The sequence below is a fragment of the Juglans regia genome, chromosome 10, assembly GCF_001411555.2.
Source record: "Juglans regia cultivar Chandler chromosome 10, Walnut 2.0, whole genome shotgun sequence".
In the NCBI taxonomy this organism is placed as follows: domain Eukaryota; kingdom Viridiplantae; phylum Streptophyta; class Magnoliopsida; order Fagales; family Juglandaceae; genus Juglans; species Juglans regia.
In genome coordinates this window covers 10,906,127-11,012,011 of record NC_049910.1, presented here as the reverse complement: position 1 = coordinate 11,012,011, position 105,885 = coordinate 10,906,127, and the positions used below count along the sequence as shown (strand labels likewise).

The following is a 105,885-nucleotide window of genomic DNA, read 5'->3' as shown; positions in this document are numbered from 1 at the left end:
AATTCTCTCTTTCAATTTTTTTACAAGTTTCCCTCAATTGTGGTTTTTTCTTTGGAAAGATGACAACTTTTTGTGCTTTGTAAGTGGATATGCACGCAACAAAGGTTTTTTTTTTGTTTTTGAAATATGCAAGCTACATAGTTGATGCATAGATAGACACACAAGAATGCTAGACAATCTGTTATTTGTTATTTTATGTTACAAGTAAAATGACTAAGATATCTTATAAGAAAATAGTATCTATTTTACTTTGAAATAAAGATGATATTTGTCCCAATTTTGTAAGTGTATGAAATATGAATTTACATGTATATATGATGTTTTTCTCTAAGTTGGATAATTTCATTCAACTGAAAATTTGAAAAGAATCCCTAATGGTAGAATGAAATAGGATTACTACCTGTCCTATATGAGCGGGTAGCTGGCCCTCCCGACACCTGCACTCACCTAGGTGAGGGCTATATTTTTGTCCCGATCAGGCGGGCGAGTAGATTAGGCCATGGTTGTTTGGCCACCAGTGGGGATTATTTCCTAGTCCTGGATCTGCGCAGAAAATCATGACTACACCATGGCTTGCAAGTTTGAGCATAGACCTGCGGTCGTGCCATGACTTGTGAGTCTGAGTAGAGATGCATGGCTATGACTAGCCATTAGACCTGAAACGACGATGACTCGTGACCCATGACCACGACTTGGGTTAAGTTGTGGGTGCGGAGATTCCAAAGATGAAAAGGATTGAGAGGAAGAGAAAAATGCCTGGTTTAGATACACAGATGAAATACAAATGAGGTGAAATGGTATGTACAGTGAAACCATCTCGGCAATCCAAACACACTAGGAGAGGTTTGGATTCAAAACTCACCTCAACCCTCCTTAACTCATCTCAACTCATCTCATCTCATCATTATAACATTTTTAAATTTCCACATAAAATATAATAAACAATTCAACTTTTTCAAATTCCAAAATAACTTTCTCAAATTCACATATAAAATAGAAAAATGCTAGGTCCACAAAAAGTCTTTACCGAAACCATCCCACCGAATGACCTGGCTGCTGCCAGGTGGAAAATTTTCCAAAAAATAAAAATAAACCCCCCGAACTCGTCTGGTTCCAGGCCTCATCTCCCTCCTCATTAATCTCATCGACCTCATTAATCTCCCTCGTCCAACTCGTCTGGTTCCAGGCCTCATCTCCCTCCTCTCCTACGAGCCCTCATCTCCCTCATCGGCAGCTACGGCTTACGAGCCCTCATCTCTCTCGTCTCCCCCCATCCATCATAGAACCAGACGATCCCTCATCTCCCGAAAATACGAACCCTCGCCCGTGGCCTCCATCTCCCCGAGCCATCTCATCTCCCTCTCGACATCCTCACGCGAAACCCTTGCCAGAACCCTCCGCTTCCGTCGCCCGTCGCCCCTCACCCTGAACGACCCCCCACCCTGAACCCACACACGCTTGCCTCAATCCCTCTCACCCCTTTATTTTTAAACCCCTTGAACCCTCCATCTCCCTCAGCCCGTTGCATGCCTCCATCCCGATTGGCAGAGCTCGAACCCTCCATCTCCCTGAGCCCGTCGCTTGCCTCCATCCCGATTAGCAGAGCTCCATTTACAACAACAAAGCCTCTAAGTTTATGGTTAGAATTACAACAGAGCCTCCGATTGGCACAGTTTGCTGCTTGTCCCTTATTTTCACTTCTCTATTTTATGTTTTCTAGCATGATTTATGTTCAGCCCCTCTAAGTTTTTGCCATTGTTGATGGGTTATATATTGTAATTATTAATTGTTTGAATTACAATTGTTATAAATGTTTTACCGATAAAAAAAAAACAATTGTTGTAAATGTTTTCTGTACTGATTTATGGTTATTGATTTAGCATTATTGTAACGATTAATATGCTTAATTGGAAAAAAAAATTAAAGGAAGGAAAGTTGCAGTTTGGATGTTGTGGCTTAACAGACTTCGAAAATTATATAGGTTATAGATGGTTTTCAGTTAAAGGTTACCCTGAAATTCATCTACTTTATTTTTCATGTATATCTTATATTTTGTTCCCAATTACAACTAGAAGTTACCTAAGTCTTAGTATTTTCATTTGTAATTCCAAGGCAACTTCTATGCCTTCAAGTTTGGTATTGTGCTTGAAAATATCAAATGATATTTACCATTGATAATGTGCTCTCTCAACCTAGCAAGTGGAAGGAAAAAGGTGGAGATTTTTCTTCCTTAAATTTCAGGGAAATGCCCATGACACTTTAAGGATAGTACAAAGTTCTCTTTGGTTTGGTAGGATTGTTAACTTATTGAATGATGCTTACTTTTGATATAGAATTAATATAATTGTAATGGATGTTTTGGATTTATGAATCAAAATTTGTTAATCTTGTTACAGGAGTTTGGACTGAGTGTGGCAATGCTAATTGTGTTCTTATTTTTCATTTATTTTTATTAGAAGTACCCATATAAGTACCCATATAATGTTGATGTAAAATGCCTCTGTTATGGATTAATTTAATTGTAATGGAAGTTATGGATTTGCAGTTGCAGTTGCTGGATTAATGTAATTGTAATGGAAGTTATGGATTAATGGATTAATGTGTAGATGATACCAAAAAGTTGCAGTTGCTGGATGGGCATGAATTTGGTGCTGGGGTAGGAGTTGCTGTTGTTGTTGCTGGGTTCTACCCAACTTTGTTTTGGTATTTTTGGGGTTTGGACAGTTTTGAGATGTCCTCTAATATTGACATGTAATGGATGGGCATTTTCAGATCTGTGTATTTGGGTTCTTGTTGTAAATTTGTAAATATTTGGCTTTTGAGAATGAATGGACAGTTTCAGATCTGTGTATATCTCCACATGACAATTTCAACTTCAGTTTTTACAAGATATAGCATTCCATGTAATCGCATTCCATCACAAAATCGTGCATTACAGGATATTGCACTAATTCCATTAATACAAATTGTTTTACAGGAAATTGCACTAAGCCTATTATAGGAAGTATGTTTGAATATTACATTACAATTACTTAATGGACCAAAACACCACCACGTACTCCAATAATTTCCACCAAAATCGCACGCCAATAATTTCCACCAAAATATACTCCAATAATTTCTATCAAAATATACTCCAATAATTGTGTCCGTACATAGTCATTTCCACCAAAACATTCTTGGATATCACCACCATTTATATTTGTCCTGATAATCATCCTGATTCGATAGATGTAATTGAGATGGTTGGACCTAAAGAAACAAAACTTAGTAAGAACAACAATAAAAAAATTAAAAAACAACATTACTATCTTACGTTGACATTACCTGCACTGGAGGAGCAGTCGCTCCAATACCCAAATAATCTGTTGTATATATCTGCCCGTGTGTATACTATAGTCATAAAAAAAAATGTTGTGTCAAATGTATCAAAATGTAATATCATAATGTGTCCAAGCAAACTTTATTTTTTATATTTTTGCGAAGGTTTACCTGAGAATGAGCAGCAGTCGCTCCAATTCCTAAATAATCCGTTGTGTATACTTGTCCGTGTGTATACTATAGCATAAAAAAATGTTGTGTTAAAACTAACAAAATGTAATAGTGGTACAAACTTTATTTTTTATATCATGTGAATGTTTACTTGCGAAGGAGGAGCAGTCAAAGGAGTAGAAAAAAATTCCGGTGCATGTGTCCAAACTTGATTTGTTATATCCTATAACAATATATAATAGCATTATTCACATACACAACAAAAAATATGGCGAAAATATACATATTGATCTCACAACAAAAAACCACGAAAGGAATGAAATACCTGAGTTTGAGGAGATACATATTGTGTGCCGCTCACATTGCATTGATCTGCTATTTGACTACTCTGCTCTCCAAGAACCTCAACAGGGTCGCATCACAATCTCCTTTTTGTACTCGCTTTCTTAAGAACCTTCTCAACAGGGTGGGCTTTTCTCCTTGACGGTGGTCTTCCCTTACTTCGAACTACCAATGGACTAAGAACTACACTTTTCCTGCCCTCCATGGAAGTATGTGGATCAACTGGTTCGCTACCACACTGAGAATTGGTGCCAAGGTACTCTAACTTCAACTGCTCTATTTGGCTGATTAATTTCACACAACTGCTCTCGGCCTTTGAAGCATTCGAACACAGTTCATAGAAGGAATTTTGGATCCTGTCGTACATTTCTCCATCGTGGTTACTACTCGACTCATAATTATTTTTTACAAAGGTGTATTTTCGCTTTATATCTTTCCTCCACCGATCCAAGATGTATTTTGATGGTACTGTACTTTTGCCTAGCAGAGCCAAGATACGAAGAGCGTGTCTGCATAATATGCCCCTAAACTCAAACAACTTGCAACTGCATTTAACATCCAGATGATCTTGATCGACCAAAACACTGTACTTTGCATGTTTTATTAAGTTATGACTCACTCGAACCTCATCGGCTACTACATACGTGTATCTTCCATCCATGCATCCCAAATACGAGGTAGTCAAATATAGAAATCCTCGAAATTCATCTTGTACTTATTTGAACTTGGCAATTGTGTTTACTTTTTGAAACTGCTCCTCAAGAGGATAGTGACTGATGCAAGGAATCATAGTATTAAATGAATTGAAATCGGCAATGGCTTTATTCTCCACCTTCCTCCTAAGAGCTGAATCGTACTGATCAACAAATTGCTTTAGAGTGGTCTTTGAGTTAACGTAGTCATCGAAAAATGCATTCATGCCTTCACTCCGTTGTGTAGTTAACATTCTAGCCCAAAATGTGTCTCTAACTTAGGCCAGCACCCAAAAATGTCGGTCACTATATAGTGATCCCAACCATGCATTCTCATGCAAATCATACATGTCGAGGAAATCAGACCAACGTTCTTCAAATTCATGCTCACTTAAAGAGTCATACACGTATTTCTGTAATGCACTCTTAATCTCATCATATCGAGCATGTGACCCAAACTTCTCAGGAAGTTTTTTCATTATGTGCCACAAGCAGACAACTAGAGACTTGAAATTCTTTGACATTCGTATTCCTGCCTCGTCATTTATTTCAAGTCTTTTAGCTACACGAGCATCAACCTTCTTAAAACATTTGAAATGTCTTGCCTTTCCTGGACTACAAATGTGTGTGTGCTCCAAGTTTACTTTAGTCAGGGTATATACACCTTCATCATTCATCGTCACATTAATCCTGGCCATACACCCTATTTTCTCCGTTTGTCTTGGCTTCAGAACATTAGCAGCCTTACTCTTTGATGTGCCTTCTCTCACACATACTAAGGTAAACCTTCTGACATTACCATCATCATCTTGTTTAGAATTTCGTTTACACACTCCAAATCCCTCCTACTTACCATATTTCATATAGTAAGACAAAACTTCTTCTGCAGATGAAAATGTCATTCCGACCTTAGGTTCATCGACTATTTCAGCACATTTTTGCTCATCATCAACTTCTACCTCGTCATACTCATTATCTACATGTTCCATATCAAAATCCATTGCAACTCTAGTGTTTGAATTACCTAAGAATATCCAACCACATTCAAATCAAGATATTAACTTGAATATTGAAAGAAATCATATACAATCAAAGGGATTTGACATAAACGTGTATGATTTGTTTTTATTGTAATTATTGACAATGGATTTTATATTAAAAACAGTACACTCAAGGGGACATTTTACCAATCAATTAGAGTACTTTAAGTTGGACCACTTTGTATGTACAAAAAGTGGAGAAACAAACAAAAAGTTGGACCACTTGGTATGCACAAAAAGTGGGGAAACAAACATTTTCATACAAGGTCCAAAATAATACAATAATAAACTGTATACGTCCAAAATTTTAAGGTTCAAAATCTAAGGTCCATTATTCACTACGTTCTGATTAAAAAAAAAAAAAAAAAACTTAATACGTCAAAAACTGTATACATGAAGTTTGAACACACAAAAATCTAAGGTCTAAAACTCTCCAAGACAAAAGGCTTAGTAGGACACGCCATTAAAAACAGCTTCTTTTTATTATTTAAGTCATAGTGGGTTTGTATTTTCAAACATATTTTATGATTTTGAGCACTGATTTTTTTTAATATTTGTAGATAAAAATCCTAATAATTGAATAAAAATAAAGAAAAAAATGAAAGAAAGATTACCGCTTGGAAGAAGGGAAAAACGATGCCGGCTGGACTGTAAGTAGAGATCTATGCTGAAACTAAAGGGAGAAGGCGCCAAGACGGTGTACGCTGTAACGATACAGAGAGGCAGGGATGAATGGTAGGGATGGGCTGGTACTGGGTTCTTTTTGCTTTTTGACTTTTTTTTAATTAAAATCACGTGGGCTAAATGGCAGGTTTGATTTTTTTTTGATTTTGACCTTTTTTTTTGTTGTTAAAATCACGTGGGACGCAGCTTTTTATTTCTGTTTTATTTTTTACTTTTCTTTTATGAAACGTGGCCCGCCAAGTCAACTAAACATGTCATTCGGTAAAAATTTTCTGTGGCTATTTTCTGTGGCCATAGCAGCTCCCTATAAAATATAATAAATAATTCAACTTTTATTTTACTATTTACAAACTATCTCAATTCATCTCTAAATCTAAACATCTCCATCTCACCCCACTTCTCTTTTAACTTTTTCTCAATACTATTTACTGACAGTACCTTCACTAACTATATACAGTGAAGTCTATCCCAAACATCCACCCCACCCGAAATGGTGAAATGCATCCTGCAGTCCCTCTTGGTTTTTAATAACCACAAGTTTTATTAGATTCTTCGAAACTAAAAAATTGGAAAAAAAAAATCACGTTGTGAATTTCCTAATATAAAATTTTATATATTTCTTAGCTAAATTTTATTCTAATATATACTTACAATAAAATAATTCAAATTTTCTAATATATAGAATAATATATTTTAACAAACAAATTGATATTTTTGGGAATATTGAATAATATTAATTTCGGCAAAGTAGAAAAAGAAATTTTGGGATTTAAATATGTGTATGAGTATTTAAATTAATAATAGATATTACTTACTTTTTAATATATTCATACCTATTACCCAATAATTAGAAACACTTTTCAATCACTGTTGGGACCCACCACTTTATTAAATTCTCAAAAAATTAAAACCATCTCATTCTCATTTAACTTAGGGGTGGGTAGCAGGGCCCTGCACCCCACTACCCCGCCCTTGCATGGAATGGGCAGGCCCTCGTGCCGCAGATGTGGGGGGCGGGTGGCCTAGCCCGCATCTAAGCCTCCAGCAGAGGCGGAGGCCGGAGGGGGGCCAGCTCCGTTCCGGGTTTCCCCCACCCCACACCCCACATATATAATATATATATATATATATATATCTATATTACCCCCCCTCCCAAATTTTCTTCTGGGTAAATTACCCCCCTCCTGCGACTCCCCTCCCCCCAGCCCTTCCCTTTCTCAGTTCTTTGTCTTTCTCAGACTCTCACATCGCACTCTTAGTCTCTCTTCACAAAATCTCTATTGCTCTCTATGGCCATGTCCATCGTCATCGCTGTCGCATCATCTTTGCCGAAGGTAAGCCACAAATCTGGACCTTTTAACTTACGCATTTTGTTTTGTTTTTGTTTTTTTTTTGTTGAGTTATGGAGATTGGAGGAAGGTTATGATTAAATGGAGATGGAGGATGAGATTTGTGAATTGTGTGCTGTGAAGAATCTTGATTTTGCATGTGATTTGTGAATCTTTGAAATGATTTATGAAATTGTGAATGTGCATGGGTTTCGGATTGATTTAGGGTTCCAATCCGAAACCATAAATTAATTTAAGGGTTTCAAACCTTTAGGGTTTCAGATTATATATTTTATATAATTTTTTGTATCTAATTATTTTGCTTGTATTTTTTTTAACTTTTATAATCTCAATGTCATATGCTGAATCCTAATCCTAACTTCCCAAGGACCCAATGATTACTCTCATCTTGATCCCAATCTTATATTGGTTAGTACTTTTAATGTTTATAATTTTTACATTTCTAATATATGTTTTTATTTTTAATTTTTGTTTCTTGTTTATGAATCTAATTTGTTTTTTTGTTTTTTTAAATTATTAATGTTTCAGGTTTTATGATCTGGATTCTCACAGTCTTACAGCAGTCAGCACACGTTACAACTCACTTTTATTAATACTTATATATTTGCTATTACATAATTTTATTATTCCGAACAGTGGTCTAAGAGCAGCGTTCCTGTGTGGCGGAAGGCACTCTTCATGCTCAATTATCGGAAGTTATGTCAACTTTGAAGGGAGAGACTGTGCATTTGCGAGAAGAACAAGAAATGCATAAAAATATGTTAGAGGCAGTGTTACAACAGATCAACAATTTGGCAACCAATTATGAGCAATTGGCTATTATAGCTGGGAACCAACAGTCGGGATAGGGTCCTCAGATCTTCGCACTAAGGTCAGTAACAATCCTTTGTTTGACGGAAATGGGGGTATACAAGTTAGAACACTTAGGCTGGACTTTCCTAACTTTGATGGGTTAGAACCTATGGAGTGGATTCTTAAGGCCCAACAATTTTTTTCCTACTATCATACACCAAATGAATAAAGGTTACAGATAACCTTTTTTTCATATGGAGGGCAAGGCTCTCTCTTGGTACTACTGGCTTATGGACTCAAATCCAGTCCACACTTCAGATGAGTTTGTAATAGCCTTAAAAGTTCGGTTTGGACCCTTAGCTTATGAGGATCCAGTGGGAGCCTTTACAAAATTGAGGCAAACTACCACTATGGAGGAGTACCAATCATAATTTGAAGCTCTATCAAATAGAACATGTGGGTTAACAAAGGAGTTTTGTATTGGTACATTTCTAAGTGGACTTCGAGATGATTTCAGGATTATTGTTACTATGTTTAAATCTACTACACTTTCTGCAGCATTTGGTTTAGCAAGGTTACATGAGGAGGAGGTGATTGTCGAACTCAAGGGAATTGGCTTAAAAACCAACCTCAAACCACCACTGACTAGAACCCCACTCTCAAGCTACCTGTTCCAGCTACTTGTACCCCACCAGACACTAGAACCCTAAATCCAAATCTGTCCAAAAAACCTACCCTACCTATTAGGAGAATTTCTCCTACTCAAATGCAAGAAATGAGAGAGAGAGAGAGAGAGAGAGAGGGCTATGCTATTTCTGTGATAAAAAATTTCACCCTAGCCATAGGTGCAATTGTCTCAAGATTTTTCTGTTAGAAGGGATGGGGATTGAAGAGGAGGAGCCTGAAGAGTTCAAAGGAATGTTGGCAATAATACAAACAGAGTTTCAACAAAAGAAGAAATGGAAGAACTACTGGACATATCATTACATGCCATAGCAGGGTCTTTAGCTCTCAAAATCATGAGGCTACAAGAAGACATAAATCTTCAAAAGGTGCTGATTTTGATTGATACAAGCAATACTCATAGTTTTGTTGATCCATATGTGGCAAAGAAGGCTAAACTGTCAAGGAGAGAAAGCCATCTAACCGTTAAAGTAGTAAATGGGGCTACCCTCCCTTGCCTTAGTTTCTGGAAGGCAGTCCTTATTACTTTACAAGAATTCTATTTTTTAGCTAACCTTTATGTGTTGACACTTGGTGGTTGTGAGGTGGTATTGAGGGTTGATTGGCTAAGTATTTTGAGATCTAGTTTGTGGGACTTTTCTGACTTAACCATGCAGTTCTCTTTTGGTGATGTTACGATTAAGTTACATGGGATACAGTTACCCGCTAGGAGTATAGAGGAAGAGGATCACATTAACCAGCTTAAAAGAGGCTCGACCAAGGGCTTATGGCTTCAAATTCTAGATGGGATTAACCTAGACTCTCAAGTTACTATATCACCAACTGTGAGGCAAGTGTTGGATAAATTCTAGGGTGTTTTTGCTGAACCTACAGACCTACCTCCACCTAGAAGTTATGATCACAAGATACAGCTACAACAGTGGTCTAAACCTACCTGTGTGAGGCCCTACAGGCATCCCTATTACCAAAAAGAGAAGATAGAAAGGTTGGTGGTTGAAATGTTACGCAGTGGCATCATACGAAGCAATCAAAGTCTGTAATCATCACCGGTGCTACTAGTAAGGAAGGCAAATAGTAACTGACGTATGTGTGTGGATTATCGCACCTTAACAGGGACACCATAAAAGATAAGTACCATATCCCCAGGGGCGGAACTAGGATTTGATATTTGGGGGGGCGATTGACAAAGTGTGTGGTATGTGTGAGTATGAATAATATGTATTTTTTACACGTGACTAAATAAAAAATAATAATCATACGTCATAAAATTACATACAAAAAATACATGTCTATAAATCATCTTATAAAATAATTTTCCTTAAGATTTCCATAGTTTGCTAGAGACCATTACAAAAAGAAAGGAAAATGAAATATCAACTTAGGATTTTCGCTTCAAATTAAGTTCGACGACGATCTTTCATGGAATAAAATTCATTCATTATCATCTCCAAAGTGAAATTCTTAGCAATTTCTTTCTCAATATAAACTAGCAAATGATCTGCAAGAAACTCATCTTCCATTCGAGTACGCAATCTAGTTTTTATAAGTTTCATGGCAGAAAATGCTCGCTCAGTAGTAGCAGTAGAAACAGGAAGAGTTAATACTAGACGAATTAACCTGTCAATCAAATAATAAATCTTTGACTTTTCTGAAATTGCTAGTCCTCTGCATAGCTCAGATAATGTAGACATATCTTGAAAATCTAGATGCGTCAGCACATCAAGCTCATAATGCTGCAATTGAATTCTCAAAAGGAATTTTTCTTGTTCAGTAAAATCCTGTGGATAAAACTTCTCAACCAATTTGCATATATCATCAATTTTAAATGATTTGTATGCACCTTTAGGGCTTAAAGCAGCACTAAGAATGAGAAGTTCCATTGTATTCTCGTTAAATCTATTATTCAATTCTTGTAACTGAAAGTCTATTGTAGCAGTAAATATATCAATCCTAAAATGATGCTCCATTGACTTGTCAACTTGATGACGAGATTTGCCTCTAGCTCTTGTATATTGGCCATTCATATCAGGAATAACAATTTAGTGTTTTTCACAAAATGATATAACATCAGTAAGCAAAGACTTCCACCCATCATCTCTCAGATTTTGAATGAGCATTTTTGTGGTTGAAACTAGGCTCATGGCATTCACAATATCTTGAGAATTTTGTTGCAAAGATTGGCAAAGTGCATTAGTGATTCCCATGATTTTTTTCATCATATGTAATATCAGAATAAATTCAAAAGATGTTAATACCATGTAAGCTGCTTCAGCATCACCACGTTGAGAATAATTTGATCCCTCATTTGAGATAGTATTGATAACTGAGCAAGTAGCACTGAACATCCTCATCAAGCTACAAATAGATTGAAAATGAGATCCCCATCTAGTATCTCCAGCTCGTTGTAGCGTACCAATTTGATTTGCCCCTTTTCCAGTCTCAATCTCATTGGAAGCAATCAAATTTTCAATTTCAGCAGCTTGAGCAGATTGTAATTCATCATGACGTTTAGAAGAACCAACAACAATATTGATAATGGATGTCAAATGGACAAAGAACTGATGAACATGTTTGGCTTCTCTAGAGGCTGCAACTAAAGCTAATTGTAGTTTATGAGCCCAACAATGCACATAATATGCATAGGGACAATCTTTAAGAAATAAAGCTTGTAATCCATTCCATTCACCGCGCATATTACTTCCTCCATCATATCCCTGACCTCGAATATTCTCAATTTGAAGGTCGTAACGAGAAAGAAGAGCACATATCTCATTTTTTAGAGTTAGTGCCATAATATCTTTGACATGAACAATATGAAAAAATCGCTCTCTAATAAAACCATCTTTATCAACAAACCTCAAAATGATAGCCATTTGTTCCCTTTTAGACTCATCCCGAGCTTCGTCAACAAGAATACAAAATTTGGCATTCTCGATTTCTTCGCGAATCACATTCCGTACTTTATTTGCAAATATATGCAAAATTTCCTTTTGAATTTTGGGTGATGTATATTTGGCATTCTATGGAGCATTTTCCAGGACAACTTCATTAACTTGATCATTATAACTTGCCAAAAGTTTTATCAGTTCAATAAAGTTACCTTGATTTTTTGAGTCAGAGCTTTCATCATGACCTCTAAAGGCACAAGCTTGGAACGTAAGCCATCGAACACTTTCTATCGAAGTTTTGAGCCGTAACCGATTATTCTCCATATCTTGTGATATTTGTTTTTCAACTAACTTATCAATATGTCTTGACTGATTCATTAGATCCTCACAACATTTTACAGCATTTTTATGTGGTGAATTTGGATCTTTTCCCACATGTCCTATTAAAGGACAATTCATTCCATCATTCACTTTTTTCCAATTGTCAAAACCTTTAATGGTAAATGCATCTGATCCTGGACGGCCTGTTGATTTCTTAGCAAAAATGTAACATGGAAGACAAAATATAGCATTCTTCGATGGTGAGTACTCCAACCAATTTGAATATCTTTGAAACCAAGAAAATTGAAATTGACGACGTTGATTGCCTATTCCTGAAAATGGATATTCTGAAAGCTTAGGTTGATATGGACCAGCTTTAAGATAGGCATGTCGGATCTCATCTTGTAGGTTAGTAGGAAATTCTCATATTTGTGGACGTAATCCTGGATCACGTTCCAAAGAGGTAGCATCCATCTCTTCAGGTTGGATTCTTGAAATTTTAGAGGGACGCTCGTCAGTGATAGAAGCATCACGTTCTGAAGTTACCGAGCTCTCTAAATATATATTACTCTCCGAATTATCCACATTTTTCTTTTTAAAAAAAGAATCAATTGTTCTTGGCTTGCTCATATTTTTCTATACTTTAAGAAAAATTTATAGATTAAGAATAAACTTGAGAAGTACCTAATAAGTATGATATAAAGTTGTTAGATTTTTTGTATAGTTTGTATTTATTAAAGTGAACAAAAAAAACTAGATGCAAATGTTCTATCAGGCTATCAGCAACAAAATAATCATCAAGTTGGTAGAATTGAAAAATTCATAAAGTACCTTTTAGAAATCTGTGGCGGCGTGACCCTCTCTCAAAGATCTTAAGGTATCTTTTATGAGCATTTGATCCCTGAAATAAACTCATAGAAAAAATACAGACAAATTAGATAACACTACTTAAAAGTTTATGAGTAACCTACACAAAATAACAAACTTATTTTTTTTTTTAATTTTCAGCATTTCATACGAATCAAAATAAAAATCCCAACTAATTTTTTTTCTTATTTAAAAAAAAAGGTAATAGAACACTCATGAGTTACTATATATTATTCACAAGAAAAATTATTGTTTTTATCAATTAAAAAAAAAAAGCACATCTTTAACTCTTTTTTTTTTCTCCAACTTACAAGAAAAGTCGACAACCTTCCAGAATCCAAACTTTTTTCTTTTACTTTATTAGTTCATCAAGATTCAAGGCATTAGGCAAGGTGTCTGGTTACTTTATTAGTTCATCGTACACCATTCAATGCCCTGTCTTGCTCTTATCCTCTTAATATATAATAATAAATTATAAAGGGCAAAGGCACTGAGTTGCAGAACCCATTTTTCTAAAATAAAAAAAAAAATAGAAAATCCAAACAAAACTGGACAGTCGAGACTCGAGTTCAACTTACTTCGGTGAATCGGTTTCCGGTGAGGTCAAGAAGTAGAAGAAGAAGAGTAGAAGCACTGCAGCTGATGAAAGGTGAAGCACTGAAGAGGCGAAGCTCACAGTCACTACAGATGCGGAAATGTGAAAATAACTAATATTCGATGTTCAATTAAAAAAAAATGAAACTTGCAGCCTGCAGGTCCGTAGGAAATGAGCCTCGATGAGAAAGTAAAAAGTTTCATATTTCCAAGATATGATCATGCATGCACGGCCCAAACTTGACTCTTGAGTTGCCATTTGTCCGTTGGTATTTTCATCTCTGATATGTTATCTGCCTGTAAGTGTTCACTTCTCAAGATTTATGCTTTATCGGTAAACAGCAAATATTTGTGTGTCAGGTAAAATGAAGTGAAAAGTTAAGAGTGAAGTGATGTGCGTATTGGGATTTGGGGGATAATTTTAATAAAAATTTTGAAAGTTTGAATATTGGGCGATTTAATTATATAAAGAAAGTTGAGTACTTGGGGGGGCGAATTTAATTTATTTACATACTATATGAATATTTTAAAAAACTTTGGGGGGGCGGTAGCCCCCCCAACCTTATAGCTAGTTCTGCCTCTGCATATCCCTAATATTGACGAGTTTCTAGATGAATTATATGGAGCGGTACTTTTTTCTAAACTTGATTTACACTCGGAGTACCACCAAATTAGGATGAACCCGGATGATATTCCTAAAACTGCCTTTAGACCCCATGAGGGTCATTACGATTTTTTAGTAATGTCTTTCGGGCTTATCAATGCTCTATCAACCTTCCAAGGATTGATGGATGAATTTTTTAGGCTGTATCTGAGGAAGTTTTTGTTGGTTTTCTTTGATGACATCCTAATCTATAGCAAGATTGTATAGGAGCATTTACAACTTCTTACTATTGTTATGGAACTTTACAATCTCTTTTTTTTTTTTTGGCAAAAGAATCAAAGTGTATTTTTGGCAGTAAAGAAGTGGAATATTTAGGGCATTTAATTTCTCAAGAAGGAATAAGGGCCAATCCTCAGAAGATTACCGCAATGCAATACTGGTCTATCCCAAAGAATCTCAAGGCCTTAAGAGGTTTTTTAGGTTTCACTGGGTACTACAGAAAACGTTTTTAGGGATACAGAGCACTTGCAACCCCTCTTACATCACTTCTGAAGAAAGATTCTTTCATTTGGACAGAAACGACTCAAAGTTGGATTCGGAGTTTTTTTTCAACAAAAAGTCAGAGTCGGAGTCGGAGTCGGAGTCGGAGGTGGTGGTGTACCGACTCTGACTCCAACTCTGCATTGCACATATTTTTATAAAAATATATATATATATATTTTATATATTAATCATATATATTTTATATAACTATAGCTTATATAGTTAGTTAAATACTAGTATGAACAAATGTACCTAAAATAATACACTTATACTATAATATAAATAGACTAATTTGACTAATAATAATTTAGTATATGTAAACACCATACTATTACTACCATGTAACACTAATGTATAATAATATGTAATACTAATATATAATAGCTAATGTAGAATAACATTTAATACTAATGTATTATGTATAAACACAAATGTATAAATTTATAATAACATGTAATACAAAGGTATAAAAAAAAGAGTATAATAACATGTACTAGTAATGTATAATAATCAATATATAATAACATCCAACATTAATGTATAATAATTAATGTATCATAACATCTAACAACAATGTATCTCTCTATATATATAAAGAGCTTATGAAACATAATTTTCTTGTTTTAACGGAATATGCTGGTTTTCATTAACTTTCCATCCGTTTGTAATAGTTACAGAATACAATGATACAATTGTATTTTCCTTTACATTCTATTTGTGGCTACTTTTATGGTTTCTATTTCTATATATATAAAGAGCCTATGAAATGGAATTTTCTTGTTTTAACAGAAATTTCTTGTTTTAATGGAATATGCTGGTTTTTATTAACTTTTCATCCGTTTGTAATAGTTACAGAATACAAGGATACAATTGTATTTTCCTTTATATTCTATTTGTGGCTACTTTTATGGTTTCTATTCCATTATTAATATATTTAAATATGTTAATAAAGTAGATTTATTATAATAATAAATCATGGATTCAATTTTCAATTTGAAAATACGTTATAATAGGAAAATAGATTTATGTAGATTTGTCTTTTCGTATTTATTATAATAGGAAAGCATTATAATAATTTACAAATAGCCTATCTTTCAACAACTTTTAAGATATATATTGGGAATATATATAGAATGGTAAAAGGTAGGAATAGAGGCAGAACGATTAAATTATTAATTATTGTGAGGATCGAAAATCGAAAAGCAAAAACAGTACATGTGTTTTTTAACAATAAAAATATGGTTCATATTATATAAATATATAGTGCATGTATCTTTTTATTACAATATTATTAACTCTATTATTAAATCTAAAAATTTTGTGGAGCCATGTGTTGGTCAATTAAGAAACAAATTTTTTATAAAAAATCTGTTAATTTACTATTAATTATTTCTTATGAAACTATTCTATTCCCTATTCATAAATAGTCAATTTTGGGGACTTTTTATTTTGTCATAAATGTTGTGATTAACTTTAGACTTCAGTGATGACGCATGCATGTCCCCAAAAACAACCAAAAAGAAAAAAAAAATAGAAGAAGATAAACTTGACGTACGACATCTGATTATCCCCAAGATCACGATGATCATGAATCGAGCCCCCAGCCGCCATGGATTATGCAACCATGAAAAAATATGTGTGTGTGTTTCGAATCAGCTATAGGTGAAAGTGTACGTTCAAGATATAATGCATGTGACACCAAACGATTGACAATTAAGTATAAAAAAATAAATACTTTTCTAATTATTTGAGACTATATTAAAGAGTAATAAAATGATAATATTTTAAAAAAATGATAATTAAACAGATCTAGCACTTCTTTAAGATGAGCAGCCCATGATCTATCTCTAAATAATTTATCACAATATAGCTAGGCCAACTCAATAACTTAAATAGTTAGATACAGAACAATATATTAATATAAGGAGTCTACAACTTTCGAAGAACAGATCGATGCAAGCTTAAAAATTTATTGCAAATTTACTATAGAAAGACAATAGATGATCATGATTAGGAGTAATTAGAGTAATTGGGTAATTTACTAAAAGATCATCATGTGGACGCATTCTCATGATTGCTAATTAATGATTATTTTTATAAGCCTATTATATCATATCATGTCAGCCACTTTCATTACATTTATATGTAAAAATACTGTTTAATTTATGTATATACAATTAGTCCAGTTTATATTAAAAAATAATCGAATTGAGATGGTTTTAGATGAGTTGAATAAAATATTATTAGGATATTATTTTTAATATTACTATTGTTTTAGGATTTGAAAAAATTGAATTGTTTGTTATATTTTGTATATGAATTTGAAAAAATTGTAAAAATAAGATGAGATGAATTGAGGTTAGTTCGGAATACAAACAAGGCCTTAGAAGTGCTCAATCATGCCCTCACCATCATTTTATATATAAATAATAAATAAAAAAGCGTTGTGGATAAATAATTAAAAAGCTATTCAATTTTTTTTTTTTTGTAGGAACATCTACCAATTATAGGACCATATTATAGCTTCTATTAATGCTCTTCTTTTATAATATATCAAAGCGTGTAATTATTTATAAATTACATGAACATTACATCATTATTATATTAACCAAAAACATTACATCTTTATTAATAAAAAATTAGTTCTTAACAAAAAAAATTTATTTTCTTCTAGTAAATATTTGAGCATAATGTTTTAACAAAGTTGTCTGCGATAAGATTAATACAAATCCAATAAAAACATTAGTTCAAAATATGAATCCTTTGATGTTTCCACAAATAATTTATGTTCTAATTATTTGTTACTTGGAAACAATATTTCAATTTTGTTTAGAGAAAGTACAAAAACGTTTTCCCTCTCAAGTTTAATTTCAAAATAATCTACATTTGGTCTTACTGGCTGCACCACCTTTTTTTTTGTTTTTTCCTCATATTCCAGAAATGTTGTAGAGACTAGAGATAGATATTTGGGTATGCAATGATCTATTTTGCTTGTGATGATTATTTATAGGATCATGTTAAAACTTCTATTAATGTATAAGTACTAATGTATACATCGTTATTTAATTAATATGTAAACATTAATGTATAATAATATGTAATACTAAAGTATAATAACAGGTAATAGTAATGTATAGTAATCAATCTATAATAACATATATGTAATACTAATGTATAAGCACTAAGCCACTAATATATAATAACATGTAATTAAAACTATAGTATAAGTTTATAATAAAAATAAGTTAAACATTAGTATAAAATATTATTATACTAAGTTAATATTTAATAACATGTGATACTATAGTATAATAACATGTAATTTTTTTTACATCATAATAACATGTAATTAGACATTAGTTAAATAGTAATTGTTAATAATCAGTACTAAGAATTAAATTTAGTGATAAAAAGATTATAAAAACCATAAATAAAGAAATTTATGACTAAAACAAAGATTAAAATTTATTTAGGATTTAGGAAAAAAAGAATGGGCTCAAAATAGGGTTTATAGGAAGGGAAGCCCAATACATTGTAGCTGTGCAGCCCAAACCGCCCAAAATGGCCGAAACAGAGTCAAAACATCGTCATTTGACTATGTTTTGATCACAAATCGTAAAACGGCGCCCTTTTTAGAGGTTAAAACGGCTCCCTTTTACGTCGTTTTTGCTTACTCTCCCTTTCCCCCCAACCCCCCCGACTCATTGTTAATCATGATTCACTTTAGTACTTAACCTCTTCACGAAAACTAACTCTAGCTGCACGAACCCTAACCCCACAATCTCTTAGCCCCAGTCCATGGTTGCTTTTGGGACTTTTTGCTTTGGGAAACAAATTATAATATCAATGTTAGAATGCACAACGGAAAAATACCTCAAGTTCAGCTAATAAAATTGCTACATAAGTTTTTCCAGATTGATAAATCCCAAGCGTTTCCACTTAGTGGCGAAAGTGTACTACATAGTATAAAATTAGAGTAACACTTAACAAATCCTACATACGGCTGGCCTTAAAGGCCAACCTTTACACTGCAGCCGTTGCAAGCTGCAACAGCTTGTAACGTATGTCTTTAAGCCATACGTTGCTTTGAGGCTTAAAGGGAGGGGGTCAGCCCACGTGGGCGCCCCTCTCCTTGCTTCTTGCTAACATCTCTCACTCGCACACAGAGGGCATGACCCCAGGTCTGCATCTCTCTAATGTTCTCAATCTTGTTCATACAAGTAAATAGGCCGTGCGACCACCTAGCACATCTGTAGAAAGGTGGGAGTACATATACCAAATCTCTCACAGAGAAGACTAACATAGTAACATCCATAAAGTGTCTGGTCATGTCCTAGACTCATTCGATCGTACCAAGATCAAGCATTTTTGAACCCTCTTGAGTTTAAAAAACTTAGAACAATGCTTAACTACCTCTAAATCATTTCAATGTGTTCACAACTTTTAGCTGCTACCAAGATGTAGCGTCATTGTTTGACGTCAGCAAACACTATCAAAGATACAATATCAAAGAGTTTTCCCTTTGCACTCATATCACTCAATTTTGGTTGAACCGTTTTTCCAACAATGTCTCTTTAGACCGTATCAATCATGACCATAGACAGCATGCCAAAGTAGCAGACATCACAACCTCCATCTCGTGACATAGTCAAAAGTAAAGGACATTTAAAAAAAAAATGAGACTCACACAGTGAAAAAGAGGGAAACATTTAAAAAATGTCTCTTTAAGCCATACGTTACAAGTCAAGTAACGTATGGCTTAATGCCATACGTTGCTTTGAGGCTTAAAGGGAGGGGGTCAGCCCACGTGGGCGCCCCTCCTTGCCTCTTGCTAACAATCAATATTGCTGAATTATTATATTTATTAAATATAAAAAGTATTCATATTATACATATATCAATACTACTATGTATATAAAAAGTAGACAGTGTCGACTTTGTATATTATAAAACTATTGATATTATAATTATAAATATAAAAAGTAATGATATTATACATTCGCTTGCTTATTGCTTAATTATAGGTTTTCTTAATAATTTTTATATAGGTTTGTACTTAGTACTTGCTTAATTAGCATTATAAATTATAAATTTCCAGTAGCTTATATATGATGTCAAATTGTCAATTGAATTGCTTTAGGACTTACTACTGTAATAACTTATTGATGGCATTATAAACTATGTTGCTTTGGGACTTATTGCTTGAGAATGTTAATTCAGATGCGAGGCCATAAAGAATTTGATGGCATTATATATAGATGGAGGTTTTAATTTCTTGACCACCCAAAATGGTACTCATGTTTATGATTTTCTTACTCAGGGGCGGAACTAGAAAATCTAGTTTGGGACACCCAAGTTACAAAAAAATAATTTGGGAGAGGGGGCGGCAATTACTAATCTTCATATAATTTACTTAAAAACAACTTTAAAAAAATGTATCAAATTTTGATTTTTTTTGGGGGGGTGAAGAGGTCCCTTAGTTCCGCCCCTGCCTGTACTAATATATTATGTAGGTCTAAAAATATTTTCCTTACTAAACTCTTTTCATATTTTTTAGGCACAACTTGGAAGTTGGAATGACACTTGGAACATTTAATTTATTTTAGTTCATTTGTTGGGCATTTACATTTGTTGTTGTTGGGAACATTTAATTTTGTTGGCACTTATAGAAAATGTTGGGTTTTTTTCCCGTTGTCCGAATGGGAACCTAGAAAATGTTTGTTGTAGTAGTTGAAATGAAATATTATTATGATTGATGTAGATGATGGGTGTGGATGTTTATTGTAGTAATTAGATGGATGTGGATGATGAATGATAGGAGTACCTATAAGAATATGACTTTCTTTTTAATTTTTTTTTAATATTTTGAAGCATGTTAGTATGATACTTGTTTTATTTAGTTGTATTTCTTGTTATGTTTTTTGTAAAATTGAAGTAAAAGTGAATTATTTAATTTAGATTATGATTTTTGAAAAAATTGAAATTTGAAAGCTCACACAAAAATTCTTTTTTTAAAAAGTGGGTCAAGTATGAAATTTAAAAAAAAAATACAAAATCCAACTTTGCTCTGACAAGTCAGAGTCGGAGTCGAATCAGAGGATGTACATCTTAGAGTCGGATTCAGAGGTTGGATTTGACCTCTGACAAAATCGGAGTCGGAGTCGAAGGCTGGGCATACCGACTCCGACTTGGTCGGTGCTTAGCCCTACCCAAGACCCCCAGTTGCAACAGCTAATTAGCCACTACCATCAGGGGATCTTGAACCCAACTTTTTACCAAGTCCGGAATGAGCTACTCTTCTATTAAGGTAGGCTTCATCTCGGATCTTTGGTATCTTTTCAGCAGCAGATCCTACAATAGTTCCCAACATTAGGAAGCCACATAGGGATACATAAAACACATGCAAGAGTAAAGATGGAGTTTTTCTAATATGGATTGTGGAGTGACGTCCGAGCTTATGTATGTGAATGTGACACATGCCGAAGGAACAAGATTAAAACTCTCCATCCTGTGGGGTTGCTTCAACCTTCACCAATTCTTTCAAAAAATTGAGCATATATAAGTATGGATTTCATCGAAGGGTAACCACCTTCAGGTGGAAAAACTATAATAATAGTGGTGGTGGACAGGTTGAGTAAGTATGCTCATTTTTATGACCCCCACTCATCCATATACAACTTTAATTGTCGCACGGGTCTTCATGGAGAATGTATTTAAACTACATGGGTTCGCACATAACATTGTCAGTGATTGAGATCCAGTTTTTACAAGTCATTTTTGGAGGGAGTTGTTTATAATTAGTGGAATTGAAGTCTTGCTCAGTTCAGCATACCATCCGGAGACAAATGGTCAAATAGAAGCCATGAATAAAGTACTCGAGTGTTCCTGAGGTGTTTCTCTAGTGATAGACCAAAAGATTGGGTGCAGTGGTTACCCTTAGCAGAATACTCATACGATACCTCTATGTACTCCTCTACAAAAATCTCACTATTTGAGGCAGTGTATGGCCAATGTCCATCACACATGCTGCCATATGAACCAGGCTCAACCAGGGTTCAAGCAGTTGACGAGGAGCATCGGAGTCATGACTTCGTAGCCACCTTGGTCCGAGAAAACCTACAAGAAGCCCAAGCAAAAATGGAATTTTTTGCATATCTAAAATGAACAGACAGAGAATACATGGAGGGAGAATGGGTTTACCTCAGACTGCGTCCCTATCGATAGATGTCAGTATCCATGCGACAGAACCTTAAGATCGCACCCAGGTACTATGGACCTTTCAAGATCCTTCGCCAAATAGGGAAGGTGGCGTATGAGCTCAAGTTGCCCACAGATTCTCTCATCTATCCTATTTTCCATTCTTCGTGCCTCAAACGAAAGTTAGGGAATGGAGTACAGTCCATACCAAGACTCTCGATTGTAACCCAAGAAGGAACCCTAGCCCCTGAGCTCGAGAAAGTTTTACAACGGAGGCTTTTGAAGAAGGGGAACAAAGCAGGAGTTGAAGTGTTGATTCACTGGAAAAGGGGCGGCTGAGGAAGACGCCACATGGGAGGATTTGTCAACACTAAGGAGGCGCTACCTAGACCTTGTGGGCAAATGTCCTCTAAGTAAGGGGATTTGTTATGTGCGGTGGTGTATGCCCTAATATGTAGGGTGTCATTGTTAATCGGGGAAGTGTCCAAAGCTACGTCCAGTTTGTCTATTTTGTTTATGTCAGGGTTATTTCTATATTTGATTTTATTTGTTATTTGTTTAAGGTTTTGACTGAGTCTTGGATAGTGGGTCAGTTATTATTAGGTGCGTTATATTACGGTAGAACGTGGGCAAATCCTTTGGGCTATTGTAATCGTGCAACAATAGATCTATTATGTATTTGTCTATTTAAATTCAATGAAATCATCAGTTTGCATCATTACATTGTTTACGCGCTGGAGGCCTGTGGCACCTCGAATCGCCATACTTATATATTTGCTATTACATAATTTTATTATTCCTAGCAACAAATTTTGAAAGAGAGAATTAATGTATAGGATGTTCGTTATTTATACAAGGGAAACTCATTTTAATTGATTTTATTTTGGTCTGGTTATCTTTATTATGCAGGATGATTCCGCACAAGACGAAGCTTGGGGTGACGGTGCTTGCTCAATTGAAGGTAGACGAGGGGATTCCTCGACCATATGATAAGACCAAGAGGATGGTTATTCTCGATGCATTAAAGTTAGTTTTCCTTTTGAAATCTTAATACTGACTTTGGTTGGCTTGTGGGTTTTTGATTCCAATAGATACTGACTTGAGGCTTCAGAAGGGGCACAAGTACTGTTTGATAGGCCGCCTCTCATCGGAGGCTGGATGGAACCACTGTGACATGATCAGGGTTAGACGCCAACTTGTTTAATTTCCAATTAAGATGTTTTACCGTACTTTATTTTATTATCAGTAATAATTCTGTTACATAAAGTCACTTTTACGTACTTCTTACTTATTCTACTAATTTGGCAGAACTCAATATTTATTTTATAGTAAAAAAAAAAGAAGTAACGTAGCCAATCACATCAACAGAATATACAAAGAATAAGCAAAAGTGATTATCGCATCAGCAGAATAAGTAAAGAATACGTAAAAGTGACTGCACATAGAGCATAAAGATATGAATGGCTATGATTCTAACTTTTGTACATTGTTCACGCTGAGTTGGTGTCTAAGACACCGTGTCTTTATTGGTTATTTAGACCATGAAACTGGAGCCTGTTGCAACAGGATATATTGTTTTTTTATGTTGTTCTTACCATATGAACATAAACAATTTGTGCTGGGATGATGATTGTCCTTATGGTTCACTTGTCCCAGTGCAAGTCCCGTTCACTGATCATCTTCTTGTTTAGTATCGCATAATTTACTCATAATAATCCCAGATGTCTTCCTTCTTTTCTTGCCCACAGTTTTTGCCGTCTGAACCTGAGGCGCAGTTAATTTATTATGGAAGTGTTCTTTGATGTGATTCTATGGCCTTTAATTTCGAAGTAGTCATAATTCTTGTTTGAATAAATGTTTGCGACTTGTAAGAAATGATTTTGAATCATCCACCCCCTGATTTATGAAATGATAAAGTCAGAATAGCTAATTAATTGTTTTTTGCAAGTTTTCTAACTATTTTTTTCACCCAAGAGCTGAGAAGAAGAGAAAAGAGAGCGCTCAGGTTGCTAGCAGCAGTTGAACAGTTTGTTGAATAGTGAGTTGAGATGAGATGATTTGAGATAAAAGTTGAATAAAATATTATTAAAATATTATATTTTAATATTATTATTATTTTAAGATTTCAAAAAGTTAAATTATTTATTATATTTTATATGAAAATTTAAAAAAATTATAATGATTAGATTAGATGAGATTATTTTTTTTTTTTAATCCAAACCTAACTTTATAGTGAAGGCTCAGAAGGCTGCAGAGGAAAAGCTTGGCTCCCAGCTAGACATCCTTGCTCCTGTTAAGTACTAAAATTTTACAGATAAGGTAGTTGCATACAGTTTTGTCCAAGGATTATGTCGTAATGAATTCCATCAGTTTTGTTGTCCGTAGAATGTCTCCTAAGCTATTCCATTTTTCTTTGTTTCTGAAGAATGTCTCATAATTTCTATGTACACTAATTTTTGGTTAATTTATTCCTGATGCTCTTTTTCTCAATGGTGGTGGGACCAATTGTGGGACCTATGGTTGCTTTAGTAGTAGAACTGTAGATGGCCATTGGTCCAGATTGGAAAAACCGACTGGACAAGACCAAAAACTTGTTTGGTTGGTTTCGATCCTCTATTTTTGGGACCGAATGAGTTTCAATCTTGTCCCGAGGTAGGATTTTTGATGCCGAACCGACCGAATTATAAATATATATTTTTAAAGATATTTTTTTTATAAATTATATATATTATTTTATATAGTTGTTATATAAGTGAATTATATAATTTTTATCTAACCTATGACTAAAATGTTAAATATATAATTATTAATTAACTAACATATAATTATCAATTTTGATAATTTGAACAACTTTTTTTAGGCTATTTTTAAGAAAAAAATGTGCAAATAAAATTAAATAGTTGTATTATTCAAAATTATAAATATTGTAGGTTTTTTTCATACTAAAGGGCCGAAAATACAAATTGCGAGCTTTTTTATATACTTAAAAAATGATGGGTTTTTTTTGTATGATTAGGCTCCCATTTAAAACTGGCCAGATTAATATGGATTGATAGCTAATGGTCCATTACTCCGGTCCACTAGGGGTGATCGGTTTGGTGTTCGAGAAAATGATGATCTCCTGGACCGATTTACACCCCTAAACACCACTTAAACATGTACTTTTTAATTTTTAACTTTTTCATGTAATCATTATAATTTTTCCAAACTTCTAAACAATACACAAAAAGAAAATTCAACATTTTTAAATTCTAAAACAAAAATAATATTAAAAAATTATACTCTAACAATATTTTAATCTTATAATATTTTTATTTAACTTATTTTTCTCTCTCTCTCTCTCTCTCCTTTCCCAAAATCTACTAAAATATCATAATTTAAATAATTTCACTATTATTTACAAATTATTTTATTATTATTCACGTATTTCTTATCTTATCTCATTCTCCAAACATTCCTATATTTCTCCAACTTAATCACGTTATGGTGAAGTTGGTTCTTTGGCCAGAATGAAGGTTTGCCTTCTGTGTAATTGTTTTTAAAGAATAATAGTTTGTATTATGACAAGTTTTAAATTAGTCTTTTCCATTTCAAACTTCGTGTCTCTCTTAATAAACAAAAAATACATGGTGGCATTTTTAAGACTACAATGTGTATTTTTCTTTAGTTTAAACAACTTAAGTTCAAATAAAAAATTAGATTATAATAATTTATTTTTAAATAAGAAAAATAGAAAAAATAGTGTTGTTGTGATGGGAGGCTGGTGGCTGGCTAGATGCCGTTTGGATAGCTAATAGTAAGTTGAAATGAAAGTTAAATAAAATATTATTAAAATATTATTTTTAATATTATTATTATTTTAAAATTTGAAAAAGTTGAATTTTTTATTTTATTTTGTGTGGAAATTTAGGTCTCGTTCACTTTCACAAAATTTTTCATCTCATCTAGTCGTTAAAACTTTTTCAAATTTTCACATAAAATAAAATAAACAATTCAATTTTTTCAAATCTCAAAATAAAAATAATATTAAAATAATATATTCTAACAATATTTTATTCAATTTTTAACTTTTATCTCAACTCATATCATCTCATTTCATTTATGAAAATAAACGAGATTTTAAGAAAATTATAATGATGAGATAAAATGAGATGAAATATTTTTTATATTCAAACGAGACCGTCGGTCGTCCTATGGTGGTCAAGCCACTATTCGCTATCAGATCTTGACCACCATTATAAGGTGGACCGAGGACGGATTGTAATCGAATCCTCCCATTGATTTTGATTTTGAAAAGTAAAGAAAATGAATTTTATGTATGATAGTCTTACGGACGGAGTGTAACGTGTTTTTCTAATTATTAAAATTGAACAAAATTTATAAAGAGGGAGTTGATTCAAAAATTGAACAGAATAATAATATTATTCCTTAAAAAACACTGCACAAAGAGCGAATTTTAACCTATCGAAACCACAGAGGGCTATTGATCGAATTTATTAATCAGAAAGAGAGAGAAAAAAAAAAAAGTTGAATTTGTGATCGCTAGTAAATGCTTTCATCTTTTTGAGTTAGGTAAAACATCAACCATTATTAATGCATGAGCAAGAACGACAACTAGAGAGCTAATCGTTCGAGTGCATACTGGGCGGTGAAATTATTGATCATGTTGAGAATGAAATTCTAAGCAAAGCTAAAAAGAACACTAATTAAAAAAAAAAAAATCATTGAGTCGGTGCTGGTCAACCAAGCATCCTATGCATTTTTTATATTAAGGTATTTTGAGGTATTTTGTAAATAGTAATAATAATAATAAAATAATAAATAATAGTGAGATATTCTAAAAATATCTGAAACTATATAGATATTAAAAAAGTTTGAAAAAATATTTTTTTTATTTTCGATACTAAAGTAATATCTTTACTAAAAAAATACTTTTAGGAAAAGTTCTTCCCAGCCCCTTGAAAATTTCACTTCTTTGAATGTATAAAATGATCGTTTTCTGGGAAATTTTGCTACATCAAATTATCGTATAGTGTCCTTCACGCCTAAGTTGTTGTTTGTTTATTTGTTTGTTTTTTTTTTTTTTGCAAGTTTTTAACTTATAATGCTGAAGTGTTCATACCCGTATTAGCATTTAACTAAATTCAGATTGAATCATATTCAAAAAATTTCCTTCCAAATATATATATATATATATATATATATATATATATATATGTATATATGGATGTTATATTATTAGACTCACCAAAACTAGTATACACAAGATAGAACGTATGCATGTCTGTCATGTCCTTCTTAATCAGCAGCTTGCACGATTTTTTCTCCTCTGCAAGTACTGCTTTTCAATTGCTGTTTCAGCTACTGCAGCAGCAGCAATAGTAATGTTCTCATCACTAACGAAAAACCATAATCATTACCACCCACACTCAGCATGCTTAATAATCACTCCCTTCGTACCATCATCCATTACCGTTAGAGCTCTTTTCCTTTACAGCTTCAAACTCAAGAAAGAAAGAACCCACTTTTACTCATTACCCAGCCTCTCAACAAATCTGTCACTGCCCACCAAAGAAACAATGATTTGCCACTACCCCCATATTTTCCCTTTCTTTTTCTTTAGCTGCAGCAGAAGATAATGGATCAAGAACTTCGAGTCATGGCGTTTTAGGATGTCTCTGTGGGGTTTCTCTTCGGTTCTGAGATATAACAAAAGTACTTAAAAGTTGTCGATGGGGTCTGAGTTGATGAATATGCGGTGTTTTTGGGTCGGCTTCTTTCTGTTCTGCGGCTTTTGGGTTAGTGGTTTCTGTGACAAAGATGGTACGTTTTGTTTTATGAGTCTAACGTTTGGAACCTGGAAATCTTTACTCTTGTCAATCTTGTTTGGTGTTGGAGTTCTGAACTTTTTTTTCTTGAATTATGTATTACAAAAACGTCATGCATTCATTTCTCTCATTCGGTTTCTCTGAAAAGCGACTGTTAGTGCCAATTCTGTATATTACGTAAAGTGGAAACTACAACTCATTTATCCCTTGCATTATGCTGAGTCCTTGGAAAGTAGATCATTTTGTTCGATATAGATTTCGTACAAGTGAAATTATATGCGGACCGCCTTATATATTGCCAAATTCAAATACTAGGGCTTTGATTTTATAGCTCATGATTGACATTAACTATGAATAATGTTCCCAAACAGAATCTAACATTGTTTTGAGCTCAAACGTTGCTTAATTATTACTGTGCATATATGGGACAGGTTTCTTGAGTATATCTTGTGGTGGAACAACTGGTTATACTGATTCATCGAACATATCATGGGTCCCCGATGATGAATATGTAAGCACAGGGAACATCACCACCTCGTTTAATGACCCAATTCGGTTTTTCCCGGATACTCAAGGTCGAAATTGTTACAAAGTCCCTGTAAATAATGCTTCCTCTTTGGTACTTGTAAGAGCAAAGTTTCTTTACCGGAACTATGATGGACGTGGGAAACCCCCTGCATTTTCTGTTTCTCTTGGGACAGCTATTACCAGCACCATAAACCTCACTACTAACGATCCATGGACAGAAGAGTTTATTTGGCCAGTTAGTAAGGACACTCTCTCCTTCTGTTTGCATGCTATTCCAGATGGTGGATCACCTGTCATTTCTTCACTTGAAATAAGACCACTACCTCAAGGAGCTTATGCAAGTGGAGTGGGAGATTCCCCCAATAAGTCACTCAGGAAGAGTTATCGAATCAATTGTGGCTATGCCAATGGCTCGTTGCGGTATAAACATTCAATTTATTTTGACATATAAAGCTTGGATGATTCATGTGATTTTCAGAGATGGGTTAGTAACTTTGTGGTATCTGTAGGTATCCTTTGGATCCATATGATCGTATATGGGATGCTGATCAAAACTTTATGCCCTTTCACGTGTCCGCGGGGTTTGCAATTCAACAGAACTTCAATCTGTCCAGTCTTGGGGAGGATCCCCCTGTTGCTGTTCTTCAAACTGCTCGAGTTTTGGCAAGAAGGAATGTGTTGACATATAACCTTCCTCTGGATACCCTTGGGGACTACTTCATTGCCCTTTATTTTGCTGGGATTGTTCCTGTGTCCCCTTCATTTGATGTAATCATTAATGGAGATGTTATACAATCAAACTATACTATAAAAATATCAGATGTCAGTGCCCTATACTTTACTCAGAAGGAGATTGAGAGTTTGAACCTCACACTGAAAAGTATCAGTTACTATCCTCAAGTCAATGCAATTGAAGTGTACGAGATAGTTGGTATTCCACAGGAAGCTTCCTCAACCACAGGTGCCATTGACCTTTTGGTTGTGCATACTTGATTTTAATTGATTCCAGTTGCTAGTACATGAATCTAGTGGTCTGTCAAACTTTCTTGCAGTTTCGGCGCTTCAGGTTATTCAGCAGTCCACGGGTTTAGATCTGGGATGGCAAGATGATCCATGCTCTCCTTCACCATGGGATCATATCGGCTGTGAAGGAAGCCTTGTTACATCTTTGTATGTACATAAAAAAGTATGTTTGTTTTAAATCTTTGGTCCATTTATCCTCAACTGATCTCATGATATGGGCTTTCTTTTTAGGGAACTTTCAGACATCAATCTGAGGTCAATTAGCCCCACATTTGGTGACTTGTTGGATCTTAAAACACTGTAAGTGTTTTAACCCCAGGAAACTGCCTTAAAAGTAATTTACGTTTTCACACTCAGTTTCATATTATCTTTATGCTGTTATGCCCCAGGGATTTGCATAACACATCCCTTACTGGAGAGATACAGAACTTTGGTAGCTTGCAACGGCTTGAGAATTTGTAAGACCTCTTTGTAGTATTCCTCACCTTTTTTATCCCTTTCAAAAGAAAAAATGGCAATTCTCACTTGAAATGGAACTTTCAGGAACCTGAGTTTCAACGAGCTAACATCCTTTGGTTCAGAGTTGGAGAACTTGGCCAGCCTTCAAATTTTGTAAGTTGCATTCTGTTTCTAGACCAACATATGGACCTGAAAGGTGGTACTGATGTTGCATCCTCTCACCATCTCCTCTATATTTGCTGTTCTTCTTTTTCTACAGGGACTTGCAAAATAATAGTTTACAGGGAATAGTTCCTGACAGCTTGGGAGAGTTGGTGGACCTTCACTTATTGTAAGTGAACATCAAAATGGATTAGACTCAATTAGTGATATACAAAATATTATGTTTCTGATTTAGATAACATCTCTCTTGTCCTATCCCGCATTCTACAGGAATCTGGAGAACAACAAACTACAAGGTACCCTACCAGAGTCTTTGAACAAAGAAGCTTTGGAAATTAGGTACAGAATTGGTATTGTTTCGTTTATGCTTGTATTTTTATCATTCTGATGCATTGATTTTGTTCAGAACGTCAGGGAATTTGTGCCTTTCCTTCTCCACAATGTCATGTAATGACGTTTCATCCAACCCTTCCATTGAGACACCACAAGTTACAGCATTCCCCCCAAAAAAGCGCACCAAACAAGATCATGTAGCAGTTATAGCTGGTGCAGTTGGTGGAGCCATTCTTGCACTTCTCTTTATTTCTCTTACAGTATTCTTATTCATGAAGAAAAAGAGAACTGAAGTCACATATGCATCAAGTATGTAAAAGTTTACCTCGTTAGTGCACATTGATTTCCTTTACTTAATTCTTATACAGGCATTATTTTCATTAGAGGGTGCAATAGAGATTAGAAACTGGAATGCAGCAAAAGTCTTTTCCTACAAAGAAATCAAAGCAGCTACTAACAACTTCAAGGAGGTCATAGGCCGTGGTAGTTTCGGATCTGTTTACCTTGGGAAGCTTCCAGATGGCAAAATAGTAGCTGTGAAAGTGCGGTCTGATAAAAGCCAACTTGGGGCTGATTCTTTTATGAATGAGGTTCACTCACTGAACTATTCAAGTACAATTTTCCAGATCATGGAGTAGTGAGGAACATAAATTTCTTCCTGTTGAATAGACACTATTCTCTTGCATTGTTGTTGCCTAACCGTTTTTCCATATTGTGAAATATTTTTAGGTGTCTCTACTGTCACAAATTCGCCATCAAAATCTTGTATGTTTGGAAGGATTCTGTCACGAATCAAAGCAGCAAATACTAGTCTATGAGTATCTTCCTGGAGGATCATTGGCTGATCGCCTTTATGGTATGTTATGCTGATACCAATTCGAGAACAATTTTACTTTTGTGAGAAACTTCCTGTTGATATTGATGATGTTACTTTCAGGTCCAAACTGTAAGAAAGCTTCATTAAGCTGGGTTCGCAGACTGAAAATTGCTGTCGATGCTGCAAAAGGTATCTCTTCTCTATCATCAGCCTTCAAGATTACATAGGAAAACAATCACGATTTCATCTGAAAGAAACATGAAAATCTGAGTTACCATCAAGAAACATGAAAGCTTCAAGACTATGTAGTTATTCCATAATCAAAATGTAACGCTTAACAGAGCTTATCATACTAGATAATATAGATTTAGTGCTAACATGGAAACTGTTGAATGTAATGATAGAGAAATAGGAAAACACAGTGCAAAATGTTTCTACCATTTAGACAAACTGTATCTCACTAAAGTAGTGTACTGCATTTTGGGCAGCTATTTGAGTAGACATGTAACGGTTTTGAGGATAATGTTCTATCATTCATCATCTACATAAGTAGCCACCTGTGCGTTTTGTAACAAGTACATGACTACGAGTAGCCATAAGCAATACCATGGAAAACTAGACGACTACAATATCATACATTAAAGAGAAATTAGCTATTAACATGCCATAGTTACTATTGAAGAAGACAAATGACTATTTCTGAGTCTCGTTTCTTTTGAAGGATTGGACTATCTACACAATGGAAATGAACCACGAATCATACACCGTGATGTGAAGTGCAGTAATATCCTTTTGGACGAGGAAGCGAATGCCAAGGTTTGTGACTTTGGCCTCTCTAAGCAAATCACCCAGGCAGACGCAACTCATGTCACAACTATTGTCAAAGGAACTGCTGGGTATCTGGATCCAGAGTAAGTTTTCCAAAAGAAGAAAATAAAACAAGACAGAAGATAATTATTTTTTCTTGATAACTATGAAGTCAAGTTCATATTGTGTGCAGATACTATTCCACCCGACAGTTGACTGAGAAAAGTGACGTCTACAGCTTTGGGGTTGTTCTCTTGGAGCTCATCTGTGGAAGAGAACCTTTGAGTCACTCGGGAACTCCCGATTCATTCAATCTGGTGTTATGGGTAAGCTGAAATTCCTTTTCAAACGACAATATTCTACCTTACAAGTAAACAGAACATAGATGTTCCCTGTAATTCTTTAACAATTCATCAGTCTAATTTACCTTTAGTATGTAAGCGCAACATTGCAAGAACAAGTGGCTATAATTCCACAATTATTCTTTTTCTGGTCGTGTTTATTGCTATTCTGCTTGTTAGGAAGTGGGAGCAACTCTTGATAAATTCTAAATATGGTCTATGTTATGGCATAAAAGGCTGCTGTTTATATATTCTCTCATTGAGTTGTTTGGGGATTCCCAAGTGCAGGCCAAACCCTACTTACAGGCAGGGGCATTTGAGATTGTTGATGACAGCCTAATGGGAACTTTCGACGTGAAGAGTATGAGAAAGGCAGTCTTGATTGCTGTGAGATCAGTAGAAAGAGATGCATCACAGAGACCAGCAATTGCAGAGGTTTTGGCAGAGCTGAAAGAAGCCTACAGTATTCAGCTCTCTTATCTCCAATCTCGTGAACATTCCAGCTGATTTCTTAAGCTACGATACAGTTAGTAACTTTTGGCGATTATTTATAGAGATATGTTGATCTGTTCTGATAATAGCAGCAATAAAGACACTTTGTTTTCTTCAACTTCTGCTCTATAAAGTATTATACAGTATGGGGGATATTGTAACCATGTGGACTCTATAAATGGTGGCTTTAAGCTTTCTGTAAACAATCTCTCTCACGAATCTCTCTGTGCCAAACTTTCTCACCCAAAAAGAAAACCCTCATCCCCAACCATCAAAACCTTCCGCGGCATAAGGATCCTCTCCATGTTCTGAAAAATACTTACATCCGAAAAATAGAAATAATGAGTCTTTTGTCTAAAGCAATGTCTACAGAAAATGGGAGATGTACACAACATTTTAATGAAATGAAGCTTTTTCAACTCTTTCTCAAGATGGAATCTAATATCTATTCCTAACATATGTCACGAAATTTGCTCAAAAAAAAAAAAAAAAAAAAAACATATGTCACGAAAAATTCTACTCATCATATTCACACCACATACTACACATAATTTTTTAATTTTTTTCTCTTATCAAATGTGTGATATATAGATGATGAATAGAAAAATTCAATTAGTTTATAAAGAATAAAACTAAAAAAAAAAAATTAAAAAAAATTAAAAAATTAAAAAAAAAAAGTGTGATATGTAGTGTGTAGTGTATAAAAATGATGAGTAGCAAAACTCATATATCAGTGTTCCAAACTCCGACAGGATACAAATATCTAAATTTGATATTTTTAGATTTTCTTTTTGGCTGAGTTGATGTATTTACACACTTTTCCAAACCAAAATTTTGTATTGATTTTGTCAGCCTTCAACATTTTTTTAACATTTTATTTCCGTTTTTCTTATTCAAAATCCTCCATTTTCCTCCAATTATGTTAGAGAAAAATGTCGGGTTTACCGCCATCTGTCCACTTACAAATATAGCCACATGCCGCATCATTGTATTGCCGTCCGCCGATGCATCACTGTAGCTAGCCATCAAACCAACATTTTGACTGGCCCATGCACCATCTCAGGTGATTCACATGTATAACCCAGCCACCATTTTTCCCTTTGAATTACCACTTTTGGTATCAAAGGCACCCATTGGAGAGAGAGGGCAAGGGCAATTGCAAGTTTAGCTGAAGGAAAGACATGAAAGACTTAAGAATGTAAATCATTTATATATATATATATATATATAGCTAGCCTTTCATTAGCAGAGCTAAAGATGTTGGAGTAACAACTATTACATTCACTTTTTTAACTTTCTTGTAACAATTTATGATGTTGAAGGCCCTTCATTTTCAGGGGATTTTGAAGAAAAGAAACTACCCCCAAGTGTGTCCTCTGAAGCCCATGAATGCTCTTAAGCCATGTACAACAAATTATACCATTTGTGTAAACTATAAAGAATTTGTGTTCTACTCTTAGGTCAGTTTGCATCCTCAGAAAATTCCTAAACGAATATGCTGATTGCTGGAATGAGCATAGAAACTTCACCAATATCTCTTTGTATGTTGAAGCTTTGAAGTTGTAATTTCCAACTGATCATCCACCCCACCATTCTTGCCTTGGCAGATGAGGGAAATGTTAGACCAACTCGGCAAACAGATTCCGTAAGTCAAGCACAAAGTAATGAGACAAATATGATCCCTGAAATCAAGCATACAGTGATGAGCTCTTCAAAGCAGCCGTTACAATTGGAGATTCCAGAAATCAAGGATACGTTTTTAATCTCCTAGTTTTACTCTGTTTTCGTAAATTTCCCTGTATACAGTTTTACATTCATTGCTGTAAATTTATTTCCATTCTTTTGAAAAATTGTAACCGACAGATGTTTTGGGCATTATATATAGAAAGACTACAATCAGAAAAGTTAAGTTAGCCTTACACATTTTGCCCTTATTTGTTTGCATTGTCTTACATGATATTGAGCCTCTCAGGCTAACGCCAAACACGAACATCCTGCAAAACAGCTTCCGCACATCAATCTCAATGGCCTCTTCCCAAACCACTCCTCAATTCCCAAAATTGGATGGCCCCAATTATCTAATATGAAGGATCCAATTTCTTGTTTTCCTGAAGAGTCAATGACATGGTTGGTCTAGTTGATTGATCAAGCCCTGCTCCAAGTAAGACTCTCCCAGATAACTCCCCAAATCAGGAGTACACGCGCTGGTCTAAGTAAGATAACATCGTCCTCAGTTGGCTATAGGGTTGTGCAAAAAAGTACGTAACCCAGTCCGTCTGTAAGACCTGATCCGAACCGACCCGAATAAGCGGTTTGAAATAGCTTGCGAGTCGAACCCGCTGAAACCGACTACACGTTTTCACAATTGATCTCAAACCCTAGCTGCCATCCCTCCCCATTTCTCTTTGTCCTCATAACCATTTGCAGTCGATTTAAAGCACAAGTTGGAGCATGTTAAACAGATTGTTGATCCATTGTTCAACCACAAGGAAAATCCTTAGTTTTATGCCGATTTGGAAAAACAAAAACAACAAAACAAAGCATTTCATCACGGTAAAAAAAAAAAAAAAAAAAAAAAAAAAAAAAAAAATCAAACCTTATAAACTACACGAACGAACGAACGATTAAATTAAAGAAAAAAAGTAGAGCTTGCTTGCATTAACCGTGAGGAGCTCGGTCCAAGCACCATTGAGGAATCCCCATAAAACCCATATCGAAGGCTCTACAAAAAATGCCTATTTCATCGTGGGTAGGGGTGATTAACGGTCCGGTCGGACCGAACGGACCGACCGGACCGACCGTTTCGGTCCGGACCGGACCGAGACTTAGACCGGTCCGGTCCGGTCCATATTTTAGAGGACCGAAATCATTCGGTCCGGTCCACGGTCCACAGTTTTTTCGGACCGAACCGGACCGGACCGGACCGGACCGAATGAAAAATTAAAAAATATATATTTTTTATATATATTTTATATATAATAATTGTACAATTAACAATATAAATTTTTAAATATATTATTAATACTTGTTAATATTCTATAAATTAACAATATTTTATATATATCTTCATTTAACCTATCACTATTAACAATATAAAATTTTAAATATACTATTAACACTTGTTAATATTCTATAAATTAATAAATATATAATATCAATTAGTTAATTATATAGTAATTATATAAATTAATAATATAATTTTCATCTAATTTATTATTATTGACCATATAAAATATTTTTTTATTGAGTTTGTTACATAATCCACATTAATAAGTCACTTAATTTAATTTAGTATTTTAAATAAAATTTTTTATTAATTTTTAAAAAAAAAAAAGGGCGGACCGACTGGACCGGACCGGACCGATAGCTATCGGTCCGGTCCGGTCCCTTTGGGTGTTCGGTCCGGTCCGGTCTGGAAAAATAATGGACCGAAAATTTTCGGTCCATCGCCGAACCGGACCGGACCGGCCCGTTTGCAGCCCTAATCGCGGGTCCAATGAAAACCAACATGAAAGCAACAAACGCAGCACCTGAGAGGAGAACCCATTTCATCACGGGGCCACCATTGTCACCATCACTCGCGAGTGCCACGGCTAGAGCCAGCGGGATCCACGCAGCAATGACTCCAGGAACGCATCTGCAACCATGGCGAGCTCTCCCACTCCAGGAACGCAGCTGCAACGATGACTCGACGGTTAGGTTTCGTTTCGACTTCCTCCTCTCACTCTCGCTTTCTCTCTGCTTTTGTCTTTGTACATAATTCCTCTATAAAATGGGCAAATAATTTCACTAGTTAAAATTATAATCGACGCCCACAGAATGAAGGTGTTCTCATGAAACTCGGGCCGGGTCGGGCCGTCTTGTTTGTTCTGCATGCCGGGTCGGTCCTAAACACTAATCGGATCAGTCGGTGCTCACCCCTAGTTGGCTATATGCCTCTATTGTGGAAAAACTAGTTTCCACCGTTCTTAATTTGGAGACCTCGAAACAAGTCTGGGACTCCAAGTTCGGTTCTCCTCAACTTCGGGTTCAAGGATTGCTTTTCTCGAACTGAAACTTCAAACAATTTCTCAAGGAAATCGACTTTGTCTTGCGTATATTGAAGAAGCCAAACTCATCTCCGATCAACTTGCTGTTGCCGGTAAACTAGTAGACGAACAGGATTTGATTACATACCTCTTGAGTGGACTCCCACATTTTATGCCCTTTGTCACTGCCTATACATTCGCATCAAGGGACAAGGTCCTTCCCATTGATGATTTCCAGACCGAAATGCTCAATTATGAAACATTGATGGAGTCGCCCAATTCCTCCACACCTGTTGAGACCAACTTTGCATTTGCAGCATCACTTCCAAAAGTGGGAAACATAAAAACATCAAAAGGGCCGCGCTTCTCTCCTCAGACTCGCTCACCAAGTCATTCACAACAAAACGTAGTCTCCTCCACAAACCAGACCAATATCACACACGGCAATGATAATAGGCCTATTTGTCAAATCTGTGAAAAAAAGGGCCACAAAGCACTTGATTGTTATCACAAATTTGATTTCAGTTGCCAAGGACGACTCCCACCATCAGACCTCGCTGCTATGGCTTCTAAAGGAAACAATTCATATACTCAACAGGTGTGGTATGCCGACAGTGGAGCCAATGCTCACATCACCAGTAACACAGCAAATCTCACAACATCACAGCCTTATGACGAAGGAGAAACTATAACGGTTGAAAATGGCTCAGGTTTGGTGATTAAAAACATGGGTACATCGTCTCTCAAAACAAAACATTCAAATTTCAACCTAACGAATGTTCTTCATTGCCCAAATGCGTCATCTAATTTAATTTCTATCAATCGTTTTTGCTTAGATAATGATTGTTATTTCATACTCACTGGAAGTGATTTTTCTGTGAAGGAGAACAACACGGGGCGACTTCCAAGGGCAAGTTGAGAATGGACTCTATCTCATCCCAGACACCACATACTCTAAGAATAAAATTTCATGTTTTGTGGCCAATCTCGGCGTGTCCACCACTCTTGACATGTGGCATGATCGATTACGTCATTCGTCTCAAGCTAGTTTAAATCATTTGTCTCGTTCAAAATATTTAGACGATTCAATTTCGAATAAATCTGGATTTTGCTCATCGTGTCCTTTAGAGAAATCAAAACAATTACCCTTTAGTGACTTGACTCGCCAATCCTCTCAACCTTTGGCTCTTATTCATTTAGATGTATGGACATCTCCTATATATTCGGTTAGTGGAGTAAAATATTATGTTCTTTTTATTGATGATTTTTCCAAATTTACTTGGTTATATCTCATTAAATCAAAACATGAGGTGTTTGATATTTTTACAAAATTTAAATCACTTGTGGAAAATGTATTCTCTTGTAAAATTCAACAACTTCAAACGGACAATGGTGGCGAATTTCTTTCCACCTCTTTTAAAATTTTTTTACAAGAAAATATGATTTTTCATCGCTTAACATGTCCTCACACGTCTCAACAAAATGAGATCGCTGAGCGAAAGCATCGACATATTGTCGAGACTGGGCTAACTCTTCTAGCCCGTTCTCACATACCCAACACATATTGGGCATATGTTTTTCTTACGTCTGTTTATCTCATTAATCGACTCCCCACAAAGGTGCTAAACAATTTAACCCCTTTTTACATGCTTCATAAACAAATTCCAAAATATTCACATTTGAAAATTTTTGGATCTACATGTTTTCCCTTATTGAGACCATATGAAAAACACAAACTCTCTTTTCGTAATAAAGAGTTCATTTTTATTGGCTATGCTAGTCAACAAAAAGGGTATAAGTGTTTTGACTATAAGTCGGGACGCTTGTACATTTCACGAAATGTGATCTTCAATGAAACACATTTTCCAAGAAAAAGTAGAGTCCTTTCACAACGTGCCTCCACGAGGGAAGAAACCCCAGGTATGCCTCTTCCAGAATTTTCAATTACAGCTCCATTTCTTTTTGGCACTCAAAATCCCGAAAATAACGAAAACCCATCTCTCATCAATTCAAATCAATCCCAACCTTCACTTTCGGAACTCATGAAATCCAAAATCCCGAAACCCACCCAAACCAGTTTGTGACAACTAATCACTCAGAATCTCATATTTCTCTCTCTTACAACCCAGAAAATCAAAATACCGAAACTCACTCAAATTTCCAAATTTCTCTCTTGCACAACCCAGAAAATCAAAACACCGAAACCCACTTAAATCCAATTAATGCAGCATCACAAAATCTTCCAACAGATTCCCAGATTTCTCTTTTGCAAAACCCAAAAGATCAAAATCCTGAAACCCACTCACATTCAATTCACGTAGCATCACAAAATCTCCTTGAATCCACTCACACTGAAAATGCAATCACTGAACCTAGTAGAGTAACCACTCGATCAATGACCGGAAACTCCAAACCCAAAAAATTTCCCAACTTCATTGTCTATTCCACACGATATCCTCTACAGGTACTCTCAATAACGATCACCAAACTTCAACGAACAACTTACGCACAAGCAGTGACGTCTCCAGAATGGCGTGCTACTATAGGTCGTGAGTTTGATGCTTTAATGGTGAATGAGACTTGGTCACTCTGTTCTCGTCCATTTAGTAAGAATATTGTTCAAAATAAATGGGTCTTTAAAATTAAACGCCTCTCTGATGGCAGTATTGAGCGCTATAAAGCGCGTCTGGTTGCAAAAGGATTTAATCAACAACATGTGATTGATTATGGAGAAACCTTTTCTCCAGTGGTGAAACACATCACAGTGCGTATGATTGTTGCTTTAGCCATGTCCTTTGATTGGAATATTCGTCAAATAGATATTTCAAATGCTTTTCTGCATGGGCTACTGGATGAAGAAGTTTTTATGGAGCAACCTAAGGGATTTGTTGATGAAAATTACCCAGACCATGTTTGCCGATTACACAAGTCCCTTTACAGACTTAAACAAGCACCACGTGCTTGGTTTCGTCGTCTCTCTCAATGCCTTTTGGAATATGGTTTCGTTGAGTCTACTACTGATTATTCTCTTTTTATCTATGCAAATGATTCTGTGAAATTATATGTACTGATATATGTGCACGACATAGTTGTAACCGGCTCAAGCAACACTATCATTGACTCATTCATTTTGTCACTCAAAGAATCATTTATTGTTAAAGATTTGGGTGAACTGAGTTTCTTCCTAGGTGTCCAAGCAACACGTGACAAACACAGCCTACATCTACGTCAAACAAGATACATTACTGACCTGCTGGACAACACTAAAATGGGCGGTGCTAAACCTCTAAATTGTCCAACAACATCAGGACCAAAATTGTCATCTGAAGAAGGTGTTCTCTTGATGGACCCAATTGAGTATCGTCGTGTAGTTGGAGCCCTTTAGTATTGCACAATATCACGACCTAATATTGCCTATGCAGTAAATCAACTGTGTCAGTGCATGCACAGTCCTCGTGAACCACATTGGGTTGCTGCAAAACGTGTGTTTCGATATCTTAAAGGTATAATTGATTATGGTCTTTATTTTTCACCCGGTGATATTAACCTACATGCTTATTGTGATTCCAACTGAGCGGGAAATTCGGATAATCGACGAAGCACAATTGGTTATGGCATATTTCTTAGCCCTAATCTCATCACTTGGATAGCAAAGAAATAACCTATAGTGTCCAAAAGTAGCACCGAAGCAGAGTACCGCAGCATAGCAATTGCAATGGCTGACTTTTATTGGATAAGAATGCTAATGAAGGAACTTGGAGTTCATCTTACATCTACGCCAACAATTTGGTGTGATAACATTGGAGCCATTGCTTTGGCCTCCAATTCGGTGTTTCATGCGAGAACCAAACATGTTGAAGTTGATTACCATTTCATACGTGAAAAAGTCATTAACAAAGACATCCAAGTCAAGCATATCTCAACATTTTATCAGATTGGGGACATGTTTACAAAAGGACACACAGCTCCAAGATTTGCATTCCTTCGGGACAAATTAATAGTAATATTGATCCCATTAATTTGAGGGGGGTGTTAGACCAAGTCAACAAACAGATTCCGTAAGTCAAGCACAAAGTAACGAGACAAATATGATCCCTGAAATCAAGTATACAGTGATGAGCTATTCAAAGCAGCCGTTACAATTGGAGATTCCAGAAATCAAGGATACGTTTTTAATCTCCTAATTTTACTCTGTTTTCGTAAATTCCCCTATATACAATTTTACATTCATTACTGTAAATTTATTTCCATTCTTTTGAAAAGTTGTAACCGACAGATGTTTTGGGTATTATATATAGAAAGACTAAAATCAGAAAAGGTAAGTTAGCCTTACACATTTTGTCCTTATTTGTTTGTATTGTCTTACAAGAAAAGGCAAAAGATTAACAGTGTCGTATCATCAATCATGCATAGCCATCGTGTTTGCTTTGGATTTGAGTAATTATCTCTTAAAAGCCCATGATTTTAATTATTATGTTGAACACGTTACATGTTGAACAAAAGAGGGTGAGATCTGTGTAGGAAAAGAAAAATGACTCAATAAAATCTATATTTTGGGGGTGAAAACTTGGAGCCTGAAGGGGTTCGGGCATCATCTTAGGTATTTTTAGAATACCTTAATATTATTAATTATTTTATTATTACTTTTTACTTATTTTTTATTAATCTTCACTGCTATTCAATATTTTATTATTATTTTTTATTATTTTTTATTATTATTCACACAATATCTGAGAATATCTCACTATCTAAATACAACCTAAAATGCATATTTGGGTTACAACACCCACTACTATTTGTGCATACAAACTAATGCAGTAATGCCATTGTCATATGTCTATCTATTTTTTTTTTCAAAACAATGAAAATTGTGCATTCTATCTATTTTTTTTTTCAAAACAATGAAAATTGTGCATTGATTAACATGATATTAACGTGCGCGAGCATCACGTCAATTTAATAAGTAATAATACCTATTATAATAGATATGGAAAATGCTAGATCTCTCACTTGGGGCTCCCGCTCATTGGGATCTAGCATTTTATTTTTATGTATCTTTTTAAGTCTTTTTTTATATAAATTTTTTTAATAATTTTAAATATTTAAAAAAAATCATAATATTATTGAAAAATACTTTCTTAATCACGAAGTAAAATAAAAAATTATAAAAAATATTTTTTTTATAATTTTTTATTTTACTTCGTGATTAAAAAAGTATTTTTTAATTTTTTTTTTTTTACTTTCTGATTAAGAAAGTGTTTTCTTAATTATGTTTTAAATTTATTTTATTTTTTAAAAATATTTAAATATATTAAAAGATCTATATAAAAAATAACTTAAACAAAATACATGTAAAATAATACTACACCCTAACAGGAACTCCCAGCGAGGGATGTAGCATGACCCAGAAAGGATGGTGCTAGGACTTTCGAGAGCTCTACCGAATTTTTTTTTATCAAGGAGTGCAAATTTTTTTTTTTAAATATTTCTTAAACCCCTTTAAACGTTTAAAAAAATTTATTTAAAAATATTTCTTTAACAATAAAGTATAAAAAAAAAAATCGGTATATCTTTTGGATAGCGACTAAAGTGGCATTTCCCATAGATACAATAAAACCAAATTTAATTAATAATAAATGATTAATTAATTGAAGTTGACTATAGCCTTGTCTATTGAAGTGTCGCTTAAGGATCTATGCTTTGATTTTTTCAAAAAGCTACCTCACAATAGATTGTTTTTCAAAGATTTATTTAATTTTTTTTTAAATAACCACACCATCCATTGGTCCATTAGGGTGGTCTGACCACCCTTGAGGTATGGCCGCCTCTATAGCATTGATCTAGCCTGGGCGGTTGTTTATCAGAAGAGTTCTTCTATCCAGCTTGCCTACATTGCATACCAGATTTTATTTTTTTTATTTTTGTTAAATTAAATGAGTTCTTTTACTCATCATCTCTACACCACATGTTTACTAAGAAAAAAAATAAAAGATAAAAAATAAATTATATGATATAAGAATGATGAGTAGAATTTTTCTTAAAAAAAACGATCGAAAGTCTACCCCACATGGTATATCTAATATATCGCTACAACAATCGTGATATATTTGCAACTTGTGGCCCCTAATATCTCCACTACAATCAAAATAATGTGTAGGGTAAAAATACTAGGTCCAAGATCATCATACCCATGCCACCAAAACGTAATCTCAGGGTGAAAGTGAAAAATATGAGAAAAGAGACAAGACAAGAAACTAAGGTTGATGAAGGATGGTAGATATGCAATGAAAGTCAAACGTGAAAAAGTGGATGAAGTGACATAAAGTCAAATTCTTTATCAACCACTAACAGAGGCTTAATAAAATGGGAATTTGGCGGGGAAAGAAAATGGTGACTTCTGGGGGCCTTCAAGGAGGCATCATCTTCAACCTAGCAATGATGGATGCTATTCTTTTTACATTATTTAGGCTAAAGAGGTCTCTAATTTTTATTGTACAAAGACATATGAGAGACTATAAAATACTCTTATCATAGTAGATTTATCTTCTAAATAATCCGTGGATATAGACATTGTATCGAACCACGTAAATCTGCATTTCATTCTCTATTTACATTTCTTGCATTCTTTTTCTATTTACTATTATGAATGTACATATGAGAACCGTACCATCACCCAAACCGCCACTATAGACTTTGAACCGTACCATTGAACCCCAAGTTACCACCGTGTGGATGAATCTTACTCTCGTTCCAACCTATTGGACGATATTATGCCGGATTTTATGCTTCAACATAATATGTTCCATATCATTCTATCATTGTATTAATCGCCTTCGCGACAACTTTCATCTTAGTGTTCAAATAACTAAAAAAGAAAGACCGAATCTAGCTTTACGTAAACGATAAACACACAAAGATTGCACCCAATAAAAAAGAAGGTAACTTTTTGTTATAATTAATGTATTGTTTACATAAACAGTAAAAAAATTGCCCACTAATATAGTCTTTGTGCAAAGTCATGTTTTATGTGCCGCACGATGCATAGCTTTGCTTCTCAATTTTGCCTTTTTACTTTTTTATTATACCTCGATGAGATTTTTGTTAGGACGTACAAAATGTGTGAAACTTGCCCATAAAACATAAAGTTAGAACGTACACATTTATTTGAACCAAAAAAAAAGAAAAGAAAAAGATGACCACACCAAATAAGAAAGTTGTAGAAAAAAGTGAGAGTGGCGCCGTAAAATCGAAAAAGTCTATATATTATACTATTATTTTATTTTTATTTTATATATAAGATGTGACGTATTATCATAATTAAATAATAAAAAATTATTTATGATAAATATATCACATATTAATAATAAGATAAAAATTAAATAAAAATTATTATTACTCACGACAAAATAACCACGTGCATGAAAAACGCCCAACCCAACCGCGTATTATAATCTACCACAGTCCCGACCTCTTAAAAATTTATGGGCTGCTTATTTAATTTTTAGGGACCAGCACTTTGACCTTTTTGTGTTTTAACATGTCAACGGTTTCTAGATCTCCGAATGCGACCGCCCTCTCTCGCTTTCACCTATACATACACACATAAATACATATATTATATATACATGTCATGTCAAATGTGTCACTTAATTACCCATTTCGGACTTTCCACGGCAACCTCTTTACTTATTATTCTTCATCTAACATACACATGAGACTTCGTCCAAAGTTCTCGAAATTCCAGTTTCATTGAAATGTTTTTATAATTTTAGTATTAATATAATTTTTTTTAATTTTTAAATGATATATGATAGTCTTTCATTGGTGATAACATAACAATTTAACAGATTTGTAACCATTTTTTAACGAATGGATTGATTTGATCAAAGTTTTATTTGAAGAAAAAGAAGAAGACAGTATCTCAAGTTTATTGATTACTCTCATATATGGCGGATGAATATCTTATACAAAGAAAGAAAACTAATTAGGAATTACAAGGATAGAAATAAAAATATCAAAAACCACTTTCCTATAAAATAAATAAAGACTATATATATATAACAAATTATAATCAAATAAGAATTAACGGAGATAAATTAGTGCCGAATAAAAGGAAAACTTGCACGATTAAAAGAGAAAAGAGCAATCATATAACCCTTATAAGTATTTAACCCTTATAAAAAATATAATCAAATATATCATAACGAGTCACCTCAGTTAATGCGTTTTAGTTTGTGAAATCTTTTTGTAAACCAAACATTTCTCCTAAATATTTTTAGTTCCTTTCTAATATGATTTTTTGACCAAAGTTCTGACCTTAGATTGCTTTATTGTTGTTATTTTGAAATGAACTGCGAAGCTTTGAAGCATATTACTTTCTGTTCGTTCCTTATCCTTCTTCGACAGGAAGACAATTTCAATCATTCATTCGAGGGAAAGATACAGTTTCACCAACTTAGCACTATTATGACTGAGAAAACATTGATGATCATCTATGAACATTATTAACTTGTCATAGATCGATTGAACTTCTTAGGATACATAAGAATGGACGGTTGAAGTAGGATAAGGGTGTTGGATCATCGGTGTTACTATTACGAGTCACATTTTACAATTATATGAGTAATACTACTCATCATTTTAAAATTTATAATCTTTAGTCAAACTCGTTGATATTGTGATAACTTTCAAGTAGTTTTATATGTCTATCACTTAAATAAATAGTCACTTAAAATGTATTACATTAGTAGGTATATATGTATAATTGAGAATAGCAAAATCTGGAGTAATCCTAACTTTTGGATCTTAAAAATTGCTAGAAGAGCAGTTCATCCTCTCCTTCTAAATGAAGTTAGGCTTGAAAATGAAGCAAGCGCGCATGATTTGATAATCAGTATAAATTCCATAGCAAATAGTCTTGAAAATCAAATCAAATTAATTAGCTCTTGAAAATTAATTGGCTTGGATGACACAGGAAATAGACTTCATTCATTCATGAAAACGAAATTACAGCTGTGACTGATACATACAAGAAAAAATCCAGATTACATGCTAACTATTCACGGTTGAGGCTCTACTAGTACATAAATTCGTTTGTGACTAGTATGGTCTTAACTTCTAGAAACTCTCTATAGACAAAACTGTCTGAGAGACTACACTCTACCTAAAGCAGAGATTTCAAACCCCACCCTCCAGAGGAGGAGAAGACTTTCACTCCATGGACAAAATGTCCAAGAGACTATTTCTCTTTTATTATTAACCTAAAACAAAGAAAATAACCAAAATCGTAAATGATACATGAGAAAATAGTAAAATACAGCTTGAAAAGATGTAGATCTGCATTTTCAACCTTAGAGGAAATCAAAAGAGTAAACACATGGACTATGGTGGCTAGTGAGGGACACGCGCCACCCTGGAAGTATAGCGGACAATTGAGCCTGAAGAAATCGATGGCCCTGGTCCCAGAAATGCCACGCGTGCAACTCACACTCCGCTTCATTTGACGGGATTATTCGCCCGTCTGAAGGATTAGCGCCTTGAGAATCTTGCACGCGCCACCCTGGAAGTACAGCGGACAATTGAGCCTGAAGAAATCGATGGCCCTGGTCTCAGAAATTCCGCGTGTGCAACTCACACTCCGCTTCATTTGATGAGATTATTCGCCCGTATAAAGGATTAGCACCTTGAGAATCTTGCGATAGGGCACGTGGTGGTCGCTCTAGAGAACAACAGATCGACATTTCGCCCTAATTTAAAAGAAAAACACACAAAACTAGAAAAAATAAAAGAAAAAACTAAAGTGAAGATGAATGAGGGATGAAGGAGGGAGGAGCCCAAGCTCCAAACCCCCTCCTGATCTAGTCTAGGTTTTTTGAGGGAAGTTGCTCTAGAAAGAAAATGAAAAGAGCGAATGGTGTGCTAGGGCTCTCTTACTAATAGGATTTAATGTTAAGAACAATACTACTATTGTGAGAAACATTACATATTTTGAAATTTAGATATCTGTCTATTTTTTACCTAATTATTAAAAATATTTATTATAGAAAATCTTAATCCTAATAACAGGTGGCCTTAATTCAATGAATACATTTATTTTGCCAACAAAATTCATCAAATTCCCCTTATTACTACTAGACCAAGTTTTCTAAATATTATTATAAAAATTACAAAATTTAAAGTAAGAAAGACAAGCATATAAAATAAATGCCACAATATCTATTAATTATTTAATATTACTCAAAATATTACTACTATTTTTATAAATACTGCAACATCTACTTTATAATTCTCTCATTCGCCAAAAAGTTAAATTATCTATAAAATTAAATATACACATGTCCCATCATATATATATATATATATGAGTAACGATACACGTACGATTAAAGCTAACCTTAATACAATACCTTTTATAATTCTTTATATAATTATGTTTAAAATTAAGGATATTTCTATAAATAAAAATAATATTCTGCCGTCTAGTTTGTCTCATCAATTTGACATCTCATATATTTTATTTTATTTTTTTAATTTTTTTAATAATTAAAAAAATGACTATTAATTAATATTTTTTTAAATATTTAAAAATATTTAAAATAAATAAATATAATTTACATTAGAGATACGCCAGCGGACGGTATAGTACAGCACCCTTGTTTAAAATGAATCAACTATACAAATTTATAAATTATTTTATAAAAATATCCATAAATTATATAAAGGATTATGAAAGCGATTGTGCATATGATTTGTGAGGGTTAGCTTTTCACCGTACCAGCACCGTCACGGTATCACCTACCTCCACCTGGCCTGGAACAAGTGTGCCGTGACATGGACGTACTCCCTCTCTCCTGGAGGGAACAAACGAAAAATTGCAGGAGTCAACCCAAATAGCCGGCGTTAATAATATATACAAAAAGGCTGAAGCGGCCGTTGCACGCTAACGTCTTTGACAACGACCTGTCCTACGCCTCCTCAGCTCCCTCTCTCTCTCTCTCAGCTCGATCGTGGGGAATTCTCTGATTCTCCTTTTTGTTCTGTCAGGAAGTTTGTCTTTTGCCATGGGGCATCCGCTGAGAATCTTGACGATTTCGAAATCTTGAGCTAAAAGCCGACGCAGCTCTTATCCCAATTCTTATCCTTTTTTCTTGTTTACAGCAGATTTTGATCTGAAATTTGGATTCTGAGAGTATTTTTGACACAATGCCTGGTACATTTATTTATTATTTTGCACGAAATCATATTTAGATCAAATGAGTTTGGAATATTGAAAAGCTCAACTCGGTTGCTATTTTGTTTGGTTTTGAATTAAGGAGAAGTGGCTTCCGTTCGAGAAGACGGGAAGGGCAAAAGTGGTTGTGATTCCGAGACTGCGTCGGAGGACGAGAGGCGAAGTGTTCGGGGTAGATCTCTGAAGAAAAAGGCAATGAGTGCTTCCACGAAGTTCTCACAATCCCTCAAGAAACGCGGGAAACGGGTGGTAGCCGATTGCCGATTCGCATCGATCTCGATCCACGATGTCCGGGACCCCAAGGAAGAAGTTGCTGTTAACGCATTCCGAGATGCATTGCTTGCGAAAGATCTGCTCCCGCCTCGCCACGATGATTACCACACTTTGCTGCGGTAAACGAATCATCGCGTAACGAAAGCTAAAATTTTCTATTCATTAGTTCGTATATCTGAGCATTATTCGAGACATTCTAACGATATTATTATTTGTACAGTGGCGCGTTAAATCTTTAGATGTTAAATCGACTTGAATTTTAAACGCAGTTATCGCTTTATGCATAAGCCTGGGCCGCTTTATATTGTGAGAAACTTGGAACTCGAGAACCGAGTATCGTCAGTAAAAATATAGATTTTGTTCAATTTGCTGGATTATACAGATGCAGAAGTGAACAGCGCAGAGGAAACGATAATATTGAGTCTGAATATTGGGAAAAAACATCTTAACATATTCTTAACCATCTATATTTTTTTAATTAGCATTCTTAACCATATTGTGTTGCAGTTTTGCTAATAACTCTGTCATTAGAATCAAAATATATTAATTGCGTAATTAGTTTTTCATACAATAGTTTCTTTGGGCATGCTATGTTCTATCTTCCTGTTTATTCCATTTCATTATAGAACGGGATTTCCTTGCTACAGGTTTCTAAAGGCAAGAAAGTTTGATATGGATAAAACTTTCCATATGTGGGCTGAAATGATTAACTGGAGGAAAGAGAATGGAGTAGATTCTTTGTTACAGGTAAGATATCATCATGGTATCCCTTTCCTCTGTAGTATTTGATCTGCTGTAATGATAATTTGATAAGATGGATGTTTTTTTATTAAGTAATAAGAAGATTTTATTGACTAGTAAATGGACAGTCTAGAGAGAAAACATCTAAACACAAGCTAGGAGCTAGAATAGACTCAAAACAAATCATGGAGATTATATCCATTCAATATAAGGAGCTTTAGTCCAAATACACAAAGTACTAAAGAAAAACTTCCTAAGTGCTCCCACGAACGTTACTTATTTTCAAAGCACCAGCCATTCCTTTCCAACCATAAGCACCACATTAAACATGAAGGAATCATCTTCTTCCATGTGGCAACAATGCGGCCACTAGAAACCAAAAAAGTCTTCACCAATATCAGGACCCCGAATGGGCTTTGAGGCTTGCAAATTTGGTCTGGCTTTATCCTTCTTTGTTTGTACGGTTGAAAGTTTTTCCTGGACTACCAGTTGTGTTAATCGTTTTTTTTAATGTTTCCAGTTCTAAAAGGTTCTGCATTGGAATGATTTATGTCAGGATTTTGTATATCATGAATATGAAGAAGTTCAGTGTTGGTATCCACATGGTTACCATGGTGTAGACAGAGGGGGACGACCTGTTTATATTGAAAGGCTTGGCAAAATTGAACCTAGCAAGCTGATGAATATCACCACGGTGGACCGGTTTTTGAAATATCATGTTCAGGGGTTTGAGAAGGTCTTCAGTCAGAAGTTCCCTGCATGTTCTATTGCTGCCAGGAGACACATAGATTCCACAACAACAATACTTGATGTGCACGGTCTGGTAATTTCTTAGCTCATTATAATTATATCATCACGCTTCTGTATAATGTATGCGTTTAAACAATGTCATTGCTTCTCATTGCCCTATTTCTTTTCCAGAACTGGGTAAACTTTGGCAAGGTTGCCCATGATCTTGTTACGCGCATGCAGAAAATTGATGGGGATAACTATCCTGAGGTGGTTTAATAGTATATGAAATTAAAACAATATGGTATCTGAATTCTTGAAGTTTGCATCCGTAAATCGTTTCTGATATTTCGATTTCTACAGACATTACATCAGATGTTCATTGTTAATGCTGGTAGTGGGTTCAAATTACTATGGAATACAGCAAAAGGTTTTCTAGACCCCAGGACTACAGCAAAGATACATGTATGAGTGCTTATGTTACTTTTTAAGTTCCTTGACTTTTGGAGGCTGTATTAATCATAGGCGGATGTCATTGATTCCACAGGTTTTAGGCAACAAATACCAAAATAAGTTGTTAGAGGCAATAGACGCAAGGTCGGGATTCCCTCTTGACTTTTACCACCTATCATGAAGTTTGTCTTTTATGTTAAATTACAAGAATCATGCTACAGACACGGACCCATTTCACGGGGAAAACACGGACTAGTCACAAAAACTTTTACTGTTCGTTGCAATGGGTCCGTGTACTAATCATTTCTCAAATTACAAATATAGTGTTTTGGTAACAACAACATTTGAGCATTTATGAACAGCCAGCTACCAGATTTTCTCGGTGGAAGTTGCTCATGCCAGAATGAAGGCGGGTGTCTTAGATCTGACAAGGGGCCTTGGAGTGATTCAAAAATAATGAAAGTATGTTCCTAATCAGAGGACTACAGCACACATAATCATTGATATTTGAGGAAAACTGAATTTCAAAACTAATCCCCTGGCACTTCACGGAGTGTCATGTCTGAAAACTTGATTCATCCCTTGTCTACTTTTATTTGCAGCTGGTTCATGCTGGCGAAGCAATGTTTTCGAGAGGGATTAAAAGGTCCTGTGACTTTAACGATTCAGAGGTCAGCTTATCAGCCTCCAAGGTGACCGATAGATATGTTAACATCTCAAACCGTCTCCTATCATCTTATTGTCGTATACCGTGTTGTTACATTATGTTTCTTCTTTTTTCAGGTTGCATGTAGTGAAATATCTTTTGCTACCTCAGGATTGGACATGCCGCCAAGTGCTTCTGGCTTCAGGCAGTTGGCGCCACGTTGTCACGAAATGAATGTTCTGAAAGTCAGTTTTCTCTTTCCTTACTGGTTTCTTCATTAACTTTCATTGTTTGATCTTTTCATTGTCCTGACTGCTTTCTGCAACAACCCTCATTATATGGAATTGATCATACGAGTTCTTATTTCAATAGCATCTATTTTTGAACTCCCAAACAAGAGATTATTACGTGAGGCTATTTGTTTTGATTCTTTTGAACACAAAGAACTCGCTTGCTCTTTGGTTCGCTCATGGATTTTCTTTAGTAGCAAATCATTCAACTAGCTCGTTGGGTTGGGCCATAGCAATCAATGTTGGTTGTTAATGGAAGAGATAAAATGGATTGAGGTTCTTAGAATTCCTGTCCGAGTTCTAGTGCTCAAATTTGGAGAGGCAGACACAATATGTGAGATTTATTACCGTTTGAGTAAGTCTCCTGAGCCTCATTAAATGGTAAATAACATTACAAGGCCCGCATGTTGTGTCTATCTTTCTCTAAATCTAAGCTCTAGAACCAGGCCTGATCCAGATAAAATGCTGTTATTGAAAGACATACACCTTTATCGGTACATTTTGTCAGTAGAGTACAAATTCAAGGAAGTGACGTGTAATTCCTCTCCCATCTAACTACCATATATCTACTCGGAGTATAGCCCCTATGTAAATAAATTTCTTTAACTTGTAAACAATTTGATGAACATTTCTTTAACTTGGATTTTTGACAATGGAAAAAAATAACTGGTGAGGCAAAAATGGAATGACAACTGTTTTTATGGAAGGAGTACATTATATAGAAAACACATGAGCTAACCTATATAAGAGGCATTTAATCCATTTGATCATTTATATCTTCCCAGATGGTTTCGGGGATGAAGTAATCCATGCAAATTATTTGTACGAGTTCCACGAGTATACACTTTCTTATGTGTGCCATTTGATCATTATCACTTGATGTGAATATTGAACTGTGTACACTATTACATATGCAAATACATCAAGTCATTTGTAGTAACTCTTCTTTACTTCTCAATAAATAACTCTTTGCTTTGTGCCTATATGTTTCAGCGAAGGTTGGGCGACCCGGCATCTAGCTGCAACTTAGTTGAACCAGTAAGGGTCGAAAATACCAGTTCAACAAGTAGGTTATCATTCAGCATGTCTTCCACTAGTAAAGCCTTCCATTGGTTTTCTTTGGTATTGGTGTACAGCAAATGATATTCATGATTGACTTTTATGGCAATGATTTTCCATACCCACTAAAATTTACTAGAGGCAGGGTTTCAGCTGTTTCCTACTTTCTGCATCCAGCTGTAAATGTCATATTAAAGCAACTATAGTAAGTAGTGACGTGTCGGGTAACCTCTGCCCTGTTGTCTAGGCTCACTTACGACTTGCGGGGCCATTGGGTTTCGTCAGTCTATGCCAAGCTAGATTTTTCTCGAGTCCATCCGTATTTTTGGGCTAGGATGTCAGCTGAAGTTCTTTAATTAGGAGGAGAGGATTCGTTGTTGAATTGTTTCATATGTACCATAAACGGATACCAACGCATTAAAGATTTTTCTTCAAATCGAACCTACAGGTAGCATGGGACATTGCCCATACATAATCCTGTGATGGAAGCTTAATGAAAGAGTAACATGTAGTTACAACAAAAGGAACGACTGTCCTGTAATTAAATGAGCCAGACCAAGAATACGGTTTATGTGTGTTGCATTTGATGCAACCTAGTAAATATGCAATTTAGTTTCTTCAAGGGCTCGATCTGATGGCTGGGACAAAATGCTAATGAAGTTGTTAGAGGTTGTCATTATAGCATAAGTCGGTTTATTTAGTATGAAAGATGACTCTCATCATTTTTTGTCTCTCTCTCTTCCTCGGTGCAGAAGTTTATATATAGATCTTGTCTTACAACACTTGTTATTGCAATGAGCTTTTACATGCTCTTAGTTAGCTTGGTGCTTGTGACAGGTGATCCAACCAACAACAGTACCCATAGAAAGCCGTTGAAGAAGTTCATTCCATATTTAACAAATTTAATGTTTCATGTCACATTGAAGATGTTAGCATGTGTATATCTAGTACTACCTGCGTTGCAAAGAGTTTTTGCAGTTCGGCATCCAGACGAACAGTTAGTAACACATAGCAAGCCCCATTTTTCTGATTCAAGATCTCAAGAGCAGCTCAATTCACTTTTAATCAAAGAGGATCCGCTCTGGCAAAGGCTGCAACATTTAGAAAAATTGGTAAACGAGCTGGTTGACAAACCTACAAAAATTCCTCCAGAGAAGGAGGATATGCTTCAGGAATCTTTAATTCGTATTAAATCAATTGAATATGACTTGCAGAAGACAAAGAAAGTAAAATACCTTCCCTCAGTCACGAGTAATTTTGAAGAATATAGGTCCTGCTCAAGAAATTTTTCTTACGTTGATTGTATTTTGTCATTGTTTGCAGGCACTGCTTGCAACTGCATCAAAGCAAGTGGAGCTTGCTGACTCACTGGAAAGTTTAAAGGTGACCAGCTTAACGCGGGTATGTTCCTATTGCCATATAAAAAGAAAAGTGAAGAGTATCTATTTTCAAAGAGAACTGCTACGGCTACCAAAAAAGTAATCCGAAAATGTGTCCCAAAAGTGTATTTTATTTTTTTATTTTTCTTTTCTTTTTTTTCATGTATTTTTTTAATCATCATAAACATTTTTAAAAAAAATAAAAAATTTACAACATCATTAAAAAACACTTCCTTAATCACTAAGTAAAAAAACAAAAAAAAGGAATTCGGGACACAGCTTCGGGACCCAAAGCATTTCTCATTTTCAAATTCATGAGTAGAAAAAAAAGTTGATGTCCTTGAACTTAAAGAAAGTTGAACTTCTCAATGTTAAACTTACTTGAAGTTCAAATTGAACTTCAGAATGACTTAAATCTGTATCTTTACCCATCAAAAAAAAAAAAAAATCTGTACCTTAATATAAAGGATAAGCTTTGGGAAGCTGTTCACCAATGGTTGCATGCCTTGTATTCGTACGGGATATGAAAGCCTTATGAAAAATACAATTGCTTTATTTCATCTACGGCCCAACTTGTTGAAACCAATTTTCAAAGATCTGCAGGAGTTGATGTATCCTGTTCTTACCAACACTTGATTTGATTACATCGTTGAATGCTTGTTCAAATAACCGGATGACATGCGCATGCTGATAAGATTTTATTTTGCCAATAGCAGGGGACAAGCTCTTGTTGGCCAAGAAATAAATCTTATACGCCAGGAAGATGAATAAATTGTTTCGTGACACAGCTTTGCCGAAGCTGCTGCTCCCTATTGACTCTCAAAATTGCACCAACTTCCGCAGAGTTCTATCGGCAGACTCGAAGCTTCTCATTTTAGGTGACTGTCACTCCAACATTTTTTAGGCAAGCCACACTCTCTCTCATTTCCAACTTTCTCAGATTTCTTTGCGTTTGTGGCCAGTTGAATGTAGTTATCCACCAAGCAGAGAAAAGAGCAAAGCCATCGAATCCAGTTCTCTTAAGATAGACATAGGCATTCCTGTACATAATACTTTATACAAATATATTACTCTGGACTGGTATTACAATGTGATACTGATTACTTGACTAACTTGTATTCAACACCAGCTGCACATTTACAAAAGCAGAGGCTGTGTGGCCCCCAGCACCTTTCATTGAAAGATTTCCCTCTTGACTTTGGTAAACCTGCTTTGTCTTGGAATTCTAATGAATGGTGTTTAAGAAATGATTCGATTTAATAACCGTGTGGATTATTTATTTATTTACCATCGTTAATATGGGTTTTTTAGGCCGAAATTTTTTTTTTTTTGGGGGGGGGGTGGCGTAGCTCAACGTTGTTGATGGTCTTGATAATGGAGCTTAAGATTTTAATCTCGTCAATTAGAACTTCAACTAACTACAATTACCTTCTCCCTCCTCACTCACTCACTCACTCACGCTGCTTCTCTGAGAGCCCATCCCCCAGCCTTATCCCATGAACGGAGGGAAGGCTCCTTCCTCCCATACCACCTTCCCTTTCCCTTCTCCTCACTCCCCTCCTCCCCCGTATGGCCGTCATTTTCTGGTAGTTTCAATGACAAAGCACTTGGAAGCTAGATAATTATAAACTATATGAATCTCTACGTGACATCAACAAGACTTTTTATTTTTTTAAAAAGAAAAAGAAAAAAGAAAAGGAGGGCGACCCTCCATTTATTAATAAAAACACTCACTCAGGCAAAAGAACGACCATAATTACAACAATAATCCCAACCAAAGTCCCAATCAAAACAAAAAATATCACCTAACGTCTAACATAAGGAATACCCAATCTATTTGTACAAATAAGATCCCTAAGCCTCCCCAAACCAAACTCCTCCCCAAAGAAATCCCAAGTCCCTCCATTAGCCCCATGTTTAGCTAAAAAATCTGCCACCATATTTGTTTCTCTAAACACATGCCTAAACTGAATGTTAAGAGAAGAAATAATAGAGTGGGCTTCTTCTCAAAAATTCCATAAATACCAATAATTACAAGCCCCCGAAATAAACCAACTCACCACAACACTTGAGTTCGACTCAACCAAAAAATCCCTCAAACCCAATTGTTGACATAGACGAAGACCATCAATAAAGGCTCGGCATTAAGCAATTATGTTGGTAGCTTGTCCATAGCAATCAGCAAAACCCCCAAGTACATGACCCTGTGCATTCCGAACAATACCTCCCCCGCCAGACATCCCTGGGTTACCAAGCCAACCACCATCAACATTGAGTTTAGCCAACCCCACTACTAGCAGAGACCAAGCAATCAGCTTCGACACTTGCACTGCAACAGGCACAACTGAACAATTTAGTTCCCTCAACACCCACAAGTCATGCAACTCCACAGATTTGAACTTCTGCATGGAACCCGAGATGTCCAGAATAAATCCTTTGACCATCCGAAGAATACCCTTCCATTCATATTTCACATCTTTCATACTTGTCGCACAACGAGCTCTCAAAATAGCCTTATAAATAAGAATAAGAATTATACCACGAAGCAAAAGAACTTATGAGGAAGAAGAAGCATGACACCACCAAACTTTTAATACCCCAGTCCACATCCGAGTTAGTGGTAATCGAATGCCAAAAATTGCCACAAAAAAATCTCAAACCTTCCTCAGCCCCTCCCCATCACAAAGCACATGGTCTATAGACTCCACCTTGTTTGACGCACAACAATGACACTTAGAAACAACATGAATGCCAAGCTATTTAATGGTTTCGTCTACTAGAATGGCATTTTGACGTGCTCGCCAACATAAAAAAGACATATTCTTTTACACATAATCTTGCCATAGCCACTTCTTCCAAAGATAAACATTACCATGGGACCGAATAAGCTGCCAGGCCGACTTCGTAGGAAAAACCTCATCCACCGTGTGCTTCCAAACCAGGGCATCATCCCCCTCTCGAACACATACCCTTGCTTGGATAATTTTCTGAACCATATCCTCATCAACTAGTTGCCGAAGCCAAGCAAAATTCTAAACAGCCCCATCATATAAATTTCGAACCTGCAATTGGGAATCGCCCACTACTAGTAACCGATCTACAATAGGCCCATCCCCAAGCCAATTATCATACCAAAAATTCAAGGAACCCTCTCGGACCAGCCATCTCGAATGCCTTAACATCAAAGACAAAACCTGCAAAACTCCTTTCTAGAAACGGGATCCCCTTGACACCGCCACAACTGAAGTAATATGATCATTCCCCACATATTTTGAAGAGAAAAAATTTGACCAAAGAGATCCACCAATAAGCAATTTCCAGACAAACTTCATGAACAAAGATTGTTGGACGTCCAAAAGATCCCAAAAGCGTGACATCAAAAAGAACCTTATTTAACATCAAAAGCGTGACTCATTTACCATCTCTTGTGAACCTTGCATGACTAGCAAGCCAACCAACTGATTTGCAAATAAGGGGGGTGATGGTAAATGAGTCCAAGATTTGATTTGTCAGGTATACACCACGTGTATAAAAACCATATTTTTTAAGCATAATTTTTACTTAAATCTATATAATTTAACGAATTTTGCTATTCAATCATGATCACAATATTTTGTGATACCCCCATATTGAGTAACGAGGATAGATGATATATAACATCCCACATTGGAAGTTTTTTATAAGCACTTTACTTAGCTGGTTCTCTGCTATTGTACTCAAGGGTGGGACTGTAAACGAGTTATTGTCTTTGTATTTCTAGTTTTTGAATGTAACTAGGTGTTTCTTTTGTATACTTCATGTGTACTTGGACTTCGCCTATTACATTGTGCTTAATAAAATTTTTTACTTATAAAAAAAATCATCCCACATTGCTTGGGAGAAATAAGTTGTTGCTCCTTATAATGGTTTTAATTAGATTCCAATTATACCATTGTCTAGTTCTTTTGTAGTGAAATCCAGACTTAGAGCTCCCTTGAAGCAAGGAAAAAACATGTCACCATATCCCTCTACCCAAAAACACTTACCACTTTTAGTATTCTAGTATAATTGCTAAAATATAATTTATAGTCCCACCTAACAAATAAACACAAAATGCACTATTTACTTTAAAAAGAATAATAAAGAGAAAACTCAGGCTGCTGGCATATAGTTCAAGATCAGCATTCTGGACGGTTAAATTTGCAAACTCGTTTGATGCAATTGGAAATACTCATGCGTACTATATTGCATACAAACATAAATTCCATCATTTTTCTAATCCTTTTTTATTAGCACCGAGTGTCCGAGAATAAAGCCTCAACTAATCTCAAAGGTGCACGGGCTTTTGGCAAGGAATTTCCTGCAAGTGCATCTCAAGTAATTCAAAAAGAAAGTCACACAATCAGATGGTCCCTAGAAATTGTTTGCACCCAAAATGATTAAAACCTTAGACTTGGAGGGAGTATACCACTAAAACCAAGGTCTTTAACCCCTTGAGATACCTTTGCAATTAATTATTTCCATTTCTCAACTGTCTTCGGCTGGCTCAGAGTTTAAAGGACAGCAATGATAATGAAGATGATGATAAACCACTAATAGCCATTACAATGGAAAGGCAACGCGAAATAGCTGTGCAAATCAAATGCTTCAAAGAAATGAAGGAATGTCGAATTGGAAGGATCGTCGTAAAACAAACCAATAGAGTGCTCCAAGTTCTACTTGTTTAAATAATTTCAACACATCTGGAAAAGTTCTTGCAGGTAGGGTGTTGTTTTTTTAAGTACAAAAATTACCAAAGGGCCAAAGGCAGTGAAATATACTTTAGCTAGAGAAGGAATCAACTAAACTCAAAATCCATGCATAGCTTGATCAAACTTCAAACACATTGTGATTGTTTCACTCTGCTTTCTTATGATAGAATCGCCAGGATGTCTACCTCGCAACAAATTTTGATATCAAAGCCAGCTCTCCAGTGGAAACTAAACACTGGTTTGGAATTTCAACCGATATGAGAATTGATCAAGATTTAATCTCCAAAACCTACGCCCAAGATATCTTTACAGCTAGGGTCTTTCATTGGTAATATCTTTTCAGCTTTAACCCCAAGGGGTTGGCCCAAGTGGTAAAGGCCTTGGTCTTGGGGTATCACTCCCTTCAAGGTCCAAGGTTCAACACCTCATGAGTGCAAACAATCCTTTGGGGTCACACCCTCTGGTGAAAAGCCAATGATTTATCCAATTATGTGTAGGAAAATTTCCGAGGGTGAGGTGCATGGGACCGGAGTTTACTCTGCAGGGGTGGGTCCGAAGGGCCCTACCTTGGAGAGGTTCCCCGACATCCAAAAAAATAAAAAATCTTTTCAACTAGGGTTTTTCGTTCGTAATATCTGAATGCATCCTAATGATGCTATTAGCAGATGCTTTCCATATTGAAATAATGAATATTATTTCATCATAGACAGGCTAAAAAAACAACTTTTTTATCAGACAATTTCTGTAAGACAATCCAAAAAAGGTAAAGAAAAAAAAAGGGGAGGGGGGGGCAGGAACTTCCATGAAGACAGAAAGAAGAGCTAGCAGAATTGATTGGTGACACAAGGACTAACAGCAAATCACATAAACCTAGAACAGAAGGAGATCCAAAAAGCACCAAACTTTAAAGCCAAGGGTGATGTCTTCGAAATGAGCTTAGCATGAATTCAAGACAATTCGGGTCCATACAAATGATAACTTTTGGCTAATAAGTAGGTTCAAAGTGTCCCGTGTAGGCGTGTACTTGGCTTCGCCTATATTTAATAAGATTCCTATTTACTGATTAAAAAAAAGAAGTAGGTTCAAAGCAAGCAAAGTCACAACTACTGAGGACCTTCTCTGATACCTCCTCTTCAAGCTTGAAATAAAACTCAGCTAGAAACTTAATCATCAAAGTTTATAGAGTAAAATGATTGATGAGATAGGATACGAACAAAAACACAGCGAACTTCTAAAAGCGTCATATTCAATGAAAGATTGAGCAAATGTTCAATATGTGTGTGTGTGTGTGTGTGTGTGGGATTTGCAGTAAGAACAAGCACCAAGCAAAAAGAAAAGGTTAAGCGTTTACGCTAACCAATTATATGGTTCACAACAAGGCCAAAGATGAATACCCAAAGGAAAAAAAAAAAAAAAAAAGATATAGACGTGCCAACCAATACCAGATGGTTTGTAGACATTAGAAAATCACAGAAAGTAGTACACACTTGAATCTCTGCCCTATAAACATCACAGATCGAAACAATATTTTCTGCAAAATAACAACACAAGCTACGAAGTACGAGAAAATCTGGCTCATTCATTATTGACGAAGCATTACACACTTGGATCACCAAAAGAATGTGCGTTAGAGAAGTAGAACCAAAGAACAGACAAATTGCTTATTTAAAAAGAGAAATTATTGCACAAAGCCAAAAAAAATTCAGCTTGAGTTTACGTCACGACTATACAAACGTGTTACTGAACCTAAAGCTAAGAAATTCTTAACAACTATGCAGTAACCGGAAAAGAAGATAATTCATGAAGAGCATTATCGAACCTTCGAGTTTGAAGCTCTACGGCGAGCCAAAGGTCCTCTCAATGGAATCAACGATCCTCTGCTGAGACTCGAGAATCAACTCCATCCGCTTGTTCTCCATCTCCATCCTAAACCTTTCCGCGTCCTTCATCATCTTCATCTTCATATTCTCCATCCCAATAAACCTCTCCGCAAACGCCCTTATCTCAGCCGCCAACTCCGATACCAGTCCTCTCCCCTCCTCCTCCTCCTCCTCCTCCTCCTCCGGATCATCATCATTGCCCACCAACTCCTCCCTCCGCCTCTTCGCTACCGGGTCCCCAAAAATTCCGGAAGCACCACTCCTTTTCCCGGTGGCATCGCCGTCGCCTCCAATGGCAGCAAATCTATTCACAATTGTCGGTCGACGGAGTATGTAGTCGATACTCCGAGACCTGCCATGACAATCGTAATCCTCCTCGTCAAAACCCCCTTCTTCTTTGACGTCATTGTCGTCGTCGTAATCAGACTCATCATGTGGTGGTGGTACAAGAGAGATGGGGAGGGCGGAGATGGGAGGGAGAGGTCCGCGGTCGAGGGAGTCCATGAGGTGGAAGTAGGGCCAGGAGGAGGAGGAAGAGGGAGTAGGTAGGCGCTGTTTCTCGGAGCGTAAGCGCTGGCGGAGCTTCTCCATCTTGTGGCGGCACTGGAGGGCAGACTTGGAAGAGGGTTCGGTGTGGTCGTAGCCACAGCGGGCGGCGACGGTGACGGCGACCTCCTCCCACTGTGAGGACTTGAGCTGGCCGCGCTTGAGGGAGTACCATTTCTCCTGGTAGGCCTGGATGAGGTGGAGGGTCTCCTCGTGGGTCCACGGGAGGGGCTGGGGCTTCTTAGAAGCGGTGTTCGGAGAGGGGCTGGGGCTGGGGCCGGGGCCGGCCATGGATGTATTAAAATCCTTTTTTCTTCTTTTGTCGAAGAGTTTGGAGAGGACCTTCTGGTGGAGAGGTTAGGGTTGAGAGAGAGAGAGAGAGAGGACTAAATACTATGCTAAGTTAGGTTCTGGAATGGTGGTGGGCGGCGGTTGGTAGTTGGTGCGGACCAAAGACAAGACTTTGGGTTGCAACTTACATGGCATTGGATGATGGGGCCACTTCCATACTCATAAAGAAATTATTCACTTGTTCAGTAATAATAATACTTTTATAAATTCTATTTTCCAAAATACTAAACTTTTAAAACAGAGATTATAAAAAGGTTGTGGAAAATATTTTTGTCCAATCACACATTGGTTTATCGTTTTTAAAGTAATTTTTATTTTAAATGTATTAATTTATAAAATCACTTAAAAGACATCAGATAACAAAATATAAGGATGACTCATCCATTCACTCATTAGATTGATTGGAATGGCTCATTTGAAAAAATAGATATACAGTCGTTTTTATAACCTTTTATATAATTATATTTTAAATAAAGATAAAAGCATTTTTTGCTTATAATTTCACATGAGAAGCAACAGTCTTTTTAATCATCTTTTTTATCATTTCTTAATATGGGACTGAAATAAGATTTTTTTATTATTTTATTTTATTAAAAAGTATCTATTTAGCCTTAAAAATGGGCAGTCATTGTGTTTCTAAAAGAATAATATCTATAAGTAATATGATAGAAAAAATACTTAATATCGTTTGCTAAATTTATAATTTATACCATTGAAACGGAGAGACAGAGCATGAAATGAAAAATAAGAAACTAGTAAGTACCTTTATCCTGTAGTTGATGCAGATGTTGTCATGTTGCACACCTTCCATATCTCATTCTTAAAAATAAGTACCTTAATCTCGGGTTGCTCTCTCCCTCTCCCTGTTTTTTTCTTTTTCTTTTAGAAGTTTTCTGCTTATAAACATTTCTTTTCTTCCTCTATTTCGATTGAGAGCCATGAACTACAGGACTAAGTGTCAACCCTCACCTAAACAGACAAACTACAAACTACAGATTCCATAAATGGTGTTAGTGTTCATTAATTACATTCAACCCAAAGTAAATTTACACATAAAAGAATCCTGCAACAAGGGAAAATCTTACAAGCCATAATAAACATCCCCGTACAAATGCACTGATGCATTGCTGCGATTAATATTTAAACATTCCATCAAAGACATACCCAAATGAAAGTAAAAAATGCTCTTCAAATAGGAAAACAATGCTTACAAAAAGGCACATACAAGTTACAGGTTCTCACCATTATCAGCAGGCGCAATACCAAAACCTCCAAGCAATGTAGAAGTGTCAGTCAATCAATCACTAGCATGTGAAGCACCTAGAACGGAATAGCCTTTTTTAAACAGAGGAATGTTGAAGCTTCAAGGGCTTGTCGTTCAATATACACAGCAGGAAAAAGGATGATCTGTCAAGGTTTGTTGAAATACACAAATTGAAAATAGTTACAAGCTACGACAATTCCATGGGCGCACCTGCAGTGACAACTGATGATTGTTCTTAAACACTGACTAGCGTATACACCATAAATCTTATATTCACAAATTCTTCAAAAGGCTTTTGGCCATAAAAATAATTGCTACCCCATTAATCTGAAAGGGTAATGATACATGCACTAATCTATTGGGGCAAAAAGGAATAGGATCCCTCCACATTAGCAGGGATCCGAGGAGAGAAAAAAGTTAAGAGAAAGAGGAGAGATGCGAACCCTGTACACATACCTCTATATCATCTCTATCTTGCCAAAATTCTAAACCAGTGGTAATATACAAGATTTTCCCAAAATATAAAACAAAAAACATCATAACGCCTTGTCAAATTGCTTCAATTAACATTTTGACAGGACCTGCAAATAATGATCAGCATCTCCTTCTCTCCTGCAATGTGTATTATGGAATAACCAGCTTCATCTGCATCAAAACCCCATACCTTGAGTAAGCTTTCTTCAGAGAACTAAGAATGCGCCTCCCAACAAGTAAATAGCTAGAGGCCTAATGGATCAGAGTATTGCATTATTATCCAGCACTCACGCAACTAGAGAGCAACCCACCACAAATAGTTCAACTATGGATTTTATTTAAGAAAAGTTTGTAAAAAAATAAATAATCTGCGAATCAATTTGAGCAGGAGGAAAACAAGGTGAGTCTGAACATAAATGACAAAAACAATAAAATTGGGATACCAAGCATTAGGAAAAAAGGGATCCGTATAACTCAAGACTAAAAATATCCTGTCAAATAATGCCTGCCTACCTTTTCAATGTGTATGCAAAAGGCACACACAAATCACACATTAGATCCCTTCTTAACAATCAATTGACTAAACACTAAATCATTTCTGCATATTGCATTTAGACTACAGTTGCCGATGGAGCAGAGAAACAAAATTACCTGTGCGTTGCTGTTAAAAGGGCATGCAGACTCAATGCTGGTAGGCCAACCGGTCTCGAAATGCTCAATCCACTAGATGGCTTCATTCCAGTTTAGAACTAGTGGGCCTCATATACAAACTGCCTTGCCCTGCTTGGAGGAGCTGCATTTGTGGCTGGAGATGCCGAGGTGATTGTTGTTCTTGCGGCTGCTGTTCTTGCAGCTGATAATGTTGTTGGGGTTGAAGTAGGGGTGTTGGAGACTGTTGCAGAGGTTGCTGAGCCTGCCACTTTGATCCAACATTATGTCCATGCAAGGGAAAGCTACCAGATAACTGCCTTGGTCCTAACCCTTGACTAATAGGTGGTAATGGCTCACTCCCAGATGAATTTGACACAGGTGTGCTCCCCACAGAACTCACTTGAGTCACCAAATTAGGCATATTAGAATCATATACTGGTTCCGAAGCATTCCACTGAGGAGCAACGGAAGAAGAAACAACAGGAACCACATCAGTTGAATCATTACAGATCTGAGGCACTCCAGTGCCAGAAATCATTGGAGAAGCACTATTCACAGCCTGCTGGTCAGGTTGAGCTAGTTCAGCTTGAGACTTGTTCTGAAACTCAGAATTCACACGATTCTGTTGGAAATGTCTCTGAACACTTGATTGAGTTTGATTAACCTGCTTTTGGTGAGGCTGCGGCTGCGGCTGAGGTTGTGGCTGCAGCTGCTGGTGATTTGAAGCAACAACAGCAGATGGAACTGTATTATGGGAAGTTGATACTGTATGACCTGAAGGAGCTGGTGGAGTCTGGCCTTGACTGCTGTTATCAGAGTGAGGAGGCATCTGCTGCAGTTGCTGTGATAAAGGTGGTGCTGGGCCAATTAGCTTTTGTTGTGCCTGGGAAAGGTTTGAAGATTGAGAAGGAACCAATGGCTTAGATGGTTGGGCTGGGTTCAAGCCAGAGCCAGAATATAAGCCTTGACCTTGCATTACATGCATAATCGGCTCTCCTTTCTCAGGAGTTTGGCTTCCTGGAGGTATAGAAAGGCCATTAAGATGAGAGTGATCGCTGGAGAGGTTCTGATGTACCAGCATGTTCCCTCTTCCCATTCCCTTTACAAGTTTAGCCTGCTGTTGAGACACTGGTTGTTGCCGTTGTTGAGGGTGGTGCCTGCCAGACTGTTGAAACTGCAGCTGCTGCGACTGTCGTTGCCGTTGCTTCCCCACCTGATTGGTCAACCCACTAGCACCAGGATTCCGGCTGAGCCCATGTTGTGGTAGGTGATGTTTCTGCTGATGCTGAGATGATAAAGGAGTCATCGGGGAAGTCGGCGTCACAGGTGACACAGATACTGGTTGAGTTGAAGTTGATTGAATCTGAGAACTATTTTGAACAGAAGACGATATGGGAAGCTGTGGCTGTGGCTGTGGCTGGACATGCGGCATCAAAGCATTAGATGCAGCAAACTGTTGTTGTTGCTGCTGCTGCAAATACCGCTGATGTAGATGCCTTTCTTTAGCAAGGCGAATTGCATAGGCTTGGTGCTGGGAACCTGTAGCATGATTGGGGCCTTGAATATGAGGGTGATGAGGGCTACTAAGAGCATGAGACTGTTGTGGAGACATCTGATGATGCTGAGAATGGCCAGCATATGGTTGAACAGATGGTGAAGTGTTCTGATTAGAGAAGGCAGAAGTCAATCCATTGAAATGGGGGATAATTTGGCTGTTCCCTTGTGTGGCCTGCATCTGAAGCTCAGGACCCACCATTGGCCTTTGATGTTCCGGGTTATGGCCAGGCTATAACACAAATAACATTTCTTGTGATATGAAATATAATAGTGAATAGTGATGTATTACTAAGCCAATGATGACAAATCAACATGTGAAAGAACAGAATATAGGTAACCAATTGAGGTGAGAAAGGCACCCAAGTCAAATAACCATATCTAACTGCCACATCAGTAAGAGCACAAGTTATTTCGAATACAGGACTTGAAATCATTAGCCCCGTTTTAAATTTGATACTGCTCCAAAGATGCTCGAGGAAAAAAAGCCAAAGAATACAAATATCACTACTTTCAAGCATCTTTACTGCCCATAAAACCACAGATAGTTTTCCATACTTGGCTTTACCTATTTTAATAAAATTCTTACATACTGATCAAAAAAATAAAACCATAGATAGTTTTCCGTCTAAATTTATCTTGTGAATTCCTTTAAATAATCCACTTTAACTACTCTCAAAATAATTCACCTAGGTTATCAAATTAATATCATTATTAAACTTAAACGTTCGAATTTCTAATAACCAAATCATGCTCTTTCTTCCCCCACTTTTAACCACTCATAATTGTTTTGTACAACCCTCCGTCTTCTATTCTTCATGTAAATAATTACCAACCTTTTCCATCTACAGTCAAAGTCAACACGGTTTTCTGTACTTTGTTCTTACCTAAATGTTTTTCTCCCCTATGTTAATTTATATCAAGCATTGCGTGTGCATGATTGGCTAGTGTTTATGAATGTTAAGGTCAAACATAATTCGAAATCACACCTCCAAAGCTTGTAAACAACAACTAGTCATTACCGAATTGTTTAGAAGTGAGATTTAGTGGACTCAATCCTAGAAGAGGCTTGTAGATTGATAGGCTTTAAAATTCTGGATTTTCGTCATGGTTTAAAGTAATTTTTCTACACAGTGCACACCCACACAGAAAACAAAAACCAAAACTAAATGCTACTATCAAAACAAGCAACTGTAGACTAGAAAAATGTAACAGTTAAAACTCACCCGCATCATATGCAAAGTCTCGCGGGGTCTTAACATAGCGTTTACTTGACCAGAACCAGCTCCAGAGTGCATAGTTACGGGGCTTGGCATCCCTGCCATACTGGAAGAAAGCATTGTCCCAGAATTCAACATAGATGATGAGGCCATTCCCTGAAACCCTGGCCTTGATATTGGCATGTTTCTATTCATCCCACATATCATCCCCATACCATTTCCACCAGGTAGCATACGGACACCACGATCAGTTCCCGGAAGACCAGCTGGAAGGGATATGCTAGACTGCTGAATATTTCTACCAGATAACATTTGATTGTATTGCTGCATTCTTTGCTGCCCATCAACTGGTAAAGATGATGTTCTTGGAACATTGTATCTGCCATCCCTGAAAAGACATAGGGACCCACTAATAATGGTTTAAAGAAATTTGGAAAAACAAAAATATAAAAAGAACATGGTGGTAAACAAACAGTAAAAAAGTCAAGCTATAAAACAGCAGACTACCTGACAGAGGCATTCAGTGTACCAGATGGACATGACAAGTTACTGCCAAGAACCACACCGGAAGACCCTTGCAGTGTGGAATTTGCCCCAGAAGTAGGAAGTATCGATGCAACAGTACCCTGACTTGATATTGCTAAACCACACGCATGAGAAGCTTGATAACCAATGGAAATACCATCTTGGCTTGATGTCGTTGCATCACAGAGATCGGTGGGCCTTCAAGCAAACAACAAAACGAAACAAAATATTTTTTTCACAAGACAATAACTAAATATGGGCCAGGAAGTTTTGAGAAGATACATTAAAAAATGTGCAGAAAGGCACCAAAACTTACGTTAGAACCCCATTCAGGTTATTTGGGCAAACTTGGTTAAGAGCCAGAGCATGAGAATTGTGAACAGGTACAACTTGTTTTCTATCCTGGTTATCACTCTTCAGAAGATAAAAGAATGGTCAGGAAACAGTTTAAACTAAATCATATACAAAGCTCAACATAGATTGCTTTCAGGTCATACGCCTGTAGTTTCAACTGTGACACATTTTGTTTTGTATAGCTAACAAGCTGTCACAATTTAAGCAAGCCCTTGAAATTTCTATTAATCAAATTGGAAACTTTAGACTTGTGAATGCCATCTCAAAAATATGGCGGGGACCACTTTTCAAATTGGAAGGCAACCAGAGTGAAAAAATACTGAACAATACAAAAATTAATGTATGTGCATACGTGCAAGTACCCAAAGAAAAGCCAACAAAAATTACAAGGTCTTATAGTTTTATCTATGAGCATATATGCAAACACAAATAATAATCCTTTTCAGATTCAACTATATCTTGACTTGATGGAATATCGAGGACTCAATTTAAGTCTGTAAGAGTTCCCATAATTTCTAAATCAGAGATTCAGAAAGAAAATTCCAAAAACCAAAACTGACGACTTTTTTTTTTACAAGTAATCAAGAAGTTTTATTAAAAAAACTGAGACTTCAACATGGAAAATTATTTAATGTGGATTAAAAACATTATTCTTATAAAGAAAAAAGCTGCAGGAGATCAACAAAACAATGACTTAGTATGAACCTCAACCATTAGCTCATACGGGGCATCCTATAATGATATCTGATCTAAGTTATCTAACAGATGATGGAAGCTTGAAGACTTTGATATAAAATTGCACCCCAAAAGAGGGGAAAAAAAAAAAAGATTCTGCCTTGAAAGGAAATATAAATAAACTAAAACCAATAATTATAGGCAACTGCACAAACAGCATTAGCAATTTGCATTGGAATTACATCAATATGTTCGAATCTGCACAAAAACAACTAATGCGCACTTCAAATCACAAACCTGATTCCTTCGATAGTGCTGCTTCTGCCCAATCATAATGATTTTCTCAAAGTGAGCCTTGATGGTATCCTCTTCCATTGGCCCCTGCAAGCGTTGAAACAACTGTCTTGCACTGCCCTGCATGAATGCGAAACAATATGAATAAGCTCAACAGTACACAGCTATCATTCCAATGCAGAGACAAAGTTGACGTCATTGTCAGAAAGCTTATGAAGATTCTTGCCTTTGGAATGCCTGGTAATGTAGATGGATAAGACTGCGAAGACCCTGAATCTTCAGCACTATCGGCCCCATCCCCAGCACTCCTGTCCATTAAAAGTTTGTGACGCTCCTTGCACTCTTTAGGCTTACGAAAGATACACTGCATATGTTAGGCGGACCAATCGAATCAGTGCCCAAAAGAAGGCAATACAAAGTAACAGGATTGCTCAAGATTTTAAATAACCATGATCAAATCAACAGAAGGTAATACCATTTACCAGTAGAACATACAGCATGCCCTGGGTAAATTAGCTCAGGTATATGATAGGACAAATCCAAGACATAATTTTAAATAAGAAGATAACTACCTTAAACTGCAGAGTACCGTTGATAACATCACTTACGAGCTCCCAGTTCGGACCCATATCATGTACAAGAACAACAAGTGCCTAATAACCAAAAATATCAGATAACTAGCACAAGCAGTAGTGAAAACTCTAGAAATAACCAAAGATAGATGATGTTATGACAGTGTAATGACCTGATCTTCAAACAGCGACCAGGGACTTCCAGAACCAGACAACCCGGTGGATATCTGCAAAGAAGGTTAATTGCTCAAGTTCAGTGGGGAAAAAGTATACACTACAGGTAAATTAGCAATAATATGAACAAAACATATGAACAAAGCCCAACAATAGTTCATCACGAAGAGTACCTTCAGAGCTTTAACTTTCCGGCCCCTATCCCGACCACCTATCAATTTAATGAATTTATTTGGGTTGGACATATTACTCATTTGGGATGCCGCAGGGGAAGGAATGGACCCGCTCATAGGAGTAATGTTGTCAAAAGTATTATCAAGTGATTGCTTCAGAAACTTCGGCCTCTTAGCATTAGGTTGCCCATACAAACCTTCAGAGAAACAAGTTGAAATGTAAAAGACAAAGAACATAAAATATATTAAGTCAGTGAAAAAGAGCTGTACCATTTGTTCCATTAGATTCAAATTGGTGATTGTCCGATCTCTTCTTGGAATGGTCCCTCTAAAAATCAAAGGCATATAAAGGAGATGAATACTACTCTGGAGATGGTTAAAAAAATACAGTATTATTTCAAAGATAACTTGAACAAGCAAGTAAACTACTAAGCTATAAACATGCTACAACCAGAAAAGGAAACAAATTAGAATATTCATAGTAACTTGTGTCAAAAAGACCCAAGCTTGCTAATGAAAAGAAACGAGATAGAGCAGAGAGACGCCTGCTTGGCCCATTGTGAAACAACTGCCATATCATAAGAGTCCTCAGAATGCTATGAAGACACTTATACTTTCCTGTCACCGAAACTTCTCCATGCGCCCTCCACTTAGAGTCTATTTTTTCTTCACCTGGGCTTGAGCGCATTGATAAATAGAGCTTGCTAAAAAAACCTCCCCTCGGAACCCTTTATCTTAAAACTAACTAAGGCACAATTGATATTATCTCTAGGTCTCCATGAAAGATGTATGCACCAAAAGTTTCCCTCCAGCACAAATTTTACCAAAAACTTTGAAGCCAAAATGCCAACATTAGATCTATTTATTTTTTTGATAGGTAATCGAAGAGTTCATTAAAAGTGCAAAAGGCATAGCTTAAGTACACAAATAGCTTACGAGAGAACACCAAATTAGAAATAGGGAAAAGAGGCGAGACAATCACAGAAATTCAGCTCATTCTATAGAAACTATCCAAAAGAACAAATTATCAAAAAAAAAAGTTTTAAACTTCAATTTTCACATGCAATCCCCTCCTCACTCTCCAAATACACCACACTAGACATATACCGATCATCTTCCATACTGCTGCAATTTGAGGATGGCCATATAACCCTCTCCAAATAATGAGGTCTAGTCTCCAAATACACCACACTAGAAAAATAGAGGCCATCTCACATACTGTTGCAATTTATGGGCTGTCACATAACCATCTCCAATGGGTGAAGTCTACTATGCTTCTGGACATAACCCAAGCCAAGCCAACACAACTAAAAACGCCATTCTAAAGTATATTGGCAATCTCAAAAGTTGGCCTACAGATTCCCCACTCTTTTGTTGCACATAAAACACCAATATGTCATAATGATGTCATGTCTCCTTAGTTGTTTATGGTGAGAATTTTCCCTAAGGAAGCTGTCCAGGCAAACAAAGCTGCTCTAATAGGTGTTTGTCACCAAATATTCACGCAGGGGAATGGGTTACAATACTAGGGTGCAAGGACCATACAGAAAGATCAGATAATGAGCTTCCCTTTTGTCTGAGTGTATCCACAATACCGCTCACTGCGACCACTTAATAAACACTAAACAGGCCTATGGAATGCAATGTCGAATGGCATGAAAGACTTGAATGTGTCTTCATAATACCAATTGGTTTTATGTGGATTGGCAGCTCAATGGTTAAACAAATGGTATTAGAGCTAGAGGTCATGGGTTTGAGTCACAAGAACAACATCGTGAGGAAGGGATTGTTGAAGAGTGTCCACAATACCGCTCCCTGCGAGCACTCTATAAACAGGCCTGTGGGTGCAAAGTTGAATGCCATAAAAGACTTGAGTGTGTCTTTCCTAACACCAATTGGGTTTAGGTGGATTGGCAGCCCAACGGTCCGACACCTTTTTTAGTAGGGACCCAAAGCATCTATTCTACCCCTCCAAAGAACTCTGTGGAGGTATCAACCTCCCAATCTTGGGCAGCTCTGATACAATTAGCATTCCAATGCAAGGAGCCACTGGAGAACTCCAATAGAACAGCTGTTGGAGCTTCTTGTGCAAGTGCAATATTTTAGATCTCTTAGAAAGCTTCCATGAGGGCCCTATAACTACACCATAAATCATGCTAAAACCGAGTCCTAGAGCTATCACCCACCTCAAGCCTAGTATGACTAGAAAACACCCTCATCCTCTTATGATATTCTTCCAAAACCCACCTCATATGATTTGGCCCATGAATCTCTGAATTTTGTGAATAGTAGTGAAATGGTTTGAGTGAAGATGTTTTATTGGGTTTTGGGAAGGGAGAGAAAAAGTTGAATAAAAATATTATAAAGTTAAAATAATGTTTGAATATTATTTTTTAATATTATTTTTGTTTTGAAGTTTGTAAAATTTGTGTTGATTTTTGTATTTTGATAATGATTAGGTGATGATTAGATGAAAAAGTTGAAAAATTGAAAAGTGGTTTGTGAAATTATGAGAAGTTTTGAGAATTCTGAGAATTCTCAGTATCCAAACATGCCCTTATAATCCACCAGTGCTTTCCACAAGGCCACTCTCATTTTGATACCACCAAATCCATTTCCCTAGACGGCAATAGTTGAACAGAAGCAAGTTTCGAGCTCCGCCCAGTTTACTAGGTGATTATGAACTCTTTACCTTTTCACTCTATAAAAACTCTCTTTGTAGCTTCCCTATTCGATTGGCTGCACTAATAAGGAGGGGAAACAAAGATAAGAAATATGTAGGTAAATTGGAGAGAGTACTCTTTATCAAAGCAATATACCACCTTTGAACATACACATCCTCTTCCAACAAACTAATCGGCGCTCAATCTTCTCAATCATACCATTCCAAAAGACTTAGCCTTGAAAGAGGTGTCCAAGGAGAGGCCAAGGTATTTCACGGGAAAATAAGATACCCAACACCCAAAATGCTAGCCAAATTATCCACAGTAGGAACATTACCCACTAGAATCAGCTCTAACTAGGCTGAATTCACTTTCTACCCAAAAGCCAAAGGAGGCTTCAAAACATAAACAAAGAGCCCTCAAAGCGCAGATGAGCCAATTTGGTCCACACGATATCAGAACATGATCTATAAACAATAGATGTGGAATACTAAGCATGCCAACATTGTTTGCTCCCATTGAAAAGCCAAAGATAAAACCTCCACCAAATGCCGCTGGTAACATTTTGCTAAGAGCCTCCATGACATAATGAGAAGTAACGGGGAAAGCAAGTCTCCCAATCTCAGACCACAAGAACTACTGAAAAAGCCAATAGGAGGGATATTCACCAATACAAAAGATTGCACTATGAAATATAAAGAGTGCACCAAGATCCTTAATTCTCCCAAAATACATATCCCAAGCCAATAAAGAAGAGATGCAATTCACATGATCAAAGGCCTTCTCAATAATTTGCAAAGCAACCCTAGTTCTCTTGAGATGAGCCTACTACCCAGGCATTCATTAGCAATAACCACCACGCCTAAAATTTGTCTACCTCTAGTAAATGCTTTTTTTTACAAGTAAACGGTTAAATTATATTAATACGGATAGGCATAGCCTAAGTACATAGGAAGTCTACAAGAGATAACACCTATTTAGGAGGAAGAAATAGAAAAAAGAAAATCGAGGCCATTGAAATCTACAGCTTCGGCCCAAAGAAACAAAGTTCTATCAAATAGTAATCCAATCTCCTCCAATGAATGCTCCCTGCCTTTGAATATCCAATCATTTTGTTCCTTCCAAATGCACCATTTGAATACATCAACCCATAACGCTCTAGCAATCTCGCAATGTAGTAGCAGATGGTTCATAGTCTCACCACTTTGTTTAGTTATCCATCGTCAAAATCTTTCCCAAAAACGCTGTCCATGCAAAAAATGCCGCCCTAAGAGGGTTTCTCCAAATTCTTCTCCATGGAAAGCGATTATTTTGCGATTGTGTGATGACCTTATAGAAAGAACGAACTGAAAATATATATTTTCTAGTAGGTATCCAACACAAAGTATCAACTCCTTACGTGCTCAGTCTCATGGAGTATAAGAGTTGGAAGAAATCTTCAAAGTTGCTGACTTCCCAATCTTGGGCCACCCTAGTAAAGCTCACATTCCACTGGAGTAAATCACCATTCCTCTCCATGAGGTCCGCCATTGAAGCTTCCTTCTCACGTGCAAGTATGAACATTATAAGGAACGAGTCCCTGAGAGCTCTATCTCCACACCATATGTCAAGCCAGAATTTAGTTCTTGAGCCATCTCCCATCACAATTCTAGTATGACGGGCAAATACTCCCCACCCTCATCTAATGTGCTTCCATATACCTACGCCATAAACCCCGCTTACCTCCTTAGAGCACCATCCCCACAAGCCTCCATATTTGTAATCAATCACCGACTTCTATAAAGCTTCGTGTTCCGTATTATAGCGCCAGAACCATTTCCCAAGTAAAGCCCGATTGAACACCCTTATATTTCTAACTCTCAATCCACCATAAGAGATTGGGGAGCATATCTTGTCCCACTCGACCAAATAAAATTTAAATTCATCCCCAAGTCTGCTCTAAAGGAAGTCACAATGCAGTTTCTCAATATGTGCTGCCACACTCAAGGGAATTGGGAACAAAGATAAAAAAAAAAATAAGTAAGTAGATTGGAAAGAGTGCTTTTAATTAGAGTAATCCTACCACCTTTCGACAAATACAATATCTTCCAACCTGTCAATCTTCGTTCAATTTTCCCAATTACTGCATCCCAAATAGTTTTAGCCTTGGAGGTGGCCCCCAGAGGAAGCCCAAGGTAATTCACAGGGAAGGAAGAGATCTTACAACCAAGGGTGTTACCTAAAAGCCAGATATTACAAATGTTGCCAACTGAAACCAACTCTGACTTGGATAAATTCACTTTCAACCCAGAAACAGACTCAAAGCAAAGTAGAAGTGCCCTTAGTGCCTGAATCTAGTTTAGATTTGCCTCACAAAAAATAAGGGTATCACCTACAAACAACAAATGGAAATGTGAAGAGTACCTCGATGTATGTTACCAATCAAAAAACCAGTCTAAAACCCATTGTTAACCATCACTGAAATCATTCTGCTACATGCCTCCATGACTATGATAAATAGAAGTGGGGACAGAGGATCGACTTGCCTTAGACCTCGGGAGCTGTTAAAAAACCCAACTTGGCAGCCATTCGACAAAACTGAGAATTGGCCGTCGATATGCACCACCTAATTCATGTGCACCACCTCTCCCCAAAACCACACCTCCCAGCAAATACAACAAAAAATCTCAGTTAACATGATCATAAGCCTTCTCCATATCCAACTTGCACAAGAGACCCAAATTGTCTGATTTTAATTTACTATTTAGGCATTCATTGGCAATGAGAACTGAGTTCAAAATTTGTCTTCCCCATACAAATGCATTTGGGGGTTTTCGTAATGATCTACCCAAAACTCCTCACAGTCGATTTGCAAGCACCTTGGAAATGATCTCATACACCCTATTCACAAGGCTAATTGGCCGGTAATCCTTAACCTCCAATGCCCCAATCTTCTTGGGAATAAGTGCAATAAAAGTGGCGTTGAGACTTTTCTCAAATTTCCTAACTAAGAATTCATGAAATACCTTCATAAATGCGTTTTTTAACTTCGAAAAATCTTCTCGACAACCCAACTCACCCCATGCACAAGACTAATGGGGCAGTCATTAAAGTCCACTACTCCCATTATTTGGAATCAAGACTATTAAAGTGGAATCAAGACATTCTCAAACTTCTTATATAACACCCCAATGGAAGATCCAAACCACATGACCTATACTCCAAAAAGACTAGTCAATGATACAATTGGAGCCCATTGAAAAATTATAAAGAGCAAGAATTTATCCTTCCCAAGCAATGTGGGATCTCATACACCACCTACCTTATCCTCTTGTCATATGGGATATCACATATTAATAGTAAGAAACTTCTAGACTACGTTTATAATGTCTTCTTTAATCACATCCCAACAAGATTAAAAAAAAATAGTAACCATCTAGGAGCAGTGCTTCATCACTAATCATACTTTTTACCACTCTGTGAACTTAACTTCAAATGGCCTCTCTAGCCATGTGGTCATCTCTTCCTCAATTATTCAAGTGCTAATCCACCAAGTTTAGGCATCCATACAAAATGCTCTAAAAACAAATGCTTATAAAATTGGTCAATGTGGTTCTTAACTAAACTTTTTTTTTTATAAGTTGGTTCTTAACTAAACTTTATCAGATGAGATTGATTCATCAACTAGAAGAATTCAATAGCATAGTTTCTCCTCTTCGAGTTAGCCACTTGATGGAAAAACTTTGTACACTCATCTTCCTCATTTAACCATAAGGCCTTGGATTTCTACCTCCAAGAAAATTCCTCCATTAATGAGACCCATTCTAAGTCAACGCTCACTTGGTTCTCCCTTAGTTTCTCTTCCTCGGATAGTACTCATTCCTCTTCCACGCCATCCAAACCCTATAAGACCACCAAGAGAGACTCTTTTCAATGCCCCATGTTGCCAAAGTTCATTGCAAGTCTTTTAAGTCATTCTTCAAAGCCTTTAGTTTTCAAGCAAAAATAACGCTTGATTACTTGGAAATGATATGAAGACCACCAATGTCTCACCCCGGTCAATTATGCTTTTCGCCATATATTCTTAAATTTCAAGTGCCTTCTACCCCTTTAAATGCCTCCACAATCAATAATAACAAGGAAATGGTCCGAGCAAAGTTTGTGTACCCTCTTTAGACATAAATTTCGAAAATGCACTTCAGCCTACGGATACAATAAATCTATTGATTTTAGACCAAGCAGTTTTTCAATTATTTGACCACGTATAAGAACTTCCAACAAGGGGAATATCCATAAGGTCTTACTCACTAATGAGAATTACGACATCCACCATAGCAGAAAAAAGATGAACTTCACTTGATCATCAACTTGGAAACCAAGTGAAATTGTAATCCCCACCGACGCAACGTTTAGTCCCACCAACTACAAAGCCTAGCCAACTCACACACACCCCTTCTACTCGTAGCGAAATCTAGCCTATAAGCACCCACAAAAACCCAATAAATGCAGTCTCCTATGTTTTTAAAGGAACAAACCACCATAATTTCTCCCACATTTTGTTTTTCTTTTTTCACCACTCTATTATCCTAACATAGCAATACTTTACCTGACGCCCCTTTGGCCACTAAATAAATCCATCCCACATTATGACAACCACACAAGCTATAGAAAATGCTTCTAAAACCCACTTCTAGCGTAGTTTCTTGCAAACAAATAGCATCTATCTTCCATTGCAAAGTGGATTTTTAATTCTAAGGAGCTTATTGCCCCCATTCAATCCCCTAACATTCCACGATAATAGCTTAGGACTCATAAAGAATCCAAAAATGCCCTCCCCTCGAGTCAACGACGATTAGAACTCCCACTTGAATCATAGTTGATAGACCAAGTGAGTCTTTTTAGATTTCTAATTCTTTTTAGGCCCCATTTTTGTGTGGGGGTTGATCCGTGATGAGGATACCCCACTACAATTGCAATAAACAAAGCCATAAATTGCTCTTCAAAGCCCTCACACGATATCCCTACACAATCATTTTTGTAGTACCCAATTTGATAAGCCTTGATTTATGGGAACAGGATGCCCGATTTCTATTGGCTCACCCACTACATACCCAGTTTACAAAATTAAATCTATAGGTAATGCCCTATTTTTTCTTTTGATATCAACTCAAGAATGTTTGTCTTGAAGTTTGTACCAACCATAACAACTTTCCTCCCCATTTCCCCTTGTGAGGAATTGTCTTCTACCCAACATTTTCATTTCAAATGTACACTCACCTTTGGTATCAACCGGTGCTCTTCTGATGTGTCAAGCTTTGGATGTGTCACTTGCTCATCAAAAAGCCCAACATTAGCATCCATTCACAAGTTCCTTTCTTGTGTACCCCTATCTTTGACAACCTTGCACACCTCGAGTTTACCAATCATGCTACTGCTCTGTTCCTCATTATTTCGTCTCTGAGAACTCCTTTTAAGACTTCAGTGTCCTTGAAAAATTACTATGTTTATATATAGATCAATATGTCATCACATTCCATAGGAGTCGGTGCCACCACAATAATTGGTGTCATCACCCCTCAGTGACATTGCCACAATGGAGCAACTCTTCCACCGCCTTGGCTACAACCATAATGACCTAGAACTATGTTCCCACTTTACATAGTTCTTACATTTTTTTTTTATAAGTAAACAAGTATTATTAATTAAAAACGGGCACCAACTGCCAGTTACAAAAGTCATTATGCCCTATCTACATAGGCGCATTAGAAACTAAAAAATCATGAAGATTCATGCCATTAAAGTCCACAACAATTGCCCAAGTACAAAGAGTCCTAACAAAAAAAAAATTTAAGCTCCACCATAGATCTCTCTGTCTTCAAATGTCCGCTCATTACGTTCCTGCCACAAGCACCACATGATACAAATCGGAATCATTTTCCAAACCGCTTTGATCTGTTGTACACCTCGAATGGAGGTCCAACACGCCAACATCTCCACCACCGATCCTGGCGTCACCCACACTATATCCATTCTTTTAAACACCTCATGCCAGAGAGACCTTTTTTTTTTTTGATAAGTAAAATGTGTAATATATTCATGCCAGAGAGACTTAGCAACCTCACAATGTAAAAGTAGATGATTCACCGACTCCCCCCACTTTTACACATGCAGTACCAATCTGTAATGATTATCCTCCTCTTTCTCAGATTAGCCGTAGTGAGAATCTTGCCTACGAAAGCTATCCACACAAAGAAAGAAGCTTTGGGTGGAGCCTTGTTCTTCCAAAGCCTTCTCCAAAGAAACTGTATCTCAGGTTCTTGTGTGAGAACCTTATAAAAGGAACGAACTGTGAATACCCCTCTCCCTGCAGGAGTCCACCACAAACCATCTTCATGCTGGATATTCGAACGCCACAAATACAACAGACTATACAAATCTACAAAACTCTCCACCTCCCAGTCTTGTGCCGCCAGGATGAAATTGATATTTCAGTGTACTCCCACCCGAGATTCCCATAACCTCCGCTACTGTGGCATCTTTGTCACTAGCGATCAGGAACAATATAGGAAACAAATCTCGAAGCGCACTGTTACCACACCAAGCATCCTTCCAAAATCTAATTCTGGACCTGTTCCCAACTGAAACCGAGTATGATGATGGAAAGCCTCCCACCCTCTTCCTATATGTTTCCATAGCCCCACTCCATTGGTGCCTCTAACTTCTCTAGTACACCAACCCTCACCTAAACCACCATATTTGTTCTCGATCACTGCTTTCCACAAGGCTTCTGGTTCCTTAATATATCGACACAACCATTTTCCAAGTAACGCCCGGTTAGACAACCTCAAGTTTCTAATACCCAACCCTCCACTAGAGATAGGACGGCAAATCTTCTCTCACTTGACTAAATGAAATTTAAATTCCTCTCCCAAACCACCCAACAGAAAATCTCTCTGTAACTTCTCAAGTCTACCTGCCACACTTGCCGATATAGAGAATAATGATAAGAAATAGATAGGTAGATTAGAAAATGTACTCTTGATCAACGTAATCCAGCCCCCTTTCGACAAGTACATTCTCTTCCAGCCTGCCAGTCTCCTTTCTATTTTTTCAATCATTGTATCCCAAATCGAGCACAACCTCGAATTTATACCCAACGGGAGTCCTAGGTACGTCATAGGAAGAGCCACTATCTTACACCCCAATATCCCAGCCAACTCTCGGGCATTCTGGACTCCCCCAATCGGCACCAACTCAGATTTATCATAGTTCACTTTTAAGCCAGATACCACAAGAAACAACGCCTTCACAGCACGCAACTGATCTGGATTAGCCTCACACATAATAAGCGTATCACCTGCAAACAACAAATGAGAAATAGTAGTAATACCCCTACTCGAAGATCCCACTTGAAAACATCCTACAAAACAATTAGCCACCAACGTCGAGATCATCCTGCTTAGTGTCTCCATAACAATAACAAAAAGTAGAGGAGATATCGGATCCCCTTGTCTCAAACCTCAAGAGCTCGGAAAGTAACCCTCTGGGCTGCCATTGATCAACACAAGGAATCTTGTCGTAGAAATACACCAGCTGATCCATGACCTCCACCTCACCCCAAAACCACACCTACCCATAGGAGAAAATCTCAATTAACATAATTATACGCCTTTTCCATATCTAGCTTGCACATAATCCCTGAACTCCCAACCTTCAATCTACTGTCTAGACATTCATTGGCAATTAGAACCGCATCAAGAATCTATCTACCCTTTACAAATGCATTTTGAGGCTTAATTACAATCTTCCCCACCACCACACTTAACCGATTAGCAAGTACTTTAAAAATAATCTTGTAAGCTCCACTCACCAAGCTAATAGGCCGATAATCCATAATCTCAGTAGCCCCCACCTTTTTAGGTATTAATGCAAGGAAAGTGGTATTAAGACTTTTCTCAAATTTCCCAACCGAGTACAACTCCTGAAACACCTTCAAAAGATCTTCTTTTATCACCTCCCAACATTCCTGAAAAAATCCCATAGAGAAACCATCGAGTTCGGGAGCCTTATCTTTTACCATATTTCTTACTACCTCATATACCTCTTCCTCCTCAAATGCTCTCTCCAGCCTATTTACATCCCCCGTCTCAATAGTGTCAAAAATCAAACCATCAAGAGTAGGCCTCCACCCCACTTGCACAGTAAGGAGCTTCTCAAAGAAATCAATAACATGATCTTTAATAACCTCCTCTTCCCTGCACTCCACCCCCTCAATTTTCAGTACCTCAATGTTATTATTTCTTCTATGCGAGTTTGCAATTTGATGAAAGAACTTCGTACCCCGATCCCCTTCCCTTAACCATAGTGCTCTCGACTTTTGTCGCCAAGAGATTTCTTCTTGTAAAATAATCCTCTCAAGCTCTGCGACCAATACAGTCCGTTGTGATTGCTCCTCCTCAGAAAGTGGCCTCCCTGCTTGGAGTGTTTCTAATTCCTGAATTTCCATCCACTTGGTATTTTTGTTCTCCCTTACGTTTTCAAAAGACTGTTTATTCCACTCCTTCAGGTATCTTTTTAAGGCTTTCAGTTTGTTGGCAAAAATGAAACTGGGTGTACCATTGAACTGATAAGAAATCCACCATTGTTTAACCCTCTCCACAAAACTTTCTGATTTCGGCCACATATTCTTGAACTTAAAGTATCGTCTACCACTATGACTGCCTCCACAATCCAGCAAAATAGGCCAATGATCCGAATTTAAACGTACCAAACGCTTTTGCCAAAACTCCGGAAAATGGCTTTCCCAATCAGGTGAAATTAGAAAGCGATCCAACCGAGACCAAGTCTGGTTATTTGACCACGTGGCCAGGCCCCCTAAAAGAGGAAGGTCTACCAAATTCAAGTCAAAGATACACTTTGAGAACTCCACGCTTGCAGGCCTCAATCTTCTTCTTCCCAAGCGAAAGCTTGGGAATCTCACCACATTGAAACCCCCCCAATACACCATAGAAGATCCCACCAATTATGAACCCCTGCTAATTCATCACACAATAGTCTTCTGTCGACGTCTAGATTTGGTCCATATACACCTGCAAAAGCCCATAAGTAATCATCGGACACATTTTTAAAAGAGCGCGCTATCCTATATCTCCCTATATATTCCTCCACTTTCTCCACCACCCGCCTATCCCACATCACCACAATTCCTCCTGATGCCCCTATTGAGGCCAAAAATACCCAATCCACATGAATACCGCTCCATAAACTCCACACAATCTTCCTATTTATCATTTTCATCTTCATCTCTTGTAAACAAACAGTGTCAGCTTTCCACTCACGAAGCAAGTTCCGAACCCGATGGCGCTTATCTATCTCGTTAAGCCCACGCACATTCCAAGACACAATCTTAGGCTTCATTTGGGAACAGCTAGCCCCTTCCCTTTTACCCTACTCCTATTGGAGCTCCCCTCCGAATTCATCAACCACGCCAATTTTTTGAGCTCCCGAATTTTTTTCGAATCCCCCTTTCTTTTTTGTTGATGTCCAGCTTCCATAGCAGTTAACAATGCTATAAACTGCTCTTCATACCCCTCACAATTAATCCCCACATAATGTTGAATTTCTTTCACCTCATTAATGACCCAATCTGAGGCTTGGTTTGAATAACAGTAGTTCAATGGAATAGGAATCCCCCTCCTATTAATCTGATAATTCTGAAACTCTTCACCCACCGAAATCACATCCAAGCCCACCTGGATGGAATAGGAATCCCCCTCCTCTTGAACTATGTTTGGATACATAGTTCTTACATGAACCATCCTTTTGCATGATCTACCTCTTGGGATGGCCAGATAACCTTGCCTACATCCACCACCGAACCCTACTAATGCCAAATATATGCCATAACCCCTAAGGTTTGGCTCAAGTGGTAAAAGCCTTGGGCTTGGAGGTATTGCCCCCCCTCCAGGTCTAAGGTTCAAATCCCCTTGGGTGAAAACAATCTCTAGGGGTCATCAAATTGGAGAATTTTCTCCTTAATTACCCAAAGTGCACTTGCGGAAAACTCCTTGCACCCCCAGGATTAGTCTGGACAGTGTTCTCGGACACCCGATGCCAATCAAAAAAATATATATGCCATTTTCATTTGAGCACCATTGGACCCTATAGTACCATTTACCACTTTGAATTTGAGAAATCTTTCCATACTTCCTCATCCATTAAACCCCTTCACAAAAAGCAGTAGCCAGTCTACACATATCCTCCCCATCAAAATTTAGTGAAGAGCACCCTTCCTCCACTCATTAATTTTCTAAGATCAAGAGCGGTCAATGGATAAGCTTAGAAACTTAGTTTTTAATACTTTACTCCATGGGTCAATTGTAATTGATTTTCATGGCATGACTTTTCATGAACTCCTTGAATCACTAAACTAGCACGCTTAGGCATTGCTCTTGTATATGTCTCACACACTTGTCACACACTTGGGCTCTTGTTTACTCTTTTGAGACATAAAAATTTGTTTAATGAAAAAAAAAAAAAAAAAAAAAAAAAAATCCTTCCCACTACGAAATCCTCCTCAGCGACGAACTCTTATCATCTTCAACTTCATAATGGCCCAATTTATAAACACCTTATAACGTTAAAGAATAAAGCCCAAATTTAGAACACTATAATACAGAGAAACAGAACAGTGCTTTAGGTTTTGCATTTACTCTGATTCCAGTTCTTGGCTGTACTTGTGCTGTTCTTCAAGAAGTAATATACATGACTACAATCATTTTAGTTCAATTTGTTAAAAAGAATAAAGTTTCATGAAATTTGAAACTGTATTCAATGAAAAGAACAAAGGTCGTCAGCTCATCAAAAATAGCAGAATCAGATTCATATTATATTAAACAACTTTCAATGAAAAAATGAACAGAACAACGATCACCTGTTCATTAAGAGCAGCAGAATCCAGCTGCCATCCAAGGCCATACGTAGAAGCCTGCAACCATATAAAATTTAAGAAACTTAACAGAGGTAAAGGAAGAACATAAGAAGCAAATAATAACAATTTTTTGGTAATAAAGAAGCCCCTGGTGTCTGCTGACAGGAGTTCTTATGTACCAGATGCTTTGCCTTCTTCTTCTTTTTAGGCCTCATTGATGATGTTTCTGCAAAGTCATAAGGCAAATGCTTTTCGAAGCCCCCAACTGACTCAACCTCAGCACTTTTCTGGATCTGGTATCCACCATGCAAAGTACTCTGGTCATCTTGACAAGAGTTAGTATCTCCACTTGAAGCATCAGTCTTAACTTGAGCCTGTACAGTCCCAGTTGTTCTAGCACTGAAAGGACTCAAAACCCTTTGCCTAGTAGCAGTGCGCAGGCGTTTGGTAGGAAATGAACCAAGATGAAGACTGGCAGGCCTTTTTCCGATCAACATCGATTGTTGATTTCCAGTTGTGCATTGTCCAAATGGCAAATCAGCTCCCACTTCATATGACCTCGAAGGGTATGACTTCAATTTCTTGCGTTTCTTCTGGGAAAATTTTGATGAATTGCTACCTTCAAAGGCTCCAGGCAAAGAAAACATTCCTGTTTCTCCTTCATCCTCATCATACGCACTCTCTTCATATGCATACCCTGAATTTGAAAATAAACTTGTAAGGATCACTAGACTGATCAACAAGGACTGATAGATTGCAGTAGTCTCAACAATACCTGCTGCAGCATCATAAGCTGATGTCTCAACTTCTTCTTGCATGGCACTCACAGTTCTCTGAGATATTCAATTTAATCATGGTAAGAATATGATTGCAAAAGAAATATCTGCTTATGTGAAATACATTCAGAATAATACTGTCTTTTGCCAATTAAAACATCAAAGTCACCCACAACCACAGAACAAATGAATGAATGCGTAGCAAAAAGATATATAGGCAATCTTATTCACAATGTAAACATGAATGGAGGAAATAGTTTCAGAAAAAAAATATATTTACCTCAGATTGTAGCAGATGAGATTCAATAGATTTTCTGTAGGTCTCCAATGCACCAAATGGAACAGAATAGAAGAGGCACTCCTGCCAATGTATAAACTAGTGTAAAATATTTGAAAAGGAATTTTGATCTAATATGGAAAGAAAATTTTAATAGAAACAAACATGCGAAGTCATCTTTACAAGGCAGCCTAGCATTTGGTTATCAGGAAAAAAAACAAGGCAGTGTAACGTATGGCAAGCCTAGAAGGCTTTCAAGACATAATAACCAACCTAGCACAAGAATAACAGCATATCTATGTCTGTAAGTGAGAAAGGAAGGGAAGGTCATAATGCTGGTTCACACACGTCAACATTGATAAGTTAGATAAATACAAGTACAATGAAACTTGGATCATACATCAGTAAGATGATCTTCCCATGAAATCTCCACAATTCCCATATCAGATATCCTGTCGGGAGTTGTTGGTGCCAGCACTTGAAGAGAAGGACCGAGAGAGCTATTATATTTCAAAAATCTAGTTGCATATCCCATTACAGCAATTGGAGTATTTTGTCTGGGATATTGTGTCCCCATTTCTTTGCTTGTCTTCTGCCCATGACCACAAAAATAGTTATCAACAAGTACACCAAGATAAGATAAAAACTCTATTACTTGGAAAACAATTCACTTGCATTCTGCCCAGAATCACAAATTATAGGGGAAAAAAGACAGATTATTAGACAGTATTATATCTGCTGTAAAGTAAGACAAAACTGCGAGGGCATACGAATAAGAATTTTTCAGCAAAAGAAGACACTCATCTTAAAACCAAAGGTCCAATGCTCCAGTTGATAAACAGATCAGAAGCTACAAGATACATCACTCAAACTCAACACATCCAAGCTAGCATCATATCCAAGTACTAAAGGACGAAACATCTAAAACTTAAGTAGTTTACATGCCTTTTAAAGGTAGTTAAAAGGATCAGATCTATATTATTGAACATATGCTTCAGAACATCCAGCCCACTTCTGCTAGTTTATGAGGTTCAAATCCAACAAAAGTCCCAGAGAAAATCCACACTCCTAATGATCAATTTATCTCCCATGGTTCCTACTCTCTTGACTTGAAATCAGTATATAAAAGAAAGTAAACTGCTACTCCATCTTTCCATACGAAAAAGACTATCCACATACTGCTGCAAATAGACCTGCCTCTATCTTTCTCCAAAAAACCGTCTCCATTTTCCAAATGTTCTCTCCTTCAAAATTCATTACTGACACTTCATATATACTTTTTTTTTAGTAAACCAAATTTGTATTGATTCATATGTACTTTTTTTTATAAGTGAATTGATTCATATATACTTAGGACATGAAATTTAAACAACCATAACCATAGAGCTAACTGCACTTTATGATAAATATGTGATAATATAGATGAGATATTAGAAAAGAAAAAAGTTGTGGGACAATGAACAACGGCTAAATATCAAACAAACACACAAGAAAAGAGGGTCACAAGTAAATAACCCGCACCGTATCAGATCCTTCAATCTTGTCCTTAGAAACTTCATCTCCATCCACCTTCCTTGATCCAAACGAACTGTACTTGCAGTTCTTTTGACCAACACCTGGATTATCACTATTTGAAATAACCTCTGCTGAACACCAAAACTGCATGACAGCCTTTGCCAAGGTGTGAGCTACTCTTTTTAGCTCCCAAAATTGATTTTGTTTTTTGAATCTCAGCTGAGAAGTAATAGCAACCCGCCGACATATTTGAGCAGCAGCATCTACCTTCCAAAGACGCTCCTATAACAATAATGAGGGAAACAGAGTTACAGCAGGGATATAGTCGGATATGGTTAACCACAGAAAGTTTTGGACAAAGAGTATATTTCCAACTAGGATTGCGCCTTTGTGCTTTTTAATGAAATTCTTATTATTAAAAAAATGTACTTCAAACTGTGTGCACTAGAAAGTCCATACCAGACAAGATAAAATTCAAGAGAGAACGAAAGGTCCAAATGAGAAAAAATCTGAAAGAATGGAATTTCCATAAAATCATACCTGTGCAAAATCATTTGCCAGCCAAGCCATTTCCTCAAGAACAAAATCCCATTGAGATTTTCGCCGATTCTCCGAAAATAAAGTACAGACAGACAACTCTGCTATTCTCTTACGGTTCGCCTGTATATAACATTATGTCAGTCCTTTATAGCTTTATGGAGGATAAAGAAAATAGAAAAATTGCTTCAAACCACGCTTGAGAAAAAGGGGTCATAAACCAGAACAAAAGGTAAACTAAGAACCTCTATAGTTCGTGCCTCTTCCAAAATAGAATCTTCATGCGCCTTGTCTGTCAATTTTGAGGAGTTACCAGAATAACTTTGAAGGTCAGTGGCACCAGAAGAGTCCCTCCCTGACAAAGCAGCCCCTGGAAGCTCACGGTTCGAGATATCCATGGGTTCTTCGTGTCTGCCAGCACAAACGGTTTCCTTGCTAGGGTTGGAATTATCAACCAACACTTCATCCGCTTTCCCCTCAATATCTGATTCAGTATGTTTATTTTGTCGCATCCCCTCAATGTTAGAAGAATATGTCACCTCTTTCTGCAATTCAGGTCTATTTGTGTGCATCTCTTCCTCAACTTTGAATGTAGTACCATCTCTAGAGTGGTTTTGAGAAACAGAATCACAATGAGCATTGAAAATAAGACCACCATCAACCAGCTTGGTCTCGTTCCTTTTGTCAACACCATAGGACTTATCCTTTTCTTTAACCACCTCACCACCTACTAAATCCATTGTCTCTTCAAAATCTGAAGTTTGCTCCTTAGTTTTCCCATTAGATACAGCATTCCTAGTGGTAGTACACATGTCATTATCATTATTTACATCTACGCCTAGGCTAGTTTGGGTACCAGAGCACTCTGAATCTAAACCCTTCGTGCCAAATGCTGCATTACTATTTTGACCTTCATTAAGTTTGCTTTCTCTATCCAATTGAGTGCTGTCAAACCCATTCAGCTGACCAGATCTAGTTTCATTCTCTGCTTTTGCTGTAGTTGCAACAGGTGGATCTTCAACACTAGCTGAAACTACCAGATGCCTTTCTTGAACAAAATCAGGTCCCCCTGAAGCCATATCAACAGCAGTTTGCTGAGCATTAACTTGAGAAGGTTGATCGTGTTGATTATCCCTCGAGCTTTTGGGAGCCTTGGCATCCAACCTACCTTCAGGCGGGCTACTGCCAATAGTCTCTAGCGTTCGCAAACCGTCCACGTCCATATCCAATTGATTGTCAGAGGATATAATTTTTGAAACAATATCACCATTTGAACTAGCAGCCTTTAAATTGGAAGCAAAAGATAAATTTTGTTCCTTCGCATTGTTTGTTTCAGACATCATCTCCTTTCCATCCCTTCCATGAGAGCCATCACGGCTTGGTCTGGACCTATACCTTCGAGCATATGGGCGGAGAAAAGCTGAATCTTCAGATTCCTTGGCATTTTGACTCCCATCCATCTGAGAAGATTGCTCTGATGGAGGAATTTTATTTCTTCTACCAGGCTGTATAGAACTCCTCTCACCTTCAAGTAACTCATTGTCACCATCAAAAAGTAACAGATTATCAGCACTATTGGGTTCACAAATTGCAGGAACCCCCGGTCTACCACTACTCTCAACAGAATCTCCGTGAGGTGAGGCAGCCAATGCAAAACTACCTCTCGCTTCACTGATTAGCAAATAAAATGAGACAAAATGGATATAACTAACCTATCAGAAACAATTTTTTATATAATGTAAATCCATCACCCAGAACTACACAACAGTAAAAAGAATCTACCTGGTCACAATTACTTCTGGATGCTGATCGGTGAGTGAAGTAGACTGGACACTAACTGAAGCTGCATTCCCAAACTTAAAGTCCAATGGATTGCCACCCTGAAATAAAAAAATATTTAGGATTATTTTCATCCACAAACTGGAGTTTCATAAACAGCAAACGAAAGATCAAAATTCTGCACCTTCTCAAGAAATTCTAGCTCCCTTCTCCTTTCCTCACGAACATCATACTCCTGCCTGTTACCAAAAAGTAATATATCTTCTTACATACAAAATAAAAAACAGAGAATACACCGAGATAAAGAAATTACACTAATAAAGAGATTAAGCAAAAAGGAGCACGCCAGTATCACCTAAGTGCTGCTTGAGCTTTCTCAATTGCTGCTCGGCGTGGAGAGGTTTTCATACCAATACCAACCCCGCCATCAATAACTCCACCCATAGAATCAACCTCAGCATTTACGAGGAGGCCAGACTCTGAGCTACATCCATGCATACCTACCATTATACCTACAATCTTCCCCCTCCCATCTATTCAACATTCCACAAACTTGTGATAGCAAAAGACAAAAGGTCTTGTGAGAGTGAAGAAGTGGCTAAGTAAATAAATGTAAATCTTAAAATCGTAAATGTTGTTTTCAAACCAAACACCTTGAAATAAACCCCCTTTTACAAGTGAATATTCAGGTTGCATAAATGTCACATAAATGGAAATCACAAGTTAAATGATATTACAACATAGAAGTCACTCCAGACATGGAAATTTTTATTTGTAGGTAAATAAACTCTTTTTTTGATAATTTGTAGGTAAAAACAACTCGCAAACCCATATAGGATTGGACCCATTACCTCATCACCTTTTACAACTTATTTTACAGGGTGGAGATGCCATTTGTTCCACAAACCATGGGCATTCAAGACCTAAGATTCAAGGTACAGAAATAGCTGCAGATTTTTTTTATGAGTAAGCTAAAGATAGAATACCATGTTTTTTTTTATCTATAAACAAATTTTTATTGATCATAAAACTAGACAAAGGCCCAAGTATACGGGAGATAGAATACCAAGTTACCAACACAGAAACATAAAAATTTTGGCAGCTAATTAACAATTGCATTCTTTTATAAGTGAGCTAAGAAAAAATCACATAAAATTAAAGAGTGATACATTGGGAGGCTATCCAATGCCAAGCCCTGACATCATGTCATGCCTGCTGGGTTCATCAGTTTAATTCAAGAGTATTGGCCAAAAAAAAACTCTATAAAAAATGCATTAAAGCTCAAATTATTGGAATTACAGATTCAATCAGCTATTAATGCATTGAACATAAGAATTTTGCACCAATAAAATCTTGTCAGCTTCAACAAGTTTCTAAAAAAATTCACTACAGAAAAGGAAGCTAACGTATAGAAGAATCCCACTTAAAAAGTGAAGCATAAGGATTTACTCGATGTGCTTCTCAAAACAAGAGGGTAAAAAAATTGTTTGCATGGACATCTCCTCAATAGCAAAACTTGCCCTCGTTTGGTTACACAGATGAGATGAGATGAGATAAAAGTTGAATAAAATAATATTCTAATATTATTTTTTAATATTATTTTTGTTTGGAGATTTGAAAAAATTGAATTGTTTATTATATTTTGTGTGGAAGTTTGGGAAAGTTGTAATGATGAGATGAGATCGTTTGAGCTGTGTAACCAAACTAGGCCTAAAATCATGAGAGGATGTTTGCTTACACATTCGCATTGACCACATATAAATGAAATGCATCATAAATAACAGGCTGCACTACCAGGAGAAATCTGCTTATATTCTAGTAATGCAATATATAAGCACAAGCTAGAGGAACTTGCAGTAAGATAAGCACTTAGGGGGAAAATCAGCACTAATAAGGTCTCATTCAATCTGAAAGAAATTTAAAACATCTCATATACTGGGCATTAAAAATGATTTTAAAGGACATGACAAAGCTGGCTAGATGCCAATTCACTTTTCTTCCCAAGGTTTTGGATTGCCGCCATTCCCCTCTGTAAGCCAAGAATGAGACCCAGTGAGGGATGTCATAATTCCCTCAATCCTCCCCTAGGTATTAGGGTTAAACTCCTTAGTTAGGTGCTCCTCTTGTCACCCTGTGTACTTGATCAACGCCCCTTTGCGCATTTAATAAAATTGTCTTTCTTATAAAAATAGTACTGCATTGCTAACCACAAATTGTGACAAGCATTTAACTATCAAACTAGTTATTATCACTACAAGATGGCGTCTAGTTGATACAGTTAAGTAAAATAACGGAACAACTGAATTGCCAGTCAAAATTAAAAAATTATGCAACAAATGCATTGTCAAATCACGGTTTTTAATAACTGTAAACAAGATTCACTACATTTATATGGACACTCGTTATAGAAACTCACATCCCATGAGCAACACTTGCATGCAAGGGCCTTGCCTGCATTGATTCTCCATCAAATTCTCGTAACATTGGGAGAAATCCATTACGGACCAGAATCATTAGCTTACCACTTAAACACATGCCCCCACTAAGTTCCCCCCGATAGGCACACTATTTATGACTTACAATAACATATAATATAACATCTTCACAAAGAACGTGACTTACTGCTTCAACCTTCAAGCATTTGATCACAATGCACAACAGTCGCAAAAAACTAACAGAATTCACATGAATTGACTATAACAAATTATAAAAACCTAATGCCATTCAACCCCCCGCAATACGCACCAATTTCAGGACTCTAGGGTTTCATAACCACGGGGAAGAAAACCACACACCAAAAGAGCAACAAAAAGTACCTGAATTGGGGCGGGAGACTTGAAATTAGGAACACTTTCTCTCTCCTAGGGTTTTCAACACGAACCCTATTCCCAAATGAAATCAACACGAATTTACCCTAGAACGCAAAACGCCCCCGCAAATGCCAGCCATGAAAGCGTATCTACGTCTTCTCTCTGTCTCTACCTTTCCCTCTAGTTTCTAGGGTTCGGTTCTTCCTCGTTCTCAATGGCGCATAGGCTTTGGTTTGGTAAGGTTGTGTTCGTGGGGAGGGGTAGGGGGGACTATGCGACCTCTGCGAATAGTGGGCTGGGCATGGAGAAGACGAAGGAGACGAAGAAGAAGAGGGCTTTTAAGAAATTGGACGTCCTTTTTGGGCTTTTTATTATTTGATCAAATAAATATTTAATGCTAGTAATCGAAAATAAACAAATATGAGTTTGTTTTTTTTTTTTTTTTTCCAAAACAATTATTTATTATTAATATGAGTTTTTTTTTAAGTTTCTTTGGTAAGAAAGATTAAACTATATTTTTCATAATTTTATCATTTTTTTGTGAATATATATATAAATATATTTATATCCAACTTCAAGACCATTTATGACTGTACATATTTAATTAATAAATAGAAATCATAACACAAATTAAAAATAATAATCTTCCATTTAAACTTATTCCAAAGTCTGATGGACCGTTTTGCCTCCCTTTTCAACGCTACCCATCCACCATGCTGCAAATTGTTAAGCAACAATTTTTGCATCTTCACTCAACTATCCATATGGGCACCAACTTTATTCTTTTTGTAATGCCTAAATTGAGATGAGAGCTTCTTTAATTATATAATCGAATTTGATTGTACAATTTTAGACAAAGATAGACACGTCATATAAACTTTGCACGCTTTAATCACATGACTCTTATAAGATTTTCACACAATATACTATCTATCTGAACGATTCAATTTAATCAGATAGTTAAAAAGAAACCTTATTCACATAGAACTATCTCCCAGACATCTTCTTCAATGACGATATGTTGTAGTTAGGGGTAGCAATATGTGACACGACTCGTTAACCCAACACGAAAATGATATGATAGAAGCAGATTAAGGTTTATTCTTAACGAGTTTGGGTCAAAACGAGTTGACCTGTTAAAACACAATTGCTTAACGGGTCAACTCGTTAAGAAGGTTAAAGTTACAATTATACCCTTATACCTAAAAATAAAATTGTTGAAATTTAAATTTCGATATTTTTATTATTTGGATTGTAATTTTGGATTTGTAATTAGTTTTATATTTTTTTTTATAAATATTATGATTTTAATATTTATATAAAATTATGTTAAACTTAACTAGGTCAAACAGGTTAATTTCGAATTTGTTTAACTCATTTACATAAACGGGTCAAAACAGGTTGACACGATAAGCTTAGGAATCAGGTTAAGGTTGACCCATATAATATAATATACATGTATTGACACGACACGAACACTATCTATTAACATAATTTGACATCCCTAGTTGTAGCCTTGTATCTCCAATAAATGAAACTAATAAAGGAACTATGTGTATCACTTGGAAACTTAAACATACTTCATTTATGGTTTAGGCCAATGGAAGGGTAATATAGTTTACTTAAAACTCATATTGAAAATGTGTTATCAACTTCTAAAATGCGTAATTTCATTAGTAAAATTAATCTCTTTATTTTTTCGCTTAATAGGAAAAAATATTGTCGGTGTATTAAAGACTCAATCATTGATCCAAAAGCCATAGGACTGTTGGATATTAATTTGGTTAAATTTTTAACCCTCAGGATCATAACATTCCACCACGCTTCTGAATCCAACGTCCACGGCGACTCACTCTATCGACACTGACCTGGTGGTAGCCCTTTTCCTTTTGGCAACTTTACTCATCTATCAGTATTCAATAACTTAATACAAAGTTACTTGAACCCATAACAAAGTACCAAGACATTTTAATACAGCTTATAGGTCGCCCCCTCCGTGACTTGAACCCATAACATGGTCCATGCTCTGATTCCAATTATTAGAGATCCAACCATTGATTCAAAAGTCCTAAGATTGTTGGATACTAATTTGGTTAAATTTTTAACCCTCAAAATCATAACACGGTGTTATGTAGTTTCGATTAGGATTGACAATTTAATGTTTCTATATTAATTTCACTTCGTATTAAGTTGGATTCATGTCATATGAGTCTACCATAATTTGACTCATTTAACTAAATGAAACAAATCTCTCAACCCTAATGTGTCAATTTTATATCGAGCTCATAAGCTATAATAAAAATTGACAAATCTAGATCTCACATCTTAGATTTGGATCGTGTCGGCTTAAGTTGGGATAATATATATATATAAGTCAAACATAATTTACTCAAGGCTAATTGTGTTAAAATAAAATAAAAAATAAAAATAAAAAAATAGTCCTACCCTTACCTCAATTAATATTAGGAAAATGCTAGTTTGTTCTCTAGTTTTGTTCCATGGATTTGACTACTCATGTACTTTAATTTTTTTAAATATTTAAAAAATTTATTACTAGTATATTTGTGTATTTTAAAAAATATTTGAAAAAAAAAATGTAATTGTACTAGGAGCACGCATAACGGTAAGAGCTGGACGACACAGTAGAAGGACCCTTAATATTATATTTAAATGAGAAATGATATAATAAGCGGCATTGATTGAGGGTAATTTGATAATAGTTTTTTAGTAGTAAACTAATTAAGTGAAAATGGCTAGTACAAGATTTTTTTTTCCCTGTATTGGAGCTAAATTTATGTGAAATTCCGAAGTCGAAATTTTCCAATCGACAAAACGGTGTGTTTTTAGAAATGCTAGCCGTTAGGGTGTTGACTATTGACAAGGTTGTCCAATCAGTGCAAAGATAAGCCTTTACAATAGAATGTCCAATGTACATATTTCAATTTGAATTCTAAGAAATATACATATTAGCTCAATTTTATTATTGAAAACTAGGAATATGACACGTTCATGACCACTACATGAAATAAGCGTATTTTATTTTATATAAATGAGTTTGGGTCTATTCAAAATGGGTTTGAGTCAAAACGGATTTATCCGATAATACACGATTAATAAATAGGTCAATCTGCAAAACCTACTGTCAACATGTATAATACAAATAAATTCTATTATTAAATTTTATAAATGTTAGTTTTATGTGTCTTTTCTTTTGTTAATAAGTCATTTTATTTTATGAAAATATAAATTTACTTATATATTATTGGTTTGGATATTGATAATAAAAAATCTTATCATGAATCCAATTATAATTGTAAATTATTTATATTATATAGTTATTCTTATATTATATATGAAATTATAATAATTGGGTTAAAAAATAAGTATACAAGTCAGCTCAATGCATTTATATGAAACTATCATGAATTAAATTTATTCTTTTAATTCTTCCTTGTATCACGTGTTAGTCACATATATTTTATTTCCCTATGTATTGATATAAATACTTGCTTTAGTTATTGTACATGAACGGTTTTTATTCAGTAGAGGTATTTTTTCTCCAAAACCTTTTCTCGACTTTTGCTCTGCTAGGGTTTCATCTATTTTGTTGTGCTAGGATTTCACCATTTGTATTCTCCAAGGGTTTGCCTTTTATATGGTATCAGATGTCCTTTTTTATTGCTTCCATGGCGCCGTCTCACAAATCCGTCTCCGAGGATGCTACTTCTCCTTACTTTCTTCATCCTAGTGATAGTCCTAGTGTTTTTTTGGTCACTCAGCCTCTTCTAGGTGAGAACTATCATGCTTGATCACGTTTGATGTCCATGGCTCTCTTGGTGAAAAACAAGCTTGAATTCGTTGATGGATCTATTCCTAAACTTTCGAATCCGATGGATTCTCTCATTTCTATATGGCTCCAATGTAACAATATGGTGATATATTGGATGTTAAACTCTGTTTCTTTTTAAATTTCTTCTAATATCTTGTATATTACAACTGCTTGTGAGATTTGGTCAGATCTTAAGGAACAATTTTCTTAGAAAAATGGACCTCGGATTTTTCAGTTGTAGAAATCGATTTCCTCACTTTCTCAGGATTCTCTTTCGGTGAGTAATTATTTTACTTGTCTTAAAGGCTTTTGGGATGAACTTACTAATTACAAGTCTGTTCCTTCTTGTTCTTGTGGAGCTGTACGAATGTTGAACTCCTATGTTCAACAGGAATGTGTTTTACAATTTTTTATGGGATTGAATGAATTTTTTGCACCTGCTCATGCACAGATTCTGCTTATGGAGCCTCTGCCTCCTCTTAATAAAGTTGTTCTCTTGTTTTACAAGAGGAACATTAACGAGAAATCCCTTCTGTTTCTCTTCCCCTATTAATTAACATGTTTTTGCTTCTCAAATTGATGGAACCATATATGTTAAATCATTTTGGAAAAAGGATAGACCAGTATGTAAACACTATAGAATTACTGATCATGTAATGAAAAGTGTTACAAATTGCATGGTTTTCCCCTAGGCTACAAACCGAAACAGAGGCAACAGTCTATAGCTAATAATGTTGTCCTTAATGATAGCAACTCCTCGGTTGTTTCTCCATTTTCCTTGATTGAGGTTCAGTATCAGCAACTTTTATCCATGCCTCATCCTTCTAAATTTGTTGATGAAGTTCCTTATGCTATCAATACAGTTGTTTCGAATTATTTTTCTGGTATTATTTTTCCTCATAATAATACTCACTTTGTTTTTTCTGTTGCTCAATCTGCTACATTTGATTCAAATTCCTGGATTCTTGATACTGGAGCCACTGATCATATGGTTCATTCTATTGATTGTTTTACTTCTATTACCAGTTCTGTTAATACTTATGTGAAGCTTCCTAATGGTCAATATGTGTATGTTACACATATTGGCTATGTTTCCATTTCTAAACATCTTGTTTTACATGATGTTCTATGTGTTCCAACCTTTAAATTCAAATTGATTTCCATTAGTAAGTTAACACAATCATTAACTTAATGCTTTTTATTTTCCTCTGACATTTGTCTAATACAGGACCTGATTCGTTGGAGGTTGATTGGAGTGGGTAGATTGCAGGGAGGCATTTATATACTGCAACAGTCAGGCCTTTCTATTTCTAAAAATACTTCATTTTCTAGTACATGTGCTGCTTGTTTACCTGATACAATATATTCACATGTTTGCTCTATTTCTTTCAAATGCTCTAATTATGAGCTATGAGCTATGGCATAATAGACTTGGTCATTTTTCTAATTTCAAGATGCTGTTTGTAAATATTTTTGTTCCTAAATTGACTGTTCCATGCAATCCTTGTATGATTTGTCATTTAGCTAAACAAAGAAAATTAACTTTTCCTAATAATATTCATTTGTCTGCTGCTCCTTTAGATCTTGTTCATTGTGATGTTTGGAGTCCATACTCTGTACCTACTATTGAAAGTTACAAATATTTTTTTACTATTGTTGATGATTCAACTCGTGCTACATGACTTTATCTTCTTTAGCATAAATCTGAAGTTTCACATATTTTTAGAATTTTTTTATAAAATTCTTAAAACATAATTTCATTTAAAAATAAAATCACTTTGCACTGATCATGGCACAAAATTTTTCTTTGCTCATTTTTTACATTTTAAAGGCATAATACATCAACACAGTTATGTTGAGACTTGAGACTTCTTAACAAAACTCTGTTGTGGAGAGAAAACATCAGCACATCCTTAATATAGCTAGAACAATGATGATTCAGTCTCATCTGCCTATTCATCTTTGGGGTGATGTTGTTTTAACATTAACTTATCTCATTAATAGGCTTCATACTCCTCTTTTAAAACAAAAATCTCATTTTGAGTTTTTGTTCAAAACTTCTCACTCTTATGATCATTTAAGAACTTTTGGTTGCCTTTATTTTGTTTCAACTTTACAAAGATTTCGAACCAAATTTGATCCTAAGGCTTGAATTTGGATTTTTCTTGATTATCCTTTTGGCATAAAAGGTTACAAACTTCTTGATGTAAAAATTAATCAATTTTTTATATCAAGAAATGTTCTTTTCCATGAACATATTTTTCTTTTTACTTCTCGAAATATCACTGATTTTTCTTTTATCATACCTTCTATTTTTCCTGTTGAATGTTCAACTTTAGATTCTTTAATTGTGCCTTCAACAACACATTCTCCTAAATTATCTCTTAACTCCTCTTCACCTTCTTATTCAAATGATTCATCTTCTTCTTCCCCAATTTTTGTCAGTGTACCATTGCCTTCTGATCTTCCTAGAAGATCTTCTAGAATCAGAAAGGTACCTGGTTATTTGCATAACTTTCATTGCAATTCCTATTTTGCACACTCCACAACAGATCCTTCAACAATTTATGATTCATTAGGTTCTTCTACCCTTTTGTCTTCCTCTTCTAAATAGGATATTTTCAACTTTCTATCTTATGCTAATCTTTCTCCTTCACATAAATATTTTCTAATGTCCATTTCTGCCGATACTGAACCTGAGTTCTATCATCAAGCTGTCAAGCACTCTCATTGGAGAGATGCCATGTCAGCTGAGATTGCAGCCTTGGAGATTAATAATACATGGACTGTTACTTCTTTGCCTCTTGGTAAGAAGCCTATAGGCTGCAAATGAGTTTATAAGATTAAGTATCGTGCTGATGGTTTCATTGAAAAATATAAGGCAATGTTGGTTGCTAATGGTTTCATAGATTCGCAATAAAGATAGGCATCATGAAGACTTACAACATTGTTAGATGAGATTTCTTATTGTTGGTACTAAGGATACTTTTGGCAAGATAATTGTTTTTAAATATTCTCAGATATTCTTATATATTTCCTTATCAAATATCACTGAAACACAAAATATTTTCAACTTCAAATCTTCTACTTTTTTTTTTATCTAATCATTAACTAACCATTATAACTTTCACAAACTTCTAAATAAAACACAAAAACAATAATACTTTTTCAAATTTCAAAATAAAAATTATATTAAATTTTTTAACTTTATAATATTTTTATTCAATTTTTTCTCTCTCATTTATCAAAATTTAATAAAACATATTAACTAAATCATTTCACTACTATTCACAGATATAATAAGATATTCTAAGTATTAAGACGAACCCTATACATTCTCGAATTGCCCCAATGTTATGGTATGATGGATAAAGGAATGTACTACACATCTAGATTCTCTATCAACATAAATAATGAGCTGGGTAGATTTTTCAGGAGGTGTAGCAAGGAGAAAATCTTGCACATACGTTTTTTTGAAGGTAATAATTTCCTTCTCTTGTATAAAGGAAAACTATTTTTTGTGTTTTTCAGCAATGCCTTGAGCTTTGCCTCCAATCCAGGGACGAGCTTAGGTGTTTATATATGATGCGGCCCAGCCGGTCAAGATCCTAATCCTCAACACGTTGGGGGCATAAAATGAGGGCAAGCTCCTAATATCCTCTCGGTTAAAAGAGTCAGATTGCAGAATTTTGGTGGAGAGAATAGGTAATGTTTGGTCAAGTTCGTTTTTCAAAATTCTTTTTTTAAAAAAATAAAAATCAATTTCAAACTAAAGTCTCGTTTGTTTTCATAATTTCTCTCAACTCAACTCATCTAATCATTACAACTTTTTCAAATTCACACACAAAATAAAATAAATAATTCAATTTTTTCAAATCTAAAAACAAAAATATTATTAAAAAAATATATTCTAACAATATTTTATTTAATTTTTAACTTTAATCTCAACTCATTTCATTTCATATGTGAAAACAAACAAGGCATAAATATCGTTAAAGTTCAAAAGAGATTAGTATTTCAACTTTCCCTCCATTCATTTGTCTAGATCTCAATGAAAAGTAAAAAAATACAAAAATTATCAATTAGTCTTTTTAGAGTTTAAGCATGAGAGAAATATTATTGTTCATCTTAAATTTTATTATTTCCAATCATACCAACTAATGCGTCCCATTTTAAGTGATTAATTTTTGAATCATTTAAAATATACTATAAATTGGCAAGTGTAATTGAGAATGATAAAACATAGAACGGAAAATAATACATGAAAGCATTCTAATCAACCTAATAAGCTTGCATGATAGGGATTTATAGCGCTTTTTTAAAAGGTAATAGAAATAGGGATTTATGATGCGATTACTAGAGAAATCAATTTTGACAATGGCATACCTGAAAATAATCAAAGTTTAGGCTACATTGTACTATCTCCATGAACTGCCCCTTCATTATTTAAATTCAGCATACTCAACAATGTTCTTTTTTCCCACTCTCTCCCTGTCGACAGTTGGTTAGTTGATTCAGTTACAACTTACATATGATCTTAAACTGCAATCTTTGCCTAATCGAATGTAATATTTAAAGGCCCCTTCCCTCTATACTCTAAGAGCATTGGCAATGGTCTTCTAAGTCCAAAATTTGACTAAAAGTTGAGGCAAAATCATTGGAGAGGTTAATTCACATTGGATTATTCATCCAAAAATTAAAATAATAATATAATATTAAATATTTTAATAACATTTTTTTTATATCTTACAAATGCACTTCATATATTAATTAATAATTTAATTTTTACTTGAAATTATTGTTTTTCAACTATTTTTTTCCTCAACCTAATTATCCAATAGTAGCCATTAGAAATATTTTTAAAATAAAATATTATTTTGGAGATGAATAATGGCTGACTAAATTTAGAGAAAGGGATGGATTTCCTCTAACTCATAAGTGGAGTTTTGGAATTTTGACTACTCCAATGCATTGGTTTTAATTCCTCTTCCCTACTTTTCTCCAAAATGCAGTACAGATTGGAGGCACATCAACAGATTCAACACGGTGAGGTTGAAGAAAGTGCTGCAACTATAAAAATGCATGGTAGAGAAACAGGGAGAGAGCTCAGAAAGGAGCTTTTATTTGAAGCTAAAAATAGTCCATTTTCAATGATAGATCTATGACTAGAAATGGCACAATCACATGATGTAGAGACGACTAAATGGTCAAGAAGATATGGCCTTTATCGAAAATATCCAAATTAAATTGTTATGTTGCAGTTGCGACACCAAATCCAAGTTAAATAGATCTGACACCTGGCTCAGAGGAGTAAGATAAAATCGCTCATTTTGAATATTAAAAGACAAGTATCTAACCAAAAGTATGTTTCCGAGAGTAACTGACCATGCATTTACCTTGAAAATAAACTCTTCTTGCCTGAAATCACTTCCAGAACGCCAGGGACCTTGCTGATGCTGAACAATCATGCAGGTTGAGAAGGAAGAATTGTTCAAAGAGGTCCGTTTGTGATCTGCTAGATCTTTCTAACGGGTTCCTGCTTCATTACCATAAAGACTTCATCACCAAAAATGGTGCCTAACTTCCCTATTCCTAACGTGTTAAGAAAACAAACTCTAAGCCACTAATGGCATACATTTTTCAGGTTCACAGCAAAGTTCAACAGCAAGTCAAAGCTCGGTTCATGCCAAGTTTGAATTACGGCTAGCAGCAGCACAAGCTCACGAGGTTGAAACTTAAAAACCACAAAGTGGGAGACTTTTTTCTAGTGTCGCAGTTTATTAGCTCTGCAACATCAAACCCGGTGGTCGTTACTATATAGTGAATCATTACATCTAAATGAGAGTTGTAGGTGCACGGGACTTCTCGTCTGTTGTCTTGTTATTTCTAAAGTTGCCTTATAAAATCCCTCTTGAAGGTCCTCCACTAAGGCTGCCACATAGGTCAACTCCACCACGGGCAATGGTTGATGAATTACTACCAGGAAAAGCTCAAGCCATTGCCAGTCAACAATGGGAGCAAAATATTCTCTCGGCTCTCAAAATCATCTTCCAGGACCATGCAGATAAAGGGGCACAAGTTCGAGACTGCCCTTTCACCAAGAAGCACTAGATTTCTCAGTCCCACTGTAGGAATGGGACTGGAGCATAGAGATCCACAGCCGGGAGCAGTTCAAAGCCTGGATCCGGCTCAATATCCTCAAGGCAAGCCTCCTAACTCTCCCTCCACTGGTCAGTATGAAAATATGCTACTTTTATTGTATGTTGAAGCTGTCTACAAATATCGAACTCAATATGCTTTTCCAGCTCCTTGGCTGGGCTTGTCAAGAGTAATGGAGCCTACCACAACCTTCGAAGCAGAAGGTTGGAAATCTTCACCAGCTGGAGAATCAGTACTACTGCATTTTCCTACCATACATTGTCAAGACAACAATAAAAATGATGACCATATATTTTGTAGCTTCACAGAGGAGTTCACCTGCAAGACATATACAAACTCAAATTGGACGTATACCCGTTACCACCCCCCCCCGCGTTACCAGAAGCTCAAGTTGCCCCCCCACCCCCCCAAGTCAGAGGAAATTGCCTATAGAAGATCTGGCTAGTGCATAGAAGAAGAAACTTCACAGCAGCAACAGATCTTCAACCAAGTGCCTCTCTCATCTGCATACAATATATATATTTTTTATATAAGTAAACGATTGTATTAAAAAGAATAGGCATAGCCCAAATATACAAGAGGTGACACCTATCTAGGAAGGAGAAACGAAAACAAGAAAATCATGAAAATTAAGGACGTTGAAATCAACAGCTTTGACCCATAAAAAGAAGGTTCTAACAAAAAGAAATCTAAGCTCTTCCAATGAGCGCTCCTGCCATACGCACCACATAATATAGATAAGAACCATCTTCTACACAGTTGTGATTTGTGGAATACAGCCTAGATTTGTCCAACTGGCTAGAAGCTCAACCACAGTGGTAGACATAACCAAGGCTAGCTCTAATCGTCTGAATAGGGTACGTTTGGGTAGTGAGAAGTGTTGAGAAGTGTTGAGAATATTTGTGAATAGTAGTGAAAAAGTAATAATAAAATATTGAATAGTAGTAAAAAGTAGGTAAAAAGTAATGAATAATAAAAAAGTAGGTAAAAAGTAATAATAAAATAAAGAATAGTAGTGAGAGTACCTCATCTTCCCATAACATCTTCCCTACATCTTCCCATAACACACCCTACATCTTCCCATAACACTCTAGCAACCTCACAATATAGTAGAAGATGATCTACAAACTCTTCACTTTTTTTACACATACAACACCGGTCCACTATAATCACCCTACATTTCCATAAATTATCCATCGTCAAAATCTTACCCAGAGAAACTATCCAAGCAAAGAATGTAGCTTTGGAAAGTGATTGTTAAGCGATTGTGTGAGTGACTTATAGAAAGAACGAATCGAGACCTGCAGGTACCCACCACAACGTATCAGATCCTTAGAGGCCTAGTTTCATGGAGTACAAGAGTCTAAAGAGATCCTCAAAGCTGTCAGTTTTCAAATCTTGGGCCGCCCTGGTAAAGCTCACATTCCATTGGATTAGATCACCAGCTCTCCCCATGAGATGGGCCACTAAAGCTTCCTTCTCACATCTCCCCAAAAAGAACTGAGGGCTAGCAATAACAGACCAGTCAACACACAGAGGAATGCAGAACATCAGGGAATCTAAGACAGGTTGAAACAGGCATACGATAAATGACCATTGTAAATTGCAGATTCTTGCATTTCCAATTTTCACCTTGACCACCTTTGGGAATTTTTTTCCTTTTTTTCTTATTAAAACAACTTTTCTGGACATGTATTCATCCAGAACATCCCATCATTTACGCTATGGTGAGTTCTCAAGAAAATAGGCTATTGGTATTACATGATTTGTTCATAAAAAAATGATGCATCATCCCTGATTTTGTCTCATATGAAAACTGTCAAATTCGCTGAGTCTTGATGGCGCAATTTTTTAACAGCACATCAATAAGCGGAAAGCTAGAGTGGACAAACAGAGATAAGAAACCAGGATAAATATTCAGACACAAAAGGCAAAAGCTGAGATACATGGCAATGTGACATTAGGTTAAAGACTGAAGGAAGTTCAGGAAAAGGTAAATAGGAAGGTAAAAAGGATGTAAACAAAGACTGAAGGAGTTATCTTGAAGGATAGGGCATGGTAGAATAGGTGGTCCTGGCAAGGGTGATTCAGAACGATAAGAAACTGTAGGGTAAGATTTGGATAAATCCATGAAGCGACATCATAAAGTTTTTGGCCCTTCTCACGAAAGGAGTTAGAGAGCAAAATGAAAATAAGAGAAAAAAAGAAAGAAAGAGGGAGTGGAACATACTGATGACAATCCAATTTCAACATGCAAAATAGAGCATGTTTTGAAACTAAAAGGAAAAGAATAACTAAATATAATGCCTATTTATACATCATTATTCTTTGATTTGTTAAGCTACCTGATGTGGTTGCAATCATATCAATACTTGTAATGAGTACTAAAGTAATGAATTACAGATGGCATCTTCTCCCAAAGTATTCTTCCATTAATTAGTAGTTACACTATTTGTGTTCTGCTGTAAATTTAATATGCTTGGGAAATTGCGATTCCATTATGTTAACCCAAATTGATGGATGATATGACAATACTGCTCAATTATAACAACAATAATACTTCCCTTTGTTTGGTTTTGGAATTTCTCTAACGAAGATCTACTTTTCTGTCCCCTTCTCGTGTCACTTACGATATCGTACAAGTCTAAACACCACTTCCTTGTTCCAAGATATCATAGCCTCCCAAAAATACATTTCTGCCATTAATTTTTTAATCCTCTGACAATCTAGCTTGCTACGTTTCTCCTATCCCTCATTCATAAAGTTCAGCACATCATTTGACATTCACTCCTTTCATATTGCAGTTAACGAATTAAGTGGTATACTGTTTCAGTTAATTTGTATCTAAGACATTTCGAAACCCCACTGTTTTTTTACCATCTAAGATCTATCCAAACCACATTATTTTTTAGTCACTCATTGAACAATGTACTTATTTTCTTTGTTTATTTAGACAGATAATAGGTGATAAACATGTATATACCATTTGAAATAGTTTGGAATTAAAACCTTGTATATGTCAAATTGAGCACTCTTCTAGCTATTTTACTTATATGGTACACCTTCTCCAGCATTGCTGTGTAATTGGCACTTTGTTTTGGCTGATTGGAAAATCAAATCCATCACAGAATCAATATCAGACCCAAGACAACTTGGCCGACCAAAAGAAATACAGGCTAGAGATACTGCTGTCTTTATCTATTTCAATCTTAATCCAAATGTATTCATAAATAGGAGTTACTAGTATACAAAATGGTGTGCATATAAGGAAAGAATCACCTGTAAAATTTTTCATCGAAAGTCGGGCTTCCCCATCTCTGGCGGAGTCTTGTCAGCAGATCCAATCAGATTTTGGAGCTCCTTCACATGGGTAGTCATCCCTTTAATAGAATAAGCTTTAATCATGGTTCTATATGTAATCCTATCGGGCTTACATCCTTTCTGCTCCATCATGTCAAGAACTTCCTTCATCTCTGCAACGCATCCCATCCTCCCATAAGCATCCACCAAACAATTGAAAAACACGGTATCCAATGCTACATCCGAATTCTCTATAAAACGCAAAACACCACCAATCTTTTCAGGTTTACCAGCTTGCCCATAAGCCTTTACAAGCGAGCAAAGTGTAACACAACTTGGTTTGATCCTCTCTGATCGCATTAGCCTAAACAAATACTCCATCTGTTTCAAATCTCCGGCCTTCCCAAATGCATCTATCACCACATTGTAGGTAACAATCGTCCAAGAGTAATGGTATTTCTGCATGTATTCCATTACAGAACTCATTTTTCCATAATCTCCAGCTTTTCCATAGGAATCTAGGAGAATGTTGAATGTCTGAATGTTTGGTTGGACCCCAGCACTCTGAAATTTCTCATAACACTGCTCCATTGTTTCAATCTGCCCACTGCTGCCAAAGGCTCTGAGTGTGGAGTTCATTGTCCAAACATCAGGTTCAGAACCCCGTTCTTGGAGCATTTCCACAAGTATCGATTCCATTTCTGCAAACCTTTTAAGAAATAGAGATAATAAGTTACTGCTCTGAGATTGAAGTATAATATCATGCTTCATTTTCTTGATTTTCGTGATACACTTAAAAATTGGTGTAACTATGTTCCCTTATTTTATTGGCAACCAGATGACACAAACAAATCATAAAAAGTTGAGGTGAGATTGGCAAGATACTTTCTAGCCTTCCCATAGGCATCGATTAAAGTATTATATGTGACCGTGTTTGGTGTGATTCCATGAGCCACCATGTCTGAAAGCAAGGCCTGCACTTTGTCAAAGGCAAAATCATGTAGGCATGATTTTATGAGGATTGAGTAAGTCTGCACATCAGGCTGACAATCAGGAGTATTCTTCATATGCTCGAGGAGGGAAAATGCATTGTCAAAGAGACCACTCCTACTATATGCAGATAACAAAGCAGTATAGGATTCACAGCTTGCACTGCAGCCTTCATCAATCATCGCTTGAAAGAGTTCATGAGCTTTTTCAGGTTGCTTACATTTTCCAAGCATCACAATTAACTTGATGTACACTCCAGAGTTGGGCCTGTACCAGAGCTGCTCACGTAGTAATTCAAAAACCTGTAAATAGAAAAAGATACCTTAATCATGAAACAAAACCCTGGCATGACTAATTTAGTTTCTATTAAATAGAATTTTGATTGCATTACAGAAACCAAAACAGAATGTAAAAAAACATTAGAAATTATAATTAAACCAAATCAGAACAAGGATGCTGATTCTCTTTTTTTTTTTTTTTATCAGTAAAAGATAGATATTATATATATGAATGAAATAGGCGTGGCCCTTGTACACAAGAAGTATATATAAGAACACCTAAATACATTCTAAAAGCGAGAAATTAAAGACAAGAAATCCTGAACATTGTCCCCATGCAATACGATAGTGGAAAACCAGCACATTAAAGTGTGAAAAAGAAAAATTCTTCAACTCGGCCATTGTGTGTTCCTTATCTTCAAAGCAACGCACATTCCTTTCCGTCCAAATACACCACATAATGCACAAGGATGCTGATTCTATCAATCAAGTTTATCTTTTCTCCACTTTTCTTCGAATGTCTTTCTTTTTTCTTTGGTAATACCCATTCTTTGGTTTCCCCAATTGTATCATTTTACATTGCACCATTCAAGTGATTCAGTCCTTCTTCCCTTCTTCGGAAGTACCCACTGGGCTTCAAAGTTAGACATAACCATACAAATCTTTTTTTTTATATAGGTAACAAGCATACAAAAAAATTATAACCTGGAATCCATCTATTAAATTCTAGATTTTCCGGATAAAGCAAATATCCTAAACTTAAAAAAGAGTGGAATTAAGCTTAGGATCCAAAATTATTTATGGTTGGTTTGTACAAATAAATATGTGTTCAAACTAAACAAAGCCCACTATTCGATATCCCAATACACCCCCTTAACCTACAATTTTCTTAGCAGCACAACTCCTCGACTAAACAAGA

General features: G+C 36.2%; 5 protein-coding genes and 1 pseudogene across 16 annotated transcripts in view; 2 read left to right on the top strand and 4 right to left on the bottom strand.

Moving 5' to 3' along the window:
- Positions 1 to 10,472: 10,472 nt before the first annotated feature.
- LOC108989042 lies at positions 10,473 to 16,503 on the bottom strand (annotated as a pseudogene).
- An 11,140-nt stretch (positions 16,504 to 27,643) lies between these two features.
- LOC108989040 (probable LRR receptor-like serine/threonine-protein kinase At5g48740) lies at positions 27,644 to 33,105 on the top strand. The gene is made up of 16 exons (XM_018962484.2): positions 27,644 to 27,912; positions 28,349 to 28,865; positions 28,955 to 29,406; positions 29,498 to 29,615; positions 29,700 to 29,768; positions 29,858 to 29,926; positions 30,012 to 30,080; positions 30,187 to 30,258; positions 30,360 to 30,428; positions 30,496 to 30,731; positions 30,807 to 31,012; positions 31,152 to 31,278; positions 31,360 to 31,428; positions 31,961 to 32,150; positions 32,240 to 32,372; positions 32,676 to 33,105. Exons 1-16 carry the CDS (start codon positions 27,822 to 27,824, stop codon positions 32,892 to 32,894), a joined length of 2,706 nt encoding a protein of 901 aa, XP_018818029.1. The 5' UTR covers positions 27,644 to 27,821; the 3' UTR covers positions 32,895 to 33,105.
- Positions 33,106 to 47,832: 14,727 nt separating this feature from the next.
- LOC108989038 (phosphatidylinositol/phosphatidylcholine transfer protein SFH9-like) lies at positions 47,833 to 54,979 on the top strand. 4 transcript variants are annotated; one of them, XR_001995771.2, is made up of 15 exons: positions 47,833 to 48,116; positions 48,220 to 48,529; positions 49,058 to 49,157; positions 49,708 to 49,974; positions 50,073 to 50,150; positions 50,244 to 50,345; positions 50,428 to 50,477; positions 50,696 to 50,795; positions 50,936 to 51,025; positions 51,117 to 51,224; positions 52,263 to 52,335; positions 53,166 to 53,554; positions 53,652 to 53,729; positions 54,421 to 54,585; positions 54,670 to 54,979. XR_001995771.2 is itself a non-coding variant. In XM_035694372.1 (14 exons), exons 1-14 carry the CDS (start codon positions 48,110 to 48,112, stop codon positions 54,472 to 54,474), a joined length of 1,803 nt encoding a protein of 600 aa, XP_035550265.1. In that variant the 5' UTR covers positions 47,833 to 48,109; the 3' UTR covers positions 54,475 to 54,978. The 4 variants fall into 4 exon arrangements, 3 of the variants coding, with proteins under 3 accessions (XP_035550265.1, XP_018818027.1, XP_018818026.1); XM_035694372.1 differs by having other exon boundaries at positions 48,223 to 48,529; positions 54,421 to 54,978; XM_018962482.2 differs by having other exon boundaries at positions 54,424 to 54,978.
- Positions 54,980 to 59,996: 5,017 nt separating this feature from the next.
- On the bottom strand, positions 59,997 to 61,337 carry LOC108989035 (trihelix transcription factor ASIL1). The gene has a single exon (XM_018962477.2). It carries the CDS (start codon positions 61,152 to 61,154, stop codon positions 60,273 to 60,275), a length of 882 nt encoding a protein of 293 aa, XP_018818022.2. The 5' UTR covers positions 61,155 to 61,337; the 3' UTR covers positions 59,997 to 60,272.
- Positions 61,338 to 62,210: 873 nt separating this feature from the next.
- On the bottom strand, positions 62,211 to 90,725 carry LOC108989043 (chromatin modification-related protein EAF1 B-like). 3 transcript variants are annotated; one of them, XM_018962487.2, is made up of 24 exons: positions 90,417 to 90,725; positions 87,956 to 88,152; positions 87,785 to 87,839; positions 87,604 to 87,701; positions 86,067 to 87,492; positions 85,825 to 85,944; positions 85,291 to 85,566; positions 84,170 to 84,361; positions 83,773 to 83,853; positions 83,492 to 83,549; positions 82,896 to 83,413; positions 82,720 to 82,773; positions 69,415 to 69,472; positions 69,145 to 69,341; positions 68,971 to 69,024; positions 68,798 to 68,878; positions 68,452 to 68,589; positions 68,229 to 68,345; positions 67,219 to 67,316; positions 66,885 to 67,100; positions 66,384 to 66,765; positions 63,604 to 65,389; positions 62,457 to 63,123; positions 62,211 to 62,341 (listed from the first exon to the last, which is right to left on the bottom strand). In XM_018962487.2, exons 2-22 carry the CDS (start codon positions 88,105 to 88,107, stop codon positions 63,686 to 63,688), a joined length of 6,075 nt encoding a protein of 2,024 aa, XP_018818032.2. In that variant the 5' UTR covers positions 88,108 to 88,152; positions 90,417 to 90,725; the 3' UTR covers positions 62,211 to 62,341; positions 62,457 to 63,123; positions 63,604 to 63,685. The 3 variants fall into 3 exon arrangements, with proteins under 3 accessions (XP_018818032.2, XP_018818031.2, XP_018818033.2); XM_018962486.2 differs by having other exon boundaries at positions 62,211 to 63,123; XM_018962488.2 differs by having other exon boundaries at positions 62,211 to 63,123; positions 87,956 to 88,133.
- Positions 90,726 to 100,620: 9,895 nt separating this feature from the next.
- The window catches only part of LOC108989050 (pentatricopeptide repeat-containing protein At5g48730, chloroplastic), a 6,956-nt gene continuing 1,691 nt past the window's right edge, over positions 100,621 to 105,885 (bottom strand). Inside the window, exons 2-5 of one of the 7 annotated variants that reach the window (XR_004802577.1) lie at positions 104,584 to 104,990; positions 103,678 to 104,407; positions 101,424 to 101,905; positions 100,621 to 100,901 (exon numbers count right to left, since the gene is read on the bottom strand). Coding sequence is in view for 4 of the 7 variants with exons in the window: in XM_018962503.2 (XP_018818048.1) it covers positions 103,690 to 104,407; positions 104,584 to 104,990 (1,125 nt within the window). In the remaining 3 variants the exon portion in view is untranslated. Of the gene's footprint in view, positions 100,902 to 101,423; positions 101,906 to 102,756; positions 103,500 to 103,575; positions 104,408 to 104,583; positions 104,991 to 105,885 lie in introns of those variants that run through there. The other 6 variants (XR_001995772.2, XR_001995773.2, XM_018962503.2 and 3 more) reach the window with 6 other exon arrangements.

Coding starts and splice junctions, on each gene's coding strand:
- LOC108989035 (XM_018962477.2), bottom strand. CDS start 61,154: ATGGCCGGCCCCGGCCCCAGCCCCAGCCCCTCTCCGAACACCGCTTCT.
- LOC108989038 (XM_018962481.2), top strand. Junction 50,151..50,243: donor ATGGGGATAACTATCCTGAG/GTGGTTTAATAG, acceptor CGATTTCTACAG/ACATTACATCAGATGTTCAT. Junction 50,478..50,695: donor TTAGAGGCAATAGACGCAAG/GTCGGGATTCCC, acceptor ATTTATGAACAG/CCAGCTACCAGATTTTCTCG.
- LOC108989040 (XM_018962484.2), top strand. CDS start 27,822: ATGGGGTCTGAGTTGATGAATATGCGGTGTTTTTGGGTCGGCTTCTTT. Junction 29,927..30,011: donor TTGCAACGGCTTGAGAATTT/GTAAGACCTCTT, acceptor TGGAACTTTCAG/GAACCTGAGTTTCAACGAGC. Junction 32,373..32,675: donor CATTCAATCTGGTGTTATGG/GTAAGCTGAAAT, acceptor TCCCAAGTGCAG/GCCAAACCCTACTTACAGGC.
- LOC108989043 (XM_018962486.2), bottom strand. CDS start 88,107: ATGGTAGGTATGCATGGATGTAGCTCAGAGTCTGGCCTCCTCGTAAAT. Junction 85,567..85,824: donor TGGCAAATGATTTTGCACAG/GTATGATTTTAT, acceptor TTATTGTTATAG/GAGCGTCTTTGGAAGGTAGA. Junction 68,879..68,970: donor GGTCGCTGTTTGAAGATCAG/GTCATTACACTG, acceptor TTTGGTTATTAG/GCACTTGTTGTTCTTGTACA.